The sequence below is a fragment of the Coregonus clupeaformis genome, unplaced genomic scaffold (genome assembly GCF_020615455.1).
Source record: "Coregonus clupeaformis isolate EN_2021a unplaced genomic scaffold, ASM2061545v1 scaf1079, whole genome shotgun sequence".
NCBI classification, from domain to species: domain Eukaryota; kingdom Metazoa; phylum Chordata; class Actinopteri; order Salmoniformes; family Salmonidae; genus Coregonus; species Coregonus clupeaformis.
In genome coordinates, this window is record NW_025534533.1 from 72501 (window position 1) to 186485 (window position 113985).

At 45.8% G+C, this 113985-nt stretch overlaps 1 protein-coding gene and 1 pseudogene across 1 annotated transcript in view; one reads left to right on the forward strand and one right to left on the reverse strand.

Annotated features, from left to right (window-relative positions):
• The window catches only part of rgs11 (regulator of G protein signaling 11), a 79736-nt gene extending 60855 nt beyond the window's left edge, over nt 1–18881 (reverse strand). Inside the window, exon 1 of the mRNA XM_045217496.1 lies at nt 18842–18881. The gene's annotated coding sequence lies outside the window, so the exon portion shown is untranslated. The remainder of the gene's footprint in view (nt 1–18841) is intronic.
• A 7460-nt stretch (nt 18882–26341) lies between these two features.
• On the forward strand, nt 26342–76963 carry LOC121562193 (annotated as a pseudogene).
• Nucleotides 76964–113985: the final 37022 nt, after the last annotated feature.

Genomic DNA, 113985 nt, shown 5'->3' on the forward strand with positions numbered 1-113985 from the left:
GTGACCTCTAGCTCTACTAGTGACCTCTAGCTCTACTAGTGACCTCTAGCTCTACTAGTGACCTCTAGCTCTACTAGTAACCTCTAGCTCTACTAGTGACCTCTAGCTCTACTAGTGACCTCTAGCTCCTCTACTAGTGACCTCTAGCTCTACTAGTGACCTCTAGCTCCTCTACTAGTGACCTCTAGCTCTACTAGTGACCTCTAGCTCTACTAGTGACCTCTAGCTCCTCTACTAGTGACCTCTAGCTCTACTAGTGACCTCTAGCTCTACTAGTGACCTCTAGCTCCTCTACTAGTGACCTCTAGCTCCTCTACTAGTGACCTCTAGCTCTACTAGTGACCTCTAGCTCCTCTACTAGTGACCTCTAGCTCTACTAGTGACCTCTAGCTTCTCTACTAGTGACCTCTAGCTCTACTAGTGACCTCTAGCTCCTCTACTAGTGACCTCTAGCTCTACATTTACATTTACATTTTAGTCATTTAGCAGACGCTCTTATCCAGAGCGACTTACAGTTAGTGAATACATTTTTTTTTTTTTTTTTTTTATTTTTTTTTTTATACTGGCCCCCCATGGAATCGAACCCACAACCCTGGCGTTGCAAACACCATGCTCTATCAACATCCCTGCCCGGCCATTCCTCCCCCTACCCTGGACGACGCTGGGCCAATTGTGCGCGCCCATGAGTCTCCCGGTCGCGGCCGGCTGCGAGCAGAGCCTGGATTCGAACCAGGATCTCTAGTGACACAGTTAGCACTGCGATGCAGTGCCTTAGACCACTGCGCCACTCAGGAGCTCTACTAGTGACCTCTAGCTCTACTAGTGTCTCTAGCTCTACTAGTGACCTCTAGCTCTACTAGTGACCTCTAGCTCCTCTACTAGTGACCTCTAGCTCTACTAGTGACCTCTAGCTCTACTAGTGACCTCTAGCTCTACTAGTGACCTCTAGCTCCTCTACTAGTGACCTCTAGCTCTACTAGTGACCTCTAGCTCTACTAGTGACCTCTAGCTCCTCTACTAGTGACCTCTAGCTCCTCTACTAGTGACCTCTAGCTCTACTAGTGACCTCTAGCTCTACTAGTGACCTCTAGCTCTACTAGTGACCTCTAGCTCTACTAGTGACCTCTAGCTCCTCTACTAGTGACCTCTAGCTCTACTAGTGACCTCTAGCTCTACTAGTGTCTCTAGCTCTACTAGTGACCTCTAGCTCTACTAGTGACCTCTAGCTCTACTAGTGACCTCTAGCTCTACTAGTGACCTCTAGCTCCTCTACTAGTGACCTCTAGCTCCTCTACTAGTGACCTCTAGCTCTACTAGTGACCTCTAGCTCCTCTACTAGTGACCTCTAGCTCCTCTACTAGTGACCTCTAGCTCTACTAGTGACCTCTAGCTCTACTAGTGACCTCTAGCTCTACTAGTGACCTCTAGCTCCTCTACTAGTGACCTCTAGCTCTACTAGTGATCTCTAGCTCTACTAGTGACCTCTAGCTCTACTAGTGACCTCTAGCTCTACTAGTGTCTCTAGCTCTACTAGTGACCACTAGCTCTACTAGTGACCTCTAGCTCCTCTACTAGTGACCTCTAGCTCCTCTACTAGTGACCTCTAGCTCCTCTACTAGTGACCTCTAGCTCTACTAGTGACCTCTAGCTCCTCTACTAGTGACCTCTAGCTCTACTAGTGACCTCTAGCTCTACTAGTGACCTCTAGCTCTACTAGTGACCTCTAGCTCTACTAGTGACCTCTAGCTCCTCTACTAGTGACCTCTAGCTCTACTAGTGACCTCTAGCTCTACTAGTGACCTCTAGCTCCTCTACTAGTGACCTCTAGCTCTACTAGTGACCTCTAGCTCTACTAGTGACCTCTAGCTCTACTAGTGACCTCTAGCTCCTCTACTAGTGACCTCTAGCTCTACTAGTGACCTCTAGCCTCTACTAGTGACCTCTAGCTCCTCTACTAGTGACCTCTAGCTCTACTAGTGACCTCTAGCTCTACTAGTGACCTCTAGCTCTACTAGTGACCTCTAGCTCCTCTACTAGTGACCTCTAGCTCCTCTACTAGTGACCTCTAGCTCTACTAGTGACCTCTAGCTCTACTAGTGACCTCTAGCTCTACTAGTGACCTCTAGCTCTACTAGTGACCTCTAGCTCTACTAGTGACCTCTAGCTCCTCTACTAGTGACCTCTAGCTCTACTAGTGACCTCTAGCTCTACTAGTGACCTCTAGCTCTACTAGTGACCTCTAGCTCTACTAGTGACCTCTAGCTCTACTAGTGACCTCTAGCTCTACTAGTGACCTCTAGCTCCTCTACTAGTGACCTCTAGCTCCTCTACTAGTGTCTCTAGCTCTACTAGTGACCTCTAGCTCTACTAGTGACCTCTAGCTCTACTAGTGACCTCTAGCTCTACTAGTGACCTCTAGCTCTACTAGTGACCTCTAGCTCTACTAGTGTCTCTAGCTCTACTAGTGACCTCTAGCTCTACTAGTGACCTCTAGCTCTACTAGTGTCTCTAGCTCTACTAGTGACCTCTAGCTCTACTAGTGACCTCTAGCTCTACTAGTGACCTCTAGCTCCTCTACTAGTGACCTCTAGCTCTACTAGTGTCTCTAGCTCTACTAGTGACCTCTAGCTCTACTAGTGACCTCTAGCTCTACTAGTGACCTCTAGCTCTCTACTAGTGACCTCTAGCTCTACTAGTGACCTCTAGCTCTACTAGTGACCTCTAGCTCCTCTACTAGTGACCTCTAGCTCCTCTACTAGTGACCTCTAGCTCTACTAGTGACCTCTAGCTCTACTAGTGACCTCTAGCTCTACTAGTGACCTCTAGCCTCTACTAGTGACCTCTAGCTCCTCTACTAGTGACCTCTAGCTCTACTAGTGACCTCTAGCTCCTCTACTAGTGACCTCTAGCTCTACTAGTGACCTCTAGCTCTACTAGTGACCTCTAGCTCTACTAGTGACCTCTAGTCCTCTACTAGTGACCTCTAGCTCCTCTACTAGTGACCTCTAGCTCCTCTACTAGTGACCTCTAGCTCTACTAGTGACCTCTAGCTCTACTAGTGACCTCTAGCTCTACTAGTGACCTCTAGCTCCTCTACTAGTGACCTCTAGCTCTCTACTAGTGACCTCTAGCTCCTCTACTAGTGACCTCTAGCTCTACTAGTGACCTCTAGCTCTACTAGTGACCTCTAGCTCTACTAGTGACCTCTAGCTCCTCTACTAGTGACCTCTAGCCTCTACTAGTGACCTCTAGCTCTACTAGTGACCTCTAGCTCTACTAGTGACCTCTAGCTCCTCTACTAGTGACCTCTAGCCTCTACTAGTGACCTCTAGCCCTCTACTAGTGACCTCTAGCTCTCTACTAGTGACCTCTAGCCTCTACTAGTGACCTCTAGCTCTACTAGTGACCTCTAGCTCTACTAGTGACCTCTAGCCTCTACTAGTGACCTCTAGCTCCTCTACTAGTGACCTCTAGCTCCTCTACTAGTGACCTCTAGCTCCTCTACTAGTGACCTCTAGCTCTACTAGTGACCTCTAGCCTCTACTAGTGACCTCTAGCTCCTCTACTAGTGACCTCTAGCTCCTCTACTAGTGACCTCTAGCTCTACTAGTGACCTCTAGCTCTACTAGTGACCTCTAGCCTCTACTAGTGACCTCTAGCCCTCTACTAGTGACCTCTAGCTCCTCTACTAGTGACCTCTAGCTCCTCTACTAGTGACCTCTAGCTCTCTACTAGTGACCTCTAGCTCTACTAGTGACCTCTAGCTCTCTACTAGTGACCTCTAGCTCTACTAGTGACCTCTAGCCCTCTACTAGTGACCTCTAGCTCTACTAGTGACCTCTAGCCTCTACTAGTGACCTCTAGCTCCTCTACTAGTGACCTCTAGCTCTACTAGTGACCTCTAGCTCTGCCTCTACTAGTGACCTCAGCTCTACTAGTGACCTCTAGCTCTACTAGTGACCTCTAGCTCTACTAGTGACCTCTAGCTCTACTAGTGACCTCTAGCTCTACTAGTGACCTCTAGCTCTACTAGTGACCTCTAGCTCTACTAGTGACCTCTAGCTCCTCTACTAGTGACCTCTAGGCTCTACTAGTGACCTCTAGCTCTACTAGTGACCTCTAGCTCTACTAGTGACCTCTAGCTCCTCTACTAGTGACCTCTAGCTCTCACTAGTGACCTCTAGCTCTACTAGTGACCTCTAGCTCTACTAGTGACCTCTAGCTCCTCTACTAGTGACCTCTAGCTCCTGCTACTAGTGACCTCTAGCTCTACTAGTGACCTCTAGCTCTACTAGTGACCTCTAGCTCTACTAGTGACCTCTAGCTCCTCTACTAGTGACCTCTAGCTCTACTAGTGACCTCTAGCTCTACTAGTGACCTCTAGCTCTACTAGTGACCTCTAGCCCTCTACTAGTGACCTCTAGCTCTACTAGTGACCTCTAGCTCTACTAGTGACCTCTAGCTCTACTAGTGACCTCTAGCTCTACTAGTGACCTCTAGCTCTACTAGTGACCTCTAGCCTCCTCTACTAGTGACCTCTAGCTCTACTAGTGACCTCTAGCTCCTCTACTAGTGACCTCTAGCTCTACTAGTGACCTCTAGCTCTACTAGTGACCTCTAGCTCTCTACTAGTGACCTCTAGTCCTCTACTAGTGACCTCTAGCTCTACTAGTGACCTCTAGCTCTACTAGTGACCTCTAGCTCTACTAGTGACCTCTAGCTCCTCTACTAGTGACCTCTAGCTCCTCTACTAGTGACCTCTAGCTCCTCTACTAGTGACCTCTAGCTCTACTAGTGACCTCTAGCTCTACTAGTGACCTCTAGCTCTACTAGTGACCTCTAGCTCCTCTACTAGTGACCTCTAGCTCTACTAGTGACCTCTAGCTCTACTAGTGACCTCTAGCTCTACTAGTGACCTCTAGCTCTACTAGTGACCTCTAGCTCCTCTACTAGTGACCTCTAGCTCTACTAGTGACCTCTAGCCTCTACTAGTGACCTCTAGCTCTACTAGTGACCTCTAGCTCTACTAGTGACCTCTAGCTCTACTAGTGACCTCTAGCCCTCTACTAGTGACCTCTAGCTCTACTAGTGACCTCTAGCTCTACTAGTGACCTCTAGTCCTCTACTAGTGACCTCTAGCTCTACTAGTGACCTCTAGTCTCTACTAGTGACCTCTAGCTCTACTAGTGACCTCTAGCCTCTACTAGTGACCTCTAGCTCCTCTACTAGTGACCTCTAGCTCCTCTACTAGTGACCTCTAGCTCTACTAGTGACCTCTAGCTCCTCTACTAGTGACCTCTAGCTCTACTAGTGACCTCTAGCTCTACTAGTGACCTCTAGCTCTACTAGTGACCTCTATTATTCCATTATAAGTCTATTAGTTTAGAAACTATAGTTTAGTGTTAGGTTACGGGTAGTAAGGACAGGGGTTAGGGATAGGGTTTAGGGTTAGGGTTAGGGATAGGGGTTGAGGTTAGGGGTTAGGACAGGGTTAAGGGATAGGGGTTAGGAGTAGGGGTTGGGGTTAGGGATAGGGGTTAGGGACAGTGTTTAAGGGATAGGGGTTATGAGGGTTAGGGAGTAGGGGTTAGGGACAGGTTTAGAGGGATGGGGTTAGGGTTAGGGATAGGGTAGGGAGTTAGGGCAGGAGTTTAAGGGATAGGGGTTAGGAGTAGGGGTTAGGGAAGGGTTTAGGGTTAGTAGGTTAGGTGAGGGGTTAGGGACAGGGTTTAGGTGGGGTTAGGTAGGTTAGGGAGTAGGGGTTAGGGAAAGGGTTCAGGGATAGGGCTAGGGAAGAGTAGGGGTTAGGGGTTAGGGGTTAGGGAGTTAGGGGTAGGAGTTAGGGAGTAGGGGGTTAGGGAGTAGGGGTAGGGTTAGGAGTTAGGGGTTAGGGAGTAGGGGTTAGGGACAGGGTTTAGGGATAGGGGTTAGGGGTTAGGGGGTTAGGGAGTAGGGGTTAGGGGAAGGGTTTAGGATAGGGGTTAGGGGTTTAGGGTTAGGGAGTAGGGGTTAGGCCAGGTTAGGGAGCAGGGGTAGGGTTAGGGGTTAGGGGAGGGAGCAGGGTTAGGGACAGGGGTAGATAGGGTAGGAGGTTAGGGAGTGTTAGGGAGGTTAGGCAGGTAGTAGGGTTAGGGTTAGGGAGGGTAGGATTAGGGCAGGGAGTGTAGGAGGATTGGGGGTAGGGATAGGGGTTAGTAGTGAGGGTTAGGAGGTTAGGAGTGGCAGGGTTTAGGGGTAGGGGATAGTGTTAGGGCAGAGGTAGGGGTTAGGAGTAGGGTTAGGGGGTAAGGGTTAGGGGGTGGGGTTAGGGAGTAGGGGTTAGGGACAGGGGTTTAAGGGATAGGGGTTAGGGGTAAGTAGGGGTTAGGGTAGGGGTTAGGGACAGGGTTTAGGGATAGGGAAGAAGAAGTTTGGGGTTAGGGCTTGGTGAGGGTTAGGATGGCTGTTGAGGGGTCAGGGTTAGGGAGGTTAGGAGAGGGTTAGGGATAGGGTTTGAAGGGACAGGGGTAGGGGTTAGGGTTAGGAGAGGGGTAGGGAAGGTTAAGGAGATAGGGGAGGGTAGGGTTGGTTAGGGCCAGTAGCTGTTGGGGAGTAGGGGTAGTTAGATAGGGGTAGGGGTTAGGAGTAGGGGTTAGAAGGGACAGGGGGTTAAGGGATAGGGGAGGGTTAGGGGTAGGGGATAGGGGTTAGGAGTAGGGGTTAGGGGTAGGGGGTTAGGGACAGGCAGGTTTAGGGGATAAGGGTTAGGGGTTAGGGTTAGGGAGTAGAGGTTAGGACAGGTTTAAGGGATAGGGTTAGGAGTTAGGTTAGGAGTAGGGTTAAGGACAGGGGTTTAAGGGATAGGGGTTAGGGTTAGGGTTAGGATAGGGGGTTAGGGACAGGGTTTAGGCGATAGGGGCCAGGGGTTAGGTTAGGAGTAGGGGTTAGAGGGTTAGGGGTTAGGGAGTAGGGGTTAGGGACAGGGTTTAAGGGATAGGGGTTAGGGTTTAGGGGTTAGGAGTAGGGGTAGGGAGTAGGGGTTAGGGGACAGTTAAGGATAGGTTAGGTTGGGTTAGGAGTAGGGGACAGGGTTTAAGGGATAGGTTAGAAGTTAGGTTAGGAGCAGTTTAGGGGGAAGTTAGGGGTTAGGGTAATAGGGAGTAGGGGTTAGGAGTAGGGGTTAGGGACAGGGTTTAAGGGATAGGGTTAGGGGTTAGGGTTAGGGGCCAGTCGGGGTTAGGGACAGGGTTTAGGGGTTAGGGTTTAAGGTTTTAGGTTGGGGTAGGGGTCGTTAGGGGTAGGATGGGGTTAGGGAAGTCAGGGTTAGGGGTTAAAGGAAGTTAGGGAATAGGGGTTAGGGACAGGATTTGGGGATAGGGTTAGGGGTTAGGGTTAGGGGTTAGAGGGTTAGGGGGGTAGGGTAGGGAGGTTTAGGGGAGGACAGATTTAAGGGATAGGGGTTAGGTTTAGGTTGGGGGGTATGAAGGGTTAGGGAGGGCTAGTGTTCAGGGGTTAGGTAGGTAAGGTGTAATAGGGGTTAGAGTGGGGGTCAGAAGGGTTGGTGGGTAGGGGTTTGGAGGTGTGGGGTGGAAGGGTGAAGGTAGAGGGGTTAGGAATTAGGGTTTAGGGGTAGTGTTTAGGGATAGAGGGATAGGGGTGTAGGGATAGTGTGCTAGGGGTTGGGTCTAGGTGCGGCCCAGAAATAGGCGTGTAGAGCAGGGGTTAGGGACAGCTGGCGTGACAGGGCTAGAGAGGGTTAGGAGCAGGGCTAGGGACAGTGATGGGATAGGTAGGGTTAGGTAGGAGAGGATTAGGGACAGGGCTTGATGGGATAGGGTTAGGCTTAGGGTTGTATAGGGGGGGTAGGGCTAGAGACAGCCGATGGATAGGCCAGGGCCAGGGGTTGTACAGGCCAGGGACAGGGCCTATGGAAGGCTAGGTGGGTAGGCAGTGTAGGGCTAGGGGTTAGGTGTAGGGAGTGTGTAGGGCTAGGTTAGGTGTAGAAGCTAGGACTAGTGTAGGGGTAGTGTGTAGGGGTTAGGATTACGGGAGTGCAGGCAGTGCAAAGCCAGTAGCTAGGCAGTGGGTGGCTAGTGCAGATCAAGGTAGGACCTAGGTAGGGCAGTGTGTAGGGCTAGCAGAGTAGGTGTTGAAGTTAGTGCAGGGTTAGGAGTAGGGTTAGGGACAGGGGTTTAAGGGAAGGGTTAGGGGTTAGGGGTTTAGGGGTGTAGGGTTAGGGGACAGGGGTTTAGGGACAGGGAACTTGACTAGAACCAAGAAATTTGATCATATTACTCCAGTAGCTAGCTTCCCCACACTGGCTTCCTGTTAAGGCAAGGGCTGAATTTCAAGGTTTTACTGTTAACCTATAAAGCTGCCATATGGGCTTGCTCCTACCTATCTTTCCGAGTTGGTCCTGCCGGCATATACCAATACGACGCTACGGTCACAAGACGAGGCCTCCTAATTGTCCCTAGAATTCTAAGCAAACAGCGGAGGCAGGGCTTTCTCCATAGATCTCCAATTTTATGGAACAGTCTGCCTACCATGTGAGAGACGCAGACTGGTTCAACTCAAAAGAAGACTCTATCTCTTCAGAAGGCCATATGATTGAGTGTAGTCTGGCCCAGGAGGTGAAGGTGAACGAAAGGCTCTGGAGCAACGAACAGCCCTGCTGTCTCTGGGCCGGGCCGGCCCTCTCCACTGGGGTTCTCTGTCCCTAACCCTGTTGCAGGGCTGAGTCACTGGCTTGCTGGTGCCTCTTTCATGCCGGTCTGGAGGGGTGCGCTCACTTGAGTGGGGTTGAGTTACTGACGTGATCTTCCTGTCTGCTGGCGCCGCCCGGGTTTGTGCTGTGGTGGGAGACCTCTGTGGGCTATACTGGCCTTGTCTCAGGATTGTAAGTTGGTGGTTGAGGATATCCTCTAGTGGTGCGGGGCGAGTGCTTTACAGAGTATATATTGCCCTGGGTTTGGCCCTGTCCGGTTTCTCTCGGATGGGGCCACAGTGGTCTCCGGACCGCTCCTGTCTCAGCCTCCAGTATTTATGCTGCAGTAGCTTATGTGTGGGGGCTGGGGTTAGTTGGGTTATACTTGAGCATTATTATCAGTGTCCTGTGTGAATTTACATGCCTTCTAATTCCTCTCATTCCCTCTTTCTGAGAACCTGAGCCCCAGGACATACGTCAGACTACCGGGCATGATGACACCTTGCTGTCCCCAGTCCGCCCTTGGCCTTGTTGCTATTCCAGTTTCAACTGTTCTGCTCATGGGTTACTTAAACCCCTGAACTGTCCCAGACCTGCTGTTTTCAACTCTCAAAGATCGGCATGAAAAGCCAACTGAGAGACCTGAGCACCTAGGACCACACGTCGACCACTGCCGTGGTGACTCCTCAAGGGGTCCCCAGTCCGCCTGGCCTTGCTGCTATTCCAGTTTCAACTGTTCTGTCATAACAGGAAATCCTCACCTGTCCCAGACCTGCTGTTTTCTAACTCTTAATGATCGTATGAAAAAGCAACTGAGATTTATTCCCGATTATTAATATTTGACCATGCTTGTCACTTATGAACATTTTTGAACATCTTTGGCATGGTTCTGTTATAATCTCCACCCGGCACAGCCAGAAGAGGACTGGCCACCCTCATAGCCTGGGTTCCTCTAGTTTCTTCCTAGGTTTTCGCCTTCTAGGGAGTTTTGAGCCACCGTGCTTCTACACCTGCATTACTAGCTGTTTGGGGTTTTAGGCTGGGTTTCTGTACAGCACTTCGAGATATTAGCTGATGTAAGAAGGGCTATATAAAAATAAAAATTGATTGAAAAATTGATTGATTAAGGATAAATTAGGTAGTGCAGGGTTAGGGACAGGCTTAAGGTTAGGTTGTAAGAAGCTAGGGAGCAGGGGTTAGGGACAGGGTCGTATGGGATAGGGGTTAGGGGTTGGGGTTAGGAGCAGGGGGTTAGGACAGGCCTATGGGATAGGGCTAGGTTAGGGCAGGGCTAGGTTGGTGGGGTTAGGGCTGTAGGCTAGGAGAAGATAAAGGGAGCAGGGACAGTGGCCTTAATAGGTTTAGGGGTTAGGCTAGGAGCAGGGCCAGGGACAGTTGAAGTATTTGTGCGAGGCAGTGAGGGCAGGAGTAGCTAGGTCAGGAGCCAGGGACAGGCCTAATAGATAGGCTAGGTAGGCTAGGAGTAAAGCAGGACAAGGGTCACGTACAGTACAAAGAGCAGGGCCGTGTCAGGCTAGGAGCAGGGCTTAGGACACAGCCTTGCATGATGGGGAGAAATAGGCAGGAGCAGGGCCAGGTTGAGATGGAAGTTAGGTGAAAGCTAGGGTTAGGGTTAGGGTTAGGAGCAGGTTAGGGACAGGGCTTGATGGGACTGGGGTTAGGGCCTAGGCCAGGAGCAGGGCTAGGAGCAAAGATAGACATGGCTGGACAGGAGCTAGGGCCTAGGTTAGAAGAGGTAGATAGGCTAGGGTTAGGTAGAGGGGAAGGCTATGACAGGGGATTGTTAGGATAGGTTAGGAGCAGGGTGTGTATAGGGTAGAGGATAGAAAGGATAGGCTAGGGGTTAGGGTTTAAGGTAGAGAGTTAGGTTAGCTAGGAGCAGAAGAGAGGGCTCATGACAGTTGAAGCAGGGCCGATGGAGCAGGGCCCAGGAGCAGGGGCTAGGAGCAGGGCTAGGAGCAGGGTTAGGAGCAGGGTTAGGCAACAGGCTTCACGACAGGCGAGGAAATAGAGAGGGTTAGATTGGTGACAGGCTAGGGCTAGCTAGGAGCAGGCCAGAAGCACGGGACAGGGCAGGGACAGGCCTAAGGCTGTACAGGCTAGGAGCAGGTTAGAGGAGGAGAAGTAGGCTAGGAGCAGGGCTAGGGACAGGCTAAGGAAAAGAAGAAAGAGGGTTAGGAGTGGAAGGTTTGCAATAGGCCTAGAGGCTTTAGGCCAGGGGAGCAGGACAGGTGGTTTTAGTAAGGCAGGGAGCGGGACAGGGGCTACAGGAAGCAGGTACGGGATAAGTAGGAGCAGGGCTAGGAGTGGCTAGGGACAGGCCTACATGGACAGGGCTAGGTCAGGAGCAGGGCTAGGCCAGAGCAGGTTAGGGTTAGGCCAGGGGTTAGGAGCAGGGCCAGGGACAGGCTTGCTGGACAGGCTTAGGAGCAGGCTAGGGCCTAGGGCAGAAATAGGGAGCAGGGGTTAGGAGCAGGGCCAGGGACAGGGCTTCCATGGACAGGTAGGAGAGGGGCTAGGAGCAGGAAAGGACAGGGCCTACGACAGGGTTTAGGCCAGGGCTAGGAACAGGCCAGGACAGGGCCTAATGACAGGGCCAGGGTTTAGGCCAGAGCAGGGCCAGGGCCTAGGCCAGGCCAGGGAGCAGGGCTAGGAGAGGGGTAGGGACAGGGTTGGCGGACAGGGCCAGGAGCAGGGCCAGGACAGGGCCTGGCTGACAGCTAGGGTCAAGGTCAGGGAGCAGGGCCAGGGACAGTGGCCCATGGACAAAGAAATAGGCCTAGGCCAGGCTTTGCACAGGCTAGGAGCAGGCTAGTGGACAGGCCTAAGGATAAAGAAGCCAGGGCTAGGACAGGGCTAGGGCCCAGGCCAGGCCAGGAGCAGGTTGTGTAGCAGGAAGTAGGATTGCATTTCCATGGACAGGGGCCAGTATAGGCAGGGACAGTGGCCTGGCGGAACAGGGCTAGGCCAGGTAGAAGGGCAGGGACGGGCCTACGGATAGGGTTAGGGTTAGGCGAGGAGAAATAGGGCCTAGGCTAGGCCAGGGAGTAGGGGCATGGGCAGCAGGGGCTAGGGACAGGCCTACGGGATAGGCTAGGAGCAGGGCTAGGACAGGGCTTAGAAGGAGAGAAGCAGGGAGAAAAGAAAGGGACAGGCCTAAGGATAGGCTAGTGAGAAATAGAGGATTATGGGCTTGATGGACAGGGCTAAATAGAAGGAGCAGGGCTAGGACAGGCTCTAAGGATAAAGAAAATAGTTGTATATAATAGGACAGGGCCTAATGACAGGTTAGCATAGGCCTAGGACAGGCCTACGGATAAAGCTAGGCTGCCAGGACAGGTTTCATGACAGGGCGTCAGGTATGGGAGCAGGGTTGTGGACAGTGGCCTAAGGACAGGGCTAGGCTCAGGGCACAACACAGTTTAGGAGCAGGGGCTAGGGACAGGGTTTAGGGATAGGGGTATTAGGTTAGGAAAGAAAGAGGGACAGGGTGGGCGGGACAGGGCCAGGGCCAGGCCAGGGACAGTGGCTAGGACAGGCTTCATGATAGCCAGGGCCAGCAGAGCAGGGCCATTAGACAGTGGCCTAAGGACACAATAGGGAGCAGGGCTAGGAGCAGGGGCTAGGAGCAGGGTTAGGACAGGGCTCTAAAGGGATACAGGGGCTAGGGGCTTAGGAGCAGGGGTTTAGGGTTAGGGCTAGGGGAGCAGGGCTAGGTTAGGGTTGTGGATCAGGGCCAGGACAGGGCCTACATGGACAGGGTTAGGTTTAGGCTAGGACAGGGTTAGGAGCAGGGCTAGGACAGGTTTAAGGGATAGGGCTAGGGACAGGCTCTAGGATAGCTAGGTTTAGGGGAGCAGGTTGTGACAGGCTCAAGGGACAGGGGCTAGGCTCAGGCCAGGACAGGGGCAGGCCAGTAGGGGAAGGGTTAGGCTAGGAGCAGGGCTAGGGTTAGCCAGGGCAAATAGGGATATAGGCTTCATGGACAGGTAGGCTTTAAAGAGGAGCAGGGCCAGGTGACAGGCCTAAGGAAGAAAGGAAAAATAGCTCGTATAGGGTGTGTAGGCCAGAGCAGGGCCAGATTACACGGCGGAGAAGAAGCCAGGCCAGGAGCAGGGCCAGGACAGGCTCACATGGGACAGTATAGTAGGAGCAGGCTAGGGCCAGGATAGGTAGGAGAAGAAGAAAGGCTAGGAGAAATAGGACAGATCTTTTACGGACAGGGGGTAGGTTCAGGCTAGGAGAAAGGGAGCAGTTAGGGACAGGGTTTAGGATAGTTAGGGTTTAGGTTGTATAGGGGGTTAGGGACAGGCTTAAGGGATAGGTTGAAGTTAGGTTAGGAGCAGGGGTTAGGGACAGGGTTCAAGTAGTTAGGGGTTTAGGTTAGGAGAAATAGGGAGCAGGGCTAGGACATGGCCTACGGGATAGGGCCAGGCTAGGGAGCAGCTAGGGCCAGCCTAGGGACAGCTGAGTAGGGCTCTGGCCAGGGCTAGGGAAGAATAGGAGCAGGGGCTAGGAGCAGGGGGTTAGGACAGGGCTTGATGGGATAAAGCAGTCAGGCCAGGGAGCAGGGGCTAAGGGCCAGGGCCTACGGACAGGGCCAGGGTCAGGGCCTGGCTGCACAGGGGCTAGGCCAGGCTAGGAGCAGGCCAGGACAGGCCTGATGGACAGGGCTAGGCCAGGAGCAGGGCTAGGACAGGGTCCCATGGGATAGGCTAAATAGGCTAGGAGCAGGTAGGGACAGGGCCTATGGACAGGTAGGGGCCAGGGGCCAGGGAGAATAGAGAGGGGTCAGTGACAGGGCTTCCATGACAGGGCCAGGGGCCAGGGCCAGGAGAGGTAGGACAGGGCCTAAGGGACAGGGCTAGGGACAGGGCTTCATGGGCGGGTTTAGAAGGGGTTAGGGAGTTGGGGTTTAAGGTATAGGGGTTGGGGGGTAGGGTTAGGGAGTAGGGTTTGGGAGTAGGGGTTGGGGAGAGGGGTTTAAGGGATAGGGGGGTTAGGAGTTAGGGGTTGGGGAGGTAGGGTTGGGGTTAGGGTTTAAAGGATAGGAGTTAGAGTTAGGAGTTGTTAATGTGATAAGGAGTTAGGGGTTAGGGAAGGAGTTAGGAGTAGAGGTTAGGAGACAGGGTTTAAAGGATAAGGGTTGGGTTAGGAAGTAGGAGTTAGAGACAGGTTTTAGGAGACCGAGGTTAGGGTTAGGGTTGGGAAGTAGGAGTTAGGGGGACAGGGTTTAAGGGAGGGGTTAGGGGGTTAGGGTTAGGTGAGTAGGGGGTTAGGGACAGGGTTTAGGGATAGGGTTAGCGGACAGAGGTTTGGGGTTAGAGGTTAGGGTTAGGGAGTAGGGAAATTAGGTTAAAGAAGTAAGAAAAGTTGAGACAGAATTTAAAGAGATAAAGAAATTAGGAAGTTAAAGGAGTTAAGAGACAAGGTTTAAAAGGAATAGAGAGTTGAGAGTAGGGGAGTAAATTGAATAAAAAGGGTTTAAAAGTTAGTTAGGAGATTTAGGAAGTAAGAGTTAGGGAGTTAGGAAGTAGGGGTTGGACAGAGTTGGTGTTTAGGAGTAGGGGTTAGGATTAGGGTTTAGGGACTAGGTTAGGGTTAGGGGTTATGGGAGTTAGGGGTTAGGGTTGACAGGGTTTAGGGGTTAGGGTTTAGGGTTTAGGGAGTAGGGGGGGTTAGGGTTAGGGAGTAGGGGTTGGGGACAGGGTTTATGAAGTAGGGGTTAGGGGGGGGTTAGGGAGTAGGGGTTAGGGACAGGGTTTAAGGGTTAGGGTTTAGGGTTTAGGGTTAGGGAGGGTTAGGGGTTAGGAGTAGGGGTTAGGGACAAGGTTTAAGGGTTAGGGTTGGGGTTAGGGGAGGTAGGGGGTTAGGTTAGGAGAGGGGTTGGGGATGTTTAGGGTTTAAGGGATAGGGGTTAGGGAGTAGGGGTTAGAGCAGGAATAGACAGGGTTTAAGGGTTAGGTTTAGATCCCGAGGGGTTAGGTTGGTAGGAGTAGGGGTTAGGAAAGGAAGAGGGGTTAGGGTTAGGTAAATAGGGTTAGGGAGCAGGGGGTTAAGGACAGGGTTTGAAGGAAATTAGGGTCAGGAGTAGGATTAAGGTCAAGGGAGTAGGGTTGGGGACAGGGTTTGTTAAGGTTAGGGTTTAGGTTAGGGGAGTAGGGGTTAGGGGTTAGTGGTTAGGAGTAGGGTTGGGACAGGGTTTAAGGGTTAGGGGTTGGGTTAGGGAGAGGGGTTAGGGTTAGAGAAGGGGAGTGACAGGGTTTAAGAGTTGGGGTTAGGTTAGTGGAGAAGTAGGGGTTAGTGGTTAGGAGTTAGGGGTTAGGGACAGGGTTTAAGGAGTTAGGTTGGTTAAAGAGATAGGGGTTAGGGTTAAGGAGTAGGGGTTAGGGTTGGGGAGTTAGGGAGTTGGGGACAGGGTTTAAGGGATAGCGGTTAAGGGTTAGGGTTAGGGAGTAGGGGTTAGGGAGTAGGGGTTAGGGGTTAGGGACTGGGTTTAAGGGATAGGGGTTAGAGGTTAGGGTTAGGGAGTAGGGGTTAGGAGTTTAGGGTTAAGGTTAGGGAGTAGGGGTTAGGGGAAGGGGTTGGGACAGGGTTTAAGGGATAGGGTTAGGGTTAGGGAGTAGGGGTTAGGGGAGTATCTGGGTTAGGGACAGGGTTTAAGGGATAGGGGTTAGGGGTTAGGGACAGGTTAGGGAGTAGGGGGTTAGGGACAGGGTTTAAGGGATAGGGGTTTAGGGTTAGAGGGGTTAGGGTTAGGAGAGGTAGGTTGTGGGGTTAGGAGAAGTTGGAAAGGTTAAGGATAGGGGTTAGGGTTAAGGGTTGAGGTTAGGAGTAGGGGTTAGGGTTTAGGAATTAGGTTAGGGGAGTAGGGTTAGGAGTAGGGTTAGGGACAGGGTTTAAGGGATAGGGGTTAGGAGTAGGGGTTAGGAGTTGAAGTTAGGACAGAGTTTAAGGGATAGGTTAGGGTTAGGTTAGGAGTAGGGGTTGGACAGGGTTTAAGGATAGGGTTAGGGGGTTCGGGTTAGGAGTAGGGGTTGGGGTTTAGGGTTAGGGTTAAGGAGCTAGGGGTTAGGGAGTAGGGGTTAGGGACAGGGTTTAGGACAGGGGTTGGGGAGTAGGGGTTAGGGACAGGGTTTAAGGGATAGGGTTAGGGAGTAGGGGGTTAGGACAGGGTTTAGGGATAGGGGTTAGGGTTAGGAGAGGTTAAGAGTAGGGTTAGGGACAGGGTTTAAAGGGATAGGTTAGGGTTTAGGGATTAGGGAGAAGGGGTTAGGGGACAGGGTTTAAGGGATAGGGTTAGGGGTTAGGGTTAGGAGTAGGGGTTAGGGACAGGGTTTAAGGGATAGGGTTAGGGGTTAGGGTCTAGGGGAGTAGGGGTTGGGGTTTAGGTTGGGGGTCCTAGGGAGTAGGGGTTAGGAGTAGGGGGTTAGGGACAGGGTTTAAGGGGATAGGGGTTAGGGAGTAAGGGTTAGGGTTAGGGAGTAGGGATTACAGATTTTAGGATAGGGGTATGGGTTAGGTTAGGGAGTAGGGGTTAGGACAGGGTTTAATGGATAGGGGGTTAGGGGTTAGGGTTAGGGAGTAGGTTAGGGACAGGTTAAGGGATAGGGGTTAGGGTTAGGTTAGGGAGTAGGGGTTAGGGGACAGGGTTTAATGGATAGGGGTTAGGGAGTAGGGTTTAGGGACAGGGTTAAGGGATAGGGTTAGGGTTTAGGGTTAGGGGTTAGGAGTAGGGGGTTGGGTTAGGGACTGGGTTTAATGGATAGGGGGTTAGGGGTTAGGGTTAGGGGTAGTAGGGGTTAGGACAGGGTTTAAGGGATAGGGGGTTGGTTTAGGTTAGGGTTAGGGAGTAGGGGTTAGGACAGGTTAAGGATAGTTAGGGGTTAGGTTAGGGGAGTTAGGGTTAGGGATTCAGGGAGGTTAAGAGATAGGAGTTAGGAGTTAAAGGGGGTTAAGGTTAGGAATAGAGATTGGGTTTAAGGATAGGGGTTAGGGTTAGGTTAGAGCAGGGGGGTTGTGACGGTTTAAGGATGGGTTAGAGAGGGGTTAGGAGTGAGGGGTTAGGGAGTAGGTTAGGGACAGGGTTTAAGGGATAGGGTTAGGGGGATTAGGGAGAGGGGTTAGGGGAGTAGGTGTTAGGGGGTTTAGGGTTAGGAAGGTTAGGTTAGGGTTAGGATTAAGGATAGGGACAGGGTTTAAGGGATAGGGTTTAGGGGTTAGGGTTAGGGAGTAGGGGTTAGGGACAGGGTTTAAGGGATAGGGGTTAGGGACAGGGTTTAGGGGATAGGGGTTAGGGTTAGGGAGTAGGGTTAGGGACAGGGTTTAAGGGATAGGGGTTAGGGTTTAGGGTTAGGGATAGGGGTTAGGGGTTAGGGTTAGGGAGTAGGGTTAGGGTTAGGGAGTAGGTTAGGGTTGGGTTAGGAGTAGGGGGTTAGGACAGGGTTTAAGGGATAGGGGTTAGGTTTCAGGGTTAGGATAGGGGTTAGGACAGTTTGGAGTTAGGGTTAGGGTTGGGGTTGGGAGTAGGTTAGGGTTAGGTTAGGGGAAGGAGAGTTAGGGACAGGATTTAAGGGTTAGGGGTTAGGGTTAGGAGTAGGGGTTAGGGGGTTAGGGTTAGGGGTTAGGGAGTAGGGGGTTAGGGACAGGGTTTCAAGGGTTAGGGTTGAGGTTAGGGAGTAGGGGTTAAGTTAGGGTTAGGGGTTAGGAGTAGGGGGTTAGGGACAGGGTTTAAGGGAGTAGGGGTTAGGTTTAGTGTTAGGGGTAGGGGTTAGGAGTAGGGGTTAGGGACAGGGTTTGAAGGGATAGGGGATTTAGGGAGGTTAGGTTGGGAAGTTGTATAGGGGTTAGGAGAGGGGTTAGGGTTAGGGGTTAGGGACAGGGTTTGGGAGGGATAGGGGTTAGGTTAGGAGTAGGGGGTTAGGAGTAGGGTTAGGGACAGGTTTACGGGATAGGGGTTAGGTTTAGGGTTAGGAGTAGGGGTTAGGGACAGGGTTTTTAAGGGATAGGGGTTAGGGGGTAGGGAGTAGGGGTTAGGGAGGGGTTGGGATAGGGTTTGTTGGTTAGGTTAGGGTGTATAGGTTAGGTTAGGAGTAGGGGGTTAGGACAGGGTTTAAAGGGTTAGGGTTTAGGTTAGGTTAGGAGTTAGGGGGTTAGGGACAGGGTTTAAGGGATAGGGTTAGGGGACAGGGTTAGGGAGTAGGGTTAGGACAGGGTTTAAGGATAGGGTTTAGTTTGGGTTTAAGAGGGTTAGGTTAGGGTTAGGAGTAGGGGTTAGGAGCAGGGGTTAGGAGTAGGGGTTAGGGGACAGGGTTTAAGGGATTAGGGGTTTAGGGAAAGGGTTGGGTAAGGAGTTAGGGTTAGTGTGTAGGGGTTGGAGCGGGTTAGGAAGTGTTAGGGGTTAGGTTAGGAATAGTGTAGGGGTTAGGGTAGGTAGGAGCAGGGGTTGGGTGTAGGGGGTTAGGGGTTAGTGGTTCGGGGTTAGGTAGGTGTAGGGGTTAGGGATTAGGTAGGGTTAGTGGGGTGTGTGTAGGGGTTGGGGGTTAGTGTGTAGTAGGTTAGGGTTAGGAGTGTAGGGGTTAGGGGAGTGTAGGGGTTAGGATTAGGTGTGTAGGGGTTAGGGTGTAGGGGTTAGGGTTAGGGGTTAGGGATTAGGGTGTAGGGGTTAGGTGTAGGGGTTGTGTGTAGAGGTTAAGGGTTATTGTGGTTGGGGGTTAGGGTGTAGGGGTTAGGGGTTAGGGGGTTAGGGTAGTGTGTAGTTAGGGTTAGTAGTGTGGGGGTTAGGGGTTGGGGTGTAGGGTTTAGGGTGTGGGGTTGTGTGTAGGGGTTAGGGGTTAGGGTTAGTGGTTTGGGGAGTTAGGGTGTAGGGGTTAGGGTTAGGGAGGGTAGTGCTGTAGGGGGTGTGTAGGGATTAGGGGGTTAGGTGTAGGGGTTGGGTGCTAAGGGTAGTGTGTAGGGGTTAGGGGGTTGAGTGTGAAGGGGGATGTAGGGTGTGTAGGGAGTTGGGGTTAGGGTGTAGGGTTAGGTAGGGTAGTGTGGTAGGGGTTAGGGGTTAGGGGTAAAGTTAGGTAGGGGGTGTGTGTAGGGGTTAGGGTTAGTGTGTAGGGGTTTAGGGGGTTAGTCTAGGTACGGTACCTTTCTGAGGCAATACAGCTGCTCCCTCTGAGCTCCTCCTTTAGTCCCAGCTTGTTGATGGTCATCTTCTCTCTCTCTCCGTCTCTCTCTCCGTCTCTCTCCCGTCTCTCTCTCCGTCTCCCTGCTGTCTCTCTCTCCGTCTCTCTGTCTGTCTCTCTCTCCGTCTCTCTCCGTCTCTCTCTGTCTGTCCTCCTCCGTCTCTCTCCCTGCCTCTTCTCTCTGTCTCTCTCTCTCTCTCTCTCTCTCTCTCTCTCTCTCTCTATCTCTAGCTCTCTCTCTCTGTCTCTGTCTTTATCTCTCTCTCTCTCTCTCCCTCTTTCAGTAGAAGAGCTGTCTAGATGTCTCTGTCTGTTTTCAGTGGACTGAGGCAGTAGGCGCCTAGCAGGGACAGTAAAGAGCAGAAAATAACCGAGCTGCACGAGAGCACTTAGTATCCAGCACCCTCCCCTCCCTCCCTTCCTCCCTTCCTCCCACCCTCCCTCCCTCCCTTCCACCCTCCTCCCTCTTTCTCCACACCTCCTTTACCCTCCCCCTTCTATCTCTCTCAGACTGGTGATGCTGCCTCACGGATTAATGAGGATTATATTATATCACATATTTATATATAAATTTATGTTCACTGTGGAAAAATGTATAACTTTGTTAATATATTTATATATTTAGTAGATATATTTACGTTAGTAATACTTTATTAATATATTTATATATTTAGTAAGTTATTTACATTAGTAATACTTTATTAATATATTGACACTTGAAACCCTACCTCTTTAAGGAATACCTGGAATAGTATAACAGTAATCCTTCTACCCCTCCCTCCCCACCCCCCATACAAAAAAAAAGTGGTTGTCCCACTGGCTATCATAAATTGAATGACCAATTTGTAAGTCGCTCTAGATAAGAGCGTCTGCTAAATGACTTAAATGTAAATGTAAAAAATATTAATATATTTAGTAGGTATATATACATTAGTAATACTTGATTAATATATTAATATATTTAGTAGGTATATTTATGTTAGTAATACTTTATTAATATATTTAGTAGGTATATTTACGTTAGTAATATCCAATTAATATATTAATATATTTAGTAAAAATATATTTACATTAGTAATATTTTATTAATATATTAATATATTTAGTAAGTATATATCGTTAGTAATACTTTATTAATATATTTAGCTAATATATTTACGTCAGTAATACTTTATTAATATATTTAGTATTTTCTCAGGCTCATCATCCAGGCAGCAGGGTTCGGGTAACCTAGGCAGCAGCCTTACCACACCACTGAGTAGTTGTAAACAACAACAGCCCAGGAGAGAGAAAGAAGTCCCTGGGCGCTAGGAGAGAGAAAGGAGTCCCTGGGCGCTAGGAGAGAGAAAGTAGTCCCTGGGCAGCTGCCTGCGCCCAGGCCTTCTTCCACTGATACTAACCCCCTGTTCCTAGGATACTAGTTCCACTGCTGTCAGACCTAAGAAACCAGTTTCATACACATCAGGTGCATCTTAAAGACATGTTGGGGAATTATTTAAACCTCCCTCTTTTGGCTGGACGTTTCAATGTGTAGTTCATACATGCATAATCTAGTAGCAGAATTACTGTTTTACCTCAATTAGCCAAGAAATCCCTAGTTTGAAAGCGACTGTTTTTCTGGAAGCTGTGCTGCGCCATTTTCCCTACATAGAGAAAATTGCCAGTCCTCTAGCAATTTGAGTTCTAGCCAATGAGCTTCAGGCCCTCGCCATTTGAGTGACAGCTAGCAAGATGCACATCAGCAGAGCCAGAGTGCGAGAGCAGTGAAGTGGTGCACATATCTACATGTGTGATGTTGCATGCAATTTTGGGGACCACTTTTGGCTGCGTGGGCGCTACTTTAAGAACTACTGGCTAAAAAGTATAGAAAAGTACCAGAGAATCTTCTTCTTGCCTCATTTCCTTATTCCTCCCCCTGTTACATTTACATGTTAGTCATTTAGCAGATGCTCTTATCCAGAGCCACTTACACTTAATGCATTCATCTTCTAGATAGCTTTTTATTTAACCCTAATTTTACCAGGTAAGTTGAGGAGAACACATTCTCATTTACAGCAATGACCTGGGGAATAGTTACAGGGGAGAGGAGGGGGAGGAATGAACCAATTGGAAACAGCCTGAAGACCTGGGGAATAGTTACAGGGGGGAGAGGAGGGGGAAGAATGAACCAATTGGAAACAGCCTGAAGACCTGGGGAATAGTTACAGGGGAGAGGAGGGGGGAGGAATGAACCAATTGGAAACAGCCTGAAGACCTGGGGAATAGTTACAGGGGAGAGGAGGGGGGAGGAATGAACCAATTGGAAACAGCCTGAAGACCTGGGGAATAGTTACAGGGGAGAGGAGGGGGGAGGAATGAACCAATTGGAAACAGCCTGAAGACCCGGGGAATAGTTACAGGGGAGAGGAGGGGGGAGGAATGAACCAATTGGAAACAGCCTGAAGACCTGGGGAATAGTTACAGGGGAGAGGAGGGGGGGAGGAATGAACCAATTGGAAACAGCCTGAAGACCTGGGGAATAGTTACAGGGGAGAGGAGGGGGAGGAATGAACCAATTGGAAACAGCCTGAAGGTAGCTAGGTGGGACAACCACATATCACAGTCATAGTAAGTCAATTTTTCTTCAATAAATAGCTATCAGAACAGAAACAAACGTTGGATGCCAATAAACCCCATGAGGAGAACTGGACCCTGTCCCTAACCCTAACCCCCTAACCCATCCATCCGATAAACCCCATGAGGAGAACTGGACCCTGTCCCTAACCCCAACCCATCCGATAAACCCCATGAGGAGAACTGGACCCTGTCCCTAACCCTAACCCATCCGATAAACCCCATGAGGAGAACTGGACCCTGTCCCTAACCCTAACCCATCCGATAAACCCCATGAGAAGAGAACTGGACCCTGTCCCTAACCCTAACCCATCCGATAAACCCCATGAGGAGAACTGGACCCTGTCCCTAACCCTAACCCATCCGATAAACCCCATGAGGAGAACTGGACCCTGTCCCTAACCCTAACCCTAACCCATCCGATAAACCCCATGAGGAGAACTGGACCCTGTCTCTAACCCTAACCCATCCGATAAACCCCATGAGGAGAACTGGACCCTGTCTCTAACCCTAACCCATCCGATAAACCCCATGAGGAGAACTGGACCCTGTCCCTAACCCTAACCCATCCGATAAACCCCATGAGGAGAACTGGACCCTGTCCCTAACCCTAACCCATCCGATAAACCCCATGAGGAGAACTGGACCCTGTCCCTAACCCTAACCCATCCGATAAACCCCATGAGGAGAACTGGACCCTGTCCCTAACCCTAACCCATCCGATAAACCCCATGAGGAGAACTGGACCCTGTCCCTAACCCTAACCCATCCGATAAACCCCATGAGGAGAACTGGACCCTGTCCCTAACCCCTAACCCATCCGATAAACCCCATGAGGAGAACTGGACCCTGTCTCTAACCCTAACCCATCCGATAAACCCCATGAGGAGAACTGGACCCTGTCCCTAACCCTAACCCATCCGATAAAACCCCATGAGGAGAACTGGACCCTGTCCCTAACCCCAACCCATCCGATAAACCCCATGAGGAGAACTGGACCCTGTCCCTAACCTAACCCATCCGATAAACCCCATGAGGAGAACTGGACCCTGTCCCTAACCCTAACCCATCCGATAAACCCCATGAGGAGAACTGGACCCTGTCCCTAACTCCTAACCCATCCGATAAACCCCCATGAGAGGAGAACTGGACCCTGTCCCTAACTCCTAACCCATCCGATAAACCCCATGGAGGAGAACTGGATCCTGTCTGTCACAACGCGTTTGTTTCAGTTCTTCTTCTTTGATGGCATTTATCAGCATCCAACGTTGTTTCTGTTCTGATGGGGTTTATCTGCATCCAACGTTATCAGCAAAGTCAGAGCTAGTAAGGGGGAAGAAAGTCAAGTGTGAGTGTTAGTTCACGAAAGGCATGTTTTTAAAAATATATATTTTTTATTTTTTATTTTTGGGGGTCTGGATGAGGAGGAGGAGCAAGGGGGATACTGTGGGATTATTTAAGATACTCTTTGAAAAGGTAGGGTTTCAGATGTTTTCGGAAGATGGGCAGGGACTCTGCTGTCCTAGCTTCAGGAAAGGGGTGGGAGGGCCAAGAGACCCAGAGGTGGCAGAACGGGGGAGCTCGGGTTGGGGGTGTAGGATTTGGAGCAGAGCCTGAAGGTAGGGACTCAGGTTGGGGTGTAGGGTTTGAGCAGAGCCTGAAGGTAGGACTCAGGTTGGGGTGTAGGATTTGAGCAGAGCCTGAAGGTAGGGACTCAGGTTGGGGTGTAGGGTTTGAGCAGAGCCTGAAGGTAGGGACTCAGGTTGGGGTGTAGGATTTGAGCAGAGCCTGAAGGTAGGGACTCAGGGTTGGGGTGTAGGGTTTGAGCAGAGCCTGAAGGTAGGGACTCAGGTTGGGCTGTAGGATTTGAGCAGAGCCTGAAGGTAGGGACTCTGGTTGGGGTGTAGGGTTTGAGCAGAGCCTGAAGGTAGGGACTCAGGTTGGGGTGTAGGATTTGAGCAGAGCCTGAAGGTAGGGACTCTGGTTGGGGGTGGTAGGGTTTGAGCAGAGCCTGAAGGTAGGGACTCAGGTTGGGGTGTAGGGTTGGAGCATAGCCTGAAGGTAGGGACTCAGGTTGGGGTGTAGGGGTTTGAGCAGAGCCTGAAGGTAGGGACTCAGGTTGGGGTGTAGGGTTTGAGCAGAGCCTGAAGGTAGGGACTCAGGTTGGGGGTGTAGGGTTTGAGCAGAGCCTGAAGGTAGGGACTCAGGTTGGGGTGTAGGGGTTTGAGCAGAGCCTGAAGGTAGGGACTCAGGTTGGGGTGTAGGATTTGAGCAGAGCCTGAAGGTAGGGACTCAGGTTGGGGTGTAGGGTTTGAGCAGAGCCTGAAGGTAGGGACTCAGGTTGGGGTGTAGGGTTTGAGCAGAGCCTGAAGGTAGGGACTCAGGTTGGGGTGTAGGGTTTGAGCAGAGGCTGAAGGTAGGGACTCAGGTTGGGGTGTAGGGTTGGAGCATAGCCTGAAGGTAGGGACTCAGGTTGGGGGTGTAGGGTTGGAGCATAGCCTGAAGGTAGGGACTCAGGTTGGGGTGTAGGGTTGGAGCAGAGCCTGAAGGTAGGGACTCAGGTTGGGGTGTAGGGTTTGAGCAGAGCCTGAAGGTAGGGACTCAGGTTGGGGGTGTAGGGTTTTGAGCAGAGCCTGAAGGTAGGGACTCAGGTTGGGGTGTAGGGTTTGAGCAGAGCCTGAAGGTAGGGACTCAGGTTGGGGTGTAGGGTTGGAGCAGAGCCTGAAGGTAGGGACTCAGGTTGGGGTGTAGGGTTTGAGCATAGCCTGAAGGTAGGGAGGGGCAGTTCCTCTTGCTGCTCCGTAGGTAAGCACCATGGTCTTGTAGTGGATGCGAGCTTCTACTTGAAGCCAGTGGAGTGGGCGGAGAAGCAGTGTGGCATGCGAAAACTTGGGAAGGTTGAACATGGGAGAACTTGGGAAGGTTGAACATGGGAGAACTTGGGAAGGTTGAACATGGGAGAACTTGGGAAGGTTGAACATGGGAGAACTTGGGAAGGTTGAACATGGGAGAACTTGGGAAGGTTGAACATGGGAGAACTTGGGAAGGTTGAACATGGGAGAACTTGGGAAGGTTGAACATGGGAGAACTTGGGAAGGTTGAACATGGGAGAACTTGGGAAGGTTGAACATGGGAGAACTTGGGAAGGTTGAACATGGGAGAACTTGGGAAGGTTGAACATGGGAGAACTTGCCTCCTTTCCTTATTGATGTGCTTGTCCCCTCTCCTTCTTCCTCTCCTTGTCTCCTTTCCTTATTCCCCTCCTCTCTCCTCTCCTTCTTCTTCTCCTTGTCTCCTTTCCTTATTCCCCTCCTCTCCTCTCCTTATTCCTCTCCTTGTCCCCTCTCCTTTTTCCTCTCATTGTCTCCTTTCCTTATTCCCCTCCTTGTCTCCTCTCCTTCTTCCTCTCCTCTCCCTGGTGTTCAACCTTCCCAAGTTCTCTCACGTCACCCCCCTCCTCCGCACACTCCACTGGCTTCCAGTTGAAGCTCGCATCCGTTACAAGACCATGGTGCTTGCCTTTGGAGCAGCGAGGGGAACGGCACCTCTGTACCTTCGGGCTCTGATCAGTCCCTACACCCAAACGAGGGCATTGCGTTCATCCACCTCTGGCCTGCTGGCTCCCCTTCCTCTGCGGAAGCATAGTTCCCGCTCAGCCCAGTCAAAACTGTTCGCTGCCCTGGCACCCCAATGGTGGAACAAGCTCCCTCACGACGCCAGGACAGCGGAGTCACTCACCACCTTCCGGAGACATTTGAAACCCCACCTCTTTAAGGAATACCTGGGATAGGATAAAGCAATCCTTCTACCCCCACACACACAGCGGAGTCGCTCACCACCTTCCGGAGACATTTGAAACCCCACCTCTTTAAGGAATACCTGGGATAGGATAAAGTAATCCTTCACCCCCCAAAAAAAAATTTGTAAAGTGGTTATCCCACTGGCTATAGGGTGAATGCATCAATTTGTGAGTCGCTCTGGACAAGAGCGTCTGCTAAATGACGTAAATGTGCCCTTGAGCAAGGCACTTAACCCTAATTGCTCCTGTAAGGTCGCTCTGGATAAGAGCGTCTGCTAAATGACTAAAATGTAAAATGTAAATGTTGTCTCCTCTCCTTATTCCTCACAACTGAGAGCTGATTCCTAGCAGACGATGCTCTCACATATGAGAGGAGATGAACAGAGAGGAGAGAGAGGGAGGAGAGCGCTGGCCTCAGACTATTAGTGTGTATTGTTGTGAATTGTTAGATACTACTGCACTGTTGGAGTTATGAACACAAGTATTTCCCTACACCAGCAATAACATCTGCTAAATATATGTATGGACCAATAAAATTTGATTTGATTTGAGATAAACCCATATATCCATTAGGTTAAGCAGCTAGCAGCATATTAGTCTCCACTAGAGGTAAAGTAATTTAAATGTAGAACTATCTGTCATCATACTCGGTGTGTTTTATGGTTCAGTACCAACTAACAGAAACAAACGTTGGATGCCGATAAATGCCATCAAAGAAGAAGAACTGAAACAAACGCGTTGTGACAGACAGGGTCCAGTTCTCCTCATGGGGTTTATCGGTTGGATGGGTTAGGTTAGGGACAGGGTCCAGTTCTCCTCATGGGGTTTATCGGTTGGATGGGTTAGGGTTAGGTTAGGGACAGGGTCCAGTTCTCCTCATGGGGTTTATCGGTTGGATGGGTTAGGGACAGGGTCCAGCTCTCCTCATGGGGTTTATCGGTTGGATGGGTTAGGGACAGTGTCCAGTTCTCCTCATGGGGTTTATCGGTTGGATGGGTTAGGGACAGTGTCCAGTTCTCCTCATGGGGTTTATCGGTTGGATGGGTTAGGGGTTAGGTTAGGGGACAGGGTCCAGCTCTCCTCCGCTTGCTGCTTGTACTTCATGGGCTTCCGTTGTTGAAAGTGTAAACAGTGGCGCATGCACTCTGTTGTTTTCAAATATCTCTCTTTCAAGGTAAGAAAGCGTTTATATATTAACTGCGTGACTCGGGTAGTTACACATACCCTTGCTACGTTGTAATATAGCAATCAACAGCAACCTTAGCTAGTTAGTTAGCTTCTGGGATACAAACAAACCGAGCATAGCTAGCCTCTTTCCGTGATTTGCTTGTTAAGCAGCTAGCTAGCTAAAGTAACCTCCTATGGTTTGCTTGTTAAGCAGCTAGCTAACGTAACCTCCTATGGTTTGCTTGTTAAGCAGCTAGCTAACGTTAACCTCCTATGGTTTTCTTGTTAAGCAGCTAGCTAACGTTAACCTCCTATGGTTTGCTTGTTAAGCAGCTAGCTAACGTTAACCTCCTATGGTTTGCTTGTTAAGCAGCTAGCTAACGTTAACCTCCTATGGTTTGCTTGTTAAGCAGCTAGCTAACGTTAACCTCCTATGGTTTGCTTGTTAAGCAGCTAGCTAGCTAAAGTAACCTCCTATGGTTTGCTTGTTAAGCAGCTAGCTAACGTTAACCTCCTATGGTTTGCTTGTTAGGCAGCTAGCTAACGTTAACCTCCTATGGTTTGCTTGTTAAGCAGCTAGCTAACGTTAACCTCCTATGGTTTGCTTGTTAAGCAGCTAGCTAGCTAACGTTAACCTCCTATGGTTTGCTTGTTAAGCAGCTAGCTAGCTAAAGTAACCTCCTATGGTTTGCTTGTTAAGCAGCTAGCTAGCTAACGTTAACCTCCTATGGTTTGCTTGTTAAGCAGTTAGCTAGCTAACGTTAACCTCCTATGGTTTGCTTGTTAAGCAGCTAACTAGGTACCGTTAGCCTCCTTCCATGGTTCGCTTGTTAAGCAGCTAACTAGGTACCGTTAGCCTCCTTCCATGGTTCGCTTGTTAAGCAGCTAACTAGGTACCGTTAGCCTCCTTCCATGGTTCGCTTGTTAAGCAGCTAACTAGGTACCGTTAGCCTCCTTCCATGGTTCGCTTGTTAAGCAGCTAACTAGGTACCGTTAGCCTCCTTCCATGGTTCGCTTGTTAAGCAGCTAACTAGGTACCGTTAGCCTCCCATGGTTCGCTTGTTAAGCAGCTAACTAGGTACCGTTAGCCTCCTTCCATGGTTCGCTTGTTAAGCAGCTAACTAGGTACCGTTAGCCTCCTTCCATGGTTCGCTTGTTAAGCAGCTAACTAGGTACCGTTAGCCTCCTTCCATGGTTCGCTTGTTAAGCAGCTAACTAGGTACCGTTAGCCTCCTTCCATGGTTCGCTTGTTAAGCAGCTAACTAGGTACCGTTAGCCTCCTTCCATGGTTCGCTTGTTAAGCAGCTAACTAGGTATCGTTAGCCACCTTCCATGGTTCGCTTGTTAAGCAGCTAACTAGGTACCGTTAGCCTCCTTCCATGGTTCGCTTGTTAAGCAGCTAACTAGGTACCGTTAGCCACCTTCCATGGTTCGCTTGTTAAGCAGCTAACTAGGAACCGTTAGCCACCTTCCATGGTTCGCTTGTTAAGCAGCTAACTAGGTACCGTTAGCCTCCTTCCATGGTTCGCTTGTTAAGCAGCTAACTAGGTACCGTTAGCCTCCTTCCATGGTTCGCTTGCTAGGCAGAGAGTACTGTAGTTTTGGGACACAACATCAGGAGTCTGTATATTGGTTGGACTGCCTTTTTATTTAGACCTTTTTGGGATTGCATTAATGACTACAGTTGTTTACCGACCGTATCTTCAGTATTAAGCTTGAAAAGCTGGTCAATGGGAAGTTGAATGGCTGCTTCCTGGGCATTAAGAAGAACCGCCATGTTCAACTTGTCCTGTAAGGCCAGATTCTGGTTCACTGCACCAGCTCCCCTGAGTGATGGCAGTCAGATACAGTAGGTAGCTAGCTAGGTGCAGCCAGTGGAGTTTTAAAGCCATGTTCCAGAGCGAGTTTATCAATGCTAGGCTTTGCTATGTTTGATCATTCTGGCATGTTTCGCGAAGATGCTGTTGAGTGTGGGTTTAGATGTGTAACGTTAACTGTGTGTTCTGATGTGTTTTTTCAGGGACCTGATGATGAGTGATATGCGTCAGTCGTTGCTGCGTCGTGATGCCCTGAGCGCCGCTAAAGAGGTTCCAACCATGTCTGGATATTCAGCAGTCTGCTATTGTGTTGGAATGATTAGTGGTTAGTTGGAGGTAGCCTAGTTATTGCTTATTAATGTGTGTTTCAGGTGCTGTACCATCTGGATATCTACCTGTCTGGGCAGGTACAGAATAGCCCCTCCCCCTCGGTGGACACGCCCACTCTGGAACTGGTGGAGGAGTTTATACTGCACAGGGTACCACCTTTATGTCCTGCTCTCCATGGTTTCATACCACACACTCTTTAGGTTGCCTGTATGCCCTGTCTCCATGGTTTCATACCACACACTCTTTAGGTTTCCTTTATGCCCTGTCTCCATGGTTTCATACCACACACTCTTTAGGTTGCCTGTATGCCCTGTCTCCATGGTTTCATACCACACACTCTTTAGGTTGCCTGTATGCCCTGTCTCCATGGTTTCATACCACACACTCTTTAGGTTGCCTGTATGCCCTGTCTCCATGGTTTCATACCACACACTCTTTAGGTTGCCTGTATGCCCTGTCTCCATGGTTTCATACCACACACTCTTTAGGTTGCCTGTATGCCCTGTCTCCATGGTTTCATACCACACACTCTTTAGGTTGCCTGTATGCCCTGTCTCCATGGTTTCATACCACACACTCTTTAGGTTGCCTTTATGCCCTGTCTCCATGGTTTCATACCACACACTCTTTAGGTTGCCTGTATGCCCTGTCTCCATGGTTTCATACCACACACTCTTTAGGTTGCCTGTATGCCCTGTCTCCATGGTTTCATACCACACACTCTTTAGGTTGCCTGTATGTCCTGTCTCCATGGTTTCATACCACACACTCTTTAGGTTGCCTGTATGTGCTGTCTCCATGGTTTCATACCACACACTCTTTAGGTTGCCTTTATGTCCTGTCTCCATGGTTTCATACCACACACTCTTTAGGTTGCCTGTATTCCCTGTCTCCATGGTTTCATACCACACACTCTTTAGGTTGCCTTTATGACCTGTCTCCATGGTTTCATACCACACACTCTTTAGGTTGCCTGTATGCCCTGTCTCCATGGTTTCATACCACACACTCTTTAGGTTGCCTGTATGCCCTGTCTCCATGGTTTCATACCACACACTCTTTAGGTTGCCTTTATGCCCTGTCTCCATGGTTTCATACCACACACTCTTTAGGTTGCCTGTATGTCCTGTCTCCATGGTTTCATACCACACACTCTTTAGGTTGCCTGTATGCCCTGTCTCCATGGTTTCATACCACACACTCTTTAGGTTGCCTGTATGTCCTGTCTCCATGGTTTCATACCACACACTCTTTAGGTTTCCTGTATGTGCTGTCTCCATGGTTTCATACCACACACTCTTTAGGTTGCCTTTATGTCCTGTCTCCATGGTTTCATACCACACACTCTTTAGGTTGCCTTTATGCCCTGTCTCCATGGTTTCATACCACACACTCTTTAGGTTGCCTGTATGCCCTGTCTCCATGGTTTCATACCACACACTCTTTAGGTTGCCTTTATGCCCTGTCTCCATGGTTTCATACCACACACTCTTTAGGTTGCCTGTATGCCCTGTCTCCATGGTTTCATACCACACACTCTTTAGGTTGCCTGTATGTCCTGTCTCCATGGTTTCATACCACACACTCTTTAGGTTTCCTGTATGTGCTGTCTCCATGGTTTCATACCACACACTCTCTAGGTTGCCTGTATGTGCTGTCTCCATGGTTTCATACCACACACTCTTTAGGTTGCCTGTATGCCCTGTCTCCATGGTTTCATACCACACACTCTTTAGGTTGCCTTTATGCCCTGTCTCCATGGTTTCATACCACACACTCTTTAGGTTGCCTGTATGTCCTGTCTCCATGGTTTCATACCACACACTCTTTAGGTTGCCTGTATGCCCTGTCTCCATGGTTTCATACCACACACTCTTTAGGTTGCCTTTATGCCCTGTCTCCATGGTTTCATACCACACACTCTTTAGGTTGCCTGTATGCCCTGTCTCCATGGTTTCATACACACACTCTTTAGGTTGCCCTTTATGCCCTGTCTCCATGGTTTCATACCACACACTCTTTAGGTTGCCTTTATGTCCTGTCTCCATGGTTTCATACCACACACTCTTTAGGTTGCCTTTATGCCCTGTCTCCATGGTTTCATACCACACACTCTTTAGGTTGCCTGTATGCCCTGTCTCCATGGTTTCATCCCACACACTCTTTAGGTTGCCTGTATGTCCTGTCTCCATGGTTTCATACCACACACTCTTTAGGTTGCCTTTATGCCCTGTCTCCATGGTTTCATACCACACACTCTTTAGGTTGCCTGTATGCCCTGTCTCCATGGTTTCATACCACACACTCTTTAGGTTGCCTGTATGCCCTGTCTCCATGGTTTCATAACTGTTTGGTTGTGTGTGTAGAGGATGAGTGCGTTACAGGAGCTGCAGCTGTTGGAGATCATGTGCAGCTGTTTCCAGGAACAGAGTCGAGACGCTGTGAGACAACTCATCTTCTCTGCCCTGTTCACTCTACAAGGTGTGGGTCTGTCTTCAGTGTGTGTCTTCAGTGTCTGTGTGTCTTCAGTGTGTGTGTGTGTGTGTGTGTCTTCAGTGTGTGTGTGTCTTCAGTGTGTGTGTGTGTCTTCAGTGTGTGTGTGTCTTCAGTGTGTGTGTGTCTTCAGTGTGTGTGTGTGTCTTCAGTGTGTGTGTGTCTTCAGTGTGTGTGTGTCTTCAGTGTGTGTGTGTCTTCTGTGTGTGTGTGTGTCTTCAGTGTGTGTGTGTCTTCAGTGTGTGTGTGTCTTCAGTGTGTGTATTTGTTCAGTGTGTGTGTGTCTTCAGTGTGTGTGTGTTGTGTGTCTTCAGTGTGTGTGTGTGTCTTCAGTGTGTGTCTTCTGTGTGTGTGTGTCTTCAGTGTGTGTCTTCAGTGTGTGTGTGTGTCTTCAGTGTGTGTCTTCTGTGTGTGTGTGTCTTCAGTGTGTGTATTTGTTCAGTGTGTGTGTGTCTTCAGTGTGTGTGTGTGTCTTCAGTGTGTGTGTGTCTTCAGTGTGTGTGTGTGTGTGTGTGTGTCTTCTGTGTGTGTGTGTGTGTGTCTTCAGTGTGTGTGTGTCTTCAGTGTGTGTGTGTCTTCAGTGTGTGTATTTGTTCAGTGTGTGTGTGTCTTCTGTGTGTGTCTTCTGTGTTCAAGTTTTATTGAAGCTGTGTTTTACTTCTCCTTCTGTCGCCAAGGTAACCAGGCTGACGAGAGTCGCATGGCTGCTAGGGCAAGCTAGTCTCCATGGCGATCGCTGTGGGCAGGGTCCCCATCCTGCAGTGTGCTGCTACCTGGTTACAGGTTAGAACACACCTTCACTTAACATGGACAGGGGCAAGTCTATGGAGGGATTTCAGTGGTACCTTCACTTAACATGGACAGGGCAAGTCTATGGAGGGATTTCAGTGGTACCTTCACTTAACATGGACAGGGCAAGTCTATGGAGGGATTTCAGAACACACACCTTCACTTAACATGGACAGGGCAAGTCTATGGAGGGATTTCAGAACACACACCTTCACTTAACATGGACAGGGCAAGTCTATGGAGGGATTTCAGTGATACCTTCACTTAACATGGACAGGGCAAGTCTATGGAGGGATTTCCAGTGATACCTTCACTTAACATAGACAGGGCAAGTCTATGGAGGGATTTCAGAACACACACCTTCACTTAACATGGACAGGGCAAGTCTATGGAGGGGGATTTCAGTGATACCTTCACTTAACATGGACAGGTCAAGTCTATGGAGGGATTTCAGAACACACACCTTCACTTAACATGGACAGGGCAAGTCTATGGAGGGATTTCAGTGGTACCTTCACTTAACATGGACAGGGGCAAGTCTATGGAGGGATTTCAGTGGTACCTTCACTTAACATGGACAGGGCAAGTCTATGGAGGGATTTCAGTGGTACCTTCACTTAACATGGACAGGGCAAGTCTATGGAGGGATTTCAGTGATACCTTCACTTAACATGGACAGGGCAAGTCTATGGAGGGATTTCAGTGGTACCTTCACTTAACATGGACAGGGCAAGTCTATGGAGGGATTTCAGTGATACCTTCACTTAACATGGACAGGGCAAGTCTATGGAGGGATTTCAGTGGTACCTTCACTTAACATGGACAGGGCAAGTCTATGGAGGGATTTCAGTGATACCTTCACTTAACAAGGACAGGGCAAGTCTATGGAGGGATTTCAGAACACACACCTTCACTTAACATGGACAGGGCAAGTCTATGGAGGGATTTCAGTGGTACCTTCACTTAACATGGACAGGGCAAGTCTATGGAGGGATTTCAGTGACACCTTCACTTAACATGGACAGGGCAAGTCTATGGAGGGATTTCAGTGGTACCTTCACTTAACATGGACAGGGCAAGTCTATGGAGGGATTTCAGAACACACACCTTCACTTAACATGGACAGGGCAAGTCTATGGAGGGATTTCAGTGGTACCTTCACTTAACATGGACAGGGCAAGTCTATGGAGGGATTTCAGTGGTACCTTCACTTAACATGGACAGGGCAAGTCTATGGAGAGATTTCAGTGATACCTTCACTTAACATGGACAGGGGCAAGTCTATGGAGGGATTTCAGTGGTACCTTCACTTAAGATGGACAGGGCAAGTCTATGGAGGGATTTCAGAACACACACCTTCACTTAACATGGACAGGTCAAGTCTATGGAGGGATTTCAGTGGTACCTTCACTTAACATGGACAGGGCAAGTCTATGGAGGGATTTCAGTGGTACCTTCACTTAACATGGACAGGGCAAGTCTATAGAGGGATTTCAGAACACACACCTTAACTTAACATGGACAGGGCAATTCTATAGAGGGATTTCAGTGGTACCTTCACTTAACATGGATAGGGCAAGTCTATGGAGGGATTTCAGTGATACCTTCACTTAACATGGACAGGGCAAGTCTATGGAGGGATTTCAGTGGTACCTTCACTTAACATGGACAGGGCAAGTCTATGGAGGATTTCAGTGGTACCTTCACTTAACATGGACAGGTCAAGTCTATGGAGGGATTTCAGTGGTACCTTCACTTAACATGGACAGGGCAAGTCTATGGAGGGATTTCAGTGGTACCTTCACTTAACACATGGACAGGGCAAGTCTATGGAGGGATTTCAGTGGTACCTTCACTTAACATGGACAGGGCAAGTCTATGGAGGGATTTCAGAACACACACCTTCACTTAACATGGACAGGGCAAGTCTATGGAGGGATTTCAGTGGTACCTTCACTTAACATGGACAGGGCAAGTCTATGGAGGGATTTCAGTGGTACCTTCACTTAACATGGACAGGGCAAGTCTATGGAGGGATTTCCAGAACACACACCTTCACTTAACATGGACAGGGCAAGTCTATGGAGGGATTTCAGTGATACCTTCACTTAACATGGACAGGGCAAGTCTATGGAGGGATTTCAGTGGTACCTTCACTTAACATGGACAGGGCAAGTCTATGGAGGGATTTCAGTGGTACCTTCACTTAACATGGACAGGTCAAGTCTATGGAGGGATTTCAGTGGTACCTTCACTTAACATGGACAGGGCAAGTCTATGGAGGGATTTCAGTGGTACCCTTCACTTAACATGGACAGGGCAAGTCTATGGAGGGATTTCAGTGGTACCTTCACTTAACATGGACAGGGCAAGTCTATGGAGGGATTTCAGAACACACACCTTCACTTAACATGGACAGGGCAAGTCTATGGAGGGATTTCAGTGGTACCTTCACTTAACATGGACAGGGCAAGTCTATGGAGGGATTTCAGTGGTACCTTCACTTAACATGGACAGGGCAAGTCTATGGAGGGATTTCAGAACACACACCTTCACTTAACATGGACAGGGCAAGTCTATGGAGGGATTTCAGAACATACACCTTCACTTAACATGGACAGGGCAAGTCTATGGAGGGATTTCAGTGATACCTTCACTTAACATGGACAGGTCAAGTCTATGGAGGGATTTCAGTGATACCTTCACTTAACATGGACAGGTCAAGTCTATGGAGGGATTTCAGTGATACCTTCACTTAACATGGACAGGGCAAGTCTATGGAGGGATTTCAGTGATACCTTCACTTAACATGGACAGGTCAAGTCTATGGAGGGATTTCAGTGATACCTTCACTTAACATGGACAGGGCAAGTCTATGGAGGGATTTCAGTGGTACCTTCACTTAACATGGACAGGGCAAGTCTATGGAGGGATTTCAGTGATACCTTCACTTAACATGGACAGGGCAAGTCTATGGAGGGATTTCAGAACACACACCTTCACTTAACATGGACAGGGCAAGTCTATGGGGGGATTTCAGAACACACACCTTCACTTAACAAGGACAGGGCAAGTCTATGGAGGGATTTCAGAACACACACCTTCACTTAACATGGACAGGGCAAGTCTATGGAGGATTTCAGTGACACCTTCACTTAACATGGAAAGGGCAAGTCTATGGAGGGATTTCAGAACACACACCTTCACTTAACATGGACAGGGCAAGTCTATGGAGGGATTTCAGAACACACACCTTCACTTAACATGGACAGGGCAAGTCTATGGAGGGATTTCAGTGACACCTTCACTTAACATGGACAGGGCAAGTCTATGGAGGGATTTCAGTGACAACTTCACTTAACATGGACAGGGCAAGTCTATGGAGGGATTTCAGTGATACCTTCACTTAACATGGACAAGGCAAGTCTATGGAGGGATTTCAGTGATACCTTCACTTAACATGGACAGGGCAAGTCTATGGAGGGATTTCAGAACACACACCTTCACTTAACATGGACAGGGCAAGTCTATGGAGGGATTTCAGTGGTACCTTCACTTAACATGGACAGGGCAAGTCTATGGAGGGATTTCAGTGATACCTTCACTTAACATGGACAGGGCAAGTCTATGGAGGGATTTCAGAACACACACCTTCACTTAACATGGACAGGGCAAGTCTATGGAGGGATTTCAGAACACACACCTTCACTTAACATGGACAGGGCAAGTCTATGGAGGGATTTCAGAACACACACCTTCACTTAACATGGACAGGGCAAGTCTATGGAGGGATTTCAGTGGTACCTTCACTTAACATGGACAGGGCAAGTCTATGGAGGGATTTCAGTGATACCTTCACTTAACATGGACAGGGCAAGTCTATGGAGGGATTTCAGAACACACACCTTCACTTAACAAGGACAGGGCAAGTCTATGGACGGATTTCAGAACACACACCTTCACTTAACATGGACAGGGCAAGTCTATGGAGGGATTTCAGTGACACCTTCACTTAACATGGACAGGGCAAGTCTATGGAGGGATTTCAGTGGTACCTTCACTTAACATGGACAGGGCAAGTCTATGGAGGGATTTCAGTGATACCTTCACTTAACATGGACAGGTCAAGTCTATGGAGGGATTTCAGTGATACCTTCTACTTAACATGGACAGGGCAAGTCTATGGAGGGACTTCAGTGGTACCTTCACTTAACATGGACAGGGCAAGTCTATGGAGGGATTTCAGTGATACCTTCACCTAACATGGACAGGGCAAGTCTATGGAGGGATTTCAGAACACACACCTTCACTTAACATGGACAGGGCAAGTCTATGGAGGGATTTCAGAACACACACCCTTCACTTAACAAGGACAGGGCAAGTCTATGGATGGGATTTCAGAACACACACCTTCACTTAACATGGACAGGGCAAGTCTATGGAGGGATTTCAGTGACACCTTCACTTAACATGGACAGGGCAAGTCTATGGAGGGATTTCAGTGACACCTTCACTTAACATGGACAGGGGGCAAGTCTATGGAGGGATTTCAGTGACAACTTCACTTAACATGGACAGGGCAAGTCTATGGAGGGATTTCAGTGATACCTTCACTTAACATGGACAGGGCAAGTCTATGGAGGGATTTCAGTGATACCTTCACTTAACATGGACAGGGCAAGTCTATGGAGGGATTTCAGAACACACACCTTCACTTAACATGGACAGGGCAAGTCTATGGAGGGATTTCAGTGATACCTTCACTTAACATGGACAGGGCAAGTCTATGGAGGGATTTCAGTGATACCTTCACTTAACATGGACAGGGGAAAGTCTATGGGGATTTCAGTGACACCTTCACTTAACATGGACAGGGCAAGTCTATGGAGGGATTTCAGTGATACCTTCACTTAACATGGACAGGGCAAGTCTATGGAGGGGATTTCAGTGACACCTTCACTCAACATGGACAGGGAAAGTCTATGGAGGGATTTCAGTGATACCTTCACTCAACATGGACAGGGAAAGTCTATGGAGGGGATTTCAGTGACACCTTCACTTAACATGGACAGGGCAAGTCTATGGAGGGATTTCAGTGATACCTTCACTTAACATGGACAGGGCAAGTCTATGGAGGATTTCAGTGATACCTTCACTTAACATGGACAGGGCAAGTCTATGGAGGGATTTGAGTGACACCTTCACTTAACATGGACATTGCAAGTCTATGGAGGGGATTTCAAAACACACCTTCACTTAACATGGACAGGGCAAGTCTATGGAGGGATTTCAGTGATACCTTCACTTAACATGGACAGGGCAAGTCTATGGAGGGATTTCAGTGATACCTTCACTTAACATGGACAGGGAAAGTCTATGGAGGGATTTCAGTGACACCCTTCACTTAACATGGACAGGGCAAGTCTATGGAGGGGATTTCAGAACACACACCTTCACTTAACATGGACAGGTCAAGTCTATGGAGGGATTTCAGTGATACCTTCACTTAACATGGACAGGGCAAGTCTATGGAGGGATTTCAGAACACACACCTTCACTTAACATGGACAGGGCAAGTCTATGAGGGATTTCAGAACACACACCTTCACTTAACATGGACAGGGCAAGTATATGGAGGATTTCAGGAACACACACCTTCACTTAACATGGACAGGGCAAGTCTATGGAGGGATTTCAGTGACACCTTCACTTAACATGGACAGGGCAAGTCTATGGAGGGATTTCAGTGACAACTTCACTTAACATGGACAGGGCAAGTCTATGGAGGGATTTCAGTGGTACCTTCACTTAACATGGACAGGGCAAGTCTATGGAGGGATTTCAGTGGTACCTTCACTTAACATGGACAGGGCAAGTCTATGGAGGGATTTCCAGAACACACACCCTCACTTAACATGGACAGGGCAAGTCTATGGAGGGATTTCAGTGGTACCTTCACTTAACAGGACAGGGCAAGTCTATGGAGGGATTTCAGTGATACCTTCACTTAACATGGACAGGGCAAGTCTATGGAGGGATTTCAGTGATACCTTCACTTAACATGGACAGGGCAAGTCTATGGAGGTATTTCAGGGTACCTTCACTTAACATGGACAGGGCAAGTCTATGGAGGGATTTCAGTGGTACCTTCACTTAACATGGACAGGGCAAGTCTATGGAGGGATTTCAGAACACACACCTTCACTTAACATGGACAGGGCAAGTCTATGGAGGGATTTCAGTGGTACCTTCACTTAACATGGACAGGGCAATTCTATGGAGGGATTTCAGTGATACCTTCACTTAACATGGACAGTGCAAGTCTATGGAGGATTTCAGTGGTACCTTCACTTAACATGGACAGGGGCAAGTCTATGGAGGGATTTCAGTGATACCTTCACTTAACATGGACAGGGCAAGTCTATGGAGGGATTTCAGTGGTACCTTCACTTAACATGGACAGGGCAAGTCTATGGAGGGATTTCAGAACACACACCTTCACTTAACATGGACAGGGCAAGTCTATGGAGGGATTTCAGTGATACCTTCACTTAACATGGACAGGGCAAGTCTATGGAGGGATTTCAGTGGTACCTTCACTTAACATGGACAGGGGCAAGTCTATGGAGGGATTTCAGTGCCAACAAATTGTATTTCAATTCCATAAGTTTGTATTTCATTCCATAGGTTATTATCAATAAAACATCCCAATGCAGTGCGGAGTGTTCGATTTGGCTGCTGGGGTCAAGGGAGAACCCTCAGCTCTGCTAAAACCATTGACAACTGCTTGCTGTTTTCAAGGGATTGTTAAATAAATGTTAACTATTTGGTTTTAATATCATCACCTTGAAGAGCATAGTCAGAACTACACATTTCAGATTATTCCACATTTAGCTCCATCATCAGTTATACAGAAAGTAACTGCATGCTTTTCATGATCAGTAAACATCAATTGATCATGTAGGTTCAGATACATGAGGGTAGCCTATCCATTTGGCATGTTTGCTTAGCTAGCTAGCTACATGTCATTTAGCTTGCTTCATCAGAAGAAAGAGCTTGACATCGGCAAGTCCTCGTCCTGGTAAAGTTGTCAGTCAGACTAACGTTACTGTCATAACCACTATAGATGGAAGCAATTCAATTTGTTTTGGATAGTAGCCATCTAGTTTATCCCCTGAAAGTTAGCTTGTTAACTAGCCGTATTGACTGCTATTACCTAGCTGGTGTATTGACCTGCTATTACCTAGCTAGAACGTATTGACCTGTAATTACCTGGCTAGCCGTATTGACCTGTTATTACCTGGCTGGGAGCCGTATGACCTGTTATTACTGAGCTAGCCGTAATGACCTGTTATTACCTGGCTAGCCGTATGTGACCTGCTATTACCTGGCTAGCCGTATTGACCTGCTATTACCTAGCTAGCCGTATTGACCTGCTATTACCTGGCTAGCCGTATTGACCTGCTATTACCTGGCTAGCCGAATTGACCTGCTATTACCTGGCTAGCCGTATTGACCTGCTATTACCTGGCTAGCCGTATTGACCTGCTATTACCTGGCTAGCCGTATTGACCTGCTATTACCTGGCTAGCCGTATTGACCTGCTATTACCTGGCTAGCGTATTGACCTGCTATTACCTGGCCAGCCGTGATGACCTGCTATTACCTGGCTAGCCGTATTGACCTGCTATTACCTGGCTAGCCGTATTGACCTGCTATTACCTGGCTAGCCGTATTGACCTGTTATTACCTGGCTAGCCGTATTGACTCTAGCTATTACCTAGCTAGCCGTATTGACCTGCTAACTTACCTGGCTAGCCGGTTGACCTGTTATTACCTGGCTAGCCGTATTGACCTGCTATTACCTGGCTAGCCGTATTGACCTGCTATTACCTGGCTAGCCGTATTGACCTGCTATTACCTGGCTAGCCGTATTGACCCTGCTATTACCTGGCTGCCGTATTGACCTGCATTACCTGGCTAGCCGTGATTGACCTGCTATTATCTGGCTAGCCGTGTTGACCTGCTATTACCTGGCTAGCCGTATTGACCTGTTATTACCTGGCTAGCCGTATTGACCTGCTATTATCTGGCTAGCCGTGTTGACCTGCTATTACCTGGCTAGCCGTATTGACCTGCTATTATCTGGCTAGCCGTGTTGACCTGCTATTACCTGGCTAGCCAGTGTATTGACCTGCTATTACCTGGCTAGCCGTATTGACCTGCTATTACCTGGCTAGCCGTATTGACCTGCTATTACCTGGCTGGCTAGTATTGACTACTGCTATTATCTGGCTAGCCGTGTTGACCTGCTATTACCTGGCTAGCCGTATTGACCTGTTATTACCTGGCTAGCCGTGTTGACCTGTTATTACCTGGCTAGCCGTATTGACCTGTTATTACCTGGCTAGCCGTATTGACCTGCTATTACCTGGCTAGGCGTATTGACCTGCTATTACCTGGCTAGCCGTATTGACCTGTTATTACCTGGCTAGCCGTATTGACCTGCTATTACCTGGCTAGCCGTATTGACCTGCTATTACCTGGCTAGCCGTATTGACCTGTTATTACCTGGCTAGCCGTATTGACGTGGTCCATCAATCAATGTAGCCTATCACGTGAAACAAAACATTAGGGCATCTTGTGAGGTTCATGCATTTTAGACAATGTAGCTAGCTAGCTAACGTTTGTTTTCTACTTACTAATAATCTGAATACAAGATGCAAGCTAGCTAGCTAGCTAACGTTGGCTTATAGCCACATTGTGGAACACACAGAGGTTAGGAGCTAACGATAGATAGCAAGTAGGTAGCAGGTTAACTTGGTTATAAAGGTAACAATGTCAACACTGACCTGAACAGGAGAACGTTGGCCATTTATGTGACTGCCTCTTATCAGTGTTGGCTGTCAGCTGTCTGGCAGCTAGAGAACTTCCTCTTATCAGTGTTGGCTGTCAGCTGTCTGGCTGCTAGAGAACTTCCTCTTATCAGTGTTGGCTGTCAGCTGTCTGGCTGCTAGAGAACTTCCTCTTATCAGTGTTGGCTGTCAGCTGTCTGGCAGCTAGAGAACTTCCTCTTATCAGTGTTGGCTGTCAGCTGTCTGGCAGCTAGAGAACTTCCTCTTATCAGTGTTGGCTGTCAGCTGTCTGGCAGCTAGAGAACTTCCTCTCACAATGAAGATCGTTCAGGTGGGTGGGATTTAGCACACTTTCCCTAAGGCCAGCCCAGAGGCCAAACCCCCACGTTTTCATTCAATAATCATGGAATCATCTGGAATGTGTAGTTCTGACTATACTCTTCAAGAGGTGATCAATTTATTTAACGATCCCTTAAACGGCAGGTCAATGGATTTAGCAGAGCTGGGGGTCTCCTTGCCCGCCCACCCCAGCAGGCCAATCCAACACTCTTAGTGTGACGGTTTATTCATTAAGACCTATTGAAGTCAAATTCAGTATTTTTTGTATTTGTTATGCATATAAACGTAACTTGTATTTCCTGGTTTGAAACCGAATTGAATGAATATAGCATTCATAAAAATACAAATAAATCAATTGAATTGAATATTCAAATTGAATATTTATATATATACAGTTTCAATGTGGTGGATATTACATTCATTCATTGTCTGTGTATCAAGTTTACAAACTATCATTTCAAGTTTACCAAAGTTTGTATATATTTACCTTCTCAGATGCATTCAGATTCAGTTCTCTAAATTCAGATTCCAAACCAGAGACGACATCCTGGTAGAGGTTAACAGCAGCTAGCACTACCAACGGAACGGTTTCTGCCGGTCTCTGAAGCCAATGTGGCATGTTTATTTCCATCACATACACATTCCATGTCTCAATTGTCTCTAGGCTTAAAATCCTTCTTTAACCTGTCTCCTCCCCTTCATCTACACTGATTGAAGTGGATTTAACAAGTGACATCAATAAGGGATCATAGCGTTCACCTGGTCAGTCTATGTCATGGAAAGAGCAGGTGTACCTAATCTTTTGTGCACTCAGTGTATATATTTCCACACTATATAATACTGTGAAAATTAAGATAATGCCATTTTAGTGTAAGAGCTGTTTGAAAAGAGCCTGAAATTTCAGCCTTTTTGGTGGGATGGAGTTTTCCAAATCTCTGTTAATAACAGATCGTTTTTGGTTTTCACCTCTAGCTAAATTCTTGCTTGAGAAATTGCTCTTTGCTAAGAAGCTATTTTTAATTATTTTTGACCATTTTAATGTAAACCAATCGCAGTAAGGTACTTCATTGTTCCCCAGAAATGATTTGATAGTGAGATGAAATGTCTGCATTGGACCTTTTTAGTGTGTGTGTTTGTGTCTCCAGCGGTCCATCCCGTCTACTGTATCAGACTAGCCAGAGTGCTGGTGGACGACTACTGTTCCCTGTGTCCTGGTTCCATGGTTCCAACCCTCAACAACATCAGCTGTTCCTCTCCTCCATTCTGCTGCCAGTTCATCACTGCTGTTACCACCCTGTATGACCTCTCTACAGGTACACCTGCTGTTAAATACCCTTGGTGTGTGTTTGTGGTACTAAACTATGTCAGGGAAACATCTCTAAATACCTCTTGGTGTGTGTTTGGTGGTACTAAACTATGTCAGGGAAACATCTCTAAATACCTCTTGGTGTGTCTCTGCTGTTACTAAACTATGTCAGGGAAACATCTCTAAATACCTCTTGGTGTGTGTTTGGTGGTACTAAACTATGTCAGGGAAACATCTCTAAATACCTCTTGGTGTGTGTTTGGTGTTACTAAACTATGTCAGGGAAACATCTCTAAATACCTCTTGGTGTGTGTTTGGTGTTACTAAACTATGTCAGGGAAACATCTCTAAATACCTCTTGGTGTGTGTTTGTGTTACTAAACTATGTCAGGGAAACATCTCTAAATACCTCTTGGTGTGTGTTTGGTGTTACTAAACTATGTCAGGGAAACATCTCTAAATACCTCTTGGTGTGTGTTTGGTGTTACTAAACTATGTCAGGGAAACATCTCTAAATACCTCTTGGTGTGTGTTTGGTGTTACTAAACTATGTCAGGGAAACATCTCTAAATACCTCTTGGTGTGTGTTTGGTGTTACTAAACTATGTCAGGGGAAACATCTCTAAATACCTCTTGGTGTGTGTTTGGTGTTACTAAACTATGTCAGGGAAACATCTCTAAATACCTCTTGGTGTGTGTTTGGTGTTACTAAACTATGTCAGGAAACATCTCTAAATACCTCTTGGTGTGTGTTTGGTGTTACTAAACTATGTCAGGGAAACATCTCTAAATACCTCTTGGTGTGTGTTTGGTGGTACTAAACTATGTCAGGGAAACATCTCTAAATACCTCTTGGTGTGTGCTTGGTGTTACTAAACTATGTCAGGGAAACATCTCTAAATACCTCTTGGTGTGTGCTTGGTGTTACTAAACTATGTCAGGGAAACATCTCTAAATACCTCTTGGTGTGTGTTTGGTGTTACTAAACTATGTCAGGAAACATCTCTAAATACCTCTTGGTGTGTGTTTGGTGTTACTAAACTATGTCAGGAAACATCTCTAAATACCTCTTGGTGTGTGTTTGGTGTTACTAAACTATGTCAGGGAAACATCTCTAAATACCTCTTGGTGTGTGTTTGGTGTTACTAAACTATGTCAGGGAAACATCTCTAAATACCTCTTGGTGTGTGTTTGGTGTTACTAAACTATGTCAGGGAAACATCTCTAAATACCTCTTGGTGTGTGTTTGGTGTTACTAAACTATGTCAGGGAAACATCTCTAAATACCTCTTGGTGTGTGTTTGGTGTTACTAAACTATGTCAGGAAACATCTCTAAATACCTCTTGGTGTCTGTTTGGTGTTACTAAACTATGTCAGGGAAACATCTCTAAATACCTCTTGGTGTGTCTCTGCTGTTACTAAACTATGTCAGGGAAACATCTCTAAATACCTCTTGGTGTGTGTTTGGTGTTACTAAACTAGTCAGAGAAACATCTCTAAATACCTCTTGGTGTGTGTTTGGTGTTACTAAACTATGTCAGGGAAACATCTCTAAATACCTCTTGGTGTGTGCTTGGTGTTACTAAACTATGTCAGGGAAACATCTCTAAATACCTCTTGGTGTGTGTTTGGTGGTACTAAACTATGTCAGGGAAACATCTCTAAATACCTCTTGGTGTGTGTTTGGTGTTACTAAACTATGTCAGGGAAACATCTCTAAATACCTCTTGGTGTGTGTTTGGTGTTACTAAACTATGTCAGGGAAACATCTCTAAATACCTCTTGGTGTGTCTCTGCTGTTACTAAACTATGTCAGGGTAACATCTCTAAATACCTCTTGGTGTGTCTCTGCTGTTACTAAACTATGTCAGGGTAACATCTCTAAATACCTCTTTGGTGTGTGTTTGGTGTTACTAAACTATGTCAGGGAAACATCTCTAAATACCTCTTGGTGTGTCTCTGCTGTTACTAAACTATGTCAGGGTAACATCTCTAAATACCTCTTGGTGTGTCTCTGCTGTTACTAAATTATGTCAGGGTAACATCTCTAAATACCTCTTGGTGTGTGTTTGGTGTTACTAAACTATGTCAGGGAAACATCTCTAAATACCTCTTGGTGTGTGTTTGGTGTTACTAAATTATGTCAGGGAAACATCTCCATCTCTAAATACCTCTTGGTGTGTGTTTGGTGTTACTAAACTATGTCAGGGAAACATCTCTAAATACCTCTTGGTGTGTGTTTGGTGTTACTAAACTATGTCAGGTAACATCTCTAAATACCTCTTGGTGTGTGCTTGGTGTTACTAAACTATGTCAGGGAAACATCTCTAAATACCTCTTGGTGTGTGTTTGGTGTTACTAAACTATGTCAGGGAAACATCTCTAAATACCTCTTGGTGTGTGTTTGGTGTTACTAAACTATGTACAGGGAAACATCTCTAAATACCTCTTGGTGTGTGTTTGGTGTTACTAAACTATGTCAGGGAAACATCTCTAAATACCTCTTGGTGTGTGTTTGGTGTTACTAAAACTATGTCAGGGAAACATCTCTAAATACCTCTTGGTGTGTGTTTGGTGTTACTAAACTATGTCAGGAAACATCTCTAAATACCTCTTGGTGTGTGCTTTGGTGTTACTAAACTATGTCAGGGTAACATCTCTAAATACCTCTTGGTGTGTCTCTGCTGTTACTAAACTATGTCAGGGAAACATCTCTAAATACCTCTTGTGTGTGTTTGGTGGTACTAAACTATGTCAGGGAAACATCTCTAAATACCTCTTGGTGTGTGCTTGGTGTTACTAAACTATGTCAGGGAAACATCTCTAAATACCTCTTGGTGTGTGTTTGGTGTTACTAAACTATGTCAGGGAAACATCTCTAAATACCTCTTGGTGTGTGTTTGGTGTTACTAAACTATGTCAGGGAAACATCTCTAAATACCTCTTGGTGTGTGTTTGGTGGTACTAAACTATGTCAGGAAACATCCTCTAAATACCTCTTGGTGTGTGCTTGGTGTTACTAAACTATGTCAGGGAAACATCTCTAAATACCTCTTGGTGTGTGTTTGGTGGTACTAAACTATGTCAGGGAAACATCTCTAAATACCTCTTGGTGTGTGGTTTGGTGTTACTAAACTATGTCAGGGAAACATCTCTAAATACCTCTTGGTGTGTGTTTGGTGTTACTAAACTATGTCAGGGTAACATCTCTAAATACCTCTTGGTGTGTCTCTGCTGTTACTAAACTATGTCAGGGAAACATCTCTAAATACCTCTTGGTGTGTGTTTGGTGGTACTAAACTATGTCAGGGAAACATCTCTAAATACCTCTTGGTGTGTGCTTGGTGTTACTAAACTATGTCAGGGAAACATCTCTAAATACCTCTTGGTGTGTGTTTGGTGTTACTAAACTATGTCAGGGAAACATCTCTAAATACCTCTTGGTGTGTGTTTGGTGTTACTAAACTATGTCAGGGAAACATCTCTAAATACCTCTTGGTGTGTGTTTGGTGGTACTAAACTATGTCAGGGAAACATCTCTAAATACCTCTTGGTGTGTGCTTGGTGTTACTAAACTATGTCAGGGAAACATCTCTAAATACCTCTTGGTGTGTGTTTGGTGGTACTAAACTATGTCAGGGAAACATCTCTAAATACCTCTTGGTGTGTGTTTGGTGGTACTAAACTATGGACATCTCTAAATACCTCTTGGTGTGTGCTTGGTGTTACTAAACTATGTCAGGAAACATCTCTAAATACCTCTTGGTGTGTGCTTGGTGTTACTAAACTATGTCAGGAAACATCTCTAAATACCTCTTGGTGTGTGCTTGGTGTTACTAAACTATGTCAGGGAAACATCTCTAAATACCTCTTGGTGTGTGCTTGGTGGTACTAAACTATGTCAGAGAAACATCTCTAAATACCTCTTGGTGTGTGTTTGGTGGTACTAAACTATGTCAGGGTAACATCTCTAAATACCTCTTGGTGTGTGCTTGGTGTTACTAAACTATGTCAGGGAAACATCTCTAAATACCTCTTGGTGTGTGTTTGGTGGTACTAAACTATGTCAGAGAAACATCTCTAAATACCTCTTGGTGTGTCTTGGTGTTACTAAACTATGTCAGGGGAAACATCTCTAAATACCTCTTGGTGTGTGCTTGGTGTTACTAAACTATGTCAGAGAAACATCTCTAAATACCTCTTGGTGTGTGCTTGGTGTTACTAAACTATGTCAGGGAAACATCTCTAAATACCTCTTGGTGTGTGCTTGGTGTTACTAAACTATGTCAGGGTAACATCTCTAAATACCTCTTGGTGTTTGTTTGGTGTTACTAAACTATGTCAGGAAACATCTCTAAATGCCTCTTGTGTGTGTTTGGTGTTACTAAACTATGTCAGGGAAACATCTCTAAATACCTCTTGGTGTGTGTTTGGTGTTACTAAACTATGTCAGGGTAACATCTCTAAATACCTCTTGGTGTGTGTTTGGTGCTACTAAACTATGTCAGGGAAACATCTCTAAATACCTCTTGGTGTGTGCTTGGTGGTACTAAACTATGTCAGGGTAACATCTCTAAATACCTCTTGGTGTGTGTTTGGTGTTACTAAACTATGTCAGGGAAACATCTCTAAATACCTCTTGGTGTGTGTTTGTGTTACTAAACTATGTCAGGGAAACATCTCTAAATACCTCTGGTGTGTGCTTGGTGTTACTAAACTATGTCAGGGAAACATCTCTAAATACCTCTTGGTGTGTGTTTGGTGGTACTAAACTATGTCAGGGTAACATCTCTAATTTTTTTTAATTTTTTTATTTATTTCACCTTTATTTAACCAGGTAAGCCAGTTGAGAACAGGTTCTCATTTACAACTGCGACCTGGCCAAGATAAAGCAAAGTAGTGCAATAAAAACAACACAGAGTTACATATGGGGTAAAGAAAAAAAACATAAAGTCAGAAAATACAACAGAAAATATATATACAGTGTGTGCAAATGTAGCAAGTTATGGAGGTAAGGCAATAAATGGGCTATAGTGCAGAATAATTACAATAGTATTAACACTGGAATGCTAGATGTGCAAGAGATTATGTGCAAATAGAGATACTTGCAAAAAGAGCAAATTAAATAACAATATAGGGATGAGGTAGTTGGGTGGGCTAATTTCAGATGGGCTGTGTACAGGTGCAGTGATCGGTAAGGTGCTCTGACAACTGATGCTTAAAGTTATTAGGGAGATAAGAGTCTCCAGCTTCAGAGATTTTTGCAATTCGTTCCAGTCATTGGCAGCAGAGAACTGGAAGGAATGGCGCCAAAGGAGGTGTTGGCTTGGGAATGACCAGTGAGATATACCTGCTGGAGCGCAGACTACGGGTGGGTGCTGCTATGGTGACCAATGAGATAAGATAGGGCGGGGATTTGCCTAGCAGTGATTTATAGATGGCCTGGAGCCAGTGGGTTTGACGACGAACATGTAGTGAGGACCAGCCAACAAGAGCGTACAGGTCACAGTGGTGGGTAGTGTGGGGCTTCGGAGACAAAAACGGATGGCACTGTGATAGACTACATCAATTTGCTGAGTAGAGTGTTGAGGCTCATTTTGTAAATGACATCGCGAAGTCAAGGATCGGTAGGATAGTCAGTTTTACGAGGGCATGTTTGGCAGCATGAGTGAAGGAGGCTTTGTTGCGAAATAGGAAGCCGATTCTAGATTTAACTTTGGATTGGAGATTCTTTATGAGTCTGGAAGTTGAGTTTACAGTCTAACCAGACACCTAGATATTTGTAGTTGTCCACATACTCTAGGTCAGGACCCGACGAGAGTGGTGATTCTAGTCGGGTGGGCGGGTGTAGCAGCGTTCGATTGAAAAGCATGCATTTAGTTTTACTAGTGTTTAAGAGCAGTTGAAGGCTACTGAAGGATTGTTGTATGGCATTGAAGCTCGTTTGAGGTTTGTTAACACAGTGTCCAATGAAGGGCCAGATGTATACAAAATGGTGTCGTCTCTGCGTAGAGGTGGATCTGAGAGTCACCAGCAGCAAGAGCGACATCATTGATATACACGGAGAAAAGTGTCGGCCCAAGAATTGAACCCTGTGGCACCCCCCATAGAGACTGCCATAGGTCCAGACAACAGGCCCTCCGATTTGACACACTGAACTCTATCTGAGAAGTAGTTGGTGAACCAGGCGAGGCAGTCATTTGAGAAACCAAGGCTATTTAGTCTGCCAATAAGAATGCGGTGGTTGACAGAGTCGAAAGCCTTGGCCAGGTCGATGAGACGGCTCACAGTACTGTCTATTATCAATCGCGGTTATAATATCGTTTAGGACCTTGAGCGTGGCTGAAGTGCACCCGTGACCAGCTCGGAAACCGGATTGCATAAGCGGAGAAGGTACGGTGGTATTCGAAATAGTCGATGATCTGTTTGTTAACCTAGCTTTGAATACTTTCAAAGGCAGGGGCAGGATGGATATAGGTCTGTAGCAGTTTGGATCTAGAGTGTCACCCCTTTGAAGAGGGGGATGACCGCGGCAGCTTTCCAATCTCTGGGGATCTCAGACGTTATGAAAGAGAGGTTGAACAGACTAGTAATAGGGGGTTGCGACAGATTTGGCGGCTAGTTTTAGGAAGAAAGGGTCCAGATTGTCTAGCCCAGCTGATTTGTAGGGGTCCAGATTTTGCAGCGCTTTAAAACATCAACTGTCTGAATTTGTGGAAGGAGAAGCGGGGGGCATGGGCAAGTTGCAGCAGAGGGGTGCAGAGTTGGTGGCAGGAGTTAGTGGTAGCCAGATGGAAAGCATGGCCAGCTGTAGCAAAATGCTTGTTTGAAATTCTCGATTATTGTAGATTTATCGGTGGTGATAGTGTTTCCTAGCCTCAGTGCAGTGGGCAGCTGGGAGGAAGTGCTCTTATTCTCCATGGACTTTACAGTGTCCCAAAACTTTTTGGAGTTAGTGCTACAGGATGCAAATTTCTGTTTGAAAAAGTTAGCCTTTGCTTTCCTGACTGCTTGTGTATATTGGTCCTAACTTCCTGAAAAGTTGCATATCGGGGCTATTTGATGCTAATGCTGTACGCCACAGGATGTTTTTGTGCTGGTCTGGGGCAGTCAAGTCTGAGGAGAACCAGGGGCTATATCGGTTCTTAGTTCTGTATTTTTGAATGGGGCATGTTTATTTGAGATTGAGAGGAAATTACTTTTAAGGAACAACCAGGCATCCTCTACTGACGGGAATGAGATCTATATCCATCCAGGATACCTGGGCCAGGTCAATTAGGAAGGCCTCCCTCGCTAAAGTGTTTTAGGAGCGCTTGACAGTGATGAGGGGTGGTCGTTTGACCGCGGACCCAATTGGACGCAGGCAATAAGGCAGTGATCGCTGAGATCCTGGTTGAAGACAGCTGAGGTGTATTTAGAGGGTATATTAGTCAGGATGATATCTATGAGGTACCCATGTTTAAGGATTTAGGGTTGTACCTGGTAGGTTCGTTGATAATTTTGAGGTTGAGGGCATCTAGCTTTGGATTGTAGGATGGCTGGGGTATTAAGCATATCCCAATTTAGGTCACTCAAGCAGTACAAACTCAGAGGATAAATACCTCTTGGTGTGTGTTTGGTGTTACTAAACTATGTCAGGGAAACATCTCTAAATACCTCTTGGTGTGTGCTTGGTGTTACTAAACTATGTCAGGGAAACATCTCTAAATACCTCTTGGTGTGTGCTTGGTGTTACTAAACTATGTCAGGGAAACATCTCTAAATACCTCTTGGTGTGTGTTTGGTGTTACTAAACTATGTCAGGGAAACATCTCTAAATACCTCTTGGTGTGTGCTTGGTGTTACTAAACTATGTCAGGGAAACATCTCTAAATACCTCTTGGTGTGTGCTTGGTGTTACTAAACTATGTCAGGGAAACATCTCTAAATACCTCTTGGTGTGTGCTTGGTGTTACTAAACTATGTCAGGGAAACATCTCTAAATACCTCTTGGTGTGTGTTTGGTGTTACTAAACTATGTCAGGGAAACATCTCTAAATACCTCTTGGTGTGTGTTTGGTGTTACTAAACTATGTCAGGGAAACATCTCTAAATACCTCTTGGTGTGTGTTTGGTGTTACTAAACTATGTCAGGGTAACATCTCTAAATACCTCTTGGTGTGTGTTTGGTGTTACTAAACTATGTCAGGGAAACATCTCTAAATACCTCTTGGTGTGTGTTTGGTGTTACTAAACTATGTCAGGGAAACATCTCTAAATACCTCTTGGTGTGTGCTTGGTGGTACTAAACTATGTCAGGGAAACATCTCTAAATACCTCTTGGTGTGTGTGCTTGGTGTTACTAAACTATGTCAGGGAAACATCTCTAAATACCTCTTGGTGTGTGCTTTGGTGGTACTAAACTATGTCAGGGTAACATCTCTAAATACCTCTTGGTGTGTGTTTGGTGGTACTAAACTATGTCAGGGAAACATCTCTAAATACCTCTTGGTGTGTGTTTGGTGTTACTAAACTATGTCAGGGAAACATCTCTAAATACCTCTTGGTGTGTGTTTGGTGTTACTAAACTATGTCAGGGAAACATCTCTAAATACCTCTTGGTGTGTGTTTGGTGTTACTAAACTATGTCAGGGAAACATCTCTAAATACCTCTTGGTGTGTGTTTGGTGTTACTAAACTATGTCAGGGAACATCTCTAAATACCTCTTGGTGTGTGTTTGGTGTTACTAAACTATGTCAGGGAAACATCTCTAAATACCTCTTGGTGTGTGTTTGGTGTTACTAAACTATGTCAGGGAAACATCTCTAAATACCTCTTGGTGTGTGTTTGGTGTTACTAAACTATGTCAGGGAAACATCTCTAAATACCTCTTGGTGTGTGTTTGGTGTTACTAAACTATGTCAGGGAAACATCTCTAAATACCTCTTGGTGTGTGTTTGGTGTTACTAAACTATGTCAGGGAAACATCTCTAAATACCTCTTGGTGTGTGTTTGGTGTTACTAAACTATGTCAGGGAAACATCTCTAAATACCTCTTGGTGTGTGTTTGGTGTTACTAAACTATGTCAGGGAAACATCTCTAAATACCTCTTGGTGTGTGCTTGGTGTTACTAAACTATGTCAGGGAAACATCTCTAAATACCTCTTGGTGTGTGCTTGGTGTTACTAAACTATGTCAGGGTAACATCTCTAAATACCTCTTGGTGTGTCTCTGCTGTTACTAAACTATGTCAGGGAAACATCTCTAAATACCTCTTGGTGTGTGTTTGGTGTTACTAAACTATGTCAGGGAAACATCTCTAAATACCTCTTGGTGTGTGTTTGGTGTTACTAAACTATGTCAGGGAAACATCTCTAAATACCTCTTGGTGTGTGTTTGGTGTTACTAAACTATGTCAGGGAAACATCTCTAAATACCTCTTGGTGTGTGTTTGGTGTTACTAAACTATGTCAGGGAAACATCTCTAAATACCTCTTGGTGTGTGCTTGGTGTTACTAAACTATGTCAGGGAAACATCTCTAAATACCTCTTGGTGTGTGCTTGGTGTTACTAAACTATGTCAGGGAAACATCTCTAAATACCTCTTGGTGTGTGCTTGGTGTTACTAAACTATGTCAGGGAAACATCTCTAAATACCTCTTGGTGTGTGCTTGGTGGTACTAAACTATGTCAGGGTAACATCTCTAAATACCTCTTGGTGTGTCTCTGCTGTTACTAAACTATGTCAGGGAAACATCTCTAAATACCTCTTGGTGTGTGTTTGGTGTTACTAAACTATGTCAGGGAAACATCTCTAAATACCTCTTGGTGTGTGTTTGGTGTTACTAAACTATGTCAGGGAAACATCTCTAAATACCTCTTGGTGTGTGTTTGGTGTTACTAAACTATGTCAGGGAAACATCTCTAAATACCTCTTGGTGTGTGTTTGGTGTTACTAAACTATGTCAGGGAAACATCTCTAAATACCTCTTGGTGTGTGTTTGGTGTTACTAAACTATGTCAGGGAAACATCTCTAAATACCTCTTGGTGTGTGTTTGGTGTTACTAAACTATGTCAGGGAAACATCTCTAAATACCTCTTGGTGTGTGTTTGGTGTTACTAAACTATGTCAGGGAAACATCTCTAAATACCTCTTGGTGTGTGTTTGGTGTTACTAAACTATGTCAGGGAAACATCTCTAAATACCTCTTGGTGTGTGCTTTGGTGTTACTAAACTATGTCAGGGAAACATCTCTAAATACCTCTTGGTGTGTGCTTGGTGTTACTAAACTATGTCAGGGAAACATCTCTAAATACCTCTTGGTGTGTGTTTGGTGTTACTAAACTATGTCAGGGAAACATCTCTAAATACCTCTTGGTGTGTGCTTGGTGTTACTAAACTATGTCAGGGAAACATCTCTAAATACCTCTTGGTGTGTGTTTGGTGTTACTAAACTATGTCAGGGAAACATCTCTAAATACCTCTTGGTGTGTGTTTGGTGTTACTAAACTATGTCAGGGAAACATCTCTAAATACCTCTTGGTGTGTGTTTGGTGTTACTAAACTATGTCAGGGAAACATCTCTAAATACCTCTTGGTGTGTGTTTGGTGTTACTAAACTATGTCAGGGAAACATCTCTAAATACCTCTTGGTGTGTGCTTGGTGTTACTAAACTATGTCAGGGAAACATCTCTAAATACCTCTTGGTGTGTGTTTGGTGTTACTAAACTATGTCAGGGAAACATCTCTAAATACCTCTTGGTGTGTGTTTGGTGTTACTAAACTATGTCAGGGAAACATCTCTAAATACCTCTTGGTGTGTGCTTGGTGTTACTAAACTATGTCAGGGAAACATCTCTAAATACCTCTTGGTGTGTGCTTGGTGTTACTAAACTATGTCAGGGAAACATCTCTAAATACCTCTTGGTGTGTGCTTGGTGTTACTAAACTATGTCAGGGAAACATCTCTAAATACCTCTTGGTGTGTGCTTGGTGGTACTAAACTATGTCAGGGTAACATCTCTAAATACCTCTTGGTGTGTCTCTGCTGTTACTAAACTATGTCAGGGTAACATCTCTAAATACCTCTTGGTGTGTGTTTGGTGTTACTAAACTATGTCAGGGAAACATCTCTAAATACCTCTTGGTGTGTGTTTGGTGTTACTAAACTATGTCAGGGAAACATCTCTAAATACCTCTTGGTGTGTGTTTGGTGTTACTAAACTATGTCAGGGAAACATCTCTAAATACCTCTTGGTGTGTGCTTGGTGTTACTAAACTATGTCAGGGAAACATCTCTAAATACCTCTTGGTGTGTGCTTGGTGTTACTAAACTATGTCAGGGAAACATCTCTAAATACCTCTTGGTGTGTTTGGTGTTACTAAACTATGTCAGGGAAACATCTCTAAATACCTCTTGGTGTGTGTTTGGTGTTACTAAACTATGTCAGGGAAACATCTCTAAATACCTCTTGGTGTGTGTTTGGTGTTACTAAACTATGTCAGGGAAACATCTCTAAATACCTCTTGGTGTGTGTTTGGTGTTACTAAACTATGTCAGGGAAACATCTCTAAATACCTCTTGGTGTGTGCTTGGTGTTACTAAACTATGTCAGGGAAACATCTCTAAATACCTCTTGGTGTGTGCTTGGTGTTACTAAACTATGTCAGGGAAACATCTCTAAATACCTCTTGGTGTGTCTCTGCTGTTACTAAACTATGTCAGGGTAACATCTATAAATACCTCTTGGTGTGTGCTTGGTGTTACTAAACTATGCCAGGGAAACATCTCTAAATACCTCTTGGTGTGTGCTTGGTGTTACTAAACTATGTCAGGGAAACATCTCTAAATACCTCTTGGTGTGTGTTTGGTGTTACTAAACTATGTCAGGGAAACATCTCTAAATACCTCTTGGTGTGTGTTTGGTGTTACTAAACTATGTCAGGGAAACATCTCTAAATACCTCTTGGTGTGTGCTTGGTGTTACTAAACTATGTCAGGGAAACATCTCTAAATACCTCTTGGTGTGTGCTTGGTGTTACTACAGTATGGAAACATCTCTAAATACCTCTTGGTGTGTGCTTGGTGTTACTAAACTATGTCAGGGAAACATCTCTAAATACCTCTTGGTGTGTGCTTGGTGTTACTAAACTATGTCAGGGAAACATCTCTAAATACCTCTTGGTGTGTGTCTGGTGTTACTAAACTATGTCAGGGTAACATCTCTAAATACCTCTTGGTGTGTGTTTGGTGTTACTAAACTATGTCAGGGAAACATCTCTAAATACCTCTTGGTGTGTGTTTGGTGTTACTAAACTATGTCAGGGAAACATCTCTAAATACCTCTTGGTGTGTGTTTGGTGTTACTAAACTATGTCAGGGAAACATCTCTAAATACCTCTTGGTGTGTGTTTGGTGTTACTAAACTATGTCAGGGAAACATCTCTAAATACCTCTTGGTGTGTGTTTGGTGTTACTAAACTATGTCAGGGAAACATCTCTAAATACCTCTTGGTGTGTGTTTGGTGTTACTAAACTATGTCAGGGAAACATCTCTAAATACCTCTTGGTGTGTGTTTGGTGTTACTAAACTATGTCAGGGAAACATCTCTAAATACCTCTTGGTGTGTGTTTGGTGTTACTAAACTATGTCAGGGAAACATCTCTAAATACCTCTTGGTGTGTGCTTGGTGTTACTAAACTATGTCAGGGAAACATCTCTAAATACCTCTTGGTGTGTGCTTGGTGTTACTAAACTATGTCAGGGAAACATCTCTAAATACCTCTTGGTGTGTGTTTGGTGTTACTAAACTATGTCAGGGGAACATCTCTAAATACCTCTTGGTGTGTGCTTGGTGTTACTAAACTATGTCAGGGAAACATCTCTAAATACCTCTTGGTGTGTGTTTGGTGTTACTAAACTATGTCAGGGAAAAATCTCTAAATACCTCTTGGTGTGTGTTTGGTGTTACTAAACTATGTCAGGGAAACATCTCTAAATACCTCTTGGTGTGTGTTTGGTGTTACTAAACTATGTCAGGGAAACATCTCTAAATACCTCTTGGTGTGTGCTTGGTGTTACTAAACTATGTCAGGGAAACATCTCTAAATACCTCTTGGTGTGTGCTTGGTGTTACTAAACTATGTCAGGGAAACATCTCTAAATACCTCTTGGTGTGTGTTTGGTGTTACTAAACTATGTCAGGGAAACATCTCTAAATACCTCTTGGTGTGTGTTTGGTGTTACTAAACTATGTCAGGGAAAATCTCTAAATACCTCTTGGTGTGTGCTTGGTGTTACTAAACTATGTCAGGGAAACATCTCTAAATACCTCTTGGTGTGTGCTTGGTGTTACTAAACTATGTCAGGGAAACATCTCTAAATACCTCTTGGTGTGTGCTTGGTGTTACTAAACTATGTCAGGAAACATCTCTAAATACCTCTTGGTGTGTGCTTGGTGTTACTAAACTATGTCAGGGAAACATCTCTAAATACCTCTTGGTGTGTGTTTGGTGTTACTAAACTATGTCAGGGAAACATCTCTAAATACCTCTTGGTGTGTGTTTGGTGGTACTAAACTATGTCAGGGAAACATCTCTAAATACCTCTTGGTGTGTGCTTGGTGTTACTAAACTATGTCAGGGAAACATCTCTAAATACCTCTTGGTGTGTGTTTGGTGGTACTAAACTATGTCAGGGAAACATCTCTAAATACCTCTTGGTGTGTGTTTGGTGTTACTAAACTATGTCAGGGAAACATCTCTAAATACCTCTTGGTGTGTGCTTGGTGTTACTAAACTATGTCAGGGAAACATCTCTAAATACCTCTTGGTGTGTGTTTGGTGTTACTAAACTATGTCAGGGAAACATCTCTAAATACCTCTTGGTGTGTGCTTGGTGGTACTAAACTATGTCAGGGAAACATCTCTAAATACCTCTTGGTGTGTGTTTGGTGTTACTAAACTATGTCAGGGAAACATCTCTAAATACCTCTTGGTGTGTGTTTGGTGTTACTAAACTATGTCAGGGAAACATCTCTAAATACCTCTTGGTGTGTGTTTGGTGTTACTAAACTATGTCAGGGAAAAATCTCTAAATACCTCTTGGTGTGTGCTTTGGTGTTACTAAACTATGTCAGGGAAACATCTCTAAATACCTCTTGGTGTGTGCTTGGTGTTACTAAACTATGTCAGGGAAACATCTCTAAATACCTCTTGGTGTGTGCTTGGTGTTACTAAACTATGTCAGGGAAACATCTCTAAATACCTCTTGGTGTGTGCTTGGTGTTACTAAACTATGTCAGGGAAACATCTCTAAATACCTCTTGGTGTGTGCTTGGTGTTACTAAACTATGTCAGGGAAACATCTCTAAATACCTCTTGGTGTGTGTTTGGTGGTACTAAACTATGTCAGGGAAACATCTCTAAATACCTCTTGGTGTGTGTTTGGTGTTACTAAACTATGTCAGGGAAACATCTCTAAATACCTCTTGGTGTGTGCTTGGTGTTACTAAACTATGTCAGGGAAACATCTCTAAATACCTCTTGGTGTGTGTTTGGTGTTACTAAACTATGTCAGGGAAACATCTCTAAATACCTCTTGGTGTGTGTTTGGTGGTACTAAACTATGTCAGGGAACATCTCTAAATACCTCTTGGTGTGTGTTTGGTGTTACTAAACTATGTCAGGGAAACATCTCTAAATACCTCTTGGTGTGTGTTTGGTGTTACTAAACTATGTCAGGGAAACATCTCTAAATACCTCTTGGTGTGTGTTTGGTGTTACTAAACTATGTCAGGGAAACATCTCTAAATACCTCTTGGTGTGTGTTTGGTGTTACTAAACTATGTCAGGGAAACATCTCTAAATACCTCTTGGTGTGTGTGTTTGGTGTTACTAAACTATGTCAGGGAAACATCTCTAAATACCTCTTGGTGTGTGTTTGGTGTTACTAAACTATGTCAGGGAAACATCTCTAAATACCTCTTGGTGTGTGCTTGGTGTTACTAAACTATGTCAGGGAAACATCTCTAAATACCTCTTGGTGTGTGCTTTGGTGTTACTAAACTATGTCAGGGAAACATCTCTAAATACCTCTTGGTGTGTGCTTGGTGTTACTAAACTATGTCAGGGAAACATCTCTAAATACCTCTTGGTGTGTGTTTGGTGTTACTAAACTATGTCAGGGAAACATCTCTAAATACCTCTTGGTGTGTGCTTGGTGTTACTAAACTATGTCAGGGAAACATCTCTAAATACCTCTTGGTGTGTGTTTGGTGTTACTAAACTATGTCAGGGAAAAATCTCTAAATACCTCTTGGTGTGTGCTTGGTGTTACTAAACTATGTCAGGGAAACATCTCTAAATACCTCTTGGTGTGTGTTTGGTGTTACTAAACTATGTCAGGGAAACATCTCTAAATACCTCTTGGTGTGTGTTTGGTGTTACTAAACTATGTCAGGGAAACATCTCTAAATACCTCTTGGTGTGTGCTTGGTGTTACTAAACTATGTCAGGGAAACATCTCTAAATACCTCTTGGTGTGTGTTTGGTGGTACTAAACTATGTCAGGGAAACATCTCTAAATACCTCTTGGTGTGTGTTTGGTGTTACTAAACTATGTCAGGGAAACATCTCTAAATACCTCTTGGTGTGTGCTTGGTGTTACTAAACTATGTCAGGGAAACATCTCTAAATACCTCTTGGTGTGTGCTTGGTGTTACTAAACTATGTCAGGGAAACATCTCTAAATACCTCTTGGTGTGTGCTTGGTGTTACTAAACTATGTCAGGGAAACATCTCTAAATACCTCTTGGTGTGTGCTTTGGTGTTACTAAACTATGTCAGGGTAACATCTCTAAATACCTCTTGGTGTGTGTTTGGTGTTACTAAACTATGTCAGGGAAACATCTCTAAATACCTCTTGGTGTGTGCTTGGTGGTACTAAACTATGTCAGGGAAACATCTCTAAATACCTCTTGGTGTGTGTTTGGTGTTACTAAACTATGTCAGGGAAACATCTCTAAATACCTCTTGGTGTGTTTGGTGTTACTAAACTATGTCAGGGAAACATCTCTAAATACCTCTTGGTGTGTGTTTGGTGTTACTAAACTATGTCAGGGAAACATCTCTAAATACCTCTTGGTGTGTGCTTGGTGTTACTAAACTATGTCAGGGAAACATCTCTAAATACCTCTTGGTGTGTGTTTGGTGGTACTAAACTATGTCAGGGAAACATCTCTAAATACCTCTTGGTGTGTCTCTGCTGTTACTAAACTATGTCAGGGAAACATCTCTAAATACCTCTTGGTGTGTGTTTGGTGATACTAAACTATGTCAGGGAAACATCTCTAAATACCTCTTGGTGTGTGTTTGGTGTTACTAAACTATGTCAGGGAAACATCTCTAAATACCTCTTGGTGTGTGCTTTGGTGGTACTAAACTATGTCAGGGAAACATCTCTAAATACCTCTTGGTGTGTGCTTTGGTGTTACTAAACTATGTCAGGGAAACATCTCTAAATACCTCTTGGTGTGTGTTTGGTGTTACTAAACTATGTCAGGGAAACATCTCTAAATACCTCTTGGTGTGTGCTTGGTGTTACTAAACTATGTCAGGGTAACATCTCTAAATACCTCTTGGTGTGTGCTTGGTGTTACTAAACTATGTCAGGGAAACATCTCTAAATACCTCTTGGTGTGTGCTTGGTGTTACTAAACTATGTCAGGGAAACATCTCTAAATACCTCTTGGTGTGTGTTTGGTGGTACTAAACTATGTCAGGGAAACATCTCTAAATACCTCTTGGTGTGTGTTGGTGTTACTAAACTATGTCAGGGTAACATCTCTAAATACCTCTTGGTGTGTGCTTGGTGTTACTAAACTATGTCAGGGAAACATCTCTAAATACCTCTTGGTGTGTGCTTGGTGGTACTAAACTATGTCAGGGAAACATCTCTAAATACCTCTTGGTGTGTGCTTGGTGTTACTAAACTATGTCAGGGAAACATCTCTAAATACCTCTTGGTGTGTGCTTGGTGGTACTAAACTATGTCAGGGTAACATCTCTAAATACCTCTTGGTGTGTGTTTGGTGTTACTAAACTATGTCAGGGAAACATCTCTAAATACCTCTTGGTGTGTGCTTGGTGGTACTAAACTATGTCAGGGAAACATCTCTAAATACCTCTTGGTGTGTGCTTGGTGGTACTAAACTATGTCAGGGAAACATCTCTAAATACCTCTTGGTGTGTGCTTGGTGTTACTAAACTATGTCAGGGAAACATCTCTAAATACCTCTTGGTGTGTGTTTGGTGTTACTAAACTATGTCAGGGAAACATCTCTAAATACCTCTTGGTGTGTGCTTGGTGGTACTAAACTATGTCAGGGAAACATCTCTAAATACCTCTTGGTGTGTGTTTGGTGGTACTAAACTATGTCAGGGAAACATCTCTAAATACCTCTTGGTGTGTGCTTGGTGTTACTAAACTATGTCAGGGAAACATCTCTAAATACCTCTTGGTGTGTGTTTGGTGGTACTAAACTATGTCAGGGAAACATCTCTAAATACCTCTTGGTGTGTGTTTGGTGTTACTAAACTATGTCAGGGAAACATCTCTAAATACCTCTTGGTGTGTGTTTGGTGTTACTAAACTATGTCAGGGAAACATCTCTAAATACCTCTTGGTGTGTGTTTGGTGTTACTAAACTATGTCAGGGAAACATCTCTAAATACCTCTTGGTGTGTGCTTGGTGTTACTAAACTATTCAGGGAAACATCTCTAAATACCTCTTGGTGTGTGCTTGGTGGTACTAAACTATGTCAGGGAAACATCTCTAAATACCTCTTGGTGTGTGCTTGGTGTTACTAAACTATGTCAGGGAAACATCTCTAAATACCTCTTGGTGTGTGTTTGGTGGTACTAAACTATGTCAGGGAAACATCTCTAAATACCTCTTGGTGTGTGTTTGGTGTTACTAAACTATGTCAGGGAAACATCTCTAAATACCTCTTGGTGTGTGCTTGGTGTTACTAAACTATGTCAGGGAAACATCTCTAAATACCTCTTGGTGTGTGTTTGGTGTTACTAAACTATGTCAGGGAAACATCTCTAAATACCTCTTGGTGTGTGCTTGGTGTTACTAAACTATGTCAGGGAAACATCTCTAAATACCTCTTGGTGTGTGTTTGGTGTTACTAAACTATGTCAGGGAAACATCTCTAAATACCTCTTGGTGTGTGTTTGGTGTTACTAAACTATGTCAGGGAAACATCTCTAAATACCTCTTGGTGTGTGCTTGGTGTTACTAAACTATGTCAGGGAAACATCTCTAAATACCTCTTGGTGTGTGTTTGGTGTTACTAAACTATGTCAGGGAAACATCTCTAAATACCTCTTGGTGTGTGTTTGGTGTTACTAAACTATGTCAGGGAAACATCTCTAAATACCTCTTGGTGTGTGTTTGGTGTTACTAAACTATGTCAGGGAAACATCTCTAAATACCTCTTGGTGTGTGCTTGGTGTTACTAAACTATGTCAGGGAAACATCTCTAAATACCTCTTGGTGTGTGCTTGGTGTTACTAAACTATGTCAGGGAAACATCTCTAAATACCTCTTGGTGTGTGCTTGGTGTTACTAAACTATGTCAGGGAAACATCTCTAAATACCTCTTGGTGTGTGTTTGGTGTTACTAAACTATGTCAGGGAAACATCTCTAAATACCTCTTGGTGTGTGCTTGGTGTTACTAAACTATGTCAGGGAAACATCTCTAAATACCTCTTGGTGTGTGTTTGGTGTTACTAAACTATGTCAGGGAAACATCTCTAAATACCTCTTGGTGTGTGTTTGGTGTTACTAAACTATGTCAGAGAAACATCTCTAAATACCTCTTGGTGTGTGCTTGGTGTTACTAAACTATGTCAGGGAAACATCTCTAAATACCTCTTGGTGTGTGCTTGGTGTTACTAAACTATGTCAGGGAAACATCTCTAAATACCTCTTGGTGTGTGCTTGGTGTTACTAAACTATGTCAGGGAAACATCTCTAAATACCTCTTGGTGTGTGCTTGGTGTTACTAAACTATGTCAGGGAAACATCTCTAAATACCTCTTGGTGTGTGTTTGGTGTTACTAAACTATGTCAGGGTAACATCTCTAAATACCTCTTGGTGTGTGTTTGGTGTTACTAAACTATGTCAGGGAAACATCTCTAAATACCTCTTGGTGTATGCTTGGTGTTACTAAACTATGTCAGGGGAAACATCTCTAAATACCTCTTGGTGTGTGCTTGGTGTTACTAAACTATGTCAGGGAAACATCTCTAAATACCTCTTGGTGTGTGCTTGGTGTTACTAAACTATGTCAGGGAAACATCTCTAAATACCTCTTGGTGTGTGTGTCAGGGAAACATCTCTAAATACTTGGTGTTACTAAACTATGTCAGGGAAACATCTCTAAATACCTCTTGGTGTGTGCTTGCGGGCTCTCTAAATACGGTATGTCAGGGAAACATCTCTAAATACCTCTTGGTGTGTTGCTGTGGTACTAAACTATGTGTGGCAGAAACATCTCTAAATACCTCTTGGTGTGTATGTTGTCAGGGAAACATCTCTAAATACCTCTTGGTGTGTGCTTGGTGTTACTAAACTATGTCAGGGAAACATCTCTAAATACCTCTTGGTGTGTGTTGTCAGGGAAACATCTCTAAATACCTCTTGGTGTGTGCGTGGTGAAATTTGTCAGGGAAACATCTCTAAATACCTCTTGGTGTGTGTTGTCGGGATATCTAAACTATGTCAGGGAAACATCTCTACATCTCTAGGTGCGTGCTTGGTGTGTGCTATGTCAGGGAAACATCTCTAAATACCTCTTGGTGTGTGTTTGGTGGTACTAAACTATGTCAGGGAAACATCTCTAAATACCTCTTGGTGTGTGCTTGGTGTTACTAAACTATGTCAGGGAAACATCTCTAAATACCTCTTGGTGTGTGTCTTATTGTCAGGGAAACATCTCTAAATACCTCTTGGTGTGTGTAATGTCAGGGAAACATCTCTAAATACCTCTTGGTGTGCTTGGTGTTTAAATATGTCAGGGAAACATCTCTAAATACCTCTTGGTGTGTGCTTGGTGGTACTAAACTATGTCAGGGAAACATCTCTAAATACCTCTTGGTGTGTGTTGTCAGGGAAACATCTCTAAATACCTCTTGGTGTGTGTTGTCAGGGAAACATCTCTAAATACCTCTTGGTGTGTGTTGTCAGGGAAACATCTCTAAATACCTCTTGGTGTGTGTGTAATGTCAGGGAAACATCTCTAAATACCTCTTGGTGTGTGTTTGGTGTTACTAAACTATGTCAGGGAAACATCTCTAAATACCTCTTGGTGTGTGTTGGAATGTCAGGGAAACATCTCTAAATACCTCTTGGTGTGTGTTTGGTGTTACTAAACTATGTCAGGGAAACATCTCTAAATACCTCTTGGTGTGTCTGTGTTAAACTATGTCAGGGAAACATCTCTAAATACCTCTTGGTGTGTGTTGTCAGGGAAACATCTCTAAATACCTCTTGGTGTGTGTTGTCAGGGAAACATCTCTAAATACCTCTTGGTGTGTGTTGTCAGGGAAACATCTCTAAATACCTCTTGGTGTGTGTTGTCAGGGAAACATCTCTAAATACCTCTTGGTGTGTGTTTGGTGGTACTAAACTATGTCAGGGAAACATCTCTAAATACCTCTTGGTGTGTGTTTGGTGTTACTAAACTATGTCAGGGAAACATCTCTAAATACCTCTTGGTGTGTGCTATAATGTCAGGGAAACATCTCTAAATACCTCTTGGTGTGTGTTTTAACTGTCAGGGAAACATCTCTAAATACCTCTTGGTGTGTGTTATTAAATGTCAGGGAAACATCTCTAAATACCTCTTGGTGTGTGTTTGGTGTTACTAAACTATGTCAGGGAAACATCTCTAAATACCTCTTGGTGTGTGTTGGTTGTCAGGGAAACATCTCTAAATACCTCTTGGTGTGTGTTAAAAATGTCAGGGAAACATCTCTAAATACCTCTTGGTGTGTGTTGTCAGGGAAATCTCTAAATACCTCTTTGTGTGTGTCAGGGAAACATCTCTAAATACCTCTTGGTGTGTGTTTGGTGTTACTAAACTATGTCAGGGAAACATCTCTAAATACCTCTTGGTGTGTGTGATGTCAGGGAAACATCTCTAAATACCTCTTGGTGTGTGTTGCTGACTAAATGTCAGGGAAACATCTCTAAATACCTCTTGGTGTGTGTTATGTCAGGGAAACATCTCTAAATACCTCTTGGTGTGTGTGTTGTCAGGGAAACATCTCTAAATACCTCTTGGTGTGTTATGTCAGGGAAACATCTCTAAATACCTCTTGGTGTGTGTTTGGTGGTACTAAACTATGTCAGGGAAACATCTCTAAATACCTCTTGGTGTGTGTTTGGTGTTACTAAACTATGTCAGGGAAACATCTCTAAATACCTCTTGGTGTGTGCTGTCAGGGAAACATCTCTAAATACCTCTTGGTGTGTGTTGTCAGGGAAACATCTCTAAATACCTCTTGGTGTGTGTTGTCAGGGAAACATCTCTAAATACCTCTTGGTGTGTGTTTGGTGTTACTAAACTATGTCAGGGAAACATCTCTAAATACCTCTTGGTGTGTGTTGTCAGGGAAACATCTCTAAATACCTCTTGGTGTGTGTTGTCAGGGAAACATCTCTAAATACCTCTTGGTGTGTGTTGTCAGGGAAACATCTCTAAATACCTTGTCAGGGAAACATCTCTAAATACCTCTTGGTGTGTGCTTGGTGTTACTAAACTATGTCAGGGAAACATCTCTAAATACCTCTTGGTGTGTGTTGTCAGGGAAACATCTCTAAATACCTCTTGGTGTGTGTTGTCAGGGAAACATCTCTAAATACCTCTTGGTGTGTGTTGTCAGGGAAACATCTCTAAATACCTCTTGGTGTGTGTTGTCAGGGAAACATCTCTAAATACCTCTTGGTGTGTGTTTGGTGTCTAGAGGAGTTGACTCCCCCTGTACAGCTGTTGCAGATGGTGGTGTCGTGGATCCAAGACCAGCCTCGATTGGTCCTCATCACTCTGCTGAACACGCCCCCCTCCTCCAGCCAGCCAATTGGCTCCATGGACCTCACGCCGCTGGCTGGGTTGGTGCGCTGGTGTGTCAAAGCCCCATTGGCTTACAGAAGAGACGGGAAGCAGGGCCTGGCTAATGGGACGACAGAGACGGAGCTGGAGGCAGGGCCTCTCTTCTCTGAGCTGCATCTCAGTGTTCTGCAGGTTTGTTCAGTCTCAAACATGACTTTTGTGACATTTGTGTAACTTGAGGTCATCAGGACTTACATGAGGGTTGGGTTTGGATTACAATCATGCCCACTAACACAGGATGGTAACGCCAAGGGAGAATCTTAAACGGCTGCGCTGATTGCACTCTATCCAATCATAGCAGCCAGAACCTTCAGACAGTGAGACAGACCTGTCCATTACTCTATCCAATCATAGCAGCCAGAACCTTCAGACAGTGAGACAGACCTGTCCATCACTCTATCCAATCATAGCAGCCAGAACCTTCAGACAGTGAGACAGACCTGTCCATTACTCTATCCAATCATAGCAGCCAGAACCTTCAGACAGTGAGACAGACCTGTCCATTACTCTATCCAATCATAGCAGCCAGAACCTTCAGACAGTGAGACAGACCTGTCCATTACTCTATCCAATCATAGCAGCCAGAACCTTCAGACAGTGAGACAGACCTGTCCATTACTCTATCCAATCATAGCAGCCAGAACCTTCAGACAGTGAGACAGACCTGTCCATTACTCTATCCAATCATAGCAGCCAGAACCTTCCAGACAGTGAGACAGACCTGTCCATTACTCTATCCAATCATAGCAGCCAGAACCTTCAGACAGTGAGACAGACCTGTCCATTACTCTATCCAATCATAGCAGCCAGAACCTTCAGACAGTGAGACAGACCTGTCCATCACTCTATCCAATCATAGCAGCCAGAACCTTCAGACAGTGAGACAGACCTGTCCATCACTCTATCCAATCATAGCAGCAGAACCTTCAGACAGTGAGACAGACCTGTCCATTACTCTATCCAATCATAGCAGCCAGAACCTTCAGACAGTGAGACAGACCTGTCCATTACTCTATCCAATCATAGCAGCAGAACCTTCAGACAGTGAGACAGACCTGATCTATCCAATCATAGCAGCCAGAACCTTCAGACAGTGCAGACAGACCATGTCCATTACCTATCCAATCACTAGCAGCCAGAACCTTTAGCAGACAGATCACATAGCAGCAGAACCTATGAAACACTGCCAGACAGACCATCATAGCAGCAGAACCTATGAAACACTGCCAGACAGACCATCATAGCAGCAGAACCTATGAAACACTGCCAGACAGATGCACACTCTGGTAATAGATTGTGAGAAAGATGTCAAAACAAAACGGCCCTGAAGCACAAACGTCACCACTCGCCAGTGACTTAATAATCTGATTTAGCTAACGTGACCTGCCTGCTCAATGTGCCTGCTATTTCCTAGCTAGCTTCATTGACAGAGAGGGAACATAGCTGACCAGTGATTTGGGGCACTGATAAATGGCTTGTAGCAGCTTGTGTTTTATTTACCATAGTGTGACAGCTTGCTGATGAAGAACTTGTAGACATGTTCTCAGAAATCAGTCCTGAGCACAGCCAGCAGCAACTGACTCCATACTGTCTACTGATGGTTTTACTTGAGAAATCCTGCACCAAACATCTTAGCTCGATGTAAAATTGCGCAATCAAAATCGTTAAAATGAATTACAGGCTGTTATTTCTATCGTGACTCAAGAGGGACAAACAACACTAACTGCCAGTGGACAATAAACAACACTAACTGCCAGTGGACAATAAACAACACTAACTGCCAGTGGACAATAAACAACACTAACTGCCAGTGGACAATAAACAACACTAACTGCCAGTGGACAATAAACAACACTAACTGCCAGTGGACAATAAACAACACTAACTGCCAGTGGACAATAAACAACACTAACTGGCAGTGGACAATAAACAACACTAACTGCCAGTGGACAATAAACAACACTAACTGCCAGTGGACAATAAACAACACTAACTGCCAGTGGACAATAAACAACACTAACTGGCAGTGGACAATAAACAACACTAACTGCCAGTGGACAATAAACAACACTAACTGCCAGTGGACAATAAACAACACTAACTGCCAGTGGACAATAAACAACACTAACTGCCAGTGGACAATAAACAACACTAACTGCCAGTGGACAATAAACAACACTAACTGCCAGTGGACAATAAACAACACTAACTGGCAGTGGACAATAAACAACACTAACTGCCAGTGGACAATAAACAACACTAACTGCCAGTGGACAATAAACAACACTAACTGCCAGTGGACAATAAACAACACTAACTGCCAGTGGACAATAAACAACACTAACTGCCAGTGGACAATAAACAACACTAACTGCCAGTGGACAATAAACAACACTAACTGCCAGTGGACAATAAACAACACTAACTGCCAGTGGACAATAAACAACACTAACTGCCAGTGGACAATAAACAACACTAACTGCCAGTGGACAATAAACAACACTAACTGCCAGTGGACAATAAACAACACTAACTGCCAGTGGACAATAAACAACACTAACTGCCAGTGGACAATAAACAACACTAACTGCCAGTGGACAATAAACAACACTAACTGCCAGTGGACAATAGACAACACTAACTGCCAGTGGACAATAAACAACACTAACTGCCAGTGGACAATAAACAACACTAACTGCCAGTGGACAATAAACAACACTAACTGCCAGTGGACAATAAACAACACTAACTGCCAGTGGACAATAAACAACACTAACTGCCAGTGGACAATAAACAACACTAACTGCCAGTGGACAATAAACAACACTAACTGCCAGTGGACAATAAACAACACTAACTGCCAGTGGACAATAAACAACACTAACTGCCAGTGGACAATAAAGCAAACATAACGCACCCCCATGGAACCACACCCCCATGGAACCGCACCCCCATGGAACCGCACCCCCATGGAACCACACCCCCATGGAACCGCACCCCCATGGAACCACACCCCCATGGAACCACACCCCCAAAGCGCTAACCCTCAGAGGTCCTGGGTCAGGGTTACATCATGTTTAGAGGTTATCAAGTCTTCCTCCCAGGAGTCATGGGTCAGGGTTAGGTCATGTTTAGAGGTCAGAGGTTATGAACTCTAACCTCTTATCTGTTCCAGGTGTTGCTGCTCCTCCCGGGCGTTCTGAGAGAGAAGGGGCTTCTGGGTCGCTTGGCGTTGCTGCAGCCCGACCAGCTGACTTCTCTGATCTCTGACCTCTCTCGTCTTCTGGAGGAGCTGAAGCCTCACCACACCGATACACACACACAGACCCAGCTCGCTCTGGACCGCCTGGCCCAGTCCCTGCAGGTCTCCATGGCAGCAGGGGCGCTGCTCTGCTCTAGAGGTAGGGATGTCATATCCTGTGTGTTCGACAGTTGTGATGTCATATCCTGTGTGTTCTATAGTTGGGATGTCATATCCTGTGTGTTCTACAGTTGGGATGTCATATCCTGTGTGTTCTCTCCACAGAGGACCTGAGAGCTCTCTGTTCCCGCCTCCCACACAACAAGTAAGAACCAATCACAATGCACCCCTAACCCTCCCCCACCACCAATCATAATGCACCCCTAACCCTCCCCCACCACCAATCATAATGCACCCCTAACCCTCCCCCACCACCAATCACAATGCACCCCTAACCCTCCCCCACCACCAATCACAATGCACCCCTAACCCTCCCCCACCACCAATCACAATGCACCCCTAACCCTCCCCCACCACCAATCACAATGCACCCCTAACCCTCCCCCACCACCAATCACAATGCACCCCCTAACCCTCCCCCACCACCAATCACAATGCACCCCTAACCCTCCCCCACCACCAATCACGATGCACCCCTAGCCCCCCCTGTCTAGACCTGTTTTTACCTGTCTCCAGCCTAAGGGGGGGTGTGTTATCTCCCCAAGCTGTGCCTGATGTCATAGACCCTCATAGTTCCAGAATGTAATGATAACGGCAGCCATTTTGGTAAAGGAGAAATCCAAACCAGTCTAATACCCTCAATGCACATTCCACGCTGGAACGTTCCAAGCCCTCTTCATATCAGGGGAGCGGTTTCCGGAGCGTTGTCAGGCATTGCCGACAGGGAGGAGATCTCGTTAAATATGGTTTAAATTTGTTCAACTTACTAAATTACATTCAGAGGATTTAAAAGCTACAGCAATGCGCTTGTGAGAAAAATTTAAGAACATTTGAAAACAAGTGTTTCAACATAGTATAACCACTACAAAGCTGACGCTAGCTAGCTAGCCTCTTCCATAGACTTGACTGGTTAGCCAGCTAGCCTCTTCCATAGACTTGACTGGTTAGCCAGCTAGCCTCTTCCATAGACTTGACTGGTTAGCCAGCTAGCCTCTTCCATAGACTTGACTGGTTAGCCAGCTAGCCTCTTCCATAGACTTGACTGGTTAGCCAGCTAGCCTCTTCCATAGACTTGACTGGTTAGCTAGCTAGCCTCTTCCATAGACTTGACTGGTTAGCCAGCTAGCCTCTTCCATAGACTTGACTGGTTAGCTAGCTAGCCTCTTCCATAGACTTGACTGGTTAGCTAGCTAGCCTCTTCCATAGACTTGACTGGTTAGCTAGCTAGCCTCTTCCATAGACTTGACTGGTTAGCTAGCTAGCCTCTTCCATAGACTTGACTGGTTAGCTAGCTAGCCTCTTCCATAGACTTGACTGGTTAGCTAGCTAGCCTCTTCCATAGACTTGACTGGTTAGCCAGCTATCCTCTTCCATAGACTTGACTGGTTAGCTAGCTAGCCTCTTCCATAGACTTGACTGGTTAGCCAGCTAGCCTCTTCCATAGACTTGACTGGTTAGCTAGCTAGCCTCTTCCATAGACTTGACTGGTTAGCCAGCTAGCCTCTTCCATAGACTTGACTGGTTAGCCAGCTAGCCTCTTCCATAGACTTGACTGGTTAGCCAGCTAGCCTCTTCCATAGACTTGACTGGTTAGCCAGCTAGCCTCTTCCATAGACTTGACTGGTTAGCCAGCTAGCCTCTTCCATAGACTTGACTGGTTAGCCAGCTAGCCTCTTCCATAGACTTGACTGGTTAGCCAGCTAGCCTCTTCCATAGACTTGACTGGTTAGCTAGCTAGCCTCTTCCATAGACTTGACTGGTTAGCTAGCTAGCCTCTTCCATAGACTTGACTGGTTAGCCAGCTAGCCTCTTCCATAGACTTGACTGGTTAGCCAGCTAGCCTCTTCCATAGACTTGACTGGTTAGCCAGCTAGCCTCTTCCATAGACTTGACTGGTTAGCCAGCTAGCCTCTTCCATAGACTTGACTGGTTAGCTAGCTAGCCTCTTCCATAGACTTGACTGGTTAGCTAGCTAGCATCAGAGCCATCTGGATAATCTCATAGACAGACTGGATCTAACGTTGTTTTACAGAGAAATAGGTCTATGTACTTGTCATGTTAGTTGAATGTAACATTAGTTGACAAAATGATTGTTTGCTAAGGTGTATATTTGGTTGGCTATGCTATCTAGCAAGCGGAGATCTCATTGCTCAAGTTGGTCCAATGTTTTGAAAACAGCTTGCTAGCCCCGCCCAGTTCATAACATTCTGTGTATATATCTAATGTTATCCTAACATGCTGACCACACCGCACGCATCGCTCTGGATAAGAGCGTCTGCTAAATGACTTAAAATGTAAAAATGTAATCCACAGATAAAAAGGGGAAACGTAGTTTCTAGTAATCTCTCCTCCTTCAGTCGTCTTGTTCTTCTGTGGACTTTATATGTCGGTTGGCAACCAACTTTAAGGTGCATCACCACCACCTCAGTTCATCTTCCAATCACCCAGGACGCTGGGCCAATTGTACCAGGTTGTATTAGTCCCAGCTCTCCCATCTTTTAGGAGCATACACCCACCTGGGGGATTGGAAGATGAACTGAGGTGGTGGTGATGCACCTTAAAGTTGGTTGCCAACCGACATATAAAGTCCACAGAAGAAGACCCATTTCCCCTTTTTATCTGTGGATTACATTTTTACATTTTAGTCATTTAGCAGACACTCTTATCCAGAACGACTTACAGTTAGTGAGTGCATGAATTCTTTTTTTTCATACTGGCCCCCCGTGGGAATCGAACCCACAACCCTGGCGTTACGCCATGCTCTACCAACTGAGCTACACAGGACAAATGGGTCAAAATTCTACAAAGATCCAGAAAAAAGGACCTTGTGCATTTCTGGTAAAATACCCTGAAAATATACCAGGCGGTGTCAGAGGAAGGCCCCAAAAATGTTGCTGTTGGTTTTCCTCCTCCTTCATCCGTGGTGCTCATTCAACATAGCATTAGGAGAGTCCTGTCAACATCTACAGTCATGAACATGGCTTTCTGAACAGCACAATCTTCCTAATTGATAACTTTGTTATATTGGCATAATATGAAGTCTGGTTGGCAACAGCATCACCCCCATAATCTCCATAAAGTCTATAGACATGTTTAAAGATTTTCAGTCAAGCATGTTGACATGATGTGTAGAAGCTGTTATTGACAAAAGGGAATATTAATCATGAATACATAGAAAATGTTGTTCCATGTAAAATAGATTGAGGAGTGTTCATTAGAAAAGTGGTAGTTGATTGCATGTGGATGGTAGTCATGGAAAAGGATGGATGTTAGTCATCCTAGTGAATAATTCAATTCAAATGTAGTCCAGATCAGCTAAACGTTCACATTAGCAAAATAAGGATATACAACCCCAACACAACACCCACTGTTCTGGTTCCAAATACAACCCCAACACAACACCCACTGTTCTGGTTCCAAATACAACCCCAACACAACACCCACTGTTCTGGTTCCAAATACAACCCCAACACAACACCCACTGTTCTGGTTCCAAATACAACCCCAACACAACACCCACTGTTCTGGTTCCAAATACAACCCCAACACAACACCCACTGTTCTGGTTCCAAATACAACCCCAACACAACACCCACTGTTCTTGTTCCAAATACATCCCCAACACAACACCCACTGTTCTGGTTCCAAATACAACCCCAACACAACACCCACTGTTCTGGTTCCAAATACAACCCCAACACAACACCCACTGTTCTGGTTCCAAATACAACCCCAACACAACACCCACTGTTCTGGTTCCAAATACAACCCCAACACAACACCCACTGTTCTTGTTCCAAATACAACCCCAACACAACACCCACTGTTCTGGTTCCAAATACAACCCCAACACAACACCCACTGTTCTTGTTCCAAATACATCCCCAACACAACACCCACTGTTCTGGTTCCAAATACAACCCCAACACAACACCCACTGTTCTGGTTCCAAATACAACCCCAACACAACACCCACTGTTCTGGTTCCAAATACAACCCCAACACAACACCCACTGTTCTGGTTCCAAATACAACCCCAACACAACACCCACTGTTCTGGTTCCAAATACAACCCCAACACAACACCCACTGTTCTTGTTCCAAATACATCCCCAACACAACACCCACTGTTCTGGTTCCAAATACAACCCCAACACAACACCCACTGTTCTGGTTCCAAATACAACCCCAACACAACACCCACTGTTCTGGTTCCAAATACAACCCCAACACAACACCCACTGTTCTGGTTCCAAATACAACCCCAACACAACACCCACTGTTCTTGTTCCAAATGCATGACTATTGTTCTGGTTTCATGATGACACTTGAATAAACGTAGATACTCACACTGATATGGGCTGGCAAGATAATGGCAGCTAATGCTGGTACATGGCGCACAGAGAAAAGCTCCTGGGCCCCTCACCAAGCTACAACAACAGAGAGAAATGGAACTGACATTAATCAGGACAGGTACATAGTGGTACATGATGTTGTGGTACATAGGCCTACAAACACTGTGTGCTTGTTTTGTGAACTCCTTTTAGCCAATGGGGGTTTCATTATCAATCAATCAAATGTATTTTCATAAAGCCCTTGTCACAAAGTGCTTATACAGATACCCAGTGTAAAACCTCAAAGAGCAAGCAATACAAAGGCAGAAGCACAGTGACTACCTGGTTGAGCTTGATCAGCTGGGTCTGGGACAAGGTAGCACGCACGGTGAAATCAGTTGAACCAGCAGCATGACAAGGGGGATTTGTGGGAGCCTAAGAACACACAGTACACCAGATATGAAAAGCTGACCCTAGACCTGGCACATCAGCTATTGCAGCATAATTACTGGGCACTGAGTGCAGAAAGCTGACCCTAGACCTGGCACATCAGCTATTGGAGCATAATTACTGGGCACTGAGTGCAGAAAGCTGACCCTAGACCTGGCACATCAGCTATTGGAGCATAATTACTGGGCACTGAGTGCAGAAAGCTGACCCTAGACCTGGCACATCAGCTATTGGAGCATAATTACTGGGCACTGAGTGCAGACAGCTGACCCTAGACCTGGCACATCAGCTATTGGAGCATAATTACTGGGCACTGAGTGCAGAAAGCTGACCCTAGACCTGGCACATCAGCTATTGGAGCATAATTACTGGGCACTGAGTGCAGACAGGGCCAGTCAACGGACAGGGCCAGTCGACGGACAGGGCCAGTCGACGGACAGGGCCAGTCAACGGACAGGGCCAGTCAACGGACAGGGCCAGTCGACGGACAGGGCCAGCCGACCAGGAAGGAGCTTACCCAACCGCTCTGAGGCACAGTCGCCCTAGATTTGGTATGGAAAAAAACAATACTATATGGTGCAATAAACATTAGTAAATGAGTTTAGCTGTAGCAGCTAATGATAATAAACATTAGTAAATGAGTTTAGCTGTAGCGGCTAATGACAATAAACATTAGTAAATGAGTTTAGCTGTAGCGGCTAATGACAATAAACATTAGTAAATGAGTTTAGCTGTAGCGGCTAATGATAATAAACATTAGTAAATGAGTTTAGCTGTAGCGGCTAATGATAATAAACATTAGTAAATGAGTTTAGCTGTAGCGGCTAATGACAATAAACATTAGTAAATGAGTTTAGCTGTAGCGGCTAATGACAATAAACATTAGTAAATGAGTTTAGCTGTAGCAGCTAATGACAATAAACATTAGTAAATGAGTTTAGCTGTAGCAGCTAATGATAATAAACATTAGTAAATGAGTTTAGCTGTAGCGGCTAATGACAATAAACATTAGTAAATGAGTTTAGCTGTAGCGGCTAATGATAATAAACATTAGTAAATGAGTTTAGCTGTAGCGGCTAATGATAATAAACATTAGTAAATGAGTTTAGCTGTAGCGGCTAATGACAATAAACATTAGTAAATGAGTTTAGCTGTAGCGGCTAATGATAATAAACATTAGTAAATGAGTTTAGCTGTAGCAGCTAATGACCAACATTAGTAAATGAGTTTAGCTGTAGCAGCTAATGATAATAAACATTAGTAAATGAGTTTAGCTGTAGCAGCTAATGATAATAAACATTAGTAAATGAGTTTAGCTGTAGCAGCTAATGATAATAAACATTAGTAAATGAGTTTAGCTGTAGCAGCTAATGACAATAAACATTAGTAAATGAGTTTAGCTGTAGCAGCTAATGATAATAAACATTAGTAAATGAGTTTAGCTGTAGCAGCTAATGACCAACATTAGTAAATGAGTTTAGCTGTAGCGGCTAATGATAATAAACATTAGTAAATGAGTTTAGCTGTAGCAGCTAATGACATAAACATTAGTAAATGAGTTTAGCTGTAGCAGCTAATGACAATAAACATTAGTAAATGAGTTTAGCTGTAGCAGCTAATGACAATAAACATTAGTAAATGAGTTTAGCTGTAGCGGCTAATGATAATAAACATTAGTAAATGAGTTTAGCTGTAGCAGCTAATGACAAACATTAGTAAATGAGTTTAGCTGTAGCGGCTAATGATAATAAACATTAGTAAATGAGTTTAGCTGTAGCAGCTAATGACATAAACATTAGTAAATGAGTTTAGCTGTAGCAGCTAATGACAATAAACATTAGTAAATGAGTTTAGCTGTAGCAGCTAATGACAATAAACATTAGTAAATGAGTTTAGCTGTAGCGGCTAATGATAATAAACATTAGTAAATGAGTTTAGCTGTAGCGGCTAATGACAATAAACATTAGTAAATGAGTTTAGCTGTAGCAGCTAATGACAATAAACATTAGTAAATGAGTTTAGCTGTAGCAGCTAATGACCAACATTAGTAAATGAGTTTAGCTGTAGCAGCTAATGACCAACATTAGTAAATGAGTTTAGCTGTAGCAGCTAATGACAATAAACATTAGTAAATGAGTTTAGCTGTAGCGGCTAATGATAATAAACATTAGTAAATGAGTTTAGCTGTAGCAGCTAATGATAATAAACATTAGTAAATGAGTTTAGCTGTAGCAGCTAATGATAATAAACATTAGTAAATGAGTTTAGCTGTAGCGGCTAATGACAATAAACATTAGTAAATGAGTTTAGCTGTAGCAGCTAATGATAATAAACATTAGTAAATGAGTTTAGCTGTAGCGGCTAATGATAATAAACATTAGTAAATGAGTTTAGCTGTAGCGGCTAATGACAATAAACATATATATATATTTTTTTTGTCATTTAGCAGACGCTCTTATCCAGAGCGACTTACAGGAGCAATTCGGGTTAAGTGCCTTGCTCAAGGGCACATCGACAGATTTTTCACCTAGTCGGCTCGGGGATTAGAACCAGCGACCTTTCGGTTACTGGCACAACGCTCTTAACCACTAAGCTACCTGCCGCCTCTTCCTCGGGCATCCCCTCTTGTCTAGATTCTACAGGGCGCTAGCCTGTTCTCCTCAAAACATTAGCTAGCTAACCAACTTAAACTAATGTTAGATTCGATCAAATGACAAGTACATAGACCTTTTGCTCTGTTACATAACGTAATAACAACCATAAGTTACAGGCTAGCCAGAAGGCTCTAATGCTAGCTAGCTAACCAGCCATGTTATTTAAATTGAAAGGAAGCTAGCTATCGTCAGCTTTGTAGCAGCAATGCTGTGGAAACACATTCTTACATTTTCTCACCAACGCCTTGCTGTAGTTTACACTTTTTATGGAATGTAATTTAGTAATGTCAATAAATTTAATCCGTATTTAGCGACATCTCCTCCCTCCCTGAGTTAGCGAAGCATTGCGATGGGCCGGAAGTCAAACCAAAGTCAAATGGAAATGAACCCCGGTATGAAGAGGAATGGAATGTGGAAGGTGCTTAGAATGCATTGACCGAATTGGAATGACTAGCAGTAGAGGCTTAGGTGATGCATTTCCTGCTTTTACATACGCAGGACAATCAAAGTGACTTGTAATTCCTAATTCTATGGTGTCTCCTCTCAGTTTGCTCCAGCTGGTGATGTCTGGTCCAGTGCAGCAGAGTGGGTTCTACCCCCACATCCATACCCCTCCCCTGGGGTACAGCCCCCGGCCCCGTCCCTTAGGACCTCACCCCTCCTCTCACTCCCCTCATCCCCCCCTCCCTTCTCAACCTTTCCTTCCAGGCATGGCCTTCCCCTTCTGCCCCAGCCACTAGAGAGAGGGGTGGACAACATCTCCCCATCCAACCTTTCCTTCCAGGCATGGCCTTCCCCTTCTGCCCCAGCCACTAGAGAGAGGTGGACAACATCTCCCCATCCAACCTTTCCTTCCAGGCATGGCCTTTCCCTTCTGCCCCAGCCATTAAAGAGAGGTGGACAACATCTCCCCATCCAACCTTTCCTTCCAGGCATGGCCTTTCCCTTCTGCCCCAGCCATTAAAGAGAGGTGGACAACATCTCCCCATCCAACCTTTCCTTCCAGGCATGGCCTTCCCCTTCTGCCCCAGCCACTAGAGAGAGGTGGACAACATCTCCCCATCCAACCTCTCCTTCCAGGCATGGCCTTCCCCTTCTGCCCCAGCCACTAGAGAGAGGTGGACAACATCTCCCCATCCAACCTTTCCTTCCAGGCATGGCCTTCCCCTTCTGCCCCAGCCACTAGAGAGAGGTGGACAACATCTCCCCATCCAACCTCTCCTTCCAGGCATGGCCTTTCCCTTCTGCCCCAGCCATTAAAGAGAGGTGTGGACAACATGAAAGAGAGGTGTGGACAACATGAAAGAGAGGTGTGGACAACATGAAAGAGAGGTGTGGACAACATGAAAGAGAGGTGGACAACATTAAAGAGATTTGTGGACACATGGAAGACAGGTGTGGACAACATGAAAGACAGGTGTGGACAACATGAAAGAGAGGTGTGGACAACATTAAAGAGAGGTGTGGACAACATGAAAGAGAGGTGTGGACAACATGAAAGAGAGGTGTGGACAACATGAAAGAGAGGTGTGGACAACATGAAAGAGAGGTGTGGACAACATGAAAGAGAGGTGTGGACAACATGAAAGAGAGGTGTGGACAACATGAAAGAGAGGTGGACAACATTAAAGAGATTTGTGGACACATGGAAGAGAGGTGGACAACATGAAAGAGAGGTGGACAACATGAAAGAGAGGTGTGGACAACATGAAAGAGAGGTGTGGACAACATGAAAGAGAGGTGTGGACAACATGAAAGAGAGGTGTGGACAACATGAAAGAGAGGTGTGGACAACATGAAAGAGAGGTGTGGACAACATGAAAGAGAGGTGTGGACAACATGAAAGAGAGGTGTGGACAACATGAAAGAGAGGTGTGACAACATGAAAGAGAGGTGTGGACAACATTAAAGAGAGGTGTGGACAACATGAAAGAGAGGTGTGACAACATGAAAGAGAGGTGTGGACAACATTAAAGAGAGGTGTGGACAACATGAAAGAGAGGTGTGGACAACATGAAAGAGAGGTGTGGACAACATGAAAGAGAGGTGTGGACAACATGAAAGAGATTTGTGGACAACATGAAAGAGAGGTGGACAACATGGAAGAGAGGTGGACAACATGAAAGAGAGGTGGACAACATGAAAGAGAGGTGGACAACATGGAAGACAACATTGGTGTATACTGAGTATTTGGACAGTTTGTCAAATCAATATTTTTACTATGTGTGATCTTTTTTCTGTGTTTACAGTTGAACCACGTTACTAAAATCAATGTTATTACAGTGAAATTACTGCTCAAGATGTAAAAGCACAGAACCGAAATATTGTATTAATCCAATGAACACTTGTGATGCTCTCTTGTGGTTGTCACGTTACAGGTAAGATGTTAGTACATAAACTTCTCCACAACATTGTTCTTAACATATATTCATTTTTCAGAATAAGTGAACAGTCAATTTAACTACTATTTTAATTCCAGTGGTTATGGCGCCATCTTGTGGTTCATTGTAATGTTCTGATAGAGGCTCCCTGCGTGACCGAAATGAAGCTCCTCGCATTCTTGGCTTTGCACGCTAGCAGTGAAGATTTAGACATAACGCTATGTTGCATATCTCACTGCTTTCTTCCATGCACTGTGCTCTCCTGACACCAAATAACCAACACTTCTTAATATAATTAAATGGATTGTGGTCAGTAAACCCATGGGCCTCCCCTCTCTCTGTTCTCCTATCCCCTCCCCTCTCTCTCTGTTCTCCTGTCCCCTCCCCTCTCTCTCTCAGTTCTCCTGTCCCCTCCCCTCTCTCTCTGTTCTCCTGTCCCCTCCCCTCTCTCTCTCTGTTCTCCTGTCCCCTCCCCTCTCTCTCTCTGTTCTCCTGTCCCCTCCCCTCTCTCTGTTCTCCTGTCCCCTCCCCTCTCTCTCTGTTCTCCTGTCCCCTCCCCTCTCTCTCTGTTCTCCTGTTCCCCCCCTCTCTCTCTCTGTTCTCCTGTCCCCTCCCCTCTCTCTCTGTTCTCCTGTCCCCTCTCTCTCTCTGTTCTCCTGTCCCCTCCCCTCTCTCTCTGTTCTCCTGTCCCTCCCTCTCTCTCTGTTCTCCTGTCCCCTCCCCTCTCTCTCTCAGTTCTCCTGTCCCCTCCCCTCTCTCTCTCTGTTCTCCTGTCCCCTCCCTCTCTCTCTCTGTTCTCCTGTCCCCTCCCTCTCTCTCTCTGTTCTCCTGTCCCCTCCCCTCTCTCTCTCTGTTCTCCTATCCCCTCCCCTCTCTCTCTGTTCTCCTGTCCCCTCCCTCTCTCTCTGTTCTCCTGTCCCCTCCTCTCTCTCTCTGTTCTCCTGTCCCCTCCCCTCTCTCTCTGTTCTCCTATCCCCTCCCCTCTCTCTCTCTCTGTTCTCCTGTCCCCTCCCCTCTCTCTCTCTCTGTTCTCCTGTCCCCTCCCCTCTCTCTCTCTGTTCTCCTGTCCCCTCCCTCTCTCTCTCTGTTCTCCTGTCCCCCTCTCTCTCTCTCTCTCTGTTCTCCTGTCCCCTCCCTCTCTCTCTCTGTTCTCCTATCCCCTCCCCTCTCTCTCTGTTCTCCTATCCCCTCCCTCTCTCTCTCTGTTCTCCTGTCCCCTCCCTCTCTCTCTGTTCTCCTGTCCCCTCCCCTCTCTCTCTCTGTTCTCCTGTCCCCTCTCCTCTCTCTCTCTGTTCTCCTGTCCCCTCCCCTCCCTCTCTCTCTCTGTTCTCCTGTCCCCTCCCCTCTCTCTCTGTTCTCCTGTCCCCTCCCCCTCTCTCTCTCTGTTCTCCTGTCCCCTCCCCTCTCTCTCTGTTCTCCTGTCCCCTCTCTCTCTCTGTTCTCCTGTCCCCTCCCCTCTCTCTCTGTTCTCCTGTCCCCTCCCTCTCTCTCTGTTCTCCTATCCCCTCCCTCTCTCTCTCTGTTCTCCTGTCCCCTCCCCTGTCTCTCTGTTCTCCTGTCCCCTCCCCTCCCTCTCTCTCTCTGTTCTCCTGTCCCCTCCCCTGTCTCTCTCTGTTCTCCTGTGTGGGCCTCTTTCTCTATGTAGATGCAGAATAATATCAGTGAATTTGCAATTGTATTGTAAACACACACAATCTATTCACTTACTCCTGCAAATAGAACAACAGTCTCTGTTTGCTGAGCTGCATCTCTCACCCTCTTTCTCAAGAAGAAATTCTGTATGTTTATCTTCTATAAGTTGGAAAGTTGTTTTTTCAACAGATAGTTGAGCTGACGTTACCAAATGTAGTTAACGTCATGTTAGCCATTGATGCCCCTCAAGTTAGCTATATATCTTTTATTAGCAATGTTTAGCATATTTTGACAGTAATTTATTAGTTAGTGATGATTTTCGGTTGGTGAACAGAGCTCCAGCAGTTGGAGTCAATGTCCAGATAGATAATCAATTACTGTCAAAACCCTGCTCATAAAATTTGCTAGCTAGCTAATGTTAACAGCACTGCTAGCTAGACTGGGTAGTCCCTAGTTAGCTAGCTAGCTATCTTAACATTATCTGTCAGTGCAGCTTTTGAGTCAACATGTTGAAATGTAAGTTACTCGAATCTTTGAGGTCAATAATTCCTCATCATAGTTGTTGTTTTTTAAACCTCCGGTTCTCCTCCTCATCTTCCTCCCTCTCAGAGGATGAAGTCGCCCGCGCCGCCGAAATATCATTTTAGACGAATCAAAAATGACATTGGAAACAGTCTTTGACTCCACCTCCTAAAGTACTAGCGTAACAGAAATGCTGGTTTAAAGCGGCACTAAAAAGGCTGGGCAGGCCAGACCGGGGCTAATGATTGGAGGATTCATTGCAGTGTAGCCTAGTTTGTTTTACAACATCCCAGCAGGGCCAAAGACTCGGTGCTGAGACAAAATCATTCGGGGCTAAAGCCTGTCCCCTCTGTGGTAACAGTGGTAATGTCACTGTTGTCCAGAGATAGAAAATAGATGCGACAATTACCTGTTATGGTGCATTTCCATTTAACTATCTTGTGTCGATAAAAACTTCTGGACGTAATGTCACACCCCAAAAAATTATCCCTCGCAAAAACCTACAGTGTTGAAGTGTTGCCATTTAGGCAAATTGTACATGAATAAATTGTATGCCCTCCCACCTATGTTTCATTAATAAATTGTATGCCCTCCCACCTATGTTTCATTAATAAATTGTATGCCCTCCCACCTATGTTTCATTAATAAATTGTATGCCCTCCCACCTATGTTTCATTAATAAATTGTCTGTATGCCCTCCCACCTATGTTTCATTAATAAATTGGTGACAGTCTGTATGCCCTCCCACCTATGTTTCATTAATAAATTGACAGTCTGTATGCCCTCCCACCTATGTTTCATTAATAAATCTGTATGCCCTCCCACCTATGTTTCATTAATAAATTGGTGCAGTCTGTACGCCCTCCCACCTATGTTTCATTAATAAATTTGACAGTCTGTATGCCCTCCCACCTATGTTTCATTAATAAATTGCGACAGTCTGTACGCCCTCCCACCTATGTTTCATTAATAAATTAGCTGTATGCCCTCCCACCTATGTTTCATTAATAAATCTGTGTATGCCCTCCCACCTATGTTTCATTAATAAATTGCTGACAGTCTGTATGCCCTCCCACCTATGTTTCATTAATAAATTGCTGACAGTCTGTATTCCCTCCCACCTATGTTTCATTAATAAATTGTACGCCCTCCCACCTATGTTTCATTAATAAATTGTATGCCCTCCCACCTATGTTTCATTAATAAATTGCTGACAGTCTGTATGCCCTCCCACCTATGTTTCATTAATAAATTGCTGACAGTCTGTATGCCCTCCCACCTATGTTTCATTAATAAATTGTATGCCCTCCCACCTATGTTTCATTAATAAATTGTATGCCCTCCCACCTATGTTTCATTAATAAATTGGTGACAGTCTGTATGCCCTCCCACCTATGTTTCATTAATAAATTGTATGCCCTCCCACCTATGTTTCATTAATAAATTGTATGCCCTCCCACCTATGTTTCATTAATAAATTGCTGACAGTCTGTATGCCCTCCCACCTATGTTTCATTAATAAATTGCTGACAGTCTGTATGCCCTCCCACCTATGTTTCATTAATAAATTGCTGACAGTCTGTACGCCCTCCCACCTATGTTTCATTAATAAATTGGTGACAGTCTGTATGCCCTCCCACCTATGTTTCATTAATAAATTGTATGCCCTCCCACCTATGTTTCATTAATAAATTGGTGACAGTCTGTATGCCCTCCCACCTATGTTTCATTAATAAATTGGTGACAGTCTGTACGCCCTCCCACCTATGTTTCATTAATAAATTGCTGACAGTCTGTATGCCCTCCCACCTATGTTTCATTAATAAATTGGTGACAGTCTGTATGCCCTCCCACCTATGTTTCATTAATAAATTGGTGACAGTCTGTACGCCCTCCCACCTATGTTTCATTAATAAATTGGTGACAGTCTGTATGCCCTCCCACCTATGTTTCATTAATAAATTGCTGACAGTCTGTACGCCCTCCCACCTATGTTTCATTAATAAATTGCTGACAGTCTGTATGCCCTCCCACCTATGTTTCATTAATAAATTGCTGACAGTCTGTATGCCCTCCCACCTATGTTTTATTAATAAATTGCTGACAGTCTGTACGCCCTCCCACCTATGTTTCATTAATAAATTGCTGACAGTCTGTATGCCCTCCCACCTATGTTTCATTAATAAATTGCTGACAGTCTGTATGCCCTCCCACCTATGTTTCATTAATAAATTGGTGACAGTCTGTATGCCCTCCCACCTATGTTTCATTAATAAATTGCTGACAGTCTGTACGCCCTCCCACCTATGTTTCATTAATAAATTGCTGACAGTCTGTATGCCCTCCCACCTATGTTTCATTAATAAATTGGTGACAGTCTGTACGCCCTCCCACCTATGTTTCATTAATAAATTGCTGACAGTCTGTATGCCCTCCCACCTATGTTTCATTAATAAATTGCTGACAGTCTGTATGCCCTCCCACCTATGTTTCATTAATAAATTGCTGACAGTCTGTATGCCCTCCCACCTATGTTTCATTAATAAATTGTATGCCCTCCCACCTATGTTTCATTAATAAATTGTATGCCCTCCCACCTATGTTTCATTAATAAATTGGTGACAGTCTGTATGCCCCTTCCACCTATGTTTCATTAATAAATTGGTGACAGTCTGTACGCCCTCCCACCTATGTTTCATTAATAAATTGTATGCCCCTCCCACCTATGTTTCATTAATAAATTGCTGACAGTCTGTATGCCCTCCCACCTATGTTTCATTAATAAATTGGTGACAGTCTGTACGCCCTCCCACCTATGTTTCATTAATAAATTGCTGACAGTCTGTATGCCCTCCCACCTATGTTTCATTAATAAATTGTATGCCCTCCCACCTATGTTTCATTAATAAATTGGTGACAGTCTGTATGCCCTTCCACCTATGTTTCATTAATAAATTGGTGACAGTCTGTACGCCCTCCCACCTATGTATCATTAATAAATTGGTGACAGTCTGTATGCCCTCCCACCTATGTATCATTAATAAATTGGTGACAGTCTGTATGCCCTCCCACCTATGTTTCATTAATAAATTGTATGCCCTCCCACCTATGTTTCATTAATAAATTGGTGACAGTCTGTATGCCCTCCCACCTATGTTTCATTAATAAACTGTACGCCCTCCCACCTATGTTTCATTAATAAATTGGTGACAGTCTGTATGCCCTTCCACCTATGTTTCATTAATAAATTGCTGACAGTCTGTATGCCCTCCCACCTATGTTTCATTAATAAATTGGTGAAAGTCTGTATGCCCTCCCACCTATGTTTCATTAATAAATTGCTGACAGTCTGTATGCCCTCCCACCTATGTTTCATTAATAAATTGTATGCCCTCCCACCTATGTTTCATTAATAAATTGCTGACAGTCTGTACGCCCTCCCACCTATGTTTCATTAATAAATTGTACGCCCTCCCACCTATGTTTCATTAATAAATTGTATGCCCTCCCAACTATGTTTCATTAATAAATTGTACGCCCTCCCACCTATGTTTCATTAATAAATTGTATGCCCTCCCACCTATGTTTCATTAATAAATTGTATGCCCTCCCACCTATGTTTCATTAATAAATTGGTGACAGTCTGTATGCCCTCCCACCTATGTTTCATTAATAAATTGCTGACAGTCTGTACGCCCTCCCACCTATGTTTCATTAATAAATTGCTGACAGTCTGTATGCCCTCCCACCTATGTTTCATTAATAAATTGGTGACAGTCTGTATGCCCTCCCACCTATGTTTCATTAATAAATTGTATGCCCTCCCACCTATGTTTCATTAATAAATTGCTGACAGTCTGTATGCCCTCCCACCTATGTTTCATTAATAAATTGGTGACAGTCTGTATGCCCTCCCACCTATGTTTCATTAATAAATTGTATGCCCTCCCACCTATGTTTCATTAATAAATTGTATGCCCTCCCACTATGTTTCATTAATAAATTGTATGCCCTCCCACCTATGTTTCATTAATAAATTGTATGCCCTCCCACCTATGTTTCATTAATAAATTGCTGACAGTCTGTATGCCCTCCCACCTATGTTTCATTAATAAATTGCTGACAGTCTGTATGCCCTCCCACCTATGTTTCATTAATAAATTGGTGACAGTCTGTATGCCCTCCCACCTATGTTTCATTAATAAATTGTATGCCCCTCCCACCTATGTTTCATTAATAAATTGTATGCCCTCCCACCTATGTTTCATTAATAAATTGCTGACAGTCTGTATGCCCTCCCACCTATGTTTCATTAATAAATTGTATGCCCTCCCACCTATGTTTCATTAATAAATTGTATGCCCTCCCACCTATGTTTCATTAATAAATTGCTGACAGTCTGTATGCCCTCCCACCTATGTTTCATTAATAAATTGGTGACAGTCTGTACGCCCTCCCACCTATGTATCATTAATAAATTGCTGACAGTCTGTATGCCCTCCCACCTATGTTTCATTAATAAATTGGTGACAGTCTGTATGCCCTCCCACCTATGTTTCATTAATAAATTGGTGACAGTCTGTACGCCCTCCCACCTATGTTTCATTAATAAATTGGTGACAGTCTGTATGCCCTCCCACCTATGTTTCATTAATAAATTGGTGACAGTCTGTATGCCCTCCCACCTATGTTTCATTAATAAATTGGTGACAGTCTGTATGCCCTCCCACCTATGTTTCATTAATAAATTGCTGACAGTCTGTACGCCCCTCCCACCTATGTTTCATTAATAAATTGCTGACAGTCTGTATGCCCTCCCACCTATGTTTCATTAATAAATTGCTGACAGTCTGTATGCCCTCCCACCTATGTTTTATTAATAAATTGCTGACAGTCTGTACGCCCTCCCACCTATGTTTCATTAATAAATTGCTGACAGTCTGTATGCCCTCCCACCTATGTTTCATTAATAAATTGCTGACAGTCTGTATGCCCTCCCACCTATGTTTCATTAATAAATTGGTGACAGTCTGTATGCCCTCCCACCTATGTTTCATTAATAAATTGCTGACAGTCTGTACGCCCTCCCACCTATGTTTCATTAATAAATTGCTGACAGTCTGTATGCCCTCCCACCTATGTTTCATTAATAAATTGCTGACAGTCTGTATGCCCTCCCACCTATGTTTCATTAATAAATTGCTGACAGTCTGTATGCCCTCCCACCTATGTTTCATTAATAAATTGTATGCCCTCCCACCTATGTTTCATTAATAAATTGTATGCCCTCCCACCTATGTTTCATTAATAAATTGGTGACAGTCTGTATGCCCTTCCACCTATGTTTCATTAATAAATTGGTGACAGTCTGTACGCCCTCCCACCTATGTTTCATTAATAAATTGTATGCCCTCCCACCTATGTTTCATTAATAAATTGCTGACAGTCTGTATGCCCTCCCACCTATGTTTCATTAATAAATTGGTGACAGTCTGTACGCCCTCCAACCTATGTTTCATTAATAAATTGCTGACAGTCTGTATGCCCTCCCACCTATGTTTCATTAATAAATTGTATGCCCTCCCACCTATGTTTCATTAATAAATTGGTGACAGTCTGTATGCCCTTCCACCTATGTTTCATTAATAAATTGGTGACAGTCTGTACGCCCTCCCACCTATGTATCATTAATAAATTGGTGACAGTCTGTATGCCCTCCCACCTATGTATCATTAATAAATTGGTGACAGTCTGTATGCCCTCCCACCTATGTTTCATTAATAAATTGTATGCCCTCCCACCTATGTTTCATTAATAAATTGGTGACAGTCTGTATGCCCTCCCACCTATGTTTCATTAATAAACTGTACGCCCTCCCACCTATGTTTCATTAATAAATTGGTGACAGTCTGTATGCCCTTTCCACCTATGTTTCATTAATAAATTGCTGACAGTCTGTATGCCCTCCCACCTATGTTTCATTAATAAATTGGTGAAAGTCTGTATGCCCTCCCACCTATGTTTCATTAATAAATTGCTGACAGTCTGTATGCCCTCCCACCTATGTTTCATTAATAAATTGTATGCCCTCCCACCTATGTTTCATTAATAAATTGCTGACAGTCTGTACGCCCTCCCACCTATGTTTCATTAATAAATTGTACGCCCTCCCACCTATGTTTCATTAATAAATCTGTATGCCCTCCCAACTATGTTTCATTAATAAATTGTACGCCCTCCCACCTATGTTTCATTAATAAATTGTATGCCCTCCCACCTATGTTTCATTAATAAATTGTATGCCCTCCCACCTATGTTTCATTAATAAATTGTATGCCCTCCCACCTATGTTTCATTAATAAATTGGTGACAGTCTGTATGCCCTCCCACCTATGTTTCATTAATAAATTGGTGACAGTCTGTATGCCCTCCCACCTATGTTTCATTAATAAATTGGTGACAGTCTGTACGCCCTCCCACCTATGTTTCATTAATAAATTGCTGACAGTCTGTACGCCCCTCCCACCTATGTTTCATTAATAAATTGGTGACAGTCTGTACGCCCTCCCCACCTATGTTTCATTAATAAATTGGTGACAGTCTGTATGCCCTTCCACCTATGTTTCATTAATAAATTGTATGCCCTCCCACCTATGTTTCATTAATAAATTGCTGACAGTCTGTATGCCCTCCCACCTATGTTTCATTAATAAATTGGTGACAGTCTGTACGCCCTCCCACCTATGTTTCATTAATAAATTGTATGCCCTCCCACCTATGTTTCATTAATAAATTGCTGACAGTCTGTATGCCCTCCCACCTATGTTTCATTAATAAATTGGTGACAGTCTGTACGCCCTCCCACCTATGTTTCATTAATAAATTGGTGACAGTCTGTACCCTCCCACCTATGTTTCATTAATAAATTGGTGACAGTCTGTATGCCCTCCCACCTATGTTTCATTAATAAATTGGTGACAGTCTGTACGCCCTCCCACCTATGTTTCATTAATAAATGTGTATGCCCTCCCACCTATGTTTCATTAATAAATTGCTGACAGTCTGTATGCCCTCCCACCTATGTTTCATTAATAAATTGTATGCCCTCCCACCTATGTTTCATTAATAAATTGTATGCCCTCCCACCTATGTTTCATTAATACATTGTATGCCCTCCCACCTATGTTTCATTAATAAATTGTATGCCCTCCCACCTATGTTTCATTAATAAATTGGTGACAGTCTGTATGCCCTCCCACCTATGTTTCATTAATAAATTGGTGACAGTCGTATGCCCTCCCACCTATGTTTCATTAATAAATTGGTGACAGTCTGTACGCCCTCCCACCTATGTTTCATTAATAAATTGGTGACAGTCTGTACGCCCTCCCACCTATGTTTCATTAATAAATTGGTGACAGTCTGTTCGCCCTCCCACCTATGTTTCATTAATAAATTGGTGACAGTCTGTATGCCCTTCCACCTATGTTTCATTAATAAATTGGTGACAGTCTGTATGCCCTCCCACCTATGTTTCATTAATAAATTGGTGACAGTCTGTATGCCCTTCCACCTATGTTTCATTAATAAATTGGTGACAGTCTGTATGCCCTCCCACCTATGTTTCATTAATAAATTGTATGCCCTCCCACCTATGTTTCATTAATAAATTGGTGACAGTCTGTATGCCCTCCCACCTATGTTTCATTAATAAACTGTACGCCCTCCCACCTATGTTTCATTAATAAATTGGTGACAGTCTGTATGCCCTTCCACCTATGTTTCATTAATAAATTGCTGACAGTCTGTATGCCCTCCCACCTATGTTTCATTAATAAATTGCTGACAGTCTGTATGCCCTCCCACCTATGTTTCATTAATAAATTGTATGCCCTCCCACCTATGTTTCATTAATAAATTGCTGACAGTCTGTACGCCCTCCCACCTATGTTTCATTAATAAATATTGTACGCCCTCCCACCTATGTTTCATTAATAAATTGTATGCCCTCCCACCTATGTTTCATTAATAAATTGTACGCCCTCCCACCTATGTTTCATTAATAAATTGTATGCCCTCCCACCTATGTTTCATTAATAAATTGTACGCCCTCCCACCTATGTTTCATTAATAAATTGTACGCCCTCCCACCTATGTTTCATTAATAAATTGTATGCCCTCCCACCTATGTTTCATTAATAAATTGTATGCCCTCCCACCTATGTTTCATTAATAAATTGTATGCCCTCCCACCTATGTTTCATTAATAAATTGGTGACAGTCTGTATGCCCTCCCACCTATGTTTCATTAATAAATTGGTGACAGTCTGTATGCCCTCCCACCTATGTTTCATTAATAAATTGGTGACAGTCTGTACGCCCTCCCACCTATGTTTCATTAATAAATTGCTGACAGTCTGTACGCCCTCCCACCTATGTTTCATTAATAAATTGGTGACAGTCTGTACGCCCTCCCACCTATGTTTCATTAATAAATTGGTGACAGTCTGTATGCCCTTCCACCTATGTTTCATTAATAAATTGTATGCCCTCCCACCTATGTTTCATTAATAAATTGCTGACAGTCTGTATGCCCTCCCACCTATGTTTCATTAATAAATTGGTGACAGTCTGTACGCCCTCCCCACCTTTGTTTCATTAATAAATTGTATGCCCTCCCCACCTATGTTTCATTAATAAATTGCTGACAGTCTGTATGCCCTCCCACCTATGTTTCATTAATAAATTGGTGACAGTCTGTACGCCCTCCCACCTATGTTTCATTAATAAATTGGTGACAGTCTGTACGCCCTCCCACCTATGTTTCATTAATAAATTGGTGACAGTCTGTATGCCCTCCCACCTATGTTTCATTAATAAATTGGTGACAGTCTGTATGCCCTCCCACCTATGTTTCATTAATAAATTGTATGCCCTCCCACCTATGTTTCATTAATAAATTGCTGACAGTCTGTATGCCCTCCCACCTATGTTTCATTAATAAATTGTATGCCCTCCCACCTATGTTTCATTAATAAATTGTATGCCCTCCCACCTATGTTTCATTAATAAATGTGTATGCCCTCCCACCTATGTTTCATTAATAAATTGTATGCCCTCCCACCTATGTTTCATTAATAAATTGGTGACAGTCTGTATGCCCTCCCACCTATGTTTCATTAATAAATTGGTGACAGTCTGTATGCCCTCCCACCTATGTTTCATTAATAAATTGGTGACAGTCTGTACGCCCTCCCACCTATGTTTCATTAATAAATTGCTGACAGTCTGTACGCCCTCCCACCTATGTTTCATTAATAAATTGGTGACAGTCTGTACGCCCTCCCACCTATGTTTCATTAATAAATTGTATGCCCTCCCACTATGTTTCATTAATAAATTGTATGCCCTCCCACCTATGTTTCATTAATAAATTGTATGCCCTCCCACCTATGTTTCATTAATAAATTGTACGCCCTTCCACCTATGTTTCATTAATAAATTGTATGCCCTCCCACCTATGTTTCATTAATAAATTGCTGACAGTCTGTATGCCCTCCCACCTATGTTTCATTAATAAATTGCTGACAGTCTGTACGCCCTCCCACCTATGTTTCATTAATAAATTGTATGCCCTCCCACCTATGTTTCATTAATAAATTGTATGCCCTCCCACATATGTTTCATTAATAAATTGGTGACAGTCTGTATGCCCTCCCACCTATGTTTCATTAATAAATTGGTGACAGTCTGTATGCCCTCCCACCTATGTTTCATTAATAAATTGGTGACAGTCTGTACGCCCTCCCCACCTATGTTTCATTAATAAATTGCTGACAGTCTGTACGCCCTCCCACCTATGTTTCATTAATAAATTGGTGACAGTCTGTACGCCCTCCCACCTATGTTTCATTAATAAATTGGTGACAGTCTGTATGCCCTTCCACCTATGTTTCATTAATAAATTGTATGCCCTCCCACCTATGTTTCATTAATAAATTGTATGCCCTCCCACCTATGTTTCATTAATAAATTGTATGCCCTCCCACCTATGTTTCATTAATAAATTGGTGACAGTCTGTATGCCCTCCCACCTATGTTTCATTAATAAATTGGTGACAGTCTGTACGCCCTCCCACCTATGTTTCATTAATAAATTGTATGCCCTCCCACCTATGTTTCATTAATAAATTGCTGACAGTCTGTATGCCCTCCCACCTATGTTTCATTAATAAATTGGTGACAGTCTGTACGCCCTCCAACCTATGTTTCATTAATAAATTGCTGACAGTCTGTATGCCCTCCCACCTATGTTTCATTAATAAATTGTATGCCCTCCCACCTATGTTTCATTAATAAATTGGTGACAGTCTGTATGCCCTTCCAGCTATGTTTCATTAATAAATTGGTGACAGTCTGTACGCCCTCCCACCTATGTATCATTAATAAATTGGTGACAGTCTGTATGCCCTCCCACCTATGTATCATTAATAAATTGGTGACAGTCTGTATGCCCTCCCACCTATGTTTCATTAATAAATTGGTGACAGTCTGTATGCCCTTCCACCTATGTTTCATTAATAAATTGGTGACAGTCTGTATGCCCTTCCACCTATGTTTCATTAATAAATTGGTGACAGTCTGTATGCCCTCCCACCTATGTTTCATTAATAAATTGGTGACAGTCTGTATGCCCTTCCACCTATGTTTCATTAATAAATTGGTGACAGTCTGTATGCCCTCCCACCTATGTTTCATTAATAAATTGTATGCCCTCCCACCTATGTTTCATTAATAAATTGGTGACAGTCTGTATGCCCTCCCACCTATGTTTCATTAATAAAACTGTACGCCCTCCCACCTATGTTTCATTAATAAATTGGTGACAGTCTGTATGCCCTTCCACCTATGTTTCATTAATAAATTGCTGACAGTCTGTATGCCCTCCCACCTATGTTTCATTAATAAATTGCTGACAGTCTGTATGCCTTCCCACCTATGTTTCATTAATAAATTGCTGACAGTCTGTATGCCCTCCCACCTGTTTCATTAATAAATTGTATGCCCTCCCACCTATGTTTCATTAATAAATTGCTGACAGTCTGTACGCCCTCCCACCTATGTTTCATTAATAAATTGTACGCCCTCCCACCTATGTTTCATTAATAAATTGTATGCCCTCCCACCTATGTTTCATTAATAAATTGTACGCCCTCCCACCTATGTTTCATTAATAAATTGTATGCCCTCCCACCTATGTTTCATTAATAAATTGTATGCCCTCCCACCTATGTTTCATTAATAAATTGTATGCCCTCCCACCTATGTTTCATTAATAAATTGGTGACAGTCTGTATGCCCTCCCACCTATGTTTCATTAATAAATTGGTGACAGTCTGTATGCCCTCCCACCTATGTTTCATTAATAAATTGTGACAGTCTGTACGCCCTCCCACCTATGTTTCATTAATAAATTGGTGACAGTCTGTACGCCCTCCCACCTATGTTTCATTAATAAATTGGTGACAGTCTGTACGCCCTCCCACCTATGTTTCATTAATAAATTGGTGACAGTCTGTATGCCCTTCCACCTATGTTTCATTAATAAATTGTATGCCCTCCCACCTATGTTTCATTAATAAATTGCTGACAGTCTGTATGCCCTCCCACCTATGTTTCATTAATAAATTGGTGACAGTCTGTACGCCCTCCCACCTATGTTTCATTAATAAATTGTATGCCCTCCCACCTATGTTTCATTAATAAATTGCTGACAGTCTGTATGCCCTCCCACCTATGTTTCATTAATAAATTGTATGCCCTCCCACCTATGTTTCATTAATAAATTGTATGCCCTCCCACCTATGTTTCATTAATAAATTGTATGCCCTCCCACCTATGTTTCATTAATAAATTGTATGCCCTCCCACCTATGTTTCATTAATAAATTGGTGACAGTCTGTATGCCCTCCCACCTATGTTTCATTAATAAATTGGTGACAGTCTGTATGCCCTCCCACCTATGTTTCATTAATAAATTGGTGACAGTCTGTACGCCCTCCCACCTATGTTTCATTAATAAATTGGTGACAGTCTGTATGCCCTCCCACCTATGTTTCATTAATAAATTGGTGACAGTCTGTACGCCCTCCCACCTATGTTTCATTAATAAATTGGTGACAGTCTGTATGCCCTCCACCTATGTTTCATTAATAAATTGGTGACAGTCTGTATGCCCTCCCACCTATGTTTCATTAATAAATTGGTGACAGTCTGTATGCCCTTCCACCTATGTTTCATTAATAAATTGGTGACAGTCTGTATGCCCTCCCACCTATGTTTCATTAATAAATTGTATGCCCTCCCACCTATGTTTCATTAATAAATTGGTGACAGTCTGTATGCCCTCCCACCTATGTTTCATTAATAAACTGTACGCCCTCCCACCTATGTTTCATTAATAAATTGGTGACAGTCTGTATGCCCTTCCACCTATGTTTCATTAATAAATTGGTGACAGTCTGTATGCCCTCCCACCTATGTTTCATTAATAAATTGCTGACAGTCTGTATGCCCTCCCACCTATGTTTCATTAATAAATTGTATGCCCTCCCACCTATGTTTCATTAATAAATTGCTGACAGTCTGTATGCCCTCCCACCTATGTTTCATTAATAAATTGTACGCCCTCCCACCTATGTTTCATTAATAAATTGTATGCCCTCCCACCTATGTTTCATTAATAAATTGTAGCCCTCCCACCTATGTTTCATTAATAAATTGTATGCCCTCCCACCTATGTTTCATTAATAAATTGTATGCCCTCCCACCTATGTTTCATTAATAAATTGTATGCCCTCCCACCTATGTTTCATTAATAAATTGGTGACAGTCTGTATGCCCTCCCACCTATGTTTCATTAATAAATTGGTGACAGTCTGTATGCCCTCCCACCTATGTTTCATTAATAAATTGGTGACAGTCTGTACGCCCTCCCACCTATGTTTCATTAATAAATTGCTGACAGTCTGTACGCCCTCCCACCTATGTTTCATTAATAAATTGGTGACAGTCTGTACGCCCTCCCACCTATGTTTCATTAATAAATTGGTGACAGTCTGTATGCCCTTCCACCTATGTTTCATTAATAAATTGTATGCCCTCCCACCTATGTTTCATTAATAAATTGCTGACAGTCTGTATGCCCTCCCACCTATTTTTCATTAATAAATTGGTGACAGTCTTGTACGCCCTCCCACCTATGTTTCATTAATAAATTGCTGACAGTCTGTATGCCCTCCCACCTATGTTTCATTAATAAATTGGTGACAGTCTGTACGCCCTCCCACCTATGTTTCATTAATAAATTGGTGACAGTCTGTACGCCCTCCCACCTATGTTTCATTAATAAATTGGTGACAGTCTGTATGCCCTCCCACCTATGTTTCATTAATAAATTGGTGACAGTCTGTACGCCCTCCCACCTATGTTTCATTAATAAATTGTATGCCCTCCCACCTATGTTTCATTAATAAATTGCTGACAGTCTGTATGCCCTCCCACCTATGTTTCATTAATAAATTGTATGCCCTCCCACCTATGTTTCATTAATAAATTGTATGCCCTCCCACCTATGTTTCATTAATAAATTGTATGCCCTCCCACCTATGTTTCATTAATAAATTGTATGCCCTCCCACCTATGTTTCATTAATAAATTGGTGACAGTCTGTATGCCCTCCCACCTATGTTTCATTAATAAATTGGTGACAGTCTGTATGCCCTCCCACCTATGTTTCATTAATAAATTGGTGACAGTCTGTACGCCCTCCCACCTATGTTTCATTAATAAATTGCTGACAGTCTGTACGCCCTCCCACCTATGTTTCATTAATAAATTGGTGACAGTCTGTACGCCCTCCCACCTATGTTTCATTAATAAATTGGTGACAGTCTGTACGCCCTCCCACCTATGTTTCATTAATAAATTGGTGACAGTCTGTATGCCCTCCCACCTATGTTTTATTAATAAATTGGTGACAGTCTGTACGCCCTTCCACCTATGTTTCATTAATAAATTGTATGCCCTCCCACTATGTTTCATTAATAAATTGTATGCCCTCCCACCTATGTTTCATTAATAAATTGTATACCCTCCCACCTATGTTTCATTAATAAATTGTACGCCCTTCCACCTATGTTTCATTAATAAATTGTATGCCCTCCCACCTATGTTTCATTAATAAATTGCTGACAGTCTGTATGCCCTCCCACCTATGTTTCATTAATAAATTGCTGACAGTCTGTACGCCCTCCCACCTATGTTTCATTAATAAATTGTATGCCCTCCCACCTATGTTTCATTAATAAATTGTATGCCCTAACACCTATGTTTCATTAATAAATTGGTGACAGTCTGTATGCCCTCCCACCTATGTTTCATTAATAAATTGGTGACAGTTTGTATGCCCTCCCACCTATGTTTCATTAATAAATTGGTGACAGTCTGTACGCCCTCCCACCTATATTTCATTAATAAATTGCTGACAGTCTGTACGCCCTCCCACCTATGTTTCATTAATAAATTGGTATGCCCCTCCCACCTATGTTTCATTAATAAATTGGTGACAGTCTGTATGCCCTTCCACCTATGTTTCATTAATAAATTGTATGCCCTCCCACCTATGTTTCATTAATAAATTGTATGCCCTCCCACCTATGTTTCATTAATAAATTGTATGCCCTCCCACCTATGTTTCATTAATAAATTGTATGCCCTCCCACCTATGTTTCATTAATAAATTGGTGACAGTCTGTATGCCCTCCCACCTATGTTTCATTAATAAATTGGTGACAGTCTGTATGCCCTCCCACCTATGTTTCATTAATAAATTGGTGACAGTCTGTACGCCCTCCCACCTATGTTTCATTAATAAATTGCTGACAGTCTGTACGCCCTCCCACCTATGTTTCATTAATAAATTGGTGACAGTCTGTACGCCCTCCCACCTATGTTTCATTAATAAATTGGTGACAGTCTGTATGCCCTTCCACCTATGTTTCATTAATAAATTGTATGCCCTCCCACCTATGTTTCATTAATAAATTGTACGCCCTCCCACCTATGTTTCATTAATAAATTGTATGCCCTCCCACCTATGTTTCATTAATAAATTGGTGACAGTCTGTATGCCCTCCCACCTATGTTTCATTAATAAATTGGTGACAGTCTGTATGCCCTCCCACCTATGTTTCATTAATAAATTGGTGACAGTCTGTACGCCCTCCCACCTATGTTTCATTAATAAATTGGTGACAGTCTGTATGCCCTCCCACCTATGTTTCATTAATAAATTGGTGACAGTCTGTATGCCCTCCCACCTATGTTTCATTAATAAATTGGTGACAGTCTGTATGCCCTTCCACCTATGTTTCATTAATAAATTGGTGACAGTCTGTATGCCCTCCCACCTATGTTTCATTAATAAATTGGTGACAGTCTGTATGCCCTCCCACCTATGTTTCATTAATAAATTGTATGCCCTCCCACCTATGTTTCATTAATAAATCTGTATGCCCTCCCACCTATGTTTCATAATAACTGTACGCCCTCCCACCTATGTTTCATTAATAAATTGGTGACAGTCTGTACGCCCTTCCACCTATGTTTCATTAATAAATTGCTGACAGTCTGTATGCCCTCCCACCTATGTTTCATTAATAAATTGGTGACAGTCTGTATGCCCTCCCACCTATGTTTCATTAATAAATTGCTGACAGTCTGTATGCCCTCCCACCTATGTTTCATTAATAAATGTGTATGCCCTCCACCTATGTTTCATTAATAAATTGTGACAGTCTGTATGCCCTCCCACCTATGTTTCATTAATAAATTGTACGCCCTCCCACCTATGTTTCATTAATAAATGTGTATGCCCTCCCACCTATGTTTCATTAATAAATTGTGACGCCCTCCCACCTATGTTTCATTAATAAATTGTATGCCCTCCCACCTATGTTTCATTAATAAATTGGTGACAGTCTGTATGCCCTCCCACCTATGTTTCATTAATAAATTGGTGACAGTCTGTACGCCCTCCCACCTATGTTTCATTAATAAATTGGTGACAGTCTGTACGCCCTCCCACCTATGTTTCATTAATAAATTGGTGACAGTCTGTACGCCCTCCCACCTATGTTTCATTAATAAATTGGTGACAGTCTGACCCTCCCACCTATGTTTCATTAATAAATTGGTGACAGTCTGTATGCCCTCCCACCTATGTTTCATTAATAAATGAGTTGTATGCCCTCCCACCTATGTTTCATTAATAAATTGGTGACAGTCTGTATGCCCTCCCACCTATGTTTCATTAATAAATTGGTGACAGTCTGTATGCCCTCCCACCTATGTTTCATTAATAAATTGGTGACAGTCTGTATGCCCTCCCACCTATGTTTCATTAATAAATTGCTGACAGTCTGTACGCCCTCCCACCTATGTTTCATTAATAAATGTGACAGTCTGTACGCCCTCCCACCTATGTTTCATTAATAAATTGGTGACAGTCTGTATGCCCTTCCACCTATGTTTCATTAATAAATTGTATAGCCCTCCCACCTATGTTTCATTAATAAATGTGTATGCCCTCCCACCTATGTTTCATTAATAAATTGTGACAGTCTGTGCCCTCCCACCTATGTTTCATTAATAAATTGTATGCCCTCCCACCTATGTTTCATTAATAAATTGGTGACAGTCTGTATGCCCTCCCACCTATGTTTCATTAATAAATTGGTGACAGTCTTTGCCCTCCCACCTATGTTTCATTAATAAATTGGTGACAGTCTGTATCGCCCTCCCACCTATGTTTCATTAATAAATTGGTGACAGTCTGTACGCCCTCCCACCTATGTTTCATTAATAAATTGGTGACAGTCTGTACGCCCTCCCACCTATGTTTCATTAATAAATTGCTGACAGTCTGTACGCCCTCCCACCTATGTTTCATTAATAAATTGTATGCCCTCCCACCTATGTTTCATTAATAAATTGTATGCCCTCCCACCTATGTTTCATTAATAAATTGTATGCCCTCCCACCTATGTTTCATTAATAAATTGGTGACAGTCTGTATGCCCTCCCACCTATGTTTCATTAATAAATTGGTGACAGTCTGTATGCCCTCCCACCTATGTTTCATTAATAAATTGGTGACAGTCTGTACGCCCTCCCACCTATGTATCATTAATAAATTGGTGACAGTCTGTATGCCCTCCCACCTATGTTTCATTAATAAATTGGTGACAGTCTGTACGCCCTTCCACCTATGTTTCATTAATAAATTGGTGACAGTCTGTATGCCCTTCCACCTATGTTTCATTAATAAATTGGTGACAGTTGTATGCCCTCCACCTATGTTTCATTAATAAATTGGTGACAGTCTGTATGCCCTCCCACCTATGTTTCATTAATAAATTGTATGCCCTCCCACCTATGTTTCATTAATAAATTGGTGACAGTCTGTATGCCCTCCCACCTATGTTTCATTAATAAACTGCAGTATGCCCTCCCACCTATGTTTCATTAATAAATTGGTGACAGTCTGTATGCCCTTCCACCTATGTTTCATTAATAAATTGCTGACAGTCTGTATGCCCTCCCACCTATGTTTCATTAATAAATTGGTGACAGTCTGTATGCCCTCCCACCTATGTTTCATTAATAAATTGGTGACAGTCTGTATGCCCTCCCACCTATGTTTCATTAATAAATTGTATGCCCTCCCACCTATGTTTCATTAATAAATTGCTGACAGTCTGTACGCCCTCCCACCTATGTTTCATTAATAAATTGTACGCCCTCCCACCTATGTTTCATTAATAAATTGTATGCCCTCCCACCTATGTTTCATTAATAAATAAGTGTATGCCCTCCCACCTATGTTTCATTAATAAATTGTATGCCCTCCCACCTATGTTTCATTAATAAATTGTATGCCCTCCCACCTATGTTTCATTAATAAATTGGTGACAGTCTGTATGCCCTCCCACCTATGTTTCATTAATAAATTGGTGACAGTCTGTATGCCCTCCCACCTATGTTTCATTAATAAATTGGTGACAGTCTGTACGCCCTCCCACCTATGTTTCATTAATAAATTGGTGGTCTGTATGCCCTCCACCTATGTTTCATTAATAAATTGTATGCCCTCCCACCTATGTTTCATTAATAAATTGTGAATGCCCTCCCACCTATGTTTCATTAATAAATTGTATGCCCTCCCACCTATGTTTCATTAATAAATCTGTACGCCCTCCCACCTATGTTTCATTAATAAATTGAGTCTGTACGCCCTCCCACCTATGTTTCATTAATAAATTGGTGACAGTCTGTATGCCCTCCCACCTATGTTTCATTAATAAATTGGTGACAGTCTGTATGCCCTCCCACCTATGTTTCATTAATAAATTGGTGACAGTCTGTACGCCCTCCCACCTATGTTTCATTAATAAATTTGACAGTTGTATGCCCTCCCACCTATGTTTCATTAATAAATTGGTGACAGTCTGTATGCCCTTCCACCTATGTTTCATTAATAAATTGGTGACAGTCTGTATGCCCTCCCACCTATGTTTCATTAATAAATTGGTGAAGTCTGTATGCCCTCCCACCTATGTTTCATTAATAAATTGGTGACAGTCTGTATGCCCTCCCACCTATGTTTCATTAATAAATCAGTGTATGCCCTCCCACCTATGTTTCATTAATAAATTGGTGACAGTCTGTATGCCCTTCCACCTATGTTTCATTAATAAATCAGTCTGTATGCCCTCCCACCTATGTTTCATTAATAAATTGTCTGTATGCCCTCCCACCTATGTTTCATTAATAAATTGCTGACAGTCTGTATGCCCTCCCACCTATGTTTCATTAATAAATAATCTGTATGCCCTCCCACCTATGTTTCATTAATAAATTGGTGACAGTCTGTACGCCCTCCCACCTATGTTTCATTAATAAATTGCTGACAGTCTGTACGCCCTCCCACCTATGTTTCATTAATAAATTGTACGCCCCCCACCTATGTTTCATTAATAAATATGTATGCCCTCCCACCTATGTTTCATTAATAAATTGTATGCCCTCCCACCTATGTTTCATTAATAAATGAAGTGTATGCCCTCCCACCTATGTTTCATTAATAAATATGTATGCCCTCCCACCTATGTTTCATTAATAAATTGTATGCCCTCCCACCTATGTTTCATTAATAAATTGGTGACAGTCTGTATGCCCTCCCACCTATGTTTCATTAATAAATTGGTGACAGTCTGTATGCCCTCCCACCTATGTTTCATTAATAAATTGGTGACAGTCTGTACGCCCTCCCACCTATGTTTCATTAATAAATTGGTGACAGTCTGTACGCCTCCCACCTATGTTTCATTAATAAATTGGTGACAGTCTGTACGCCCTCCCACCTATGTTTCATTAATAAATTGGTGACAGTCTGTACGCCCTTCCACCTATGTTTCATTAATAAATTGTATGCCCTCCCACCTATGTTTCATTAATAAATTGTGAAGTTGTATGCCCTCCCACCTATGTTTCATTAATAAATTGTGTATGCCCTCCCACCTATGTTTCATTAATAAATTGTATGCCCTCCCACCTATGTTTCATTAATAAATTGGTGACAGTCTGTATGCCCTCCACCTATGTTTCATTAATAAATTGGTGACAGTCTGTACGCCCTCCCACCTATGTTTCATTAATAAATTGGTGACAGTCTGTACGCCCTCCCACCTATGTTTCATTAATAAATTGGTGACAGTCTGTATGCCCTCCCACCTATGTTTCATTAATAAATTGTGACAGTCTGTACGCCCTCCCACCTATGTTTCATTAATAAATGTGCAGTCTGTATGCCTCCCACCTATGTTTCATTAATAAATTGCTGACAGTCTGTATGCCCTCCCACCTATGTTTCATTAATAAATTGGTGACAGTCTGTAGCCTCCCACCTATGTTTCATTAATAAATTGTATGCCCTCCCACCTATGTTTCATTAATAAATTGTATGCCCTCCCACCTATGTTTCATTAATAAATTGGTGGACATCTGTGCCCTCCCACCTATGTTTCATTAATAAATTGGTGACAGTCTGTACGCCCTCCCACCTATGTTTCATTAATAAATTGGTGACAGTCTGTATGCCCTCCCACCTATGTTTCATTAATAAATTGCTGACAGTCTGTATGCCCTCCCACCTATGTTTCATTAATAAATTGGTGACAGTCTGTATGCCCTCCCACCTATGTTTCATTAATAAATTGGTGACAGTCTGTATGCCCTCCCACCTATGTTTCATTAATAAATGTGTATGCCCTCCCACCTATGTTTCATTAATAAATTGGTGACAGTCTGTATGCCCTCCCACCTATGTTTCATTAATAAATTGGTGACAGTCTGTATGCCCTCCCACCTATGTTTCATTAATAAATTGCTGACAGTCTGTACGCCCTCCCACCTATGTTTCATTAATAAATTGCTGACAGTCTGTATGCCCTCCCACCTATGTTTCATTAATAAATTGCTGACAGTCTGTATGCCCTCCCACCTATGTTTCATTAATAAATTGGTGACAGTCTGTACGCCCTCCCACCTATGTTTCATTAATAAATTGTATAGCCCTCCCACCTATGTTTCATTAATAAATTGCTGACAGTCTGTATGCCCTCCCACCTATGTTTCATTAATAAATTGATGCCTCCCACCTATGTTTCATAATAAATTGTATGCCCTCCCACCTATGTTTCATTAATAAATTGCTGACAGTCTGTATGCCCTCCCACCTATGTTTCATTAATAAATTGGTGACAGTCTGTATGCCCTCCCACCTATGTTTCATTAATAAATTGCTGACAGTCTGTATGCCCTCCCACCTATGTTTCATTAATAAATTGCTGACAGTCTGTACGCCCCTCCCACCTATGTATTCATTAATAAATTGGTGACAGTCTGTATGCCCTCCCACCTATGTTTCATTAATAAATTGGTGACAGTCTGTATGCCCTCCCACCTATGTTTCATTAATAAATTGCCCACTTTGTATGCCCTCCCACCTATGTTTCATTAATAAATTAATCTGTATGCCCTTCCACCTATGTTTCATTAATAAATTGTATGCCCTCCCACCTATGTTTCATTAATAAATTGCTGACAGTCTGTATGCCCTCCCACCTATGTTTCATTAATAAATTGGTGACAGTCTGTATGCCCTCCCACCTATGTTTCATTAATAAATTGTACGCCCTCCCACCTATGTTTCATTAATAAATTGGTGACAGTCTGTATGCCCTCCCACCTATGTTTCATTAATAAATTGGTGACAGTCTGTACGCCCTCCCACCTATGTTTCATTAATAAATTGGTGACACTGTACGCCCTCCCACCTATGTTTCATTAATAAATGAGTTGTATGCCCTCCCACCTATGTTTCATTAATAAATTGTACGTCTGTCCCCTCCCACCTATGTTTCATTAATAAATTGGTGACAGTCTGTATGCCCTCCCACCTATGTTTCATTAATAAATGTCTGTACGCCTCCCACCTATGTTTCATTAATAAATTGGTGACAGTCTGTATGCCCTCCCACCTATGTTTCATTAATAAATTGGTGACAGTCTGTACGCCCTTCCACCTATGTTTCATTAATAAATTGCTGACAGTCTGTACGCCCTCCCACCTATGTTTCATTAATAAATCATGTATGCCCTCCCACCTATGTTTCATTAATAAATTGGTGACAGTCTGTATGCTGGACTTGAACCAGATCAAACATCTCTGGGGAGACCTGAAAATAGCTGTGCAGCGACGCTCCCCATCCAACCTGACAGAGCTTGAGAGGATCTGCAGAGAAGAATGGGAGAAACTCCCCAAATACATTTGACATTTTAGTCATTTAGCAGACGCTCTTATCCAGAGCGACTTACAGGAGCAATTAGGGTTAAGTGCCTTGCTCAAGGGCACATCGACAGATTTTTCACCTAATTGGCTCGGGGATTAGAACCAGCGACCTTTCGGTTACTGGCACAACGCTCTTAACCACTAAGCTTGTAGCGTCATACCCAAGAAGACTCGAGGCTGTAATCGCTGCCAAAGGTGCTTCAACAAAGTACTGAGTAAAGGGTCTGAATACTTATGTAAATGTGATATTTCAGTTTTCTATTTTTAATACATTTGCAAAAATGTCTAAAAACCAGTTTTTGCTTTGTCATTATGGGGTATTGTGTGTAGATTGAGGGGAAAAAAACAATTTAATCAATTTTAGAATCGGCTATATCGTCAACATTTGTGGAAATTAATTTAGTTTTATGGTCTACATTTAAGGTAAGGATTAGCAGTGTGGTTTTATTACTTTGTGGCTGTGCCAGCAGAACTGCCGTCAGGGCAAGATTCATGCCAATAAATGGCACCATGACCCCCAGTCATCCCTTCCCTGTCTTTACAAGGCTGCAGAACATAGCGTTGTTTCTAGCCCTATCTAATATATTATACATGCCTCATCAAATATGCATCCAAGCCCAACTGAAATCTCATCAGAAACGTGTTGGGCCTATTGCAACAAAGATTCACCACTAGATTGTTGCCAGTTTATGTTCATTACTAAAACTTCACCTAATTTTAACATTCTGTCTTATTTTTATTTTTTTTACGGTTATCCCATATCAAGAGGTTAAATAAAAAAATATACTTTTAATCTCTGGGTAACAGGGTTGACGTGTTATGCTCGACACGCTCAGTTTTCCACCACAAAACTAAAAAATTGCAAAAAAGAGCAGAGCCTCACGAGGCTCAACTAGGACCTGCACTTTGGCGCTATGTCTAAAAAGCTTTTTGTCTTGTACAACTCTCCCATTCACCTGTGGGAACTTCAACTCTCCCATTCACCTGTCCAACTCTCCCATTCACCTGTCCAACTCTCCCATTCACCTGGGAACTTCAGCTTCATCACGTTACCCTTTATCTGGCTGCTTCATCACGTTAGCCTTTTATGCTGCTTCATGCTAGCCTTTACTGCTGCTTTACTTAGCCCTTGCTGGCTGCTTCATGCTAGCCTTTTTACTGGCTGCTTCATGCTAGCCTTTATCTGGCTGCTTCATGCTAGCCTTTTACTGGCTGCTTCATGCTAGCCTTTTACTGGCTGCTTCATGCTAGCCTTTATCTGGCTGCTTCATGCTAGCCTTTTACTGGCTGCTTCATGCTAGCCTTTATCTGGCTGCTTCATGTTAGCCTTTTACTGGCTGCTTCACGCTAGCCTTTTACTGGCTGCTTCATGCTAGCCTTTATCTGGCTGCTTCACGCTAGCCTTTATCTGGCTGCTTCATACTAGCCTTTATCTGGCTGCTTCATACTAGCCTTTTACTGGCTGCTTCATGCTAGCCTTTTACTGGCTGCTTCACGCTAGCCTTTTACTAGTGCTTAGATGCTGCTTCATGCTAGCCTTTTTACTGGCTGCTTCAGCTAGCCTTTTACTGGCTGCTTCATACTAGCCTTTTACTGGCTGCTTCATGCTAGCCTTTATCTGGCTGCTTCATGCTAGCCTTTTACTGGCTGCTTCATGCTAGCCTTTTACTGGCTGCTTCATGCTAGCCTTTATCTGGCTGCTTCATGCTAGCCTTTATCTGGCTGCTTCATGCTAGCCTTTTACTGGCTGCTTCATGCTAGCCTTTTACTGGCTGCTTCATGCTAGCCTTTTACTGGCTGCTTCATGCTAGCCTTTATCTGGCTGCTTCATGCTAGCCTTTACTGGCTGCTTCATGCTAGCCTTTTACTGGTTGCTTCATGCTAGCCTTTTTCTGGCTGCTTCATGCTAGCCTTTATCTGGCTGCTTCATGCTAGCCTTTACCGGCTGCTTATCTGGCCTTTACTGCTTCATGCTAGCCTTTTACTGGCTGTTCATGCTAGCCTTTTACTGGCTGCTTCCATGCTAGCCTTTTATCTGGCTGCTTCATGCTAGCCTTTTACTGGCTGCTTCATGCTAGCCTTTACCTGGTTGCTTCAGCTAGCCTTTTTCTGGCTGTTTATGCTAGCCTTTTACTGGCTTGCTTCATGCTAGCCTTTTTACTGGCTGCTTCATGCTAGCCTTTATCTGGCTGCTTCATGCTAGCCTTTATCGGTTCTGGCTGCTTCATGCTAGCCTTTATCTGGCTGCTTCATGCTAGCCTTTATCTGGCTTGCTTCAGCTAGCCTTTATCTGGCTGCTTCATGCTAGCCTTTTACTGTGGCGGAGAGCCTTTTCTTTTCTGTTTGTATTGTGTTGTGCACTAGGTTTTTAATGTCTTTCCATGTTCTATTTTTGAGAGCTGGCTCTGACCCTTTACATAACAGGCAATCCTCTTTGCCGGGAACCTTCTTTAGCGCTTAACATTTTCCCAAATGCTTCCACACTGATGCTTTCTCACAGCTGCTCCAGGGCCACTCTGGGTGAGGAGTCATTCTCTTCAAACCTAATTGCAAACAAAGAAAATATGAAATCAAATGAACATGATGGTCCCAACAGAATGGGGGAGATGGAAAGGAAAGACTTCCTCCGTGTCCCAACAGAATGGGGGAGATGAAAAGGAAAGACTTCCTCCGTGTCCCAACAGAATGGGGGAGATGGAAAGGAAAGACTTCCTCCGTGTCCCAACAGAATGGGGGAGATGGAAAGGAAATACTTCCTCCGTGTCCCAACAGAATGGGGGAGATGGAAAGGAAATACTTCCTCCGTGTCCCAACAGAATGGGGGAGATGAAAAGGAAATACTTCCTCCGTGTCCCAACAGAATGGGGAGATGAAGGAAAGACTTCCGGCCCAACAGAATGGGGAGATGGAAGGAAAGACTTCCTCCGTGTCCCAACAGAATGGGGGGGATGGGGAGATGAAAAGGAAATACTTCCTCCGTGTCCCAACAGAATGGGGGAGATGGAAAGGAAAGACTTCCTCCGTGTCAGGTCAGCCTGGGTTAGGGTTAGGGTTAGGGTACAGTCTACCTTCACCAACTTAGCGGACTGAGTGAGTTCTGAACAGCGGTCTCAGCCTGGGTTAGGGTTAGGGTTAGGGTACAGTCTACCTTCACCAACTTAGCGGACTGAGTGAGTTCACTCCAGCTTTCACTGGTTCATACTCGGACTCTGATGCAGCTGATAAATCCATCTGTAAATCAGTGTCACCGTCCTCCTTGTACGTCTGTAATATTGAAATGAAAACAAATCAAATTGAAAGGTTCACATAGTCAAAATTCAAATGTTTTCCTGTGTTTTGTATCATATTTGTACAACAGCTGATGAAACTATAATCTACATAGGACCTTCTAATCAGCAGGTTTTGGTGGAGTTTTGGCTTGCTTGGTGAGGTCACCAGATGGTACAAGTTAATAGGCCAGGTTACACACCCCCGGCCCTCGTCTTACCAGACGTTAATAGGCCAGGTTACACACCCCCGCCCCTCGTCTTACCAGACGTTAATAGGCCAGGTTACACACCGCCTCGTCTTACCAGACGTTAATAGGCCAGGTTACACACCCCCGCCCCTCGTCTTCCCAGACGTTAATAGGCCAGGTTACACACCCCCGCCCCTCATCTTACCAGACGTAGCTGCTCTGTCCTCTGATACACGGAGAAGCCTGTCAGCACTATATTGTCTGTGTCGTCGTTCAGCCATGTCTCGGTGAAACATACGATATTACAGTTTTGAATGTCCCATTGGTAGGTTAGTCTTAAATCGTAGATTGTCCAGTTTGTTTTCCAATGATTGCACGTTGGCCAATAATATGGAGGGAAGTGGTGGTTTACCAACTCGTCTGCAAGTCACCCCGCCCTCCTCCCCCTTTTCCTCCATCTTTTCTTCACTCTGATGACGGGGATTTGGGCCTTGTCTTGACAAAGCAGTATATCCTTCGCGTCAGACTCATTAAATACATTTATTTCGTCCAGTTCGAGGTGAGTAATCGCTGTTCTGATGTCCAGAATCTCTTTTCGGTCATAAGAGTTTAGTTTAGTTTAATAATTCAACCATTTAAAAAAACAAGCACACATAAAACTTGAAAAAGCCATACATGCACATGAGTAAAATCATTAAGGATAACAAACAATAAAGTCTGGGACGTATTTCCATTGTGGTCCTCTGAGACGGTAGCAGAAACATTATGTACAAAATGAGTTACAAACAATGTGAAAACACAAACAAATTAGGGTTAGGGTAATTAAAGAACAGACAAATCTGATGTGCACTGGCACAGGCAAAACTTTTGTATTAAATGGTTAGACTTATATAAAAATACTTCAATGACTAAAAAGGATTTCAAATAAAACTACGGTTGGGAACCAGGGATTCAAGACTGGGATTAGAGACCAGGGGCCAAGGTCAAACCGATGAGCTGAATTTGGGGTGAGGATAGGGGATGGGGATTAACGTTAGAATAAGGGCTGGGAATAAAATTTTGGAATTAGGGGCTAGTGGTTAACGGTAAGGATAAGGACTGGGGGTTAAGGCCGGTGGGGTTAGGGTTAAAATGAAGGTAAGGGTAAGGTTAAGGTAAGGGTGCTAGGAACCAGGGTTTGAAAGTTGAAGGTTAGCAAGAAGAAAGAAGTTAAAGTAGGAGTTAGGGGGTTAGGGTTAGGAGTTTGTAAAGGTTGGGGTTAAGAAGTTAGGTTAGGGGGTAGTTGGGGTTAGGTTGGGGTAAGAGTTAGGGTAGGGGGTTAGGGGTTGAGGGTTGGTGGGTTTAGGGTTAGGTTTAGGTTAGGGTTGGGGTTTAGGCGTGGTTGTTAGGGTTTAGGTTTAGGGTTAGGGTTTGGGGTTTAGGGTTTAGGGTTAGGGCTTAGGACTTTAGGGTTTAGGGTTAGGCTAGGTTAGGTTAGGTTGGGTTAGGGTTTGGTTAGGGTAGGGTTAAAAAGAGACTGGTTTGTTTGAAAGAAAGTCTATTGTTGCAGTGCCCTCCAATATAATGCTATAAAACCATTCAACTGCGGAAATATTCGTAGATTACCCTCAAACTTTACAAAAAGAATAGGTATTATTATTTTAAATGATAGTCTGAGTGGTTATTAGGAAAGGAGGGACTGAGATATTAAAATATACAAGGGATAGGGATAGATGCTTGAATTAAAAAACACAATAATCAATATAAGGTAGAAGACAAAAGTGCTAAGAGATAAAAGTAAAAAAAATAAAACTAAAAAAAGGAAGGAATAAAATAATTTAAGATAAGAAGAAAATTAAATATAGACAAACCTAATTCTTAAACTTTATTTTTTGTTTGAATAGTGATCCTTCTTTCACCTCTCTTGAGATCGAAAAAACCCTTCTCGATTGATATCTAACTGGTAAAAAATTCAGACGGGGGAATGTGAAATTATACAAAACTATTGCTTGACACTGTCCACTCTAGTGAACATGACCTGTGTTTGGATATATTGAGTGTAAGGAGATGGAAATGAGCGACTAGTTGTGTGTAGATGGGGCCGATGATGCTGTTATAGATGCTGTTAAATATTGTATTGATATGAGTTCGAAGTTTTGTGAATAATGAGAAAATGATATAAGTGTGGGAGTGAGATAAGAGGAGTGGAGGTTGGTGGATTCTGGAAATGAATTGGCTGAAGTGAAGGATGGGGGTTAGGAGATTTGCTTGATTAGGATTTGAGACTTCTTATTCCTTCTGAATGCTGAGGATAATTAATGGTGGAAGGGTGGTATGACAGCTGCTGAGTAAATGAGAAAATTATGCTTTGAATGCCTGATGTAGGGTTGATCCTATGGGAGAAAGATGATAAGGGGATAAGGATTGTTGGGTGATTGGAAGAGGAATCAGAGGAGGAGAGAAGGGGGTGGATTCTGAGAGGGGGGTTTGAAGGGAACAGTGAAAAAACAATAAAGGGAGAGAGAGGGTAAGTAGGAGAAAGGGATAGGAATGGGGAGAACAAAAACCCGAAGAAAAGCAAGAAAGAAAAAGAAAATGAAGAAGCAATGGACAGAGCTAGGGCGAGAGGCACAAGGCCGAGGGCAAAGGCAAAGAGGACAGGCAGGCCAGGACAGGCCAGGAGGTCAGGTCAGGCTCGGGCCTTAGGCTGAGAAGAGGAGAGGAGGCTAGGAAGCAGTGTGAAGGGTTAGTGCGAACAACAGAGAAACAGGTGAAACAGGAACCACGCACAGACCAGGTTGGAGGAGCAGGAGGAAGGGGCAGCAGGCATGGGCAGGCAGGGGACAACAGACAGGCGCCTGGCGGGCATCAGATTGAGGGAACCGCCAGAGAGGGTGAGAGGCTAAGCAGGGCGATGGACCAGGCAGCAGGAAGGAAGTTGCAGATATGATTGACAGGCCTTTTTTGTGGTACATGAATGAGAGAGGTTCAATGTTTTATGGGCTGAGGGTAGGAAAGTAAGAAGGGTAGGTAGGGCTTAAGAAGGAAAGGCAGAAGAGACAGCAGGCACAAGGCAGTCAGGCCAGGCCAGGCCAGGAGGCAGGCGCCAGGGCCAGGCCAGGCCAGGCCAGGGCCAGGCCAGGCCAGGCCAGGCCCAGGGCCAGGCTCAGGCCAGGGCCAGGCCGCCAGGAAGGCAGGGCAGGCCAGGGCAGACAGGCCAGGTAGGCAGCAGGCAGGGCCAGGCCAGGAGGCCAGGCCAGGCCAGGGCCAGTCAGGCCAGGGCCAGGGTCAGGCCAGGGCCCAGGTCAGGCTGTAGCCAGGCCAAAGAGCCAGGCCAGGCCAGGGCCAGGCCAGCAGCAGACAGGCCGTACATAACAAAAATAGGTGTTATAGGCCAGGCCAGGAGGCAAAAGAAAGGCAGGGCAGGAGGAACAGCAGGAAGCAGGGCAGGCGGAGAGATAAGGCCAGGGCCAGGCCGAAACAGTAGCAGGGCAGAGCCAGGCAGGAGCAGGCAGAGGCAGGGCCAGGGCCAGGCAGGAGGACAGGGCCAGGCCAGGCCCGAGGCCAGGCCAGGGCCAGGCCAGGCTTGAAAGGGCAGGCAGGCCAAAGAAAATAGGCAGGGCCAGGCCAGGCCAGCAGGCAGGCCAGGAGGGCAGGCAGGGCCAGGCTTGTGGCTCAGGCCAGGCCAGGCCGGGCCAGGCCAGAGGCGAGGCCAGGCCAGGAGGGCCAGGTCAGGCCAGGCCAGCAGGCAGGGCAGGCAGGGCCTAGGCAGTGGTCAGGCCAGGAGGGCAAATTTAGTTGAGGCAGGTAGGCTTAGGCCAGGGCCAGGCCAAAGAAAATAGCCATGGGGTAGCTCAACAAATAAATAAATAAATAAATAAATAAAATAGGCCAAATCAGGCCAGGCCAGGGCCAGGCCAGGCCAGGCTGCAGGGCCAGGCCAGGCTCAGGCCAGGCCAGGCTCAGGCCAGGCCCAGGCTTCAGGGCCAGGCCAGGCCAGGCCAGGCCAGGCCAGGCCAGGCCAGGCCAGGCCAGGGCAGCGGGCCAGGCCAAACCAGGCCAGGCTCAGGCCAGGGCCAGGGGCCGAGCCAGGCCCAGGCCAGGCCAGGCCAGGCCAGGGCAGGCCAGGCCGTGGCCGGGCGGGCCAGGCCAGGCCAGGCCGAAATAGGCCAGGCCAGGCCAGGCCAGGCCAGGCCAGATGGCCAGGCCGGTCAACAGGCCAGGCCAGGCCAGGCCAGGGTAGGGCCAGGCCAGGCCAGGCCAGGCCAGGGCCAGGCCGAGGCTGTAGCCAGGCCAGGCCAGGCCAGGGCCAGGGCCAGGCCAGGCCAAAATAGGCCAGGCCAGGGAAGAAGAAAATAGGGCCAGGCCAGGCTCAGGAAGGCCAGGCAGGGCCAGGGCCAGGCCAGGCCAGGCCAGGCCAGGCCAGGGCCCGAGGCCAGGCCAGGCCAGGCCAGGGCCAGGCCAGGCCTTGAGGCCAGGCCAGGCCAGGCCACAGGCCAGGCCAGGCCAGGGCCAGGCCAGGCCAGGCTCGAGGCCAGGCCAGGCCAGGGCCAGGCCAGGCCAGGCCGGGCCAGGCCTCAGGTCTTGAGGTCAGGCCAGGCCAGCCAGGCCAGGGCCAGGCCAGGCCAGGCCAGGGCCAGGAAGAAATAGTCAGCCAGGCCAGGCCAGGCCAGGCCAGGGCAGGCAGGCCAGGCCAGGCCAGGCCAGGCAGGAAGGCAGGCCACCAGGCCAGGCAGGCCACCAGGGCAGGCCAGGCCAGGCCAGGGCCAGGCCAGGCCAGGGCCAGGGCAGGCCAGGCTCAGGCCCAGGCCAGGCCAGGCCAGGCCAACAGCCAGGCCAGGCCAGGCCAGGCCAGGCCAGGCCGACCAGGCCAGGCCAGGGCCAGGCCAGAGGCCAGGCCAGAAGGCTCAGGCCAGGCAGGAGGTTCAGGGCCAGGCCAGGGCAGGCTGTAACAGTCAGGCCAGGCCAGGGCCAGGCCCAGGCCAGGCCAGGCCAGGCCGAGGCCAGGCCAGGCCAGGCCTAGGCCAGGGCCAGGCCAGGCCAGGCCAGGCCAGGCCAGGGCCAGGCCAGGCCAGGCCAGGCCAGGGCCCAGGCCAGGGCCAGGCCAGGGCCAGGCCAGCCAGGCCAGGCCTCCAGGGCCCAGGCCAGGCCAGGGCCAGGCCAGGCCAGGGCTCAGGGCTGAGAAATAGGCCAGAAGAAATAGCCAGGCCAGGCCAGGGCCAGGGCCAGGCCAGTAGGCAGGGCCAGGCCAGGGCCAGGCCCCAGGCCCAGGGCCAGGCCAGGCCAGGTCAGGCCAGGCCAGGGCCCAGGCCAGGCCAGGCTCAGGCGAGCCAGGCCAGGCCAGGGCCAGGCCAGGCCAGGCCGGCCAGGGGCCAGGCTCAGGCCAGGCCAGGCCAGGCCAGGCCAGGGCCAGGCCAGGGGTCAGGGCCAGGTCAGGCTGAAACAGGCCAGGCCAGCAGGCTCAGGCCAGGCCAGGCCAGCCAGGCAGCAGGCAGGGCCAGGCAGCAGGCAGGCCAGCAGGCCAGGCCAGGCCAGGCCAGGCCAGGCCAGGGCCAGGTCAGGCCAGCTCAGCAGGCCAGGCCAGGTGGCTGTGTCAGGCCAGGCCAGGGCCAGCCAGGCCCAGGCCAGGCACAGGCAGGCCAGGCCAGGCCGACCAGGCCAGGCCAGGCCAGGCCAGGCCAGGCCAGGCCTGAGGGCAGGGCCAGGCCAGGCCAGGCCGAGCCAGGCCAGGCCAGGCCAGGGCCAGGCCAGCCAGGCCAGGAGCTAGCAGGCTGAAATAGGCCAGGCAGAAATAGGCCAGGCCAGGCCAGGCCAGGGCCAGGGCCAGGCCAGGCCAGGCCAGGCCAGGCCAGGGCCAGGCTCAGGGCCAGGCCAGGCCAGGCCAGGCCAGGGCCAGGCCAGGCCAGGGCCAGGCCAGGCCAGGCCAGGCCAGGGCCAGGCTGAAATAGGCCAGGCCAGGCCAGGCCAGGCCAGGCCAGCCAGGGCCAGGCCAGGCCAGGGCTGAGCCAGGCTGAGGCCCAGGCCAGGCCAGCTCAGGCCAGGCCAGGCCAGGCCAGGCCAGGGCCAGGCCAGGCCAGGCCAGGCCAGGCCAGGGCCAGGCCAGGTGAAGAAAACAGGGCCAGGCCAGGCCAGGCCAGGCCAGGCCAGGCCAGGCCAGGCCAGGCCAGGGCCAGGCCAGGCCAGCAGGCTCAGGGCCAGGCCAGGGCCAGGCCAGGCCAGGCCAGGCAGGCCAGCTCAGGGTGCAGGCCAGGCCAGGCCAGGCAGGCCAGGCCAGGCCAGGCCAGGCCAGGCCAGGCCAGGCCAGGGGCCAGGCCAGGCAGGGCAGGTAGGCCAGGCCAGGCCAGGCCTCAGGCCAGGGCCAGGCCAGGCCAGGCCAGGGCCAGGGCCAGGGCCAGGCCAGGCCAGGCCAGGCCAGGCCAGGGCCAGGCCAGGCCAGGCCAGGCCAGGCCAGGCCAGGCCAGAGCAGGCCAGGCCGGGCCAGGCCGGGCCAGGCCAGGCCAGGCCAGGCCAGCCAGGCCAGGCAGGCCAAAGAAAGCCAGGCCAGGCCAGGGCCAGGGCCAGGGCCAGGGCCAGGGCCAGGCCAGGCCAGGCCAGGCCAGGCCAGGGCCAGGGCCAGGGCAGGCCAGGCCAGCCAGGGCCAGGCCGAGCCAGGCCAGGCCAGGCCAGGCCAGGGCCAGGGCCAGGCCAGCCAGGCAAGGCAGGCCAGGCCAGGCCAGGCCAGGGGCCAGGCCAGGGCCAGCCAGGCCAGGCCAGGCCAGAAGAAAATAGGCCAGGCCAGGCCAGGGCCAGGCCAGGCCAGGCCAGGGCCAGGCAGGCAGGGCCAGGGCCAGGCCAGGGCCAGGCCAGGGCCAGGGCCAGGCAGGGCAGGCAGGTCAGGCAGGTAGGGCCAGGGCCAGGCCAGGGCAGGCCAGGCCAGGCCAGGCCAGGCCAGGCCAGGGCTTTAGGCTCAGGGCCAGGCTCAGGCCAGCTGAAATAGGCCAGGCCAGGGCCAGGGCCAGGCCAGGGCCAGGCCAGCCAGGCCAGGCCAGGGCCAGGCCAGCCAGGCCAGGCCAGGCCAGGCCAGGCCAGGGCCAGGGCCAGGCCAGGGCCAGGGCCAGGCCAGGCCAGGCTTTCCCAGGGCCAGGCCAGGCCAGGCTGAAATAGGCCAGGCCAGGCTGAGGGCCAGGCCAGCTGACACAGGCCAGGCCAGGCCAGGGCCAGGCCAGGCCGAAAATAGGCCAGGGCCAGGCCAGGGCTGAGGCCAGGCCAGGCCAGTGCACAGCAGGCCAGGCCAGGAAGAAACAGGCCTGGGGTCAGGTCAGGGCAAACAGCAGGGCCAGGGCCGGGCTTAGGCCAGGGCCAGGGCCAGGCCAGGCCAGGCCAGGGCCAGGCCAGGCCAGGCCAGGCCAGGCCAGGCCAGGCCAGGGCCAGGCCAGGGCCAGGCCAGGCCAGGGCCAGGCCAGGCCAGGCCAGGCCAGGCCAGGCCAGGCCAGGCCAGGGCCAGGCCAGGCCAGGCCAGGCTCAGCAGGTCAGGCCAGGCCAGGCCAGGCCAGGGCCGGTGGCCAGAGGGCAGGCCAGGCCAGGCCAGGGCCAGCAGGCCAGTAGGCCAGGCCAGCCAGGCCAGGTCAGGCCAGGCTCAGGCCAGGCCAGGCCAGGCCAGGCAGGGCCAGCTCAGGCCAGGCCAGGCCAGGCAGGGCCAGGCAGGCAGGCCAGGGCCAGGCTCAGGCCAGGCCAGGGCAGGCCAGGCCAGGCCAGGCCAGGCCAGGCCAGGAGCAGGCCAGGCAGGCCACCAGGCCAGGCCAGGCAGGCAGGCCAGGCCCAGCAGGCCAGGCCAGGCCAGGCCAGGCTCAGGCCAGGCCAGGCCAGGCAGGCCAGGCCAGGGCCAGGGCCAGGGCCAGGCCAGGGCCAGGCAGCCAGTGGCAGGCTCAGGGCCAGGCCAGGCCAGTGGCCAGGCCAGGCCAGGCCAGGGCCAGGGCCAGGGCCAGGCCAGGCCAGGGCCAGGGCCAGGCCAGGGCCAGGGCCAGGCCAGGGCCAGGGCCAGGGCCAGGGCCAGGGCCAGGGCCAGGCCAGGGCCAGGCCAGGCCAGGCCAGGGCCAGGCCAGGCCAGGCCAGGCCAGGCCAGGCCAGGCCAGGCCAGGCCAGGCCAGGCCAGGCCAGGCCAGGGCCAGGGCCAGGGCCAGGCCAGGCCAGGGCCAGGGCCAGGCCAGGCCAGGCCAGGGCCAGGCCAGGCCAGGGCCAGGCCAGGGCCAGCAGGCCAGGCCAGGGCCAGGCCAGGCCAGGGCCAGGCCAGGAACAGGCCAGGCCAGGGCCAGGGCCAGGCCCAGGCCAGGGCCAGGCCAGGCCAGGCCAGGCCAGGCCAGGCCAGGCCAGGCCAGGTCAGCCAGCAGGGCCAGGTCAGGCCAGGCAGAGGAGGGCAGGGCCAGGTCAGGGCAGGCTCAGGCTGAACAGGCCAGGCAGGCCAGGGCCAGGCCAGGCCTCAGGCTCAGGCCAGGCCAGGCCAGGCACAGCCAGGAGGCAGGCCAGGCCAGGGCAGGGCCAGGCCAGGCAGGCCAGGCCAGGCCAGGGCCAGGCCAGGCCAGGGCCAGGCCAGCTCAGGGCCAGGCCAGGCCAGGCCAGGAAGAAAGCCAGGGCCAGCAGGCCAGG